Source organism: Acomys russatus, chromosome 29 (genome assembly GCF_903995435.1).
Source record: "Acomys russatus chromosome 29, mAcoRus1.1, whole genome shotgun sequence".
NCBI classification, from domain to species: Eukaryota; Metazoa; Chordata; class Mammalia; order Rodentia; family Muridae; genus Acomys; species Acomys russatus.
The window spans coordinates 27,995,321-28,138,091 of NC_067165.1; the positions used below are offsets into that span (position 1 = coordinate 27,995,321).

Genomic DNA, 142,771 nt, shown 5'->3' on the forward strand with positions numbered 1-142,771 from the left:
CAGCACCCACATGGCAGCTCACAATTATCTGTAACTCCAGTTCTAGGGGATCCAACACCCTCTCACAGACATACATGCAGTCAAAACAGGATGGCACATAAAATTAAATTAAATTAAAAATCCACTTGTTAATAGAAATGAATTTAATCCAGGAGAGTGAGACCAGATGACTTTGAGGCCAGCTTGGACTGTGTAATGGAGATAATTGTCTAAAAATATTAATTAAAAAAGATATAGAGAAGCCGAGCGTGGTGGCACACGCCTTTAATCCCACCACTCGGGAGGCAGAGGCAGGCGGATCGCTGTGAGTTCGAGGCCAGCCTGGTCTACAAAGTGAGTCCAGGATAGCCAAGGCTACACAGAGAAACCCTGTCTCAGAAAACAAAACAAACAAACAAAAAAGATAGAGGCTGGGCAGTGGTGGCACACGCCTTTAATCCCAGTACTTGGGAGGCAGAGGCAAGTGGATCACTGTGAGTTCAAGGCCAGTCTGGTCTAGAAAGTGAGTCTAGGACAGTCACAGCTACACAGAGAAACCCTGTCTTGAAAAACCAATAAATAAATAAATATGTGTGTGTGTGTGTATATACACACACACACACAAGCTGTTTGCCCAAAAGCATTTGTAATCTCACAGCTGAGGCGAATGAGATGGGATCTCACTGTGAGCTCCAGGCTTAAAGAGAGACTCACACAATAAATAAATAAGAAGATAAAGGCACGGGTTGTCAACCTGTGGCTTACATATACATGAGCACATAAAGGCACACACATCCACATGCTCAGGTAGCCACATATACATAGCGCAGACATATACAAGTACATATGCACATAGGCACACAAAGAAGTAGACACTGATTTCTTCCATATCTACAGCCCCCCTATCCCAACATCCCATGTGTCCCTGAGTGGATCACTGCTGACTTGAACTGCATTTTGAATGGAAAGGACTTTAGAATCCAGAAGGCATGGATTGGAGTCCCAGACCTGCTCCTTTTTTAAAAGATTGATTTATTTATTATTACGTACACAGGTCTCTGTCTGCATGGACACCTGCACACCAGAAGAGGGCATCAGATCTCATTGTAGATGGTTGTGAGCCACTATGTGGTTGCTGGGAATTGAACTCAGAACCTCTGGAAGAGCAGTCAGGGCTCTTCACCTCTGAACAGCCATCTCTCCAGCCCCCCTGACCCCTCTTTTAGCACTAAACACTCCTGTCTTTAAGCCCAGTTTCTTCATCTGAGAAATGGGAGTCATTACTCCCATCTTTTAGGTTGGTTGTTAGGACTAAACTCATTAGAACCCTGTCTGTTGTTTCGAGTTACAGATTACACAGCACACCCTCTCCACAAGCCTATAATGCCAGCATTCAGGAGGCTAAGGCGCGAGGGTCTTGTGTCTGAAGCCGATCGGCCTGGATTATATAGTGACACTGTATCTCAAAATAAAACAAGATAAATCACACAGCCAGGCGTGACGATGTATTCCTGTAATCCCAGCTCTTGGGAGGTGGAAGGCAGGAGGATCTAGTGTTCAAGATCACCCTCAGCTTCATAGTGAGTTCTAGGCTGGCCAGCGCCGCAGAAGACTGTGCCTCAGAACACTTGGCAAGATTACTCACTCCTGTGGTAAAGGAGCCGCCACCAAGCCTCAAGTCCTGAGTTTGCTCTCTCCAGGGTCTACAAGTGAAGCGGGAGAACTGACTCCCAAAATTGTCCTCTGACCTCTACATGTGCCCTGCGCCCTCGGAAGCACACACACACACACACATATGGGGGGGGGGGGAGGAAGAGAGAGAGAGAGAAATTACAATGTTTTTTAAAAAAAAAGTACAAAGAAAAAGAACCCAGCATGGTATTTCTGACCCCCCCACCCCCACCCCCACCCCTTTAATCTCAACATGCTGAAGACAGTAAGCAGACAGATTCTGGTGAGTTCATAGGCTAACCTGATCTACATGGTAAGTTCCAGGGCTACACAGTAAGACCTTGTCTCAGTGAGTGAGTGAACAAATGAATGAATGAATGAGGCGGGAGAGATGCCTCAGTTAGTTAAGCATCAGTGCCAGGATGAGGATGAGAGTTAAGAGCTCCAGACCCTGGCAGTCCTGGCAACCTCCAGCAATTCCAGCCCTGGAGAGGCAGAGATGACGAGGATCTCCAGGGCAAGCTGGCTAGCCACACTAGCTGTCCTCGGTGAGTTCCAGCTTCAGTGAAAGACCCTACCTGCACACACGCAGAAACAGAGATTTGTGCGAGCACACACATGTACACTATACTCACACACACTGAATAAATACATGTAGCTAGCACTAGCAGAGGACTAACATGCTCTGCTCTACGCATTTTTTCCCTGTACCCTGTACACTGGGGTATTCACGTCGGCCTGATGAGACTGGGGCTAGTCTTCCCAATGCACCGAGCCAGGACACTGGGGACAGCTTGATGCCAGCTGGCAGCAATTATGAACATCAGTGTGAACACGGTCCAAGTTGACTACTTGTGAGCAGTTTGCGATGCTCCCGCTCTGAGTGCTCAGGGCTAGAATTTGAATACTAGGGCACACTTGATTAAATTATGACCTGTCATTTATCTCACACCCCAAGTGAGCTGGGGATCGAGGATTTTTTTATTTTTTATTTTTTTGTACTTGCTCAACCTTGTAATCCTCCTCAGGGCTCTGAAGAAATTGCACACTGGTGACAAAGGTCAAGCAGATTTAAGTGACACAGGGAGAAAGGTGCACTGAGAGCCACAGCATGATACTGGAGAGTGGGGCAAAGTGGTGAGTGCCTGGGAAGCAGGAGAGGGGAGTTTGCAGTGGTTTTGCCTCCAGGTTTCTTCCCTCTTGCTGCCCTGTCTCAGGACTGTTCTCCTCCAGAACATCAGCCCATACTTTGAACATATAAAGATTTAATTCTTGAGGGCTGGAGAGATGGCTCAGAGGTTAAGAGCACTGCCCGTTCTTCCAAAGGTCCTGGGTCCAGTTCCCAGCAACCGCATGGTGGCTCACAACCATCTATAATGAGATCTGGTGCCTTATTCTGGCCTGCTAGCTCACATGCAGGCAGAGTACTATATAAATAAATAAACAAATAATAAACAAACAAACAAATCTTTTTTTTTTAAAGATTTATTTCTTTTGTGTTTTATGTGCAAGAGTGTTGCCTGGTGTGTAAGTTTCCTCCAAGATCAAAACAGGACCCTGCAGGGGAGGTCCTTAAGCAGAATCTCTGAGTTCGAGTCCAGCCTGGTCTACAAAGTCTACAAAGTTCCAGGACAGCCAGGGTAGTTATGCAAAGAAACCCTGTCTTGAAAACAAAAAACAAAACAAGGGGCTGTAGAGATGGCTCAGAGGTTAAGAGCACTGTCTGCTCTTCCAGAGGTCCTGAGTTCAATTCCCAGCAACCACATGGTGATTCACAACCATCTATAATGAAATCTGGTGCCCTCTTCTGGCCTGCGGTGTATATGCAGGCAGAGCACTGTATACATAATAAAAAATAAATAACAAATTTTAAGCAAGCAAACAAACAAAGCCAGGTGTGGTGGCACACGCCTTTATCCCCGCACTCAGGAGGCAGAAGCAGGCAGATTGCTGTGAGTTCGAGGCCATCCTGATCTACAAAGTAAGTCCAAGGCAGCCAGGGCTACAAGAGAAACCCTGTCTCAAAACAAAACAAAAACCAAAAAGACAAGACAAACAAAGAATGAGTGAGAGACCCCATCCCCATCACAGCCTGGCCTGTGAGGCTGTGGCTGGGATCAGTCTGACCACTGAGTAATACACCTCATCCTCCTCAAGGCCAAGGTTGTGTCACCTGAAACGGTGTGAGGGAGTCAGACCGGGGTGGACTGGCTTATCAAAGCCATAGGAGCACTTGCCTATCTGTCTGAGGTTCCCACAAGTATCAGGAACTGGAGGGCCACAGAGGAAAGGCAGGCGCTATCAAGGGAAATAGGAATCAGAGGAGCTGTGTTTGAACCCCAGTCTACAGGGCCAGATAGAACCGGATCCACAGAGGAGATAAAAGGTTGATTGCACGGGGACCTCAGGCTGGTAAGGACCTTCAGTGTCAATGCTGAGCTCTCTGGCGAGGCAAGATCTTTAGAAGGTAGGAAAGGCTTTGGCAGATCTCAGTGACTTAGACCAGCACGGAAAAGGAAGCCTATATAGCTCAAGAAAGCAACCTAACGGAGATCCTCCTGCCTCTGTGTGCCACCATTACCAGACTGCTTTGAACTTCTGATGACTACTCTTAGCCTCCCATGTCTTATTTCCTTGGAGGAGTTGGAGAACCATGTGTCACTGTGGCAAGAGGGTGGCAGCCCAGAGGACAGACGGGCTCCATGTGGGGTGCTTGGGCATGTCAGTTTGCCATCTGTTCCTGGAGGAGGGACGGCAATCATTCAGTCGTTCAGGATAGTTAAGTAAACAACGGTCCCCAAAGCCAGCACCCATGATGCAGCTGTAGCCCCCACTCAGTTTAAACTTGCTTCCACTTCTTTCTCAGATTCCTTCAATCTTAGCCCTTGGAGGGCTGAGGCAAATCTGTGAGGTCAAGGCTAGCCTACCTACCATATTATGTTTCTGTTGCTGTGAATAAACACCATAACCAGGGCAACTTAGAGAAGCATTGTTAAAGTATTTTTATTCTCCTGGCTCAATTGTTGTCTGGGAGGCTAACTGCCTCCTTCTGCTAGCCTAGGCCTAGTCCTGGAAACTTCTAGCCTCTGTATAATCTACCTAGGCCTAGAATGTTTTCAGTCTCTGAGACTTTACTGCTTAATCAGCTCACCTTTACTTGCTCTTGCTCTGGGCTGGCTGGTTCAACTCAGCTGTTCTGGCTCAAACTCTTTTCCCAGCTGATCTATTTGATCTGGCTTCTCTCTCTCCCGGAATTGTCTGCTTGGCCTCAAACTAACTCAGCAATCTGCTCTGGTCTTCTGGCTTCTTCTCGTTTTCTGGCTCATTCCGTCTTCACCCGAGTTCTCTCTCAGCAATCCATCTCTCTACTACTGTCCTGGTAAAACTGCCTGCTCTCTCTGTAAAACTGCCTCTTAAGTAGCTTCCCTTTCTCCTCTCTTCTCATGACTTGGATGTATCCTATTCTGTCAAATCTTCTCTGATTTGTTACCTTTTCTGCCATCACTTTCTTTTTCTTGTTTTTGTTTTTTCTTTTTTCTTTTTTTTTTCTTTCTTTTTTTTTTTTGGTTTTTCGAGACAGGGTTTCTCTGTGTAGCCTTGGCCATCCTGGACTCACTTTGTAGACCAGGCTGGCCTCGAACTCACAGCGATCCGCCTGCCTCTGCCTCCCGAGTGCTGGGACTAAAGGCGTGTGCCACCACGCCCGGCTCTGTTTTTGTTTTTTCAAGACAGGGTTTCTCTGTGTAGCCTTGGCTGTCCTGGACTCACTTTGTAGACCAGGCTGGCCTCGAACTCACAGCGATCCGCCTGTCTCTGCCTCCCGAGTGCTGGGATTAAAGGCGTGCGCCACCACGCCTGCACCTAAATTTTTCTTTACCTGATACTTGCTATATACCAGGCTGGCCTCGAACTCAGGTCTGTTTGCCTGTCTCCTAGACTAAAGGCGTGTTTGTATTCCAGCCAGATCACACAGACCTAGAAGACCTTTGGATTCGATCTCTTGTCAGAACAGCCATGTTCTGAATTAACATTCCTCTACAAAGAATGTGTTTATTTTGGGCTCACGGTCCCAGAGGGGTAAGAGTTGTTACCTTGAGCCTGTTTGGAGTTCTTGCAGGGGAGCGCAGCTACTCACACACCCTTGACAGAAGACCTGCCCTCCTCTATTCTAGGAAGGTCGTGCACTTGGAGTGGTGAGGGAGGAATGGGACACCTGCCCGATCAGCTGAATCAACCCTGGTGACCAATGGGGTGACAGATTGTTGCAGCCAGATTGCCCTCACATCCAAGAGTTCACTATCACCATGAGAAGGAATCAGGCAGCTGTCGAGCATAGGCGACTGGAGTTGCCAAGCGCGCTTAAGTCTCATAAGCATGAAAGGAAGAAAGCATCCTTAAATGACTGGCGGAAGTCTTTAAGATCTCAAAAACCACACCCAGCGACATACTTCCTCCAGCTAGGCCACACCCCCTAAGCCTTCCTTCAGCCAGGCCACACCCCCTAAGCCTTCCGGCACAGCGCCATCAACTGGGAGCCAAGCGTTAAAATGCCAAAGAATTTGGAGGGAACATGTCTCATGCAAACCATCCCATCTATCTCTGTGAGTTCGAGGCCAGCCAGGGAGACCTTCTCAAAAGAAGAAACAGAGGCGAGCCAGGCGTGGTGGCATACGCCTTTAATCCCAGCACTCGGGAGGCAGAGGCAGGCTGATCGCTGTGAGTTCAAGGCCAGCCTGGTCTACAAAGTGAGTCCAGGACAGCCAAAGCTACACAGAGAAACCCTGTCTCGAGAAAAAAGAGAAGAAGAAGAAGAAGAAGAAGAAGAAGAAGAAGAAGAAGAAGAAGAAGAAGAAGAAGAAGAAGAAGAAGAAGAAAGAAGAAAAGAAGAGAAGAAGAAGAAGAAGAAGAAGAAGAAGAAGAAGAAGAAGAAGAAGAAACAGAGGCAAAGATGTAATGGCCAACATGGCCCAGCTATGAAATGACAGTGGTACTCTTGTTATCCAAACCCCATATCTATTCCCAGGTTATGAGATGCTCCGTGGCCAGGGCTGTATATTAATAATAGTAAATAATATGGGGTTGAAGCAGGCTGCTCTGGGAGGTTACTTGAGGTGTTTGCTACATGAATGACTCATGAGTGTGAGAGGCCACACTGGGCGCAGTGAGGTCATCGTTCCGTCAGTACCTTGTCAAAGGGCTAATTCTAGCAGGGAGTGGGGGCTGAGGCCTAGGTATGGGTCTCCCAGCTCCAGTCTGGGCTGTGTGGGTTGTGACATTGAAGAGCTCCTTGTCTGGATGGGGCCTGCCCCCAGGGAGCTGCTCTGTTGTTTTGTGTTTTGTTTTTTCCCTTGGCTTCTCAGTAGAGGAGAGTCTTGGCTCAGCGGTCTGCTGGCAGCAGGTGGAATGGCATGAGGCAGTAACTGGTGACAGCACCTTTACCAAGCGATCACAGTGTGTCAGAACTAGGCCGAGCTGTCTAAATCATAATTGCAAACAAGCAGGAGGGCTTGCGGCCTGCCTCCCTCCCTCCTTTCCTTTCTTTCCTACCCTCACTCATCCTTCCTCCCTACGGTGAACACAGAACTCAGCCCCACCCCACTCCCAAGAAATTTGAGGCTCGGAGAAGGACATGGTTGTCCACTGCCAGACAGTGGAAACTCATGTCTGAGACCCGAAAACCAACATCCGTAATCCCATTATCAGCCCAGCGTTGGGGAGGGAAGCCGGGAGTAGCTGGGGTCTCCTGTAGGTGTGACACACAGGATGGTGTCACTCTCCAGGTGGAAACCTCTTTGCACCTCCTCCTTGACACTTCAAACAAAGCCCAAGCTTTTGCCCTGCCTGCCAAGCCCCAGTCGATGGGCACCTGCTCCCTCTGCCCCTCCCAGATGCCATTTGTCCTGGCTTTCAGCCTTCAGCTTGCCATCTTCCTTGCTGCTCACTGCGAATGGCCCGATAAGCTCTCTCCTTGGCTTGCCCCTACCCAGCTCTGGGAGTTCATGCCTTCGCTTAACCCATGTCTCCTCTCTTAATGGCACTACCTCAGAGAGGACTTTGTTGAGATGAACACAGCACCCTAGAGCTGTAACCCAAATGCTGTGCCTGCCTGCTGGCAGTCACACCGCAAGCTAACAGGTCTGCCTTCCCCCAAGAGATGTGAGCTCCAGGAGAGGTCGGTGACTCCTGTTTTCTCACTTCCCCCTTTAGGCTGAGGTAGTGTGAGTCCCAGCCCATGTCAAGATTCCTAACTCATAAAATAAATAAAACAGCCAGCCTGGTCTACAGAGCGAGTTCCAGGGCAGCCTGGGCTGCCGCACAGAGAAACCCTGTCTGGGAAAAAACCAACCAACTAAACAAATAAATAAATAATACGTAAAGCCAACAAAGCCAAGCTGCTTACTGCTGTGTGCAGGAACGTAGACGATAGCATCACAGGCCACAGATAATGCTGGTGATACAACTCTGCACACCTGAGCTCTCAACCTCTGGCTGCCTGCCTCTGAGACCGTCCCGGAACTCACTGGCTATGTAGACTAGGCTGACCTCATCACAGAGATCCACCTGCCTCTACATGGTGAAGGCTGGGAGTGCAGGTGTGTGCCACCAAGTCTGATGCTGTCTCTACTTTTTAAAGCCATTTTAAGCAGGGGGGAAAAGTGCCATGATGCGTGACAGTTGTATGAAATTCAAATTTGGGCAGCCGTAAATAAAGTTTTATTGGAACACGGCCATGCTCCCTTTTGTGGGTCCTCTAAGCTTCTCACTACGTTAAGTAGCTGCAACAGAGCCCATATGGCCTGCAAAGGCTGAAATATTTACTAGCAAGCGCTTGGGAAACAGTGTGTGGGGCGCTCTGGGAACGTATGTTCTCAGCGGAGGAGGCGGAGAGTCAGACAAGCAGGGAAATGGCCGCTGCCCAACAGCGCAGCCTCCCAGGTCATTGTGACCAGCCCCCTTTCTCTAGGCCAATAGGATCTGCCTAGACACCCTTCACCCATCCCAGAATCTGGATTCAAGAGCAACTTTGAGTTGTCCGTGGTGGCGCACGCCTGTAATCCCAGCACTCAGGAGGCAGAGGCAGATGAATCTCTGAGTTCCAGGCCAGCCTGGTCTACAGAGTGAGTCCACGACAGGCAAGGCTACACAGAGAAACCCTGTCTCAAAAAACTAAACCAAACCAAAACATAAAAAAAATAAATAAAACAAACAGAAAGAGGAAGGTTGGCATTTTCTCTCCCAGTACTGGGGGACCTGAACTCGGGGCCTCAGGCGCTCTAGATGGATTCCTTACTGTCTCCTTCCCGAGGTCAAATACCTGACTAAAGGTGACAAGGGAGAGTGTCTGTTGCCTCAGGGGTTGAGGGACACAGACTCAGGGTGTTGCTCTAAGAACTCTAGGCACCTGGTCACATGGTGTCTGCAGTCCTGGGGCAGGAGGATGGGGACGGGTAGGGAGGGAGGGAGGGAGGGAGGGGAGGGAGGGAGGATGCTGGTACCACCTTACCTTTGTGTCACTGCATCATCAGAGAGGGTCTCTCATAGCTGAGTCTCCTGGGAGAGTCTAAACCCAGTCCCATTGACAGTGACGACTACTGTGACAGTGGCCAAGCACACCACCACTGAACTAGATCCCCAGCCTCTTTCTTCTTCGTTTCAGACAAGGTTTTATGAAGGTGTTACTCTTTGAATCTATTTTTATTTTGGTTCCCTCTATCTCTTTCTTCCCTCTAGACCCTAGTCCCCTCCAACACCCCAACACCAGGTAGGAGAGGAAGGTTAGTGGGGAGAAGGGATGTAGTTTTCTTTGGCTACTTTCCCGCTGTTTAGGGTCATTGGGTTCCTTAGAGGGGGTGGGGGGGCAAGTCCAAGTCTCACTTCAGGATATTTTCAACTTCCAGTCAAACTGTATCAACAGCAACCAGGAGCCGCAGGCAGGGAGTCTTCTTCTTCGTAGCCTCCAGTTAGTTTCTCTGGGTCTGGCATTTATTCCCACTGGCAAAGACCAGGCAGTTCCCAAGTGACAAAGTATCACTCGCTCTCTCCTCAGGCAGTTATCAGCTGTGGACAACCTGGAGCAACCCCCCCATATCCCACACCTGGGCTTAAAACAGAAACATGTTTACATATCATAAACCCAAACCTCCACAAGTTTCACTGAGTTGCTGAAACTGATCTTTGACTCACTATGTAGCCCAGGCTGGCCTTGAATTTGCAACCCTCCTTGTCTGGCCGGTGGCCAGGGTTCTGGTTCCCAAGGGTTTGGTTTAGGTGCTGCTTGCTCCCAGACAAGAACGGACAGAACTTAAGGTCAAAGGTCCTGTTTCTCTCTCTCAGAGCCAACTAGCGTGCTTTCGGCCAGGCTCCCTGCCTCACCTGGGGAGGTGAAAATGATTTTTTTCCAGCAGTGTTACATTTAGCTCTTTTAGAATGAGATTGCTGGTATCAGAAGGCAGTGGAAACTGGAAGCTCCACCAGCCTGTGATGATACCAATGTGTTACAGCCCTTTGTGCCGTGCTAAACACAGCAGAGGAGACAGGCAGAAGTCCCGGAAGGCAGGTCTGCTGAGACACAGGCCCAGTAGGAAGGTGCTTCACTCACTGGCAGTCAGCACCGACCTTGCCGTGATGGAGCAGGCATCTCCATCGGCTGCCAAGGCAGCTCTGCCATCCCTACCTTGACTGCCTTGGATGGCAGTCACGCTCCAGGTGTCCAGTGGTGGCTTTCCCTCAGAATACATGGAGGCTCAGACAATCATGGTGGAGGAACGGGGTGAGTACAAGAGCACAAACCAGGCCGGGCTTGGTGGCGCATGCCTTTAAACCCAGCACTGGGGAGGCAGAGGCAGGTAGATTGCTATGAGCTCGAGGTGCCAGCCTGGTCTACAATGTGAGTCCACGATAGCGAAGGTTAACACAGAGAGACCCTATCTGAAGAAAAAAAAAAAAAGAAAGAAAAAGAAAAAAAGAAAGAGTGCAAACCAGCCAACCTTTATTTATAAACCTTGGACAGTGGGGAGGTGTTTGTGGGTAAATGTGTCTGATTCACTGGGGCTAGGGGTGCCAAGATACTTGATACTTAATTTACGTGCAAGGTACGGTACCCAAATTACATGCTGTAGCACAGGATCCTATCACAAGAAGGAAAACACAGCAATTAATTATCCTATAGGTAGGGGAAGAACTTTTAGGTCCAATTAAAGGTCATTTGCTTAAGGCTAGGATCTCTTTAGCATGGGGTGGGGGTAATTCCTGGGTGCTTGCTGAACAGGTTCTATCAGGAAAGGGTCAGGCCTGTAACCTTCCCTGAGGGCTATGTGACCCTCCTCACAAGATCCAGGGTTCCCCAGATCAGAAGAAAAAAGAAACCCCGCTGAGAAACGGAGTCCACCATTATAGACCGAGCTCAAAGGCTATCAAAGCGACTCCATGACAGCCAAGGCTACACTGAAAAACTCTGTCTCAAAAAACCAAAATAAAAATAAAGACATTGGAAGCCTGGAAGTGGTGGCCCACATCCAGGAGGCAGAGGCAGGTGGAACTTTGTGAGTTCAAGGGCAGCCTGATCCATAGAGCAAGTTCCAGGACAACCAGGGCTGCACAAAGAAACCCTGTGTCAAAAAACAAACAAACAAACAAACGAAGGAAATTGGAACAAAGAAGATACAAATGAAGAGTGAGAAAAGCTCTGCATTTCTGCAGTCTGAAGCAAAAAGGGCAGGAAAAGTCACCCTGACCACAAGGCTGAGAAACCAGCAAGGCAGCACAGTTTCTCTGTGGTTGTCTCTCTCTCTCTCTCTCTCTCTCTCTCTCTCTCTCTCTCATGTGTGTGTGTGTGTGTGTGTGTGTGTGTGTTTGGTGGGTGGGGGCAGGAATGCCAACTGAGGCTCACTGCTGTGCTGCCAAGGATGGCTTTGAACTCCCGACCCCTCTGTTACTATCCCCCAAATACTAGGATTACAGGCTCCAGCACATTCCTTTTTTTCCTAAAAATAATTAAAGTTATTTTTTTATGATGTGTATAGGTGTATATGTAGATGAGTGTGTGTGAGTGTGTGTGTGTGTATGTGTGTGTGTGTGTGTGTGTGTGTGTAGGCATGTGTATGTGGTGGCTTACAACTGTCTGTAATTCCAACTTCAGAGCATTTTGATGCCCTCTTCTGACCTCCACAGGCACCTGGCATGGACATAATACACAGACATGCATACAGGAAAACACTCATACACATTAAAAAATAAAAAATAAGCAAGGCAGTGGTGGCGCACACCTTTAATCCCAGCACTTGGCAGACAGAGGCAGGTGGAGTTCCAGGCTAGCATGGTCTACAGAGTGAGTTTCAAGATAGCCAGGGCTACACCAAAAAACCCTGTCTCGAAGAAAAACCAAAAATAAATAAATAAATCTTTAGAGACAAAGAGTACAAAGTTTATATACCTAGATACACCAGTCTTTTTTTTTTCTTGTTTGTTTTTCTTTTTATATATATATTTTATTAAGTTATTCATATTATATCTCAATTGTTATCCCATCCCTTGTATCCTCCCATTTCTCCCTCCCTCCCATTTCCCCCTTACTCCCCTCCCCTATGACTGTTACTGAGGGGGACCTCCTCCCCCTGTATATGCTCATAGGGTATCAAGTCTCTTCTTGGTAGCTTGCTATCCTTCCTCTGAGTGCCACCAGGCCTCCCCATCCAGGGGACATGGTCAAATATGGGGCACCAGAGTTCGTGTGAAAGTCAAACCCCACTCTCCACTCAACTGTAGAGAATGTCCTGTCCATTGGCTAGATCTGAGTAGGGGTTCGAAGTTCACTGCACATATTGTCCTTTGTTTTTGTTTTTCGAGACAGGGTTTCCCTACTCGCATTGTGGACCAGGCTGGCCTCAAATTCACAGGGATCCACCTGCCTCTGCCTCCCAAGTTTTGGGATTAAAGGCATACACCACCACCGCCCAGAGAAACACCAATCTTTTCTGTGTGTGTGTGTGTGTGTGTGTGTGTGTGTTTTTCTCTCTCTCTCCTTGTAGCCCATCTACAAGAGCACAGACAAGAGACGAAAGGCTGAATTAAGGGCAGCAGGGTTTGCAGGGCTTGCAGGACACAGGGCAGCTTGCGGCAGACAGCTGCTCAAAATCCTCCTAAGATTTCTTCAAAGTCCCAAGCTCTTTCAGACTCTTTCTCTCCTCTAAATCGCTGACCATCCTGGCTCCGCCAACCCACTTCTCTGCCTCCTCTGCCAGTAGCTTTTCCCGAGTGGGCCTCAGAGGAAATTCCCCCAGATCACAACAGGCTTTTGCTTGGGTCTACCCACTCCCTTGGCAATCTTCACAATATGCTTCAAACCAACACCGGAGGAGGAAAAAAAACATGAATACTTTACATGTAAATATTTTAGCCCTGTTGTACAGAAATAAAGATCAGAAAGAAGTCACCAGCATGCTAACAGGAAGAGATCAACAGAGACACGGGATCAGATAGAGTTGGGCCCAGTTCAGGGCTGTGCACTCTGTCCTGGCTGTGTGACCTCAGTAAGGAAGCTCCATGGAGAAGCTCCAGATCCCAGGATTCCCACTGTGCAGTGCGCAGCACTAAGCACTCCAAGGGGTATAGTGTAGAGAGTAAAGCAGTCCAGGCAGAGTGCCTCACACCTGTATTCTCAGCACATGGGAGGCTGAGGCAGGAGGATTGCTAGAAGTTCAAGGCCAGCTTGGGTTATATTGCCAGTTCTAGGCTTATTTGGGACACAGAGACTCTGCTCAACAAAATAAGTCAAAACTAACTGGTCCAGTGTGGTGGCACATGCCTTTAGCTCCAGCACCAGGGAGGCAGACGCAGGAGCATCTCTGTGAATTTGAGGTCAGCCAGGGCGACATAGTGAGACCCCGTCAGCCAAGCCAGAATCAACTAAATAAACAAGTAAATACAAGGAGGAGAGTGTGTAGTAACTTAAAAATTTTTATCAGTTTCTTGGCTCCCATCAATATTATTTTTCTTTTTTGTTTGTTTTGTTTTTCGAGACAGGGTTTCTCTGTGTAGCCTTGGCTGTCCTGGACTCACTTTGTAGACCAGGCTGGCTTCAAACTCACAGTGAACTCAATATTATCTCTAAAAATGTTTACAATGAACATATATGAATAATGTTATAAAAGCCAAACGGTGGTGGCACACGCCTTTAATCCCAGCACTAGGGAGGCAGAGGCAGGCGCATCACTGTGAGTTCGAGGCCAGCCTGGTCTACAAAGCAAGTCCAGGACAGCCAAAGCTACACAGAGAGACCCTGTCTCAAAAAGCAAAAAATAAAACAAAACAAAAAAGATTATAAAGGTTGTTGTTCATAACAGAAGAAAACTACAAGCTCACTAGTAGAGGACTGAATTATAGGTATCAATTTTCTGGAAATATTGACTTTTGAAAAGTTTTTACTATTATTATTATTTATTTTATGTATACAGTGCTCTATCTGCAGGGCATCAGATGCCAGTGTTGATGGTTGTGAGCCACCATGTGGTTTCTGGGAATTGAACTCATGACCTTTGGAAGAAGAAGCAGTAGTCTTAACTGCTGAGCCATCTCTGCAGCCATGAAATATTGGCTCTTGTTTTGTTTTGTTTGTTTTTTGGGGACAGGATTTCTCTGTCCTTGGCTGTCCTGGACTCGCTTTGTAGACCAAGCTGGCCTCGAACTCACAATAATCTGCCTGCCTCTGCCTCCTGAGTGCTGGGATCAAAGACGTGCTCACCACTCCGGCTGACTTTGTTTGTTTTTGTTTTGTTTTTTGAGGCAAGGTTTCTCTGTCCTTGGCTGTCCTAGACTTTGTAGACTAGGCTGGCCTTGAACTCACAGAGATCTACCTGCCTCTGTGTCTCTCCCCCAACCCCCAGTGCTGGGATTACAGGCATGTGTCACCATGCCCGCCTTGAAACATTGACGCTTTAAATAACAAAGCAGATCTATTGCACTGACACTAATGCAGGACAGTACATACTGAGCAAACCATAGGCATGTGAAGTTTTAATACTTGTATGTGCAGGATCTCTTACGTAAAGCTACCATGCCCGGCTTCTAAGATTAATCTTCTCTTTTTGGTTTTCCAAGACAGGGTTTTTCTGTGTAGCCTTGGCTGTCCGCTGGGACTCGGAACTCAAAGCAATCTACCTACCTCTGCCTCCCAAGTGCTGGGATTAAAGGCGTGTACAAAGTGAGCTTCAGGACAGCCAGGTCCACAAGAGAAGCCCTGTCTCGAAAAACCAAAAAAAAAAAAAAAAAAAAAAGGAAAAGAAAAAAAGAGGAAAACCAGGCAGTTTATTGGTATGCCTCTGCCTAACCACAGGGAACAGAAAGAGGTCACTGCACATCCCGCCTGGCCCTGCGCAGTTCATTTAACGAAAGCATCTGGCATTAAGTAGCCGAGGTTGCCCCCAGCGCTCCCTGCAGGGAAACTGCTGGAGCCGGAGGCACAAACAGAGCCATGCGGTCCTCTTATCTCTCTATCTTGCTTGTTTTCAGCTTTTGATGTTTTTGTGTTTGTTCGTTTTTAATTCTTTGATACAGGGTCTCACTTGCTAGTCAACCAGCCTGGGGCTCACCATGTAGCCAGGGCTAGGCTCCCACCCCAGGTGACCATCGGCTCTTGGAACGGCAAGCATGAACCCACCATGCCTGGCTTCCTGATCTTGTTTCAACTGAAAAGGAAGCGCTCTTGAACCCTCTCTGCTCGGCTGGGTTCTGTGTAGGGCATACCCTGCAGTGCGTGGAGGGAGTGTGCCGCCAGTGACAAGCCTGGGCAGTTGCTGGAATGTGAAGGAGCGAATGACACATCAAGGCCCCATACTAACGCCATTAACCAAGGGCCTAAATCTAGTTCCAAGCCTGGGTGCTAGGGTTATCCTCTCTTGTCCTCCCCCATCACGAGTTCCGGCCATTGCACAACTGGACCTTAAATCTGAGACACCCTAGAGCTAACATCAAGAACCCAAACCCACCAAGCCACGTGGTCCCCTTGCCCGGGTGCCCAGCCTGCTTCCGCATTGCTCCTGCTCGCATCACCCCCACCTCCCAGAGCACTACCCCCACCCAGGCCCCGCCCCTAGAGGGCCGGCCAGTTAGAAGCCCCCGCCCACGCAGTGCGTGCGCATGCGCTGTCCGCCGCCCCCCCCCCCCCAGGTTTGGCTGGCCGGCCGGCCACACTTAAAAGGCCCAGCCCTGGAAGCTCAGGGCTAGTGTGCACCCGACTGAGGAGCGGTGAGGGCCGGGCAGAGCTGAACGTGAGCTGGGCGGCCCTGGGAGAGGGTGGACGCCACATCAGACACTTGAAAGGGGTGACTGTGGGAGAGTCCAGTTTCGGGCCCAGAGGCCCCAAGCACGGCCGCTGGCTCCCACGCACGCGCTGAGCTGAGCTCTGCGTCGCCCCCGTGTGGCCAGAGGAAGCAGCGCCTGCTTGGCGCCTGGAGCACTCCTCCGGGCTGCACGCGACCCAGGCACGCGCGGCCACCTAGGCGGTCCGCTGTCCAGACACCGCCCCTTTCCGTAGATGGTCGGCAGGACCGGCAGGGGTTGCCATGGCGACGGCTGAACAGATGCAGTGCTTTCCCTCTGGCTGCTGTGAATCTTACTCTGGAAAGAGAGAGGACTGGACTGTGGTTTGCCCAGCCTCTTTACAGCGTCCTCACCGTGTAACCCACATGGACGAGGATTGATGCCTTCCCAAAGCAACAAGACCTTGAACGACAAATGAGACTTTCCTAAAAGCCTACTTACTGTGTGAAGGAACAATAATAGAAGTCCTCTCATTCCCAGCTCATGAAAATGGGTACTGTTTGGGCCAGCGAGATGGACCAGTAAGTAAGGCGTTTGCCATACAAACCTTATTTATGACCTGCGTTCCATCCCTAGAGTCCATGTACAGGTGGAAGGAGAACAGCACCACTCCACGGAACTGTCCTCCAGACCTCCAGATGCACTAAACTGCGCGCCCCATCCCGATAAAAATAAATAGAACAAAAATTAAGTTGGTAAAATTCAAGGAAGGTTGATGGTGCTAGGTCCTTACTGAGTGCCTTCGTGTACGAGATAACTGCAGTCCTTACCCTGGTCATGGATAGACACTTGAAATTCTTGCCTAAGAGATAAGGACCTTTGGCAGGTGGCGCCTGCCTTTAATCCCAGCACTTGGGAGGCAGAAGCAGGTGGATTGATGTGAGTTCGAGGCCAGCCTGGTCTACAAAGGAAGTCCAGGAAAGCTAGAACTGTTACACAGAGAAACTCTGTCTCGAAAAGCCTTAAAAAAAAAAAAAAAAAAAAAGCGGTGGTGGCACACGCCTTTAATGCCAGCACTCAGGAGGCAGAGGCAGGTGGATCGCTGTGAGTTCGAAGCCAGCCTGGTCTACAAAGTGAGTCTAGGACAGCCAAGGCTATACAGAAAAACCTTGTCACCAAAACCAAAACCAAAAAAAGAAAAAAGGAAGAAAGAACTTGTCCAAAGGCACACTGGGGATGTAGCTCAGTGGTAGAACGCTAACCCAATATGTGTGAAACACTGCTTTCAGTTTTTCATACAGCAGAGTCGAATGCAGTCGTAGAATTAGCTTCTTGTTTTTTGAGACAGGGTCCTGTGTCTCCCCGGTTGGCCTTCCAGGCACAGCTGACCCTCAAAGCCCGATTCTTCTGTTTCTATCCCTCCACCCAAGGGTTTCTTACAGTGTGTGCCACCATGCCCACTTTAATTCAGATCCCAGGGCTTCATGCGTGCTAGGTAGCGCTCTAACAACTGAGCTGCGCTCCCAGTCTGCATACAGTTATTTCTAGGCCATGGCTTTTAATCCCTTTGCCAGTGTCCTGAGGGGGTGATTACTGAAGGAAGTGTACATGGTTCACAAAGAACATTCTAGGCAAGAGAGTAGCCCATATAAAGATGCAGGAGCCAAGCCTGATGGTGTGTGCTTGTACTCCCAGCTCTTGAGTGGCAGAGGCACGAAGCTCTTGGGTTTGAGGCTAGCCTAGGCTACAGAGAGTTAAAAGGCAGCTTTAACTACATGAGTCGTGTCTCAAAATAATTCAAACTTAAAGCTAGGCATGGTGGTGCATGGCATTAATTCACAGCGCTTGGGGAGGCAAAGGCAAGTGGATCTCTGTTTCGAGGCCAGCCTGGTTACCAAGGCTACACAGACAGACACCCATAAGAGCTGGGCGTGGTGGCGCATGCCTTCAATCCCAGGCAGAGGCAGGCGGCTCTCTGTGGGTTCCAGGCCAGCCTGGTCTACAAAGAGTTCTAGGAAGGCCAGGATTACACAGAGAAACCCTGTCTCGGAAAACCAAAATAAAGAAATAAATATTAAAATAAATAGACAAGAAGGGGGCTAGGATCAGGCTATAAAGTGATTAAATAAAGGGGGACTTTTCAAATTTTATGCCTTTAATTCCAGCACTTGGGAGGCAGAGGCAGGTGTATGTTTGTGAGCTTGAGGCCAGCCTGGTCTACAGGAGTAAGTTCAAGGACAGCCAAAGCTACACAGAGAAACCCTGTCTTGGGGGGTAAAAAAAATCAAACCTAAAAGCCAAATGAAAACGCAGAACTGGGGGCTGGAGAGATGGCCCAGTGGTTAAGAGCACTGTCTGCTCTTCCAAAGGACCCGGGTTCAATTCCCAGCCACCACATGGCAGCTTACAACAACTGTCTGTAATTCCAGTTCCAATGGCTCTGACACCCTTATGCTAAAGTAAAATTAAATAAATTATTAAAAAAGAAATAAATCGCAGAACTGAGAAACTAGGAGTATAGTCTGTTGGCATATTTTTAAAACCTATTTTTATTTCAGTTTCTTTTTTTTTCTTTTTTATGTTTTATCTATCACTCATTGCCCAAACTGGTTGGGAATGCATGACCAACCCAGATTTTATTTATTTATTTTATTTATTTATTTATTTATTTTCGAGACAGGGTTTCTATGTGTAGCCTTGGCCATCCTGGACTCACTTTGTAGACAAGGCTGGCCTCAAACTCACAGCAATCCGCCTGCCTCTGCCTCCCGAGTACTGGGATTAAAGGCGTGCGCCACCACGCCCGGCTCTTATTTTTTGTTTTTTTAAGATTTATTTCTTTATTATTATGTATACAGTGTTCTGCCTGCGTTTACACCTGTAGGTCAGAAGAGGGCATCAGGTCACATTATAAATAGGTGTGAGCCATCATGTGGTTGCTGGGAATTGAACTCAGGACCTCTGGAGGTCCAGTCAGTGCTCTTAACCTCTGAGCCATCTCTCCAACCCCTTATTTTGGTCTCTTAATATCTCTTTCTCCCCTGTCCACCCCAATCCCTTTCAACACCCAACACAGGTGGGAGGAAAGAGTTAGTGGGGAGAGATGGGGTAGTTTTCCTCAGCTACTTGCTGCTGTTGAGGTTAGTTGGGTTCCTTGGGGCAAATCCAATCTTCATTTCAGGCTGTCGCCAACTTCTCATCAAACTGCATCAACAGCCACCAGGAGCAGCAGGGGGGGGACACCGGCAGCCTTCTTTTTCTCTGAGGTCCCAGTCTCTCTCAGGGTCTGGCGTTTATTCCAGCCTGTCAAGACCATTTCCCTATATAAGGTAGTCCCCAGCTGACAGACACCACGTGCTCTCTCAGGAGGCAGTTATCAGCTGTGGGCAACCTGGAGCAGCCCCCATATCCCACACCTGGGATTGAAACAAAAACATGTTTACATATAAACCAAAACTTCCACAACAGTACTCGGTGGTAGAGAATTTTACCACATTAATAAGCACATAAAGAAGGGAATTTAGAGCTGGGCGTGGTGGCGCACACCTTTAAACCCAGAACTCCGGAGGCAGAGGCAGGCGGATCGCTGTGAGTTCGAGGCCAGCCTGGTCTACAAAGTGAGTCCAGGATGGCCAAGGCTACACAGAGAAACCCTGTCTCGAAACACCCCCCCCCCAAAAAAAAAGGGAATTTAGGAGGGAGGAAGGAAAAAGGAAAACACATTTTGGAATTCAAGTATACTTGATGAGTTTGCTTTGAGCAGGAGATCCTACATTTTGGTCAATTGAGTATCAGTGTAATAAAGTTTGCTAGGAAGCAACAAAGTCATGGGTTTATTGCATAAGCTTTTACTTTTGAATACTGTCTTAGTTAGGGTTTCCATTGCTGTGTAGAGACACCATAACATGGCAACTTTTTTTTTTTAAGATGTATTTATTTATTATGTATACAGTATTCTGCCTGTATGTGCATGTGCAGGCCAGAAGAGGGCACCAGATCTCATTAAAGATGATTGTGAGCCACCACATGGTGGTGTATGCCTGTACTCCCAGCACTCAGGAGGCAAAGGCAGGCAGATCTATGTGAGTTCAAGGCCAGCCTGGTCTACAAATCGAATCCAGGACAGCCAAGGCTACACAAAATAACCCTGTCTCAAAAAAAACCAAAACCAATAATAATAAGACAGAAATGGTTTTTTTTTGTTTGTTTGTTTTTTGGTTTTTCGAGACAGGGTTTCTTTGTGTAGCCTTGACTGTCCTGGACTCACTTTGTAGACCAGGCTGGCCTCGAACTCACAGCGATCCGCCTGCCTCCTGAGTGCTGGGATTAAAGGCGTGCACCACCACGCCCGGCTCCAGGAATGTTATAAGAATATGTTTTCATATTAATCCCAGGTGTGGGATATGGGGCTGTTTCAGATTGTCCACAGCAGCTGACTATGATTTGCCTCATGCTCTGGCAGGAGCATGATTTTGCCAACTGCAAATAGTTTCTACTCTTGTGTGACATTTAGAATTCTGGAGACTTTCAGAGGGTATAATAATGCCAGGGCCCTGAGAGGCCGGGTGGGTTGGTGGTCGTCGTTGGTCGTGGTCGGTTAAGTGGTCGTGCACAAAGAAGAAACAACAAGAAGAAATAGATATTCTGACACTCACGGTCAAACTCACCCCAAGGAACTCAATGCCCCTAATCAGCAGGAAGCAGGCTAAGCGTAATGCCAAAGTCCTTTCTGGCCTGTCTGTATTCATGGATCTCTTTCTTTTCTTTTCTATCCACTTCTGTCTCTCTCTCTCTTTCTCTCTCTCTCCCTCTCCCCCCTCTCTCTTTTGTTTGTTTTTTGAGACAGGGTTTCTCAGTGTAGCCTTGACTGTCCTCGACTCGCTTTGTAGACCAGGCTGGCCTCAAACTCAGAGATCTCCCTACCTTACCTCCCCGAGTGCTAGGATTATAGGCATGCCCCACCTCACCCAGCCTATTTTATCTTTTATCTAGTGTTAGGGGGTTAAAAGGGTGGAAGAGGGCTGGAGTGATGGCTCAGAAGTTAAGAGCAGTGGCTGTTCTTGCAAAGGTCCTGAGTTCAATTCCCAGCAACCTCATGGTGGCTCACAACCATCTACAATGAGACCTAGTGCCCTCTTCTGGCCTGTAGGCATACATACAGGCAGAATACTGTATAAATATTAAATAAATAAATCTTACAAAAAAAAAAAAAAAGGGTGGAAGAAAAAGGGTAGAGAAGAGTGGAAGAAAGAACACACAAAGTAGGAAAAGTTGGCTACAGAGACTGGCTTACTTCAGAGGTTTAGTCCGTTATTATCGTGGCTGCAGGCAAGCCGACACTGTGCTGGAAAAGCAGCTGAGGGTTTTACATCTTGATCTGAAGGCAGCAGGGAGAGAGAGTGACACTGGTCCTGGCTTGAGTATCTGAAACGTCAAAGCCAGCCCCCAGTGACACACTTCCTCCAACAAGGCCACACCCCCCCCCATGAGCCTATGGAGGCCATTTTCATTTAAACTACCACCAGTAGGGACAGAAAGAGGCATGTATCTGCTAAGAACAATCTGAGCATGCAAGTGGCAGTCCTGGGTCATTCTGGAAAACTCCACCAGCTAGAGTTCATGGAAGCTCCCTGAGCAGGGGGAAGTAGTTTGTTTATTTCCCAGGTAAGGAGTTTGTTGCTGTTCACAATTCTTTTTCTTTTTTCTTTTCTTTCTTTCTTTTTTTTTTTTTTTTTTTTTTTTTTTTGGTTTTTCGAGACAGGGTTTCTCTGTGTAGCCATGGCTATCCTGGACTCACTTTGTAGACCAGGCTGGCCCTGTACTCACAGCCATCCATATGCTTCTGCCCCCCAAGTGCTGGGATTAAAGGTGTGTGCCACCACACCTGGCTCTTAGCTTTTTTTTTTTTTTTTTTTTTTAATTCTTTTTGTTTTTGGTTTTTTGAGACAATTTCTCTGTTACACAGAGCCCTGGCTGTCTTGGATTCTCTTTTTAGACCAAGATGGCCTCTAGCTCACAGAGATCCACCTGCCTCTGTCTGCCTCCCTGAGTGCTAGGATTACAGGCAAGCACCACTGCGCCCAGCTGGAAAGGGCCTGGGCAAGGGTCTCAGAGAAAGGAGTTGTCAGAGGCAGGCCAGCACCTCCAGTGACTGTCCCAGGAGCATCCAGAGCCCCTGAGAGCTCACTGTTCAGCACTGGGGGAAGCTTCTAGCAGGAGGATGACAACTGCTCTCACATAATCTCCACGTGCGTCTGCTATGTATAGAGCGTGGGCAGCTTTTAGAGTAATAAGGCTTTAGGCCCGTAAGTCAGGAAGTCAGTCTTCTTTGTATGTGTGCAGGTACATGTGCCCCTCCCTGCGTGCAGAAGCCAGGGGCTGATGCCAGTGTCGTCCTCATTGCCCTACTGTTTTGTGGGGGCTTGTTGTTGTCATCGTTTGGTGCTGTTTTGGTGACTGAGTCTCTGTCATCTCAGCTGATCTATGTTAGAAGTCGGCTTCAGTCCGCCTACCTGTGATGTCATTACCTGCCACGGGGGCGTGGCCCTGCCCAGGACCTTATAAAAGGACAGACCGTCCAAGTGGCCCCCTCTCTCCTCCTCTTACTATACTCTCTCTCTTCTTACTCTTTGTGTCTCTGTCTCTCTCTGGGGTACCCCTCCCCCCTTTCCTTCTCTCCCCACGCTCCTTTAATAAACTCCTCTACAACATAGCATCTCCTGCCTGGTACATTATCCTTTATCTTATTATCTTACTGCCTTATAATTATTCCTCATAAAAACCTAGACCTCACTGTGTACACCAGTCTGGCCTCAGTCTCAGAGAGATCCACCCGCCTTGCCTCCTAAGTACTGGGATTAAAGACACGCTCCTCCACTCACATCCCACACCTTTACCCTCACCCGGTTCCACCTTGATTGTGAGACAGGGTCTCTCTGTGAACCTGGAGTTTAGCTAGTCAGCTAGAATGGTTGGTTGGTCATAGAAACCCAGGACTCCCCCTATCTACACCTTCCCCCCCATGGTGAGATCATAAGGACATGCTACCACACCTGGCTTTTTAAGTTTGTTTGTTTGTTTGTTTTTGTCTTTTGGGACAGGCTTTCTCTGTGTTATCTTGGCTGTCCTGAAGTTGCTTTGCAGACCAGGCTGGGCTCGAACTCACAGCAATCCACCTGCCTCTACCTTCCGAGTGGTGTGCGCCACCACACCTGGCACCTGGCTTTTAAAAAAAGATTTATTTTACTTTAAATTCTGAGTATGTGTACGGGTAGTGCAGGCACCCAAGGAGGCCCGAGATCCTCACCGGAACTGAAGCTCCAGGGGCTTCTGGCTTCCCATGTGCTTGCCGGGAACGGAGCTGTAGTCCTCTGCAAGAACAGTATTTGCTCTTAGCCACTGATCCATCCCTCCAGCTTGACATCTGGTTTCAGTGTGGATCCTGGACATTGAACTCAGGTTCCCTTGCTGGCAGAACAAGTGCTTTACAGAGGTGGCCCTCTCCCTGGCCAGCCACAGCACACGTTTGAAAGAGATCACAAGTAGTGAGGTTTGCTATGGAGGCAGGAGGCAGTTCGCCACACTCTCCCAGAGGCAGTCATTTCAGCTCTAGTAGCTGTGTTTTATACTTGTCTCCATGTCTCTAAATAAATATGCTTGGTTTGCCACTTCTTGGTGATTTGGTTTTAGACATCATTCTGCTATAAAAGACGGACAGTTTTAACTCTTTTCATCAGCCCCGCCCACTGCACACACAGCCCCATTTCCCCAGACTGCCAAAATATTTTTGATGAGTTCAATGTTTGTTCACTTACAAGTGTTAGGATTATTTTTCTTTTCCTGTACAAGTTTCTCTTTTTCACAGTGTTCACGGTTGTCACTCATTCCTTTCTCTCTCCTTCTTCTTCTTTTTCTTTCTTTCTTTTTTTTTTTTTTTTTTTTTTTTTTTTGAGACAAAGTTTCTCTATGTAGCCTTGGCTATCCTAGACTCACTTTGTAGACCAGGCTAACCTCAAACTCACAGCAATCTGCCTGGCTCTGCCCCCCAAGTGCTGGGATTAAAGGTGTGTACCACCACTGCCCAGGCAAGTGTGTCTCTCTTGAAGCTGGGATGAAGGAAGGTGGGGAAAGTAGCATTAGACAGAACTCAAAAGGGCAGCCCACCCACATGGCAGCTCACAACTATCTATAACTCTTGTTTTAGGGGATCTGACACCCTCACCTAGACATACATGCAGTCAAAACACTAACGTACATAAAATAAAAATAAATTATTTTTAAAAGGGGGTGGGGGCGGCACAGGCCTGGCACAGCCCACAGCCGTCTGACGCTCCTGCCATCAGCTTTGCAAGCTGACCTGAAGAGCCCCGCTTCACGCCTCTGCTGGATCGCTCACCCACCTCGCCTTCAAGGATGACATCAAGGAAAAGAAAGGCCAACTGGAAAGGAGCGTTCCAAACCTCCCACAGCTGGGCAGGAAGCGCTCTCAAGGGCCTGGGAGGTGCATCTCCATGACTACCACATCCCATATTATGCCAGTTTCATCTTGGAAACACTTTTCTTGGTGTGCTCTGTTCCTGTGCAGTCTGGAAGACCTGTCGTTTTTGTGTATTGACCAAACACTTACCATTCTAGGTGAGGTCCAGATCATATAGGATACAGAGTCTATAGCTTAGATAATATTGCCTATATTATAGACAATCTGAGGTACATTAAATTAAAAAAAAATACGGCTAGACAGTGGTGGCAAGTAGGCAGGAGGATCTATGAGTTCCGGGCTAGCCTGTTCTAGAAAGTGAGTACCAGGACAGCCAGGGCTATACAGAGAAACCCTGTCTGGGAAAACAAAACAAAAAAGACAGAAGCAGTCGGAGATGTGCATGGATCAGAAATTAAAGAGTACTCATTGTTCTTGCAGAGCTGGGTTCCCAGCACCTGAATCCAGACTCGGTTGGGGGCGGGGATCTGACATCCTTTTCTGGTCTCTTCAGGCCCTTGTGCTCACTGCTCATACTCTTCCCCAACCCTACACTCACATAATTAAAAACAAGACAAAGCCTTCTTTTAACAATTTTTATTCATTTTAATTATGCACATGCATGTGTATGCTGCTTTGTGTGTCCATTTTGTGGGCCTGTGCGCCTGCGCGGGTCCCAGCGGAGGCCAGAGGAGTTGAATCTGAAAGGGGCTCTAGCCAGCCAGAGCGTGGTGAACATGGCCGGCCTTGCCCTTCCCTGGTTCCATCTGCCTTGCATAAAAACCCTAAGATCATATTCCCAAAGCTGGCCACCAAGGTCTGTTCCCTTAGTTGGCCACTCCCTCTCCTGAGGCTGACCACCAAGGTTCAGCTGTCAAAGTGTTGATGACCAGCAATCAAAAGCCCCCTTTGGGCCGGGCGTGGTGGTGCACGGCTTTTATCCCAGAGGCAGAGGCAGGCGGACTGCTGAGAGATCCAGGCCAGCCTGGTCTACACAGTGAGTAAAGAGCAGCCAAAGCCACACAGAGAGAAACCCCGTCTCGAAAAACCAAACCAAACCAAAAAAAACCCAACCAAACAAAAAACAACCCCATAAAAAACTAAAGCCCCCTTTGGCTCAGCTAATTAACATTCACAATTAAAATTAACCACAGGTTAGCCTGGTCAACAAAATGAGTCCAGGACAGCCAAGAATACACAGAAGAACCCTGTCTGGGAAAAGAAAAAAAATTAAATTTAGGGCTGGTGAGATGGCTCAGCAGTTAAGAGCACTGACTTCTCTTCCAGAGGTCCTGAGTTCAATTCCCAGCAACCGCATGGTGACTCATTATCATCTATAATGAGATCCGGTGCCCTCTTCTGGCAAGAAGGTGTACATGCAGATAGAACACTCATAAATAAATAAATATTTATAAAATAAATATTTATGTATTTATTATTATGTATACAGTGCTCTGCCTGCATGTACACCTGCAGAACAGAAGAGGGTGTCAAATTCCATTACAGGTGGTTGTGAGCCACCTTGTGGTTGCTGGGAATTGAACTCAGGTCCTCTGGAACAGCAGGCAGTGCTCTTAACCTCTGAGCCATCTCTCCAGCCCCAATAAATATTGTGGGTTTTTTTTTGTTTTTTTTCGAGACAGGGTTTCTCTGTGTAGCCTTGGCAGTCCTGGACTCACTCTGTAGACCAGGCTAGACTGGAACTCACAGTGATCCGCCTACCTTCTGCCTCCCAAGTGCTGGGATTAAAGGCATGAGCCACCACCGCCCGGCTCAGCCTCAATAAATCTTACAAAATAAAAAAGAAAATTAAAAATTTACATTTAGCTGGGTGTGGTGGCTCACCTTCTGATGAGCATGCAAACAAGCAGTTAAAACAATCATAAAAAAGCCAGGCGTAACTGGGCATGGTGCCACACGCACCTTTAATCCCATCACCTGGGAGGCAGAGACAGGAGGATCTCTGTGAGCTCGAAGCCAGCCTGGTCTACAGAGTGAGTTCTAGGACAGCCAGAGCTACACAGAAGAACCCAGTCTCGAAAACAAAAAAAGTAAGAAGAGACAATATAACAGCTAATGCCTAGAATTCTGGCACTTGGGAAACCGAGGCTGTAGGGCTGCTTGCTGCTTAGCATGTCCAACCTGGGCTACATAACGGAGTTCTAGGCCATCCTAGGCTGGAGAGTGAGACCCTACCTCAAAACAATCAACAACAGAAACAGGTGAAAAACATTTTTTGTTTGTTTGTTTTGAGGCACAGTCGTACTCTGTAGCCCAAGCTGATCTAGAACTCACTTAGTAGAGCAGGCTGGCCTTTAGCAGCAGTTTTCCTGCCTCTGCCTCTCAAGTGCTAGAATTACAGGTGTGCACCACCATGCCTAGTTATAAAATTTTAAGGATAAGCAGGGCATAGTGGAATGTGCCTTTAAATCTGACACTGGTTAGGCAGAGGTGGGAGGATCTCTGTGAGTCTGAGGCCAGATTGGTACAGAGCGAGTTCCAGGACAGCCAGGGTTACACAGAGAAACCCTGTCTCAAAAAACAAAAACAAACAAACTAGAGCCCCCCAACAGACCTGGCGCCTTCCTTCACTTGGATCTGACCTGTGTGTGAACCTGACCCTTCATAACGCCTGAACTTTATTGAGGAATTACTTTGTGTGTATGCATCAGCAGCCACAGTTAGCTTGCTGAGTCCTTGAAGTGGAATTAGTTCCGTTAAGGAACTCATTGCTATTATTAGTATTACTACTACTATTATTACCATTTAATTTTTTTCTTTTATTTGCATTGTGTTTTGCCTACATGTATTTTTGTTTTGTTTTGTTTTTTCGAGACAGGGTTTCTCTGTGTAGCCTTGGCCATCCTGGACTCACTATGTAGACCAGGCTGGCCTCGAACTCACAGCGATCCACCTGCCTCTGCCTCCTGAGTGCTGGGATTAAAGGCGCGCACCACCATGCCCGGCTTTACATGTATGTTTTTTAGAGGATGTCAGATCCTCTGGAACTGGAGTTACAGACAATTGTGAGCTGCCATGTGGGTACTGGAAATTGAACTTAGGACCTCTTGAAGAGTAGCCAATGCTCTTAACCACTGAGCCATCTCTCCAGCCCCCCATTTTTTTCTTTTCTTGTTTTTTTTTTTTTTTTTTTTTTGTTTTCGAGACAGGGTCTCTATGTGTAGCCTTGGCTGTCCTGGACTCACTTTGTAGACCAGGCTGGCCTCGAACTCACAGCGATCCACCAGCCTCTGCCTCCCGAGTGCTGGGATTAAAGGCGTGCGCCACCACGCCTGGCTTATTAAAGATATTTTTAGGAATATTTTTGAAGCTGGGCATGGTGGCGCACGCATGTAATCCCAGCACTCGGGAGGCACGACAGGCGGATCTCTGTGAATTCGAGGCCAGCCTGGTCTACAAAGGGAGTCCAGGACAGCCAAGGCTACACAGAGAAATCCTGTCTTGAAAACAACAACAGCAACTTTTTTTAAGGGGCTGGAGAGATGGCTCAGAGGTTAAGAGCACTGGCTGCTCTTCGCAGAGGTCCTGAGTTCAATTCCCAGAAACCATATGGTGGTTCACAACCATCTGTAATGTGATCTGGTGCCCTCTGCTGGCATGCAGATGTAATGCAGTCAGAGTACTGCAAACTTAATAATTTATTAAGTAAATCTTTTTTTAAAAAATATTTATTTATTTATTATTATATATACAGTGCTCTGCCTGCATGTACACCTGCAGGCCAGAAGAGGGCACCAGATCACATTATAGATGGTTGTGAGCCACCATGTGGTTGCTGGGAATTGAACTTGGCTGACTTGGGACTCACAATGGGATTACAGGCATGAGCCAGCACAACCAGCCGACTGTTCGTTCGTTCGTTCTTTCTTTTCTTCTTCTTCTTCTTCTTCTTCTTCTTCTTCTTCTTCTTCTTCTTCTTCTTCTTCTTCTTCTTCTTCTTCTTCTTCTTCTTCTTCTTCTTCTTCTTCTTCTTTTTGATACAGGGTTTCTCTGGGTTTCCCTGGCTCTCCTGGACTCACTTTGTAGACCAGGCTGGCCTCGAACTCACAGAGATCCACCTGCCTCTGCCTCCCGAGTGCTGGGATTAAAGGCGTGTGCCACCGTGCCCAGCCTAAACTTATTAAATTTTTAAAATTCTAAAATTTCCAATATTTTTTTACAGATGACTTGCTATAAGGTTGACTTTTGAAACTGTTCTAAGTCACTCACTCTTGAGCTTTGCTTATATTTAAATTCCACACACCAATGGAAAGCCTATCGTTAACTCATCTCTTCCCCACTTTTCTACTTGATGTTATCAATGTAGGTACTTTTTGATCCTATGGAGTATAATGGGAACAAAACACAAGACAAAGAAATGAAGATTGACAGTTTGGGCTGGCGAGAAGGCTTAGTGGCCAAGAGCACTTTCACCACAACTCCAGCTCCTCCGATGTCTTCTGGCCTCAAAAGCACCACCCTCACATACAAACATACATACATTTGAATTTAAAAATATATATGCAATAAAAATCAGCGAACTTTTTAAAAGAATTAAATGCTTTAGAAAAATTAAAGGGGGGAGCCGGGCGTGGTGGCGCACGCCTTTAATCCCAGCACTCGGGAGGCAGAAGCAGGCAGGTCGCTGTGAGTTCGAGGCCAGCCTGGTCTACAAAGTGAGTCCAGGATGGCCAAGGCTACACAGAAAAACCCTGTCTCGAAAAAACAAAACAAACAAACAAACAAACAAAAATTAAAGGGGGGGGGGAAGAACTGGCCATGGTGGCACTCGCCTTTAATCCTAGCATGCAGGAGGCAGAGGCAGGTGGATCACTGTGAGTTCGAGGCCAGCCTGGTCTACAATGTGAGTCTAGGACAGCCAAGGCTACGCAGAGAAACCCTGTCTTGAAAAACCAACCAACCAAACAAAAACAAGAATTGATCCTTAAGTGCTTTCCCATTGAGTGTGGTATGCTAGCTGGGTATCTTTTGGCACAATTGTTACTTACTTGGCATGAGAAACAGATCGGTTGTTATCTCCAAAAAGCTAGCCAAACATGCATTAATTGCCTCCTGCAAAACATTCTGGATGCACAGATGTTTTCGTGTCCTGAACAATTGCTTTTCTCATATATTGTTCATTGGTGTTTTGCGTGCAGGCATGTCTGTGGGAGGGTGTCAGAAACCCTGGAACTGGAGTGACAGATAGGCATTAGCTTCTTTGTGGGTGCTGGGGATTGAACCCTGGTCCTCTGGAAGAGCAGTCAGTGCTGTTGGCAGCTAAGGCATCTCTCAAGCCCCCTGAACAATTTAATTTCAGAGTTCCATAGTAGCAGGCTGGTAAAGATTACGTTTTCCCCCCTCCAGTAGAGGGCGCCGTCTTGTGACTGCATTTGTAGTCACTAGGTCCCTGGGTAGTTCACGTTATAAACCTGGTGGTGGTGCAAGCCTCTAATCCCAGCACTCTGGATCTGGCGGTCGGATTGCTGTAGTTCGAGGCCAGCCTGGCCTACACAGGGAGTTCAGGACAGCTAAGGGTACACGGAGAAATCTTGTCTCAAAAAACAATAAGATAAAAAGTCATGGTGATAGAGACCTCCCCAGTAGTTACTCCCTGACTTCTCCCTCGGCTGCCCTCAAGTGTGTTTAACTCACTACAGTTCCCTTGTTTAGGCAGTAGAGTCCAGAGAGGGGCTGTTTCTCATGTATCTCGGAGAAGAGAGAATGAGGGTAGAGCCCAGGCTCTGTAGCTCAGGAAGTTGTCAAATCCCTCCTCAGACTTTTTTTTTTTCTTTTTTCTTTTTGATTTTCAAGACAGGGTTTCTCCGTGTAGCCTTGGCTTGCTACAGACTCAACTTCTGCAGGCGAGCTGAAACCAGACCTCATGCTTGATTCTGTTTGACCTCCCGTGACCCTTGTCTTCCATGCAAACAATAGTCGGTCTCTTCCTTCCTCTGTGGTTGGTGTGAGTTTGCAGATCTCAGCCAGCACCTGAGACCTCGCGGCAGCTGCCTCCTACAGACTGTAAGCATTAAGAGCAGCCTGTGGGAAAACTAACCGGTAACCAGGATGGCTCCAGGCAGCCAAGATCTTTGTCCCTGAGATCTGGAGGACCTCAAGGCATCTGGTGACTAGGCCACAGGGATCTGAGGCATCACCTGGCCCACCCGCTGACAGAAGGCACCCACCAGTCTGGAAACTGCCACAAACCGGCTAATCTCTCAGAAAGTCAGTGTCCTAGCAAGGGAGCTTTTGACGAGAGTCCTCCATCTTCCTGCTTCTCCTAAGAAAGCCTCCATTCTCTGTCTAGCACCTGGTTCCCTCACTCAGCTGGCCTGGGAGGATTCAACTGAAGGATCTGAGGAAATTCAGTAACACTTCCTCGGGACCCAGATTTAGAAGCGTGTGGTGGGAGAAGGTTTGAGCCAGTGTCAACCTCTGTATCACATCTCTGGAGGAAAAGCAGGCTCCAGTGCTGTCTGAAGGGGCCCTGCAGTTGTAAGTGAGCAGGAAGAGAGCTCCAGGCGGCCCCACCAGAATGCTGCTGGTGCCTCAGGGAGGAGTACGAGTTAGGAAGGCAAAGGACTAAAAATTCTATGGGTAAAGTATCTGCCTTACAAGCAGGAATTACCCAAGTCCAATTCCAGAAAAAGTGTTAAGAAAATAATATCTCGGGGGCTGGAGAGGTGGCTCAGAGGTTAAGAGCACTGGCTGCTCTTCCCAAGGTCCTGAGTTCAATTCCCAGCAACCACATGGTCGCTCACGACCATCTATAATGAGATCTGGTGCCCTCTTCTGGTGTGCAGGTGTTACATGTGAACACAACATTGTTATACATAATAAATAAATAAATCTTAAAAAAAAAGAAAAAGAAAATAATATCTCACCGGGCATGGTGGTACAGGCCTTTTTTGTTGTTGTTGTTTGAGACAGGGTTTCTCTGTGTAGCCCTGGCTGTCCTGGAACTCACTTTGTAGACCAGGCTGGCCTCGAACTCACAGCAATCTGCCTGCCTCTGCCTCCCAAATGCTGGGATTAAAGGCATGCACCACCACGCCTGGCTTCTCATGTACATTTATAATCCCAGTACTGGAGAAGTGGAGACAGGTGGGTTCCTGGGCCTTGATGTGAGCCAGCCTAGCGTATTCAGCAAGATATCCTCTGGCCTATACACACACACACACACACACACACACACACACACGAGGTACATTCACAATCTCCAGTGGCAACTCCGTTGTCTATCCTGTCTTGGTGATTCCAAAGTTCTATCCTATATCATTTTCTATCATTATTTAAGCGTTTATATCCTCTAACTTTCATATCTTGCAGGTGTCAACCTAAAATTATCTCTTTAGTCCCTTCAAGCTTTTTTTCCCCCCAGCTTTGACTGTCCTGGACTTGCTTTCTAGACCAGGATGGCCTTGAACTCACAGTGATCCACCTGCCTCTGCCTCCGGAGTGCTGGGATTAAAAGCGTGCACCACCACCGCCCAGCTCCTTTCAATCTTTTATGTGAGACTATAACTATCTAGTCTTCTACCCCATCAGAGACCTGAGAAGGATAAATAGTATTTGAGTAAGCAGGAAGTGCAGAGAAAGCCGCTTCTAAAATTATAAATATGACAGAGACTACTAGCTGCCTCAAAAGTCACCCAAGATTCCTCTTCAACGTTGGAGCATCCATCTCCCAGAATATCTAACATATTTTTCTGTGAAGTGGGAGTTATGAAGGACTGGCCTACTTTGTCCTGTCAATGTTTGGCAGTCAACTTCCTTTGTTTCCTGCTTTTCCACAGCTTGGACATTAACTGCTGGCAGTTGAGGCGAGGCAGTTTTGTTTTGTTTGTTTGTTTGTTTTTTCTTTGCGGTTTGCCACATTTGAAGCAAACTCTATATGGAGGTTCTTCAATGCTCATCACCTTCTTTTGTTGTTGTTGTGTTTGTTTGTTTGTTTCGACACAAGGTTTCTGTGTGTAGCCCTGGCTGTCCTGGAAATCACTTTGTAGACTAGGCTGGCCTCAGACTTAGAGAGATCTGCCTCCATCTGCCTCCCAAGTGCTGAGATAAAAGTGTGCACCACTCCCAGCACTCAGGAGTCCAAGGCCAGCCTGGTCTACAAAGTGAGTCCAGGACAGCCAAGGAAGGCTACACAGAGAAACCCTGTCTCGAAAAACCAAAAAGAAAAGTGTGCACCACCATACCCAGCTTCATCATTTTCTTAGAAGTACTATGGTGGTGTTGCCAGGTACAGACATGTCTCACTGTCAAAAAAGGCCTTTATTATTAAAACAACTTTAAATGCAATAGTCTGTAGATATCTAAAGCTTTTGAAGACCATCTATATATCTACAGTGTATCTGAATAATCAAATGTTGCTTGTTTCTAGCTATTTGCTATCTGATTAAGTTGGAAACATCTACAGGAGGCTAAACAAAGCTTATTTGTGTACTTAACTGACTTAGTACCTAACAAGACCACAAGTTTGATTGACTAATAACTTGCATTTCTTTTTTTTTTCCCTTATTTTGGTTTTTCAAGACAGAGTTTCTCTGTATAGCCTTGAGTATCCTGGACTCACTTTGTAGACTAGACTGGCTTCAAACTCACAGAGATCTGCCTACTTCTGCCTCCTGAGTGCTGGGATTAAAGGTGTGTGCCACCACTGCCCAGCTCTAACCTGCATTAATTATCCTAAACAGTTTGTAATAGTAGATTTCAAAAGGAATAGAATTTTATTTTTGTTTTTTGAGACAGGGTTTCTCTGCATAGTCCTGGACTCGCTTTGTAGACCAGGCTGGCCTTGAACTCACAGAGATCCACCTGCCTCTGCCTTCTGAGTGCTGGGATTAAAGGTGTGAGCCACTAGGCCTGGCTTTTTACATTGCATTCTAAAATGAGTTGTATAGGTGCAATACCTTAGACACAAGTTGAAACATATAAAAGTATGTGGTAGCAAAAATAACCTTTAATCTGTATCAGTATTACAAAAATCTACACCAATGTAAAATATTTGGCTTGTTAATACTCTTTAGTTTAAAAATAAATTCAATTATTTACCCTTTTATCCTATCACTCCTATGTCCTCCTTTTTCTTCTTCTCCTCTCCTCTCCCTTCCTTCCCCCTAACACTAAATAGGAGAGAAAGAAATCCTCGAATCTAACTTCCTTCCCTTTGTTTCCTCCCTGACCAAGACCATTAACAGCTCCCAACATCCCCTTAAATGATGACAAACATCCATCATCCATAAAACGACCAATGGAGTTGGTTTTATTCTTTTCAAATTTCTTCTACTGTTTGGGCAATGGCATCTTTTTGAGGACTTAAGAAAATTGGGATATTGGCCAAGTCCTGAGAGAGCTACCTGTATCACTCTTGTCTCTGTGATGGGAAAGTACCGGGCTTAACTGAAGTCCTGGAGGAACAGTCTGTGGACCATCTTAGCTAGCTCTTTTGAAGTTGTCCTGGATGCAGATTTTTGAGGAAACAGCTATTGAGGCAGTCTGTGAGGCTGGGTCACCTGGGATGCTTGTCTTGTCTTCTTTGGAGTCTGGTCCCTCTGCTCTGTGACATATAAATGTTTAAATGTTTAATACATATCTGTATTAATATATGTATGAAATGTGTGGTGTGGATAAATCAGCTAAAGATGAGTCTCTGCTCTGTGTTTGAGCAGGTAAAAGGCATCAAATTTTATAAGTCCATTTGGACTGTGTAAACAAACTGTAACACACATCTCCATCCATACCGTACGAAAGGATGACATGCAAAAAATAAGTCATGAGAGCTCTGTAGACAGCAAGACCACGCAGACACATTTGCACTGTCTCAGCCAGTCTCAGAGCTTTCGCTCTGTAGAAGGATCAGCATATGAGTTACTTGTCTTGTTCTTTGTTTCTTCCTTCACATCTGCAGCTAAGATTTTCAGGATGTTTCCCCTGGTCAAATCTGATCGCTATTAATTTTGAAGGAAGCCATAGCTTTTCTTCTCCTGTGGAAACAAAGGCAAAACCTCTTCCCCAGTGCAACACAGTTTCCTAACATTCTGAAATCAAGATATCCTTGTTATACACAGGCTTTTTTTTTTTTTTTTTTTTTAAATACAGGCTGTTTAATTCAGCCGGTTTTTTTGTTTGTTTGTTTGTTTGTTTTTGTTGTTGTTGTTGTTGTTGTTTTTTACCCCAAGCCAATAGTCTGTTGTCTTTGCTCATTAGCATTTAAAAAAATTTAAGGCTAATAAAGCACTATGTAATCTATCTCTGGGAGGTCTTTGTTACACCTTTCTGTTTGCTAAGCATCTCTTTTAAAGTAGAATCAGGTCTTTCAATAACTGCTTGTCCTGTAGGAGAGTGGGGTGTGCCTGGAGCATGCTTTGTATCATACTATCCAAAGAACTATTTCGTTATGCCAGAGCAGTGCTGGAGCATTGTCAGTCTTTGTTTGTTTGTTTGTTTTTCGAGACAGGGTTTCTCTGTGTAGCCTTGGCCATCCTGGACTCACTTTGTAGACCAGGCTGGCCTCGAACTCACAGCGATCCGCCTGTCTCTGCCTCCCGAGTGCTGGGATTAAAGGCGTGCGCCACCACGCCCGGCAGCATTGTCAGTCTTAATTTGCACAGGTATCTCCATGATAGCCATAACTTCTAATAAATGTATGCTTACAGAACCAGCCTTTTCAGAACTTAAAGCAGTTGCACATTGAAATCCTGACTATGTGTCTATAGTGCATGTACTTTAATTTTCCAAATTCTATAAGTTGAAGCATATCCGTTTGTCAAACTTTACTTCTTTAGGTACCTTTTGGGTTACTTCCTGCAAGTGATGGAGTTGGCTATACAAAGGCTTAGTAGAACATTTCCTTATAATTTCCTTGGCTTGTTGCCAAGTGATAGAAAATTCTTTCCTTAAACCTTTGTTGTTAACATGGTGTTTCTTATGAAATTCTGAGGTTTCTAGCATGTTTAGTAATAGCTGGTCAATTTTATCATCACCATGGCCTGGTAGACCATATGGGATCTGATACGTGTTATATACAATGGACGGTTTCTTTTTGTTTGTTTGTTTTTTGAGACAAGGTTCCTCTGTGTAGCCCTGGCTATCCTGGACTCGCTTTGGCGACCAGGCTGCCCTTGAACTCACAGCGATCCGCCTGTCTCTGCCTCCCGAGTGCTGGGATTAAAGGCGTGTGCCACCACGCCCGCCCCACAATGGACAATTTCTATTTCTAATTGTTTCTGGTAGCTGAATAAATAGTGAAGTTAATTCTGAATCATCCAGAATAAGTTCAGTTTCTTTTTTTTTGTTTTTTGTTTTTCGAGACAGGGTTTCTCTGTGTAGCCTTGGCCATCATGGACTCGCTTTGTAGACCAGGCTGGCCTTGAACTCACAGTGATCCGCCTGCCTCTGCCTCCCGAGTGCTGGGATTAAAGGCGTGCGCCACCACGCCCGGCTTATAAATTCAGTTTCTATAAGCAAAACAACTCTTTCTGGAGCTGTGCGTGGTGGTGCCTGCTGTAATCCTGGCACTCAATGTCTGTCTGGCAACTCTTCTGCCCCCCCTGATTCTTTCCCAGAGTTCCTGTCTCTGCCGGAAGCCCTGCCTATCCTCTCCTGCCTTTGCTATTGGCTGTTCAACTCTTTATCCGACCAATCAGAAGGTGTTGGAGGGAGTGTTGACAGGATGTGGTGCAGGCAAAGAGCCTGAGCTCTGCTCTCTGCTGCTACCGAAACCAGCATTTGAACAACGCAGAAACAATGTTTACATGCCTGTGCACAACCAGATCACCCCAACAGGCCGTCACTTTTCACCACCTCAAATCTCTTCCTGGGCAACTTTAGATGAGTCTCTAGCCACAGTTCTCGCTAGCCCTGAGCAATGACAGCTTTGGCGTTTGTTACCAATGTGAACAGCTGGGGATGAGCGGTCCTGCAGCCAGAGCTGTGGTCCTTTCGTCTTTCCCTGCCTGCCTGCCTGACATTTGGCCTCACAGTCATAAGTGGGATTAATCAAATAACAGGAACAGAAGCCTCAACAGGCCTCTCTCTTCTAGAAAGTTTTTCCCTCCAGAAAATATTTCCTTAGTGGACTCAAGAATTGCATGCACACACACCATGCCCCCCACCCCCACCAGCAGAACTTTGGGCCTAATCTCCAAAGATTCCAACTTGTTTTATCTGGGGCAGGGCCCAGACTGCATTGCTGACGTGTTTACAGGAAAACATACTGATTCCCACCAGCATTAAGGAGGCTACCCAGTCCCCCAATAAGCTGCTGCCCTCTGTGACAGCTACCTCTGTCAACTTGACACAGGTAATCACTTAGGAAGAGAGAAACTTCTCTGAGAAAATGTCCTCACTACATGAACTGTGGTGCATGCCTGTAATCCCAGCCCTTGGGAGGCAGAGGCAGGTGGATCGCTGTGAGTTCGAGGCCAGCCTGGTCTACAAAGCAAGTCCAGCACAGCCAAGGGCTACACAGAGAAACCCTGTCTTGAAAAACCAAAAAAAAGCTGGAGAGATGGCTCAGAGGTTAAGAGCACTGTCTGGTCTTCCAAAGGTCCTGAGTTCTATTCCCAGCAACCACATGATACCTCACAACCATCTATAATGTGAATCGATGTCCTCTTCTGGCCTGAAGGTGTACATGTAAGCAGAGCACTGTATACATAATAATAATAAATAAATACATCTAAAAAATATTAAAAAGAAAAACCAAGAAAAAAAAAGGAAGCCCTAACTAGGGCACCGTTGTCCCTCAGTAGCTGAGGAACGGACGAGAATGCTGCTACTTTATTTGAGACAAGCAAACCCCAAATGATGAAGATGAGGAGGACATGGCAGTTCAGAGCAGCAAGCTGTGACACGTGATGCACTGACTGCAGTCAGTGCACATATGAGTCATGGTCCTCGTCCAGCTAATCCAACAATGGCTGCCTATGTGTCGTATGGAAGTTCTGTATTGTTTTGGTTTTTTTTGTTTTGTTTTTTGTTTCTCAGTGTTTCTCTGTGTAGCCTTGGCTGTCCTGGACTCGCTTTGTAGACTAGGCTGGCTTCGAACTCACAGACATCCGCCTGCCTCTGACCTCCTGAGTGCTGGGATTATAGGTGTGAGCCACCCTGCCCAGCTACTTTACACTTTAAATAGAGGACTAAATCTTTAAGAAAAGTTTCATAGGCTGGGTGCGGTGGCACACGTCTTTAATCCCAGCAGTTGGGAGGCAGAGGTAGGTGGATCTCTGTGAGTTCAAGGCTAGCCTGGTCTACAGAGGGAGTTCCAGGACAGCCAGAGCTGCTATTTTACAGAGAAACTCTGTCTTGAAAAGCCAAAAAAAAGAAAAAGAAAAAGAAAGAAAGAAAAATCAGCTGAAGCCACCTCCTGGCTTAGGGCTGTTTGCCTTTCTGATTTTTTGTTGTTGTTGTTGTTGTTTTGGTTTGGTTTTTCAAGACAGGGTTTCTCTGTGTGTATCCCTGGCTGTCCTGGACTCACTTTGTAGACCAGGCTGGCCTAGAACTTACAGAGATCCACCTGCTTCTGCCTCCCGAGTGCTGGGATTAAAGGCGTGCGCCACTACACCCAGTTAGCTTTTCTGATTCTTTTGATGCCAACTTGACAGTCGCCAGAAGGAACCATCATCCCTAAATGGGTCTTCTGTTAAATATGACTTAGAAGGACCAGCAGAGGTTTGTCAGTATGCCTAGCAAGCTTCTCTGCTACCTCCTGGGTACTTCCTCTTTGTTGTACACACACACACACACACACACACACACACACACACACACACACACACACGCACGTGCACACACACACACACACACACACACCCCGAGGCAGGGTAGAAGACTTTTGCTGCCAGCCATCACCAGAATGTTATATGAAATGATTTTCACCACCTGAAGAGCCAACCAGTCTCTTAAAGGGTCCACATAGAATCAGGCCTCAAAACTAAAGGTCTGGATGAAAATGACTAAAAAGGCTCCAAAGCAAAAATTGATGCATAAAGGACAAGGAGAAAGAGAAAATGAGAGGGGAATAAAGATTGCAAAAATGATGGTCCCTCAGGGAGCTCTAGAGCAAAGATGATGACCCTTCAGGGAGCTCTAGAGCAAAGATGATGGTCCCACAGGGAGCTCTGGAGGAAAGATGATGGTCCCACAGGGAGTTCTTAAAGCAAAGATGATGGTCCCACAGGGAGCTCTAGAGTAAAAATGATCGTTCACAGGGAGCTCTAGAGGAAAGATGATGGTCCCGCAGGGAGCTCTAGAGCAAAGATCATGGTCCTTCAGGGAGTTCTAAAGCAAAGATGATGGTCCCACAGGGGCCCTAGAGGAAAGATGATGGTCCTTCAGGGAGCTCTAGAGGAAAGATGATGGTCCCACAGGGAGCTCTAGAGGAAAGATGATGGTCCCACAGGGAGCTCTAGAGCAAAGATCATGGTCCTTCAGGGAGTTCTAAAGCAAAGATGATGGTCCCACAGGGGCCCTAGAGGAAAGATGATGGTCCCACAGGGAGCTCTAGAGGAAAGATGATGGTCCTTCAGGGAGCTCTAGAGGAAAGATGATGGTCCCACAGGGAGCTCTAGAGGAAAGATGATGGTCCCACAGGGAGCTTGAGAGCAAAGATGGCATCTTAAAGCCTGACTTTGCTGATGTTGCACAAGTCTGTTGCCGGTTTTCTAGGAGTACATCACAGGATGAAAACCCAGATAGTACACACACACACACACACACACACACACACACACACACACACACAGAGAAAGAGAGAGAGAGAGAGAGAGAGAGAGAGAATGCATTGAGATGACTTAGGAGCTGCAGGCTAACTAATCCAGCAATGGCTGGCTGTGAACGGAAAGTAGTTCCCCAGTCCCACAAGGCTGAGTATCTCAGTGGGTCTTCTGTAGATGCTGAAATCCCAAAGAAGCAGGCTCCAATGCCAGGGACGGAACGGATGGGCTAGCAAGCACAGAGCAAACCCTTCCTCCTCCTACGTCCTTACTTAGGCTTCCAGCCAAAGGTGTGACTCAGATCACAGGTGTGTCTTCCCACCTCAATGGTCCAGACTAGAGAGGATTTACCTACTTCAGACCGAGCAGAAAACCTCTCACAGGTGCACCCTCCATTTCTGGATTGTAGCTCATTCGGAAGGTGGTCAAGCCGAGAACCAACAACAGCCGTCACAAGGTCCTCAGAACACGCCTTGCAGAAAATACTTCCCATAGGCAAACTGTGAGCAAATCCTGCAACAGGGTCTCACGCCAACACACTGTGTGATGTACAGTAACAGTGAAGGTCAAAGCCATGGTGTGGTTGAAAAATGGTATTTAATTTTCAGAAAAACCGTATACAGAGAATTAAAGCTAAGAACTCTAAAGTTGAGCCAAGCATGGCGCACACCTTTAATCCTTTAATCCCACCACTCGGGAGGCAGAGGCAGGCAGATGACTGTGAGTTCGAGGCCAGCCTGGTCTACAAAGTGAGCCTAGGACGGCCAAGGCTACACAGAGAAACCCTGTCTTGAAAAACCAAACCAGGGGCTAGAGAGATGGCCCAGCAGTTAAGAGCACTGACTGCTCTTCCAAAGGTCCTGAGTTCAATCCCCAGCAACCACATGGTGGCTCACAACCATCTATAATGAGATCTGGTGCCCTCTTCTGGCCTGCAGGTGAACATGCAGGCAGAACACTGTATACATAATAAATAAATAAATCTTGGGAAAAAAAAAAAAAGAGCTAAAACAATGGACGTTTTGTAATATACAGGTGTAAATCTTCATGACCCTAAATGAGGCCATTGTGTCTTAGGTATACTAAGGGAATTAGCAACGAAAGGCAAATAAATTGTATCTTCGCTAGAAAGGTCTAAACTCTACAGCTCCCACTGGCCGGGAACTCAGAGGAGTTCATGTTCCTCTGCTTCCCCGAGTGCTGGGCTTAAAGGTGTCCCCCACTACACCCAGCTGAAACAAACATTTTTATGTGTGGCGCTGAGACTGAACCCAGAATCTTAAATGTAGTAGCCAAGTGTCTACCACTGTGTGAACCAACATTGCCAGCAATAAAACTTGCTCTTCCAAGGACATTATCAGCTGTAATCCAGTACCAGGGAGCCGGAAGTCTGAGAGCAGCCTGGCTACCCAGGGAGACCTCGTTTCATGACAAGCCAGCTGAGCACCGCGCACACACTTGTGCTTGAAGCACTTTGCAAGTAGAGGCAGGACGACTCAGTGTTGGAGACCATATTGGGCCACATGGTGTCATCTTGTTTCAAAACATCAACCATCAACCCAAACAAACACACCCCACAGGTGGGGTGGCTCCAGCTGTCATCCCGCATTTGGCGGGCTAAGGCAGAATTGCTGCAAGTTGAGGCCGGACTGGGCTACACAGTGAGTTCTAGAGTAGAGAGTGAGACATTCTATTTAAAAAAAAAAAAGAAAGAAAAAGAAAAAGAAAAAAGCAACAACCCATAGATGAGATAGTTATAAATTATATAAGGATTTAAAAGTCTAGAATATAGGGCTGGAGAGATGGCTCAGAGGTTAAGAGCACTCTCTGCTCTTCCAAAGGTCTTGAGTTCAATTCCCAGCAACCACATGGTGGCTCATGGCCACCTGTAATGAGATCTGGTACCCTCTTCTGGCATGCAGGCAGACATGTGGGCAGAATGCTGTATAATAAATAAATAAATAAATAAATCTTTTAAAAATAAAGTCTAGAATACAAAGCTCTTACACCTCCAGTGGAAAAATAAACAACTTTGGGCAAAGGATTTGAACAGAGGTCATTAAAAAGATAGACAGTGTGGCTTGGGAGATGGCTTGGTTGGTAATGTTCTTGCCATGCACGCGTCAGGACCGAGTTTGGTTCTCTAGCACCCCAAAATGGATAAGGCCAGTGGTTCCTTAAAGCCTTAATGGGAGGTAGAGATAGGGGCTTCTTTTTTTATTTTTATTTTTTTGTCTTAAAGGCATGTTCTAACGCTGACCTTCGTCTAGCAGCTGATCCTTGACATTAGTGGGTCCAGTCTCTTTCGTAGCACCATAACTGAAGCTTCGTCTTTCCACCCTGTCAGCCTGTGTACTCGAGGGCCAGGATTTAATCTGGGTGTTGTCAAATCTCTCCAAGCTTTTGGAATTACTCAATTTTGCATGACCAGTTATTAAGTATCTGTTTTACATGCCTTGAGTACACGCCTTAAGACATTGTTGCTTCTTTAAACCTCTAAGCGTAGCACCTCCATGAACTGCCATCAGTATTTCTCAAGCCTTGTTGGATTTCTCTCACCTGGAGCTACTTTTTCTGCTGTGGCTGTAGATTCCAGATTGGATCCTTTGGGAGATTTTTAAAATTCTGATTTAAAGAATCCTCTAAACTCTGTCCTATGGCCTTTAATTTAGTAATCCATTTCTCAAGCCTTTCCTTATGTAAGTCTGCTTTATTCTGGCTTTTCTTAAAGAGGATATGTAAAACTATAATCATTACCAAACATATATATTTTATGATGATAATCAAAACAAGATTATACGTGACTCAAGAGCTGTCTAGCCTGCTGTGGTGGTGCACGCCTTTAGTCCCAGCACTCGGGAGGCAGAGGCAGGCGGATCGCTGTGAGTTCAAGGCCAGCCTGGTCTACAAGGCGAGTCCAGGACAGCCAAGGCTATACAGAGAGACCCTGTCTCAAAAAAAAAAGAAAAGCCCCTCTGCATTATATTCTTTATTTTTGTTGTTGTTGTTTTGACAGCCTTGACGCTCAGCAGAGGCTCTGAGAGGACCTAAGCCTCTGAACTTGGCCTCTGTTTAGGGGAATGTAGACTTTGATTTTCTTTTTAAACGTATTTTATTTGGGGTTTCTAAATGCCTCTACCTCCCTTCCAACCCACCAACCCTAGGTAGGAGAGAAACAAGGTTAGTAGGGCCAGGGGACGTAAACCTTTTTTAGTCTCCGTTCCTTGAGGCAATTCCACTCTTTGTCATCAGGATTTTAGCAGTCCAGCAGAGCAACAGCAAACACAGCAGCAAATGGCAAACAGTAAAGAGCAACAGTGGAACAAATCAGCAGCAGCCTCCTTGAAACCTTCTCTGGAGCATCTCAAGGGAAGCAACGCCAAGTCAAGTGAAGGACCGTGAAGCCAAGCGACATGAAGTGGTGCAAAATGATCTCTCTCTCTCTCTCTCCTCTCTCTCTCTCTCTCTCTCTTCATCTCTCTCTCTCTCTCTCTCTCTCTCTCTCTCTCTCTCTCTCTCTCTCTCTCTCTCTCTCTCTCTCTCTCTCTCTCTCTCTCTCTCTCTGTCTCTCTGTTTTGGGGATTCTTATTTATACCCTCTTAGACTCTGTCCACAACAGGATATTTTCCAGCAGGCAAAACCCACACCCCACAGGAGGCAGTCCCCAGCTGACAAAGATCACATGCCCTTTCAAGAGTCTGTTTCCAGCCAGGCGAGGTGGCACATGCCTTTGGGAGGCAGAGGCAGGCAGATTGCTGTGAGTTCAAGGCCAGCCTGGTCTACAAAGTGAGTCCAGGACAGCCAAGGCTGCACAGAGAAACCCTGTCTCGGGGAAAAAAAAAAAAAAAAAGAGTCTGTTTCCAGTTGGCAAACACCATACACCCTCTCATGAGTCAGTTTCTTTCTTTCTTTTTTTTTTTCTTTTTTCTTTTTGTTTTTTTCGAGACAGGGTTTCTCTGTGTAGCCTTGGACATCCTGGACTCACTTTGTAGACCAGGCTGGCCTCGAACTCACAGCGATCCGCCTGCCTCTGCCTCCCGAGTGCTGGGACTAAAGGCATGCGCTACCATGCCCGGCTTCATGAGTCAGTTTCACATCCCACACTCAGAAAAAAAACAAAACAAAATCCAAAACCCCACCACCAAAAAACAAAACAAAACAAAAAAGAAAGAAACCAGGGGCTCAGGAGATGGCTCAAAGGTTAAGAGCACTGGCTGTTCTTCCAAAGGTCCTGAGTTCAATTCCCAGCAACCATATGGTGGCTCACAGCCATCTACAGTGAGATCTGGTGCCCTCTTCTGACAGGCAGGTACACATGCGAGCAGAATATGCATAAATAATAAATAAATAAATATTAAAAAAGGAAAGAAAGAAACTACATGCCGTTCTAGCACATGACATGGGTGGAAATGTATTTTACAGTTTGGTTGTACAGTCCAAAGGGACTTATAAAGTTTGATGCCCATCACCTGCTCAAACAGAGAGCAGAGAATCATCTTTAGCTGATTTGTGCACACTGTTTATTACCTTTAAAAGTTCCTGGGCTGCTAGGCACGATGGCACATGCCGAGGCAGGTGGATCTCTATGAGTTTGAGGCTAGCCTGGTCTACAAAGTGAGTCCAGGGCAGCCAGGTCTATTACACATAGAAACCCTGTCTCGAAAAACTGAAAATGAAAAAAGAAAAGTTCCCGTGTTTTCAGAACAAAAGAATCAGACATCAATGAAGACGGGTCAAGCATCCCAGATGGTCCAGCCTCACAGACTGCCTTAGTTACAATTTCCTCAAAAATTTGCATTCAGGACAACTTTAAACTAGCTGGCTAAGATGGTTCAGCCTTACAGACGGTTCCAGCCAGGACTTGAGTTGGGCCCTCAACTTTCCTATGCCACGGAGAGTGGACAACAATCAATACAGCTAGCTCTCCCAAGACTTGGCCATTATTCCAATTTTCTTAACGTCCCCAACAGAGATGTCACCCCCAGACAACAGGAAGCAATTTTAAGAACACAATGGCTCCAATCTCAAGAAGAGGAGTGGGTGGGTGTTGGTCACTCGATGCGTGATGGATGTTTGTCATCATTTAGGGGCGTTGATCACAAGTTGTTAACGGTCTTGGTCAGGGAAACAAACTAGAGGAGGTTAGATTCAGGGATCTCGTTCTCTCTTTTTCTTTCCTCTATTCTTTTTTTCTCCTACCTAGTGTTAGGGGGGAATTTAGGGAAAGGAGGTTAAAAGAAAAAAAGAGAGAGCTAGAAATGATAGGATAAACTGGGCATGGTGGTGCACGCCTTTAATCCCAGCACTCAGGAGGCAGAGGCAGGCGGATCGTTGTGAGTTCGAGGTCTACAAAGTGAGTCCTGGACAGCCAAGGCTACACAGAGAAACCCTGTCTCAAAAAACAAACAAACAAAAGCTTTATTTAGCCTCCTGTTAATGTTTTCAAAGTTAAGCAGACAGTAAACAGGTGGAAACAAATTATGTTTGCTCAATGACTTATACTGAGGCAGATAGATGGTCTTCAAAAACTTCACCAATTGACAGAATATTGTATTAAGATGTTTTAATAACAAAAGGCTTTTTGTGACAGTGAGACGTCTGCTCCTGGCAGCACTCCTATTCTACTTCAAAGAAGATGATGATGAGCATTGAAGAACTTCCACATGGAGTTTGCCTCAAATGTGGCAAAGCTTGCCACTGTGCAAAAAAACTGCCTCAACTTGACTGCTGGTAGCATGCTGTCCAAATTGTGGACAAGCAGGACACTGGAAAGTCGACTACCATGCCAAGACAAGGTAGGCCAGTCCTTCAAAATTCCTTCTTCACAAACAAATCTATCAGATATTCTGGGTCTGTAGGCTGAAGATGGATGCCCCAGTGTTGCCGAGGAACCTTGGTTGACTGTCCAGGCAACCAGAAGTCTCTGTCATTTCTATAGTTTTGGAAGCCGATTGTTCTGCACTTCCTGTTACTCAAGTAATATTTATCCTTCTCAGGTCTCTGATGGGGTTGAAGACTACATAGTTACAGTCTCACATATAAGCTTAAGTTGTTTAGGATTTAAGAAAAATGTTTTAAGGTCTGAAATGATTTTTTTTTTTTTAGGTTGATAAATACAAATCATGAAAGAAAGTGATTTAGGAATGGAAAAGATATGGTAGGCAGTAGAGTACTGTCTCCAAGATTGGCAAATACAAATGGTCTAGACCTTGTGAATTTAATTCTTACCTGATAGTTTTCATCAATTATTCTTATTGTATAGATTATTGATGCTAGAAAAAAAAAAAAAAAGCCTTTTATTGAACTAAAAGGGGGAAATGTTGGGTGATCTTTTGTGCACTGTGTAAAGGTTGTGTTTGTATTATTCAAATGCTGAGTTCTGTTCCAGCAGAGACTTGAGAACTTTGGTATTCTCATTTTTATGAAGTACCACCTGTCTCAGTGTTTTGTAAATACACTTCCTTCACCTTCTGACTGAATTAATAAAGAGCCGATGGCCTACAGCTAGGACTGAGAGGAAAGGCAGGACACGTGGGCAGAGAGAGGAACTTGGAACGTACTCAGGCATGGGGAATTTGCCAGCAAGACAAAGAGGAAGTTGGACTTACAGGGACATAGTGAGAGGTAACAGACCACTTGGCCAATGTGGATTAGAATAAATGGGGTTAATTAATTTATACAAGCCAGTTGGGAGTTAGCCAGCCAAGGCCTAGGCTATAATAAATTATAGTAAGTCTCTGTGTCATTATTGGCCGCTGGCAGGACAAGACTATCTGGCAGTAGGAAACAGTGCTACATTTCAAAAGACCACAGAATCTTTGATTACACTTAAAGAAATATTCAGAATAGGTAAATCTTTAGATAGGTGACTAGTGGTTACCTAAGGTTTGGGGAAGAGGAAAAGGGGCGTTAGCCGCCAGTGAGTGCACTGTGGCTTTTTGGGGGTGGAAATGGAATGACGGAACCATTCTGGTGCTAGACAGTGTTCTCACCACAAACTGTACATACCGCCCCTTCCTGATGCTCCAACCCTTTAATGAAGTTATGTTGTGTGACCCCCCCAAGCATGAAATCATTTTGATGCTACTTCATAGTTGTAGTCTTGCTACTGTTGTCAATCACAGGTATCTGTGCTTACTGGTAGTCTTAGGCAGCCCGTGGCCCACAGGCTGAGAGCCGCCGCCGCAGTTCTAACGAAACACAGGCTGCTGAAGAGCTTTCTAGAAATGAGTTTTTTTGAGGGGAAAAAAAAAACTCTTGAAATCCTGCCTCTGGGTATTGGTATGGTATATTTCCAGACAATTATGGCCAGTTGGACGAAATGAGGTCTATGCACAACTTGGTATATATAGACTTCCTCTCTGAAGAGCTGAGCCTGGGTTGGATGGTGGTGTGGCATGCCAGTAATCTCAGCAAGGGAAACAAGAGGCAGAGATGGTTAAGGTTTATCTGGTGGAGGGCCAGTTCCAGACAGCCAAAGCTCATGTCTCCAGAAAAAAGAAAAAGCTGGGACTTGTTACAGGCCCACTTTTTTTTTTTTTTTTTTTTTTTGGTTTTTCGAGAAAGGGTTTCTCTGTGTAGCCTTGGACATCCTGGACTCACTTTGTAGACCAGGCTGGCCTCGAACTCACAGCGATCCGCCTGCCTCTGCCTCCCGAGTGCTGGGATTAAAGGCATGCGCCACCACGCCCGGCTCAACAGGCCCACTTTTAAAGTTAAATTCACCTTTATTTTATATGTATTGGTATTTTGCTTGCCCATTAATCTGTGAGAGGATGTTGGGTGTTGGTCTGGTACTCTCTGTATTCAGCTGCTAAGTTCTGGCCCCCAAGAGTATGGTACTCTGAAGTGATGTTGTGTAAACTTTGATCCTCAATGGTTTGATTGGCTAAAATAAGGTTGGAGCCTGTAGTTGGACAGAATAGAGGTAGATGGGGCTTCTGTACCTGGGCTGGGGAAGTTGTCTCAGAAGGTACCTCAAGGCTGTGAGAAGAGGGAGAGGGATAAAGATGGAGAAAGAGGACAAGAGGATGTGGCCTGATGGAGCGGATGCAGCCTAGACAGTAAGACTTATTGGGAGGTAACGGGTTATTGAGACTAACTTAGAAAATTTGCTTAAACAAATCTAACTTGTCCAGTTATTGTACCAAAGTTGTTTACATAAACTGGTAAGTCCTGGTTCAATTATTGGGGGAGGGGCTTGCCCAGTTAGAATAGCCCTCAAGAGTCTAATACATACCCTACAACACAAAGGTGTTGGATCCCCTGGACCTGTAGTTGGTTTTGAGCTGGGATATGGGTGCTGGGAACTGAACCTGGGTCCTCTGGAACTGTTAAGCCATCTCTCTATCCTGAGAAAGGTCCACTTTATTACAAAATTTTTTTTGTCTACATGTTTGTGTACCACGTGTGTACCTGGTGCCCATGGAAGGGGCTAGGAGAGGGTATTAGTTAAAGTGGAGTTAAGTGCCAGAGGTTAGCAGGTCATGTGTCTGCTGGCAACCAAACCTGTGTCCTTTGTAAGAGTCAAAGTTATACCACCAAGTTATACCTCCAAGCCCAGAAGGGTCCATTTTTTGGTGCAGAAATGTTTTTCATGTGGCCAAGTCTGTTTTCCAACTCCTGAACTGCAGATCTTGACTAAGCCTCCCAAGTGCTGTGGGGCCACAGTGTAAAAGTATAGCCAGGCGGTACATGGCTGTGTCCAGGCTTTAGTTCAGTACAGGGCTGACACAGCACAGGGGCTGAACGGGCCAAGCTACAGAAATGGTCAGAGGTTCAAACTCAAAGCACGTATCCCATATTTGGCAAAAGGTGACCAGCGGCTAGAAAGATACAGCCAGCTATGACACAGGGCACAACTGGCTCCTAAGACCAGCACAGTCCATGGCAGAATTGCATGCAGTGCATACACAATATTCAGTCTGAATATTGGTTAGAAACCCAACTATGTTCAAATTTTGCTCAAACACCAATTCACTATTAATATTCAGAAAGGCAGCCCACAGTTCCAGTCTTCAACTGTTTCACCAGTCAAAATGAACACAGTGCCCTTTGAGTGCAAGTCTAAGAATCCTGACAAACATACCTGCACCCATTGCCTCAGACAAAAACCCTTCCCAAAGATTTAGGTGCATGGTCTGTGACACAAGTTAAAATTGCAGTCACAAGTCTGTCAGAAGAGCTGCTTTCTTATACCCGCCCATCAGCCAAAATTTCCTAACACTGTTGAGGCCAGTAGCCTGGTGGACTATCTCACATGGTCACACCCAGCAGCACTGCCCCGAGAGAAGCAACAGCAGGCTCTAGTCTGTCAATCTGAGGGATGCCCAGCTGTCAACAATCCAACAGGACCTGCTGAGCTTTGCCTACACTTTAAGGATTGCTACACCAGTGAAGAACCACTTCCCTGCACCCACCAGGCATTAGTCTACTTCTGGGAAGCATACCCATCTCCACTCACCACCGAGATGTGATTAGACAGACCCAAGGCCAATTGATCAAACCAAGAAACCTAGAAGCCATGTTCCCCAATGCAGGGAAAAGACCAGAGGCAACACTCAAGTCTAACTGTATCCAGCTTTATTAAAGATACTTTTCATAAACAATCATGGTATTTCAGGCAGGACGTGGGCAGACAATCAGTAACAGTATACAAGAACTTCCAAACTCCCTTCTTGTATAGACTACCAAAATCAGAAAGCCACTATAAAACCCAATGAAATCTCCATTCAATGCTTTGAAAAGGGGGAAGTAGCTTAGAGTGAGGGTTGACATTTCACATTCAGGATGTTGTTTAACAACTTTTCACAGGCCGACCCTGACTTTCAGGAAAGGAAATGGAAATGGCAGAATTATCAATCTGAAGATCCACAGTCTTTTATAAAAGGAACCACTGCCCTTCTGAGGACACTCAATGACATCACTGCAAAGTCCAGATTGCTCAATAGACTGGAAAAACAATTTTGGGGGTCAGGTTCCAACAGGTCTCTGGTTTTAAGGGAGTTAGGTCGATGTTGATGGTATGGGGAAGGAGGATACAAAAGTGAATTTAGTTTTCCCACATCATGAGGCATTTTGTGCCATGGTGGCCACATATGTCAACACCAGGATGCCTCTTGGGAGCCAACAGGAGCCTTTGAGAATTATCAGGGGAAGAAGTTTTCCATCATCAATCAAGCTTGGGAGACATTATGTTAGTGACACATGTTCCTTCCCCCCCCCAAACAATGAAGTGTTCTGTGTGCTAACATCATAACTTAAAAAAAAAAAAAAAAAAAAAAAAAAAAAAAAAGTAAAACAAAATTCTGCTTTTATAAAACTTGATAAAAAATAGTATTTCAAACTGTACAGTCACCAGAAGTACACAGTTATCAAAAATGCACACACGTCACTTGGCATCTCCAGCACCTTCGGCTTTCTGGGCCTAAATGAAAAATAGATAAAGTCAGCATGCAAACTACATTTATCTGCTTATAGTCCAGACACGGCATCACTTTGTTTCCAGGGTAAAATTAGGTTTGGGGCACTTAACAGACATCAAGACCACACTTCAGGAATGGCCCACTTCACGAAATCAACCCCAAACTAGCTCTGACTAGGTAAGACCCAAGGTCACTTCCAACTTCTAAACTTTATGGTACCAACATGAGTGACACTTGAGGACAAGCCAACATAAGCCAGTGCCTTTAGAGAATACATTTTTAAACATGAGGATTTTAGATCGGAGGAAAATTGCATCAAACCCATGTGATACAGATATAAAGGGTAATAAACAGTTTACAGATCAGTACCAGCCAGAAAAAAAGCGAACAGCAACTGTACCTGGTCTGTTTTGGCGTCTCCATTTTCCGCGGGATTATTTGCATCCTTACCGGTATCAGCTTTCCCTTTCTTCCCCTTGGGCACCTTCTCTCCCTTCTAAAACCAAGGCATGACAGACAGAACAGTTTCACAGCTTGTATTACCAGGATGCAATCTGCCAGGTCCTACAAAGTAGGCTTACCTACTGAATACACACCCCGCTCCGGTAAACGAAACAGAATTTTAACTTGCCAAGGACACAGATACCTCTGACAAATATCAGGAACGAGGCTATGAAAATAACTCCCAAAACCCAGGGATGGCGGCGCCACCATGTTGAATTAGGTTAATTAAGGCAGTGAAGGACGGTTCTGTCCGCTTACCTTTGCAGGGGTCTTCTTAGCCTTGGGCTCTGGCTTTGGAGGAGCAGGTTTCTTATTGGTAGGCAGAGGGGAAGAGGAAACCATTAGCAGATAGACCAAAGTAACAACCCACCAGACCACAGCTCCGAAACCCTGCCGGGATTGCTTTTCCCAACCCCAAAGTATGAGGAATCAAACAAAGCGCGCACACACTTACAGCAGACAACCGTGCAGATCTTCTCTGTGGCTATAAAAAGAAACAAAGTTAAAAAAAAAAAAATAAGCACAAGTTTCACGCACAGTTCGTTTCACACTAAAGAAAGTGAATGAAGCAATTCTTGGCTAACTTCCAGACCAGGGGTGTGGTCAGTTACTAGGAATGGAACACCGTGACGGGCCTTAAGACTCACCTCATCCTTCACCTTGGCTTTATCCCCTTTAGCGTCCCCTTCGGCCTATAAAAAGATAAGACCTCCGTGGTAAAATTCAGTCGGCAGAAACATTTTTTATTGAAATTGCTTTATTTCCAATTCTGTATATGTGTATGTAGATTTCCTTAGAGACCAGAGGCGGTGGGTCCCTTGGATCTGGAGTTACAGGCAGTTGTGAACTGCCCGATGTGGGTTCTGAAAACTGAACCCAGGTCCTCTGAAAGAGCAAAAGCACTCTTAACCACTGAGCCATCTCTCCAGTCCCAAATTATTTTATTTTTAATTTATTAACTTTACATCCCGATTGTAGCCCCGTCACCAGAAACTTGTAACGGAAAGCGTCAGACACCACGTTTCTAAGACATATCCATTTAGTTTCTTTAAAAGTAGTTTTAGTGGCGATGGAGCACAACTGACGGCCGAGGCGCGCACGAAGGACCCCGTAGATGGGCTGCAAAGCGCGGGAGAAGCTGGAGCCGGTCCGGGACGGCGCCCGCCACCACCACCAGCCAGGCAGGAGCAACAGCTGCAGATTGTGCAAACAAACCCCTCCGGAGGCGGAGCCCAGCGCGTTGCTATGGCAGCCGTCGAGGGCGGGAGCTCGGGGAACTCGTGGGCGGCGGGTCGCGTCCCGTGCGCCGGGAACGTGGGCAGCCGGGGGAGGAGCCACGCCGCGGCCCCGCCCCTCGCGGCGGCAGTTTTGGCGGCAGAACGCTCCCCCGCCCGCCCAGCCGAGCGCCGCCTTCCCGCCCTTTCGGGTTTGAATCGCCCGCTCGCTCGCCCGCGGGGAGGAGGGGAGGGGGCTGCCGGTGGGGGAGGGGGCGCGGGCGGCCGAAGGGAGCGGGATAAACAGCGGCCAACATGGCTCCTCCCGCCGCCGATCCTCCAATATGGCTTCTGGCGCCCGCGGGCAGCGCGCCGCGCATGGTTCGCCCGCAGCCCGACTTAGGCTGGAACCCCGCGCAGCGCTCGATCCACCACGGAGTCCCGCGCTCGAGGCGAGCAGCGGCGGCGGCGGCTACGGGGCACCCGCGCGCTCGCGCCACGTACCTTTCTTTTGGGCATGGCGGCGGTGGGGGAACGTCGGCGCTGAACGCGGGGGATACAGCTGCGCGTGGGTTTGGTCCGTCCGGGGGTCGCTCTCGATGCTTCTTCACACTGCTCGGGCTCCGGGGGGTTTATAAAGTTTTTATAGCGCTGGGAGCCCCGGACCGGTTAGAACCGGATTTCACCTCCCGCCGCCGCTCATTGGCCCAGTTGGGGTCACGTGGGCGGGGTTTAAACTCACCTCCTCTGGAGTGAGGAGGGGGTGTAGGGGGAGGGCGCGCGAGACGGCGGCGCGCCTTGGGGGAGGGGGTGCTGTGGGGGAGGCGCGCGTTGGAGTAGGAGGCAATAAATGAGGGGCGCGGGAGGTGGCGGGCTCGCGGTTCTGCTCCCGCCCAGAGCTGGCTTTTGCAAACTACCAAGTTCCTTCCACCTTATGCAACCCGCTACCCACTTCTCCAAGCCCTGCGACACTGGGCACATCTCGGCCGCCTTGCTTCCTGCTCCAGCTGGGGGCCCGAGAAGAGGGGTTTGCGAGGCCTGGCCGCGCCGCCCAGTTTCATAGGCGGCGGGTGGCGCGCCGCTCGAGGCGCGGGAGGCAGCTCTGGGGGCCACGGGCTCTAGTGGGCTGAGAGCCGGGAGGCAGCCTGGCGCAGTCGGACGTGCATCCTTTCGAGCTGCGCTGCCACCTTGGGGAATCCCTCCGTGTGCCTCACCTGGAAAGCAGTCCACTGGATGTGGGGGTGTGGGCTCGAAGTGGAGACTTAACACACAGGGGTGCCTTTCGGGTATGGCGGGGCAGGTAGGAGCTGTCCTTTCAGCACCTACTGCTGAACCTCCTCCCCAAACGCTAAACAGCCCCCCAACATCTGTCGGGTGGCTTAAGTCCCTGCATGTCCAGCCCTCTGGACCCCGTCACAGAATGGTGGAGAAAAGCCGCCAACAGTCTGCGAAATGCTCCCCTCCCCCTAAGCCCTCTGGGTCTGGGATACAGCTAGCCCAGCTGCCCCGATTCAATAGAGGCCACCAAACCTGGGCTTTGCAGATGTCACAGCTGGCGAAATCCCTCCTAAGACACCAAGCTGGCTTGCTCTCGGTTGCGTGAAGAAAGGCGGTTGAAAGAAAGCGCCGGAAGGTTAGGAAACAAGTAGACGAACAGGTGTGATGGCCAAGGGGCCCTTCCAGAGCACCCCAGTCAAAGCCCAGCGCTAGCCAAGCACAAGCGAGGGAGGGTGCCAATCACAGAAGCGAAGCAAAGCGTTCTTTCGTTGCGGTTACCAAACAAATCTTATTATCTAAAAATTAAAAAAAAAAAAAATCCGATAGCCATAACACAACCGGCTAACATCTGCAACAGGGCGTTTGGTGTTCAGGTGGAAGACACATAAATAGGTCCCACCTTATTATTTGAGGCAAGGGCTGAAGCGAGTTTGCACTAACCATACCAGCAGAAAGCAAACGTCCACGAGTTCAAATAAAGCATTTTGCAGCCTTTGCTTCTGGGCAGCAATGGATCTGCCTCTTTCCACTCTCACAGTGCTTCTTGAGGCAGCCACCCCCCCCCCCCCAACCTCCTGTGCACCTTTCCCAGAATACAGGTCCCCAGGCAGGAAGATACCAGCCCCATTAATCACCTGTACTGGTACTCCAATCGTAAGAGAAAGTCAGCCAGGACTCAACAGCCATGCTTGCTGGGTAGACTCCCTTTGCTGCCTCCAGCCTCTCATTCATGCCTTAATTGTAGGGCTCTGCATTGTAGCCACATAATTCATGCCTCCCTAATTAAAGCTGTCAACAGCCTCATTGTAAGGCTGGGAAATGTACAGCACCTGCTTTTGGGGATCTCTGTGCCAGGGTTGGTTTTGGGGAGTGCCAGGTGTATAGGGGGCCGTGCCAAAGGGTGCATCGATTGGCTTTTGGTTGGTGTCAGGCCTTTATCCATGATTCTGAGGGGAAGAATATGGCCAAAAGGTCACCAGTGCCAGTATGTAGGCACAAGATGGGGGTGGGAACCATGGTATAGAAAGTTAAGAATTTGAAGAACACACTTAACATGGCTTATAATATAGCCCACCTCCCTCTGGGAGGAGGTGCTGGGCTTACAGACAGCATAGGAAAGCCAGAGTGGCACTTGGTTGACGTTTCTGGCTAGTATTTATGCTCAGCAGACCTTTCTTCAAAGGTACTGCCATCTCTCACAGCCCTGTGGGGAGGCAGGGAAGGGTACAACCTTGCCTCTTTCCAGCTGGGTGCAATGGCCTTCACAGGCCAAGAAGCCTGGAGCACGTTCTGCCATGCTGAGAATAAATTGTCTCGGGGCTACTTAAGGAGCCAGGTCAAAGAGCTGTGAAGACTGGGAGGGGGATCAGTGTGAGGTGGTGAGGGACGGTGGCAGTCAATGGGGAAATGCTTGGGTCTGTTTAGTCCTGATGTATGACACAAGTTGGCCTGTGTTGGGTTAGACTAGGACCTCCACAGGCCCTTTTGCTGCCCTGTCTATACACATGGAGGGGGTTGGGTCTCACTGGGGAGTGGAGCCTGGCCCCATGCCCTGCAAAGGGGAGTAAAGCTTGCGTGGGCTGAGTCAACAATAGGTAATTGGATTGTAATCACCCGCCTGGCTTCCATGAGCCATTGGGGGCGCTGAGCCTTTCAGTGAGCAGTCAGTGCTGGTGGTGGGAGGGGGTGGAGATTCAATAGCAAATCCCAGGTGGAGAGCCAAGGGGAGGGGCAGCAGATGGGCAAATTTTCTTCCTGTCCTCCCCACCCCTCTTCCCTGCCCAATAACACTGGCTGCCTATCAGTTAAAATTTACCAGTGGATCCAAGTCTTTTGTGAAAGTCCCATGGGCAGGCTTAGGCATGACGGTAAAGGCCTAGGCTTCTTCTGCATGTTGACGAATATGCTGGAGGAAAAAAGACCATGCATCCAAAACCATGGACAGGACATATAACTGATGAGCTAGGGTCCTGCTCTCCAGATGTATTGGTGACTGGACTGGTCTCAGTGTGCACATGGGAGACTCTCCCTCAAACTCCAGGGGTCATTGTCTTAGGTAGCCCAAACTTGCCTTTGGGGTTCCCTGCAAAGCAGAGAAAAAAGGGGAGGTGCCTTTCATCAAGAAAAGGGAGTTGATGGGCAGAGGGTAGGGCAAAGTGGCTGGTAGCCAGCCTCACTTAGGCAGATGCAGTGCCCAAAAGTGCCAGCCAGTCAGCCCGTTTAAGTTCCAAGGCCTGCAGGAAGCCTTGGACTCGCTCTTCTCGTCTGGCACGGAGTTTGTGCAAGCGTGTCCGTCGGAGCTGGGCATCCCCACTGGCCTGGAGCCCCTCTCGAAGCAGCTGCTCTGTCACTGCGGCCTGGTCCCTCTCCAGCTGGTGCCTCTTCCGCTCCTCAGCATACATGTCTCGGGCCTTCTGCTAGAGAGAAGTAGGGTTTGGGGTAGGGAGATAATTTTAGGTATAGGTGGAGCTGGGAATGGAGAAGGTGGGGGTAGTGTACAGAGTGGCCAACTATACAAACTCTGCAGAGAGTTTCTGCCAGTGTGAAAAGGCTTGGGAGGGCTAAGCAGCGGATGGCACCCGTGTGGCACAGGAAGCCAGGAGCAGTTCATCTTGGCTTGTTTTGTGTGAAGTTCTACGTTTCTTATGATTCTTTTCAACTTATACTTTGAAACAGGTAAACAGTCTGATTTCTGAGTCTCCCACCAACTAGCCTTGTGGCTTTAGGAAGATCCTTTCCTCTCCATGTTTTTATTCATTTGTAAAGTGGGGGTTGTGCCTACCTTGAAGAGAGGTTTAAAGGATTATGGGTGATAAATACAAAATCCACTGTCGCAGCAGCAGGCAGGCTGCGATTCCATGTGCTGTCACTGTCTACTGTCTGGGGCAGAACCCTCACTGGGTCTTCTTATGGTCTCCAGCTTCGTAAGCTGTTTTCAGGGTCTAGAACTAGACTTGCCTTCACCAATGAAGACAGGCTCGACTGTGAGCAAACGGCCCTCCTAGGAAGGCTCAGAAGCAACTCTTCTCAAGTCTCTTAAGCCACGGACGGCTGTGGAGCAGGCATTGGTCTCTAGGCTGCTCTTTCTGTTAGTAAAGAAGCCTTGGAGGCTCCGGGTGCCTGGAGCCAACTCTGACATCTGGAGGCAGGCAGTCTCCAGGAGCAGCTCGACTTGTCTTCAGACAACAGCAAGCCCTTTAAAGAGGAAGGGACTCCCGTTGTCCCTCTCTGGCACTCGGAGCACTCTGCACATGAAGCATTTCATCATTTGACCACGTGATCACACGAGTTCGGGAAGGATGCTTGTGGCCAGAGGGGTAACTCCCTCGGATCTGAAGGGGCCGCTGCGTCTCATGGATTCTCTACCTTGCCAATCTGTCTGGCTTACAGAGCCTCAGCAGCACAGCTCCTCCTTCCTGCCCAACACAGCCCACGAGCGAGCAACCTGGTGCAGTGTTTTTGTTTCTGAGACAGAGTTCCACTATGTTGTCCAGACTTCTGTTTTCCAAGTAGCAAGCCGGGCGTGGTGGCGCACGCCTTTAATCCCAGCACTCGGGAGGCAGAGGCAGGCGGATTGCTGTGAGTTCGAGGCCAGCCTGGTCTACAAAGTGAGTCCGGGACAGTCAAGGCTACACAGAGAAACCCTGTCTCAAAAAACCATAAACAAAACAAAACCAAGTAGCTGACACTATAAGCATGCACTACACTGACCAGTGAGCAGTGGGATTTCCCATAGAATAACTTATAGGCAACTCATATCCCGGTGTCTTTTACCGTAACCAACACCGTGTCATGGCACTTTGTGTTTAAGTATTGTCCCAATCAGCCTATATGCTCTGAGTGCCTTGTCTTCAGTCTTTTTTGCTGATGTTGAGGGTTTCCCTATGCAGCCCTGGCCGTCCTGGAACTCAGAGATCCACTGGCCACTGCCTCGAGAGTGTTGAGATTTAAGGTGTGTGCAGCAGCACCCCAGATCTTGTCTTCACTCTTTAGGAGCACCCTGCATGTTCATAGACATTTCATCAGTTGTCTCCCCGACTCTCAAAATGGAGCTGGAGCAAGCCAGGCATGGTGGTGCACACCTTTAATACCAGCACAGACAGGAGGATCTCTTGAGTTCCACGCCAGCCTGGTCTACATAAGAAGCTCTAGGACAGCCGAGCTACATAATAGAGACCCTGTCTCAAAAACAAAACAAACCAACAAACAAACCAACCAACCAAAAACCCACAGAAAAACATTACCTGTGTGTGTTGGGCAGGGGTTCAAGCTGGGTCCCCACAGGGTGTGTATGTGTGTTGGGCAGGGGCTCAACTGGATCCCCACAAACCAAAGGTGGCAGTAAATGCTTGTAATCCTAGCAGTGGGAGGGCGATATTGCCATCCTTGAGACTAAACAGACTTCCCAGCCTAGCAGAGTAGATAACTTCACCTTTAGTGAGAGATCCTGCCTCAAAACATAAAGGTGGAGCGAAGGCTGGCAAAATGTTATCAGTGGGGGTGGGGGCTGGAGGGATGGCTCAGAGGTTAAGAGCACTGGCTGCTCTTCCAGAGGTCCTGAGTTCAATTCCCAGCAACCACAAGATGGCTCACAACCATCTATAATGAGATCTGGTGCCCTCTTCTGACCTGCAGGCAGAATATTGTATATGTAATAAATAAATCTTTTTTAAAAAGTGTGTCAGCGGGGAAAGCCTGACAACATGAACTCAGCCCCTGGAATCCAAGAAAAGCCGGGCAGGAGAGCTGGTTATGGTAGTCAAACTGTTTGTTTGTTTCTGAGTTTTTTTCAAGACACGGTTTCTCTGTATAGACTTGGCTGTCCTAGACTCTCAGGATACCCTTTTTTAAAAATTAGATTTATTATGTACAAAGTATTCTGCCTGCATGTATACCAGAAGAGGGCACAGATCTCATTACAGATGGTTGTGAGCCTCCATGTGGTTGCTGGGAATTGAACTCAGGACTGTTGGAAGAACAACCAACGCTCTTAACCTCTGAGCCATCTCTCCAGCCCCTCTTAACAGCTGAGTTCATTTCTCCTTTTCTCCTTCCTTTTTCAAAGAAACTTTTCCTTTTTTTATGGTTTTTTGAGACAGGGACTCTCTGTGTAGCCTTGGCTGTCCTAGACTTGCTATGTAGACCAGGCTGGCCCCAAACTCACAGTGATTCACCTGCCTTTGCCTCCTGGGTGATGGGATTAAAGGTGTGTGTCACCATGCCCGGCCCAGGAATATTCTTAAAGTAAATAAAATGTGATATGGATGATTTATGGTTTTTCCTAGAAATAAAAAGTTTCTTTGAGGCTGGGTGTGTGGGGTGTGGGGAGATGTGAAGAGAGCACTGAACTCCTGGAAGTATTCAGGGGTGCTTGGTTGTGAGGCACCGTGTAGATGCCCGAAGCTGAACCCGAGTCCTCTGCAGGAGCAAGGAGTGTTCACAACCCCCGAGCCACTGTCCAGCTGCCAAGCCTTTTCTTAATCTGTGAAGTGGGAATAACAACACCCACCCCTGGGGTGACTTAGAAAAGCTAGATAAAGAACGCCCCACTCAGAACTGTTCGCTGTTCTGTCACCAGTGTTGGTGGCCACCTCACTGTAAATGCTCTCAGAAGCTCACCAGACAACGGTACTGAGCCTCCGCACTTCCACATGCAGAAGAAACAAAGAACAAGATGTCAGAGCCAGGCCTTCTTGAGTTCTCGGCCACTTTGCTGGTGCTCAGGCTCCAAACCTTTCATGAAAGGCTGGATGGGGGGCGGTTCAGTAATAAGAATGGTGGCGCACGCCTGTAATCCCAGCACTGGGGAGGCAGAGGCAGGCGGATCACTGTGAGTTCGAGGCCAGCCTGGTCTACAAAGTTGAGTCCAGAATAGCCAAGGCTACACAGAGAAACCCTGTCTCGAAAAAACCAAAAAAAAAAAAAAAAAAAAAAAAAACCAAAAAAAAAAAAAAAACCAAAAAAAAAAAAAAAAAAAAAAAAAAAAACAAATAAATAAATAAATAAAAATAAATAAATAAAATAAAAAATAAAGCACTTGCCTTGCATGCATGTATAGGGCATTAGGTTCAATCCTACATCTCTTAAAAAAAAAAAAAATCACATGGTGTATCCACATACATGCAGGCAAAACACTCATACACTAAAATCTCCCCTCCACCCCCACCCCGAGACAGGGTTTCCCTGTGTAGACCTGGCTATCCTGGAACTCACTCTATAGACCAGGCTAGCCTTGAACTCAGAGATCCTCTGACTCCCTGCGCAGAGATTAAAGGTGTGCACCAGCATACTACATAAAGCTTTAATCTTTTTTTTAAAGAAGCAAGTACAGATAAGGAAAAAAGTTTTTGGAAGACTTACTTATTTTGCGTGTCTGAATGTTTGCTTACATGTATGCGTGTACGTATGTGCACCTGTGCATGCCTGGAGCCCTTAGAGGTTAAAAGAGGGCACTGGACTCCTGGAACTGGGGTTGTGAGCCACCATGTGGGTGCTCTGCAACGTCAGCAAGTGCCCTAAGCTACCAAACCATTTCTCTAGATAAAATCTAAAAAACTAAAACAAAACAAAAAAAGGAAAGGAGGAATGGCTGAGTGGTTAAGAGCACAAACGATTCTTCGATTCCCGCACTCCCACCGCAGCTCACCTCCACGTGTAACTCCAGCTGCAGAGGGCGACACCTCTGGCCCCCCACAGTTAACTGCACACACCCCTCCACAGTATTAAAAATAATAAAAATAAATTAAACCAACAGAAAGCAGCCGTAGGGCTGGAGAAGCAGCTCAGCCAGCCCAGTGGTCACCTAGTACACATAAAGAGCTGTCCAGTGCTGCAGGTGTCCAGTCTTCCAGATCTGCCTCTGGCCCCTTAAAGTCTCAAGTGAATTTTTAAAAACCAAATACCTTATCAGATTCTGCCTGTCCCCTAAGTCCTCTGGTTGTGTTGCTTCCACTGCCAAGCTCTGTGTGCTTCAGAGGCCTAACTCCCCACGGCCTGCCTCCACCTTCCCTCCCAAGACCTCAACTGTGCCGCCTGCGGACCCTTGAGGCTCTCTCCCCAGGCTGCACATTATTTATTTATTTTTAAAAAAGATTTAGTTATTTGCATCCTGCATGCCAGAAGAGGGCACCAGATCTCATAATAGATGGTTGTGAGCCACCATGTGGTTGCTGGGAATTGAACTCAGGACCTTTGGAAGAACAGACAGTGCTCTTAACCTCTGAGCCATCTCTCCAGCCCCAGGCTGCACAGTCTTTACAGCCTTATTCTAGCTCAGAATTCCCTTACATTTGTTTGCTTGCTTACTGTCTGCTACTCAACTAAAAATACAAGCTCCATGAGGGTAGACGTTTGTCTGGCAGGGTAGCTGCTGACCCTCCTGTGCCTGACGACAGGCCTGATTCTTACTAGGGAACTCAATAAACATTTATGGAGAAGATAGGGCCTGAGGCAACTCCTCAACAAGGCACTAAGAAACCTGGGGTAATAAAAGGCTTCTGGGCACTGAAATGATAGGTGTACACACAAGAATACCCATACACGAATCCCACACAGCGGCTCTCCAGGCTCCATGGAGACGCATGTACTCTGACTTTATACACACAACTCCGTGCTTAATTACCCGCTTTCTTTGCCTACAGTTGATTAAAAACAGTAAATGTGAAGAAAGGGGAAGCAGGGTGTGTGTGTGTATACTGTCAAAATTAGCCACTGACACAGCAGGAGACAAAAGAGGAAGGCCTTAGAAAATAATGAGAAGTGTCAAAGTCAGGTATTTTAGGACCACGTAGCGTAACGTGAGCACTTCTACTGTACAGCACGGCGCCTGGAGCCGGAAGTTACCATTGCTACCATCCTCATCGTTAGAAAATGATCATTCTGGCCTGGGGAGATGGCTCAGAGGTTAAGAGCACTGGCTATTCATCCAAAGGTCCTGAGTTCAATTCCCAGCAACCACATGGTGGCTCACAACCATCTACAATGAGATCTGGTGTTCTGTTCTGGTGTGCAGGTGCACATTTGAGCAGAATACTGTATAAATTATAAATAAATAAATCTTTAAAAAAAAAAAAAAAGAAAGAAAATGATCATTCTAACCATCAGTCACCACAATCAGCGACTGCTGGGTAGGTGTCAATGAATTACAAGATGTACTTCATCAAAAAAAAAAAAAAAAACCACAAAATGTTTTAGTTTTGGAGGCAGCTCCAGGCACATTCCTCCCTAGCAGCAGGTAACTGACGCTTTGCTATTTCACTTTTCATTTGTTCTAAGCCACTGTGTTCAAATTACTCATATTTTGAGACTCATTGGTAAAACTCTTGTCATTCAAGTGACTAATGCCGGGAGTTGAGGACGGGAGTTGGCGGACCCTGACAGTGCGCCATGTAGCTGTGCGTGCGTACAGTCCCATGAACACGGGCCTGTTTCTCAGTGGACATGTTCTACGGCTCTCATTAGCTTCGCAAAAGGGACCTTGAGGCCAGTGAGACCCTGACGCACATCATTCCTTCTTCCTGGCCACTCTCTCTCCAGGCTTAAGAAAGAACTATGATTTCAAAATACAGGTTCCTAGCTCAGTGGCCTTGGCACAATTAGTTCCTGTCCCTGTTTTCATAGCTGGAAAAATAAGGACACCAAATCTGTTACATTTAGGGAGGCTACGTAGATAAATGTATGCAGAACCACACCACAGCTCAGGGTCAGCCTCTGCCCATGTGGCCAGCGGTTAGCAGGAGGAGACAGCGTGTGGGAGACTGCAGACAGCCGAAAGGCTACACTGCTGCTCATGTGTGACTCTGCAGACTTCCACTGTCACTCAATTATTTATTGGAGACATGGTCTCAAATTCACTGGCCTTCAATCTGAAATCCTCCTGCCTCAGCCTCCCACTGGCTAGTTTTACAGGTGGGCGTCGCCAGCTGTGACTCTGATTGGATTAAGATCTTTAGGGATTATCAGACAATCTCTCTGAGCTTTCTCCTGTGTCTGCAGAACACCTTTCCTTATATCACATTGGCCCTTAAACATGTCTGTCTGTCTGTCTGTCTACCCCCGACCCCTCTTTTCAAGACCAGGCCGTCGTTGGTCTGGAATTCAATATGTAGTCCAAGATGGCCCTGAACGCAGAGATTGCTTCCTGAGTGCTAGGATTAAAAGTGCACAGCACAGCCAGGTGTGGAGGTGGATGCCTGTAATCCCAGCACTCGGGAGGCAGAAGCAGGTGGATTGCTGTGAGTTCCAGGACAGCCTGGTCTACAAAGCGAGTCTAGGACAGCCAAGGCTACACAGAGAAACCTTGTCTTGAAAAACAAAAAACAAACAAACAAACAAATAAAAAAAGCGCACAGCACCATGTCCCCAGCCATTTTTCCTGTTTACTCATTTATATAAGAAGCTAAGAAGACCGACCTTCCTGAGTGCTTGGCAGCAGTAGTGACTTCTGTGTGTAAAACACTCACTGTCTGACACACAGTAAATCATCCGTGGATCATAGCGTTAGTGTAATAACCATCACTGTTTGTCAAGATATGTCTGGTGGGCTGGAGAGATGGCTCAGTGGGCAAAGGCACTTGTCACCAAGCCTGAGTTCAATTCCTGAGACCCAAAGGGAGGAGAGAACACACTTCCAGAGGCTTCCTTCACACGTGCACTATGGCGCACACACACGCATCGATTATGGCACATCTATGCACAGAAACAAGTAAAGCTTTTAAAAAAGAGGCACCAAGCCATCAGCACAAGGTGGGCCTGCCAACGTCCGTCCTGCCCGACTCATACCTGAAGTGCACTGTGGTTCTTCTGAAACTGCAGGATTGCCTCACAGAGGTTCCAAAACGTGTACTCTGGCCACAGAACAGGCTGGAACACTAGGCAGGAGTGGGAGGTCTGGTAAAAACAAGCAACAGATCATGAGTGAGGTGCACCCCTGGGGCTGCACTGCTGGCCAGTGCTCCAGTGGGGACCCACACTGCGTGGGGAAAAGCCGAGTAACAAGATGGCACAGGTTCCCAGGTGTTTCTGCAGCCAGCCCAGGTTCCCTCACTGTTGGAAGAAGGGTCACAAGGCGATTAAATCCCCTGCCTGTGGCAAAGCTGAAATAAACTAATAAAGGTTTCTACCAGATCTTTCCTTTTTCCTCCTTTCCTTTTTTGTTTGAGAGAAAAATCTCAGGGGTAGCCAATGGTCAACATGGAATTAACAATGTAGACCAGGCTGGCCTGAAATCCACATGATCTGCCTGGATCGTGGCATTGTGGATCAAGGGCATGCGCCACCACACCCAGCTCTGCCATGCTTCTAAAAGCCACTTTTAGGACTATGAAATAACATCTGGATTATGTTATTGGCTCCTGGCCCTTAGAGGTCATCTGAGACACACACAGTCTGATAAAGCCAGCCAGAACAAACGGTAGCCGTGCTTGTTATTTTAAGTAGCAACAGTGTGACACCGTGTCCTCAGCCCATGGGTTCTGGAGGCAAACTGCCGGGATGTACCGTTACCATTGACCTGGCCGAGTTCTCGAACCTCTCTGGGCCTCGACTTCTTCAAGTACGCAGCTAGATAACACCGCAAGTCTCTGCAGAGCTGTGAAGATTAAATGTGCATGAAGGAAAGCCCAGCACAGACGAACACGGACGACAACTGAGCTGTCCCAGCCCCAGCACTCCACACTAATTTGCTACTATAGACTCATGTCATCTTCCCCAAAGCTTCTACCAAGATACCAAGTATTTCCTCCGGAACAAATCAAAGTGGCTTTTATTCTGAGGCAGAGTCTCATTATGTAGCCCTGGCTGGCCTGGCACTTGCTGTATAGAACAGGCAGGTTCAAGTTCATACCATCCAAATGCTGGAATTAAGGCAGGGGAGCCATGCCTGACTGAAAGTGCCATTGACAAGAAGCTGTCCCTCTCTTTCCTATGGCTGCAATGACTTTTTTTTTTTTTTTTTTTAAAGATTTTTATTATGTATACAGTGTTATGCCTGCATGTACACATGCAGGCCAGAAGAGGGCACCAGATCACATTATGGATAGTTGTGAGCCACCATGTGGTTGCTGGGAACTGAACTCAGGACCTTTGGAAGAGCAGCAGTCAGTGCTCTTAACCTCTGAGCCATCTCTCCAGCCCCTGCAATGACTTTCTTAGAGCCTGGACTTTCAAGAGCTTTACACTTGCAGTCAGTAGGAGTTTCTCAGTCAGTCAGCATCACATTCCCAGCATGAAGGAGGAACTCAGCATTTTTTCTGAGGTGCAGTCACCTTCCCTAGATCATGGCCTCTGCTGAGTCTCTTCTTAAGGGCATCGGACTCCTGCATCTGTAGGGCGACTCTTTGGGCAAGTCCTCTACTTTGTCGGCGTGCTTCCTCCTTATCTAACCCGCTCCCTCTCCTCCACCTTCTTTTTTCCTCCTTTTCGTCATCCTTGCAAAGTGCCAGGGATCAAATCAGGGCCTTGTCATGCACAGTAAACGCGTAACACACGGGGCCCACACCACTGTGGTTCCTTAAATCTCAGCTCGATGCAAACTTTAAAATGTGCTCTGAGCAACACAACCACTAGGTATAAAGCACATTTCCTTCAGATACCCGAAGACTAAGTAAAAGCAGTCTCAGTATACTGCTAGTGTCAGTTCACTTGTGTGTACCTGTGAGTGCTTGCAGAGGTCAGAGGTCACCCACGGGCATTGTTCCTCAGGAGACAGGCTCTTTCTCTGGGCCTGGGCTTACAGGTCAGGCACAGCTAACTGGCCAGAGCTCTAGGGATCCTGTCTTCAGTTTCCTAGCACTGAGTTCTAAGTGTGCACGGTCACGGCAGGCTCTGTGTATGATGCCAGGGAGCTGACTTAGGCTGCAGTGCTTATGGACCAATCCTCACCAACGGCACTATCTTCCTACAGTTTTAAGATGGATCCAGATACTTGAGATGTCTCCAAGCTGAGGCTCCCTCAATGAATCTTCTTCTTTTTCTTTTTTTTTTCTTTTTGAGATAGAGTTTCTCTGTATAGCCCTGGCTCTCCTGAAACATAAACTAGGCTGACCTCCAATTCAGAGATCTGTCTGCCTCTTCCTCCCAAGTGCTGGGATTAGAGGTGTGTGCCACCACTGCCTGGTTAAGAGCAGAGATTTTTAAACAATAAACAGTACTGATTGGATGTGAGCTTTTAGGGGATACACATGCTGGGAAAACTAAGCAAAAAGGAACACTAAGCCTGAGAGTCTGAATGCAGCCAGAATGTCTCCTGAGATATGCCCGCTTAGACGTAGCCTCCTCTTCTGAGGAGGAGGTGACTAACTGAAAAGTAAGGTTCCTGTGGCAGTAGTGCAAGCGACTCCAGGTTAGCCAGGGTCTTAAAGGGCCCGTTCCTGGAGAAGGGCTATGTAAGGTTTCATTAGGGTAGGGTGGCTTTGGTTTCTCCTTCGGGTGAAAGCACTGCACTGTGGGTAGCAAGAGCCACATTACGCATGCAGGGTCTGGTGAAGAAAGAAAAGCAAGCGTTTTCCAGGTACAGCCTGCAGGCACTGCTCGCCTTGCTGTGCAGCGCTGGTGGGTGGGAACCCACTGCTGGCATTCAGCTCCTGCTGTGCAGCGCTGGTGAGCGGGAACCCACCGCTGGCATTCAGCTCCAAGCTTCAGCCTGACGGTAAAACAACATGCTCCAAACGACCTACCTGCCAGAGCAAGAAGTCACTCAGCCGCACTTCTCCAGAGGTCCGAATCAGGATGTCGGGATGAGGAGAGTGGTTGCTATAGAGGCACTTATCGAGCAGAGACTCAGACACGTCACTAGGCGAGCAGGAGACAGAAGCACAAGACTCTGTGTGGTAGCCTGGGTGGGCTTCCATGCACAGCCTCCCGGTTATCCCACCATCAAATACATTTGCCAGCACGTCCCCACCCAAGAGCGGCTTTAAATCTGTAAACCACACACAATGCTCTTTGCCCCAGGGCCTTGCACATGCCACTACAGACATCATCCTCAGCCCTGTGGAGGGTCTTCACAGCCAGGGTCACAGATGTAGAGAACTGAGGCTCAGGAAAACAGATAAGTAATTTGCCTGTAGGCCTAAAACCACGCGTCCATGAGGCTGTTTCTCTTCATTTGATTTGTTTTGCTTTTGAAAGACACCCTATGACCCAGTGCTGTGATCAAACACCATGTAACTGCGTTTCCTTCTTTTATTTTTTTCTACTTTTCTTTTTTAAGAGAAAATTTAAAGATGGGGATGTGGCTTACTGGTAGTATACATGCCTAAGGCGCATAAGGCCCTGAGTTTAATCCCCAGTACTGCAAAAACAAATAATTCTGAAAATAACAAAAAGATACATCTAACGATTGATTTGGAAAGACTTCCAAGACCCACTGTTACATGAAAAAAGCAAATTTCAGAAAACATATTGTGAAAACCATACACAAATCCATAGTCACACATTATATATATGAAAGGAGTATGATATCACTATATTATGAAAACTTATTATGTATGCATATATATGTATGTACAAAAAGGATGAAATAAATGATGAATGTCACACAACATTTTATCAACAGTGGCTAAGAAGGAAGGAAGGACCTTTCTCTATTTGTGGCTTATGCTGGTGATTGAACTTGAAGCCTTATATGCATAGACCATGCCACTGAGTTTACCTCTAATTCCAGGGTCTAATAAAAAGAACAGGGACTGGCCAGCAAGACGGTTCAGTGGGAAAAGGCGTTTGCCATACAGATGAGGCGACCTGAGCGTTAGTCCTCAAAGCCATGCAAAGGAAGGAGAGAACCAACTAACTCCACTGGGCTGTCAGATGGCAGCCTTGTACACCGTGGCATACCCACTCCCCACCAAAGCAAAACGGAAAATGGTAACTTTTCATATGCTGGGTATGAAATACACGCCTAGCTGGGTGTGGTGGCAGCCGCCTGTAATCCTAGCACTCGGGGAGGCAGAGGCAGGCAGATCTCTGTGAGTTCGAGACCAGCCTGGTCTACAAACTGAGTCCAGGGCAAATAAAGGCTATAGAGAGAAACTCTATTTCAAAATAAATAAATAAATAAATAAATAAAAATAAAGAAAGAAATATACTCCCAAGGAGACAGACACCCGGAAACAACCGAGGGAGACTGGTGGTGGCTGCGTTTTCTGAAACAAAGCTTTCCCATGGACACGAAGAGGCATCGTCCGGGGTGGTGTGTGCTGGCCCCAGGGAGCGCCTGCCTACCCTGACAAGCAGACAGAAACAGGACTAGAAATCACCAAGTTCCAGTTTTATCTTGAAAAGGATCAAAAAGACAAACTTTCTTGGGAGAACATGATTCTGGTCACAGAATCAAGAAAGCAGAAAGAGGGGCTGGAAACGGCTCCATGGGTAAGAGCCCTGGCTGCATGTCCAGAGGTCCTGGGTTCAGTTCCCAGCACCCACATGGCAGCTCATTGTAACTCCAGTCCCAAGGGAGTCCTCTTCTGGCCTCCGAAGACACTGCACACATATGGTGCACAGGCGTACTTGTAGGCAAAACATCCATATACATGAGATAAAAACATAAAGGAAAAAATATTTAAAAAGAAAGAATGAGGCCACAAATATCTGGAATAAGTGTTTTCCAGAACCAGATTCTAGGCTGCACAACGTGACAGTGGCTATGTTCCCAGAGTTTGGAGGCTGAGACTAGAGGATCAGGAGTTCAAGACTGTTCAGAAATAATTTAGGCTGAGTAACAGTAAAAATGCCAGTATTCAACAAAATAAAATAGAAAACATTTAAAAAACCGTGGGTCTAGATTTGATCCCAGCACTAGGAAGAAGAAAACTCAAGAGGGAAAGCAAAGGTGGCAGCCGTGGTAAGAAGGGAGAGAGTGGGCCTCCTGGACGCAGCTCCAGAGGAAGGGACGCACACTGCAGACGAGGGAAGCACAAGGAGTCCGCCATTTGTAATAATGAGAACTAGAATCAGCCTAGACACAGAATAAACACAGAGATACCTGGGTAAACTAAGACAAGACACGTTTGTGTGGCTTAGCGTTAGCTAGTGAAAATGCTAAAAGACACTTACTAAAATTACGGGGCATAGAGAAGTGTTCGTTACTACATTAACTGGAGGGAAAAGCAGCACCCAGGGTCTAACCTAACTTAACCTAATCTCAGTGTGATTTATTTCCAGTTACACATACTTACATTGCCATGTTTATTGATTATTTTAAAAGGTTTACTTAATTTACAAAATCTATCAACCTATTTATCTACGTCTCTATCTATCCATCTAGTCATTTGTGTTTTTCGAGACAGAGTTTCTCTATGTAGCCCTGGCTATCCAGTAACTTGATATGTAAACCAGGCTGGCCTTGAACTCAGAGATCCACCTGCCTCTGCCTCCTGCATGCTGGGACTAAATGCATGTGCTGCCACCACCCAGCATGATTTACTTCTGTGTGTATTTGACGGCATGTATGTGCACCACATGCTTGGCCTGTGCCTCTGGATGCCGGAAGAGGGTACCGGATCTCCTCCTAGAACTGGAGATTTCGCTGCCATGTGAGCACCGGTAACTAGACCCTTTGTTTTCTTTGCTTTGTGTCCTTGGACATGCATGTGCCGTAGCATGCATATGGAGGCAGAGGACATGCATGTGCCATGGTATGCATATGGAGGTAGAGGACATGCATGTGCCGTGGCATGCATATGGAGGCAGAGGACACGCATGTGCCGTGGCATGCATATGGAGGTAGAGGACATGCATGTGCCGTGGCATGCATATGGAGGCAGAGGACATGCATGTGCCGTGGCATGCATATAGAGGCAGAGGACATGCATGTGCTGTGGCATGCATATAGAGGCAGAGGACATGCATGTGCCGTGGCATGCATATAGAGGCAGAGGACATGCATGTGCTGTGGCATGCATATAGAGGCAGAGGACAACTCTCAGGAGTCAGTTTTCTCCCTCCACCATATGGGTTGAGGAGATTAAACTCAGGTCACCAGACTTGGCAACAAGCACCTGCTGGGCCATCTTGCTGGCTCTAATAGTTACTTTTCTTTTCTTTTTTGGTTTTTGGAGACAGGGTTTCTCTGTGTAATGTTGGCTGTCCTGGACTTCCTTGTAGACCAGGCTGGCCTCGAACTCACATTGATCCGCCTGCTTCTGCCTCTTGAGTGCTGGGTAATGTTTAATTTTCAATGTAGCACTGAGGATGTATCCTAAGGTCTTTTGTGTGCTGATCTACAACTCATCTACAATTTCAGCACCCCCAATCCCTGTAAACAATAAAAAATACAAACAACAACAACAATTTCCTAAAGATGTATTTTATGAGTGTTTTCCCGCATGGTGTATGTGTGCCACATGCCTGGCCTGTGCTCCAAGGCCGATGCACTAGAATTACCATTACAGATGGCTGCGAGCCATCACACCCGTGCTGGGAACCAGACCCATGTCCTCTGCAAGAGCAGCCAGTGCTCTTAACCCCTGAGCCATCTATCTCTCCAGCTGCCAAGCCCTATTTTTGGACAGGGCCTTGTTCATACTGGCATCAGACCCATAGCAGTCCTTCTGAAGGCAGAGATCACAGGCATGCAACACCACATCTGGTTTAGTTGCTAACTTTTTTTAAAGTTATATTTATTTTGTTTTGTGTGTGTGAGTGTTTTGTCTACATGTATGTATGTACACCATGTACCTGGGGGGGGTCCCAAGAAGGGATTGGATCCCTGGAACTAGAGTTGCAGGTTGTGAGCCACTATGGGGGTGCTCAGGATTGAATCCCCATCCTCAGTACTCTTTACTGCTGAGCCATCTCTCCAGCCCTGTCGTTGCTTTTACTGTTAGACTCCATTGTCCATTTCCGCCTTCCTACGAGGCAGTCAATGAAGCAGATTGAAGGAACACAAGGGAGGTTGGCCGACTGTGTAAAGTCAGATACATTACTTTTTCTTGCTTCTGCATTCTCATCTTTAAAGTGAAGAGAAGGGCTAGGAAGGTGCCTCGGGATGGGAAAGTGCCTGTGATGACTCGGGGCTGGATCTCCAGAACCCAGTAAAAACCATATGCAGTAAGTCAAATGTTTGTAACCCCAAAATGCCTGTGTGGGGAGAGGCAGATGCAGGAGATCCTCTGAGGAGGAGGAGAAGTCTGAGGGCCAGCTCTCTTGGCTTACACAGCAGTAAAGAGACCCTGTCTCCAGTAAGGTAGAAAGGTGAGGCTCCACACCCAAAGGCTATCCTCTGGCTTTCACTTGTACGCTGTGGTGCACACACGCCTGCAGCCGCACACATAAATTAAACAAAGTAAAGAGAGCTGGGCATGGTGGCAAAGCCTGTAACTGCAGCATCCAGGAGGCTGAAGGGGGAGGATCAAGAGTCTGAGATTAGCGCTCATCTCAAGAGCACATATATTAAAGGTGGAACAACACAGAACATCCACATGGCCCCTGTGTTCACTTACTAAATGGTCACAGGGCTGGAGAGATGGCTCAGCAGCTAAGAGAACCACATGCTCTTCCAGAAGACCTTGGTTCAACTCCCAGCATCCACATGGCATCTCACAACTGTCTGTCACTCTAGATCCAATGGCTCTGACACCCTCAGGACAATGTGCATAAAATTAAATTAATCTGCTGGGGGCAGAGGCAGGCAGCTCTCTTGTAAGTTCGAGGCCAGCCTGATCTACAAAGAGAGTCCAGTACAGCCAAGACTACACAGAAAAATCCTGTCTTGAAAAAACAAAAAGCACGTGGTCACAATTATTATTTATCACACAGAGGACAGAAAACTACAGGAGAACAAGCAGCCTACTCAAAGTAACCCACTGACAGTTTTTTTTAACCAGCCTTGAGGGTCAACTTTATTTCTTCTCTAATTCCAGGCTTGCTAACAAGCTGTTCATTTTATTTCTAAAAAGGAAGAAAGAAAGAAAGAAAGAAAGAAAGAAAGAAAGAAAGCAAACAAAAAGGCCTCTCCTAAAGAAAGAGAAAAGAAGTCAGATGGTAGGACCAAGAGATCAGGAAACCCCGTTGCTTGGTTGAGCTGAATCCTGATAACCCACAGACATGTAGAGTCGTCTCCACTTGGAGTACAGAGGGCAGCCTAGGCCCTAGTGAGCTCAGCATGTGCCGAGAACCAAGCTGAGGAGGTGCTGGGTTAAGATATCAGCCTCGTGACCCTGGTGATTCTGCGCCGACTACGGACATGAAAACCCCACAAAGGCGAATACAAAAGGATAGCCAGGAACACAGATAGGAAACACTTCCTGGGAGCAAGACGTAAGGTCAGGAGATGCTGAAGCACAGGGCGAGGCTAACGCACGCTATGTTGCAGGTCAGATCAGGACTCCCAGGAGCAAATACATATTAAATCTGCTTGCTAAATTAGAGCGCTCTTTCCAGCATAAATATTTTCCATCATTAGTTCGATTATTCTTTTATTCACACAAGACTACTCAAAACACTAAGTATACAGCATGATATAATGAACAACTATGAAATGACTCCCAGCTAATTATCAGAAGCTCTGTTGCATCTCCTGTGTAAACTCTGTATCTCTGTCTGTCTTTCTCTCCCCACGGTTGGAAACTGAACCCAGGGCCTTGTACATGCTCAGCTCAAACACATCCCCTCCTCCATTCCCCTTCTGCCTTAACCACTCGACGGCCTCCTGTCCCTAACCACTTACCTGGGACCTCAATTTCTCCCTAACAGCCAGTTCACAATCTACAACTTAATTTACCACTGAGTTCCATTCCCAGGACCCACATGATGGGCAGAGAGAACCAACTCCTAAATTGTCCCCGGACTTCCTCAAGCACTCTGTGCCACATGTATACCCATCTTCCCCACTCGATAAAGACATAAATCAAATAAATTTAAATGAGAAGGGAGGTCCAAGTATTTAAAATAGCATTTTCCTTCTGTCTGTGGTAGGGTACACATCTTTAATCCCAGCACTTGGAAGGCAGAGTCAAGCAGCCCTAGTGGGTGCACAGTCTAAACAGTCTAAGTTCTAACCAATCAGGGCTCCAGAGTGAGACCCTGTATCAACATACGAGGAAAGAAAACAGTGCTTCCTGAGGCTGGACAGCCGGCTCAGTGGGTAAGAGGGCGGAGTTCATATTTCCAGCACCTACAGGCAGCTGGAGCTCCAGGGGCTCTGATGCCCTCTTCTGGCCTCTGAGGGCACCTGCATGCCTGTGTACATATTCTTACACAGATACACACGTGCATACATATACTTTCTAGCTTTCCGGATGTTAATTATTAAAACAAAAGGACAAACTTTCTTCTTGTTCATTCGTTTGCTCTTCGTGGAAATCAAGGTCTTACACGTGTCAGTGTAAGCAAGTGCTCCACAGCTGAGCGACCTTCACTGTAATGTCTGTATATTGTTGCTGTTGTTTTGAGATGGGGGTCTCACTGTGTTGCTTAGGCTGTTTCAAAATTGTCGAGTGTAAGTACGTGGGATTATAGGTTTGTATCACCATGCCCAGCTCTATTTCTTGATTTTCAGTTTTCAGCCAATCATACTATACTAGAAATGAGAAATTTTTCTACATCCCAAGATCTCATATAGTAAGAAGAAAAGTCAAGGACTCCGGAACTGGCCTTAGAGAAGAGTCCGACTGACATCTTCCTGGCGGACTGACCTTGCATAGGTGACATTTCTAATGAAGACTTGACTCTTGCACGTGAGGTTACTAACAGTAAAACAGGAACATACCACATACTCTCAATTATTTCTGCTGCTTTATTTTACTATTATTAATTTACTAATATTACCAAAGATTATATTAGTTTTTTTCAAAGATTATATTAGTAACAACATTAAAAGGGCCAAATAGACAGATGGCTTCAAAAATTCCCCCATTCCTCCATGCCCTAATAATCAGGATTACCCTGAGTTGGTAACAATTAAAAATGTGCCCATTCTTCCCTCCACCCATCCTTACAATTCCTTAATCCTGTGTTATGACACTGGAATATGAGAAACTTAAAAGATTCTCCTCCACAAGAAACATAAGAAATAATTACTGGAAAAAATCGCTGTTCAGAGGGACAAGGAGGGTGTCAGTTCTCCCTGGACAGGAGGGCCCTGGAGGCTGTTGTGCTGTTTCTCCAGGGTCTGTTGGTTTGTGGTGTACTCAGATGAGCCCCACCTCTGTTTGAGGGAAGTCCCCTCAGCCTTCCATGCACACCCAATTTGAGTTCTGGCCAAGTGCACGAGCTGTGGCTCAGGAGAACTCTGAGCGCTAGCGCACCCCGTCTTCCCTACCAGGTAGCAGGAGAGAGCCCCCTGCTCCCTGCCCCATCCCCCCCCCCAGATACCTGGGTTCCAGCAGACCTTGCTCCACTCCCCAGGCCATCTCTCTCACAGCATTGGTGATCTCATGACGGGATGTGTATGCGAAGCAGACATTGAGGAAACACCTGCAGGTGGCAGAGCAGAGTAATTCACCAAAGAGAGACAGGGTCTCTTGAGTCAGGAGCAGCCATTCCTCAGAAGGACACAAGCACTTCACTCTTTGTTTGTTTTTTGAGACAGGGTTTCTCTGTGTAGCCAGGGTTTCTCCTGGACTCGCTTTGTAGACCAGGCTGGCCTCGAACTCACAGCAATCTGCCTGCCTCTGCCTCCCGAGTGCTGGGATTAAAGGTCTGCGCCACCACGCCTGGCTGGCACTTCACTCTTGAAGGGTGAGGTTGTGGATTGTCTTAGGTTCCTAAGAGCTCTTGGAAGGAGCGTGTTCTTCACTTAATTAGATCAAAAGTAAATGGCCTTTACTGTTTCCCCGTCTCCTGCTCACAGCGGACAGAAATGCGCTGTGATGTTAGCGTAAGCACAGGCTGGACAGAAGGAGAGCGGCTGTGACATAAAGCCACTCCCAACAGTACAATTCCAAAGCTACACACAGTGCAGTGTTGGGATACTGAACTCTGTCCTCTAAGTGTATCCATGGGTCAAAGAGTAGGCTAGAAAAGATTCTTGAAAGGCGTGCAGACAAGCATTACAATTGTGGGATTTTTTTAAAAAAATATTTATTTATTTTATTTATTGCATACAAGTGCTTTATCTGCAGGAGGGTATCAGATTACATTAGATGGTTGTGAGCCACCATGTGGGCCACCATGTGGTTGCTGGGAATTGAACTCAGGACCTCTGGGAGAGCAGGTGGCGCTCTTAACCACTGAGCCATCTCTCCAGCCCGTGGGATTTTTTTTTTTTTTTGAGACACGGTCTCTAACGTAGCTTAGACTGGCCTCAAACTCACCTGCCTATCCCAGTGGTAGGGGTAACCACACCTGGCCTAAGACTATCGGATATCTATCCCAACCTTGTCAAGTCAGTATGTGTGGCGTGTGTGCGCATGTGCACATTTATAACACACTGTGGTGGGGAGGGCAAGTGAGGGGAGTAAATGGAAAGGCTCCTGGTCTCCTTTCCAGTGACAGTCTCTAAGCGTCACAAACTACTCCCTCACATGCCGGGCACAGGGGACAGACCACGGAAGCCCTGGGAGCCTGAGAACTTACTTGCTGTAGCTCTTAGTAGCCTGGACAGCTTGCGCAATCTTCTTCTGGAGGTCCAAGGGCAACAGATGCAAATCACCCAAGACACGGATGCACACCCCATGCTTCTGCAGCTTCTCCCTGATCAGGAGAAAGGAGGTGGCGCTGTGATAGGGCGCCTGACAGGGCAGAAGGCGGGCCCTGTGCTGTTTGTGCAATGTCGGAACTGTGTCAACACTCTCAAAGGCAGCAGTGCAACACTGATACTCAGGTAGATAGCCCAGGGTTACTTCATGAGGCACATCTGGCTTGAACCAGATCTGTCTGCCTTAAGAACACAAACTCCAAGCCTGGCGTGGTGGCGCACGCCTTTAATCCCAGCACTCGGGAGGCAGAGGCAGGCGGATCGCTGTGAGTTCGAGGCCAGCCTGGTCTACAAAGTGAGTCCAGGATGACCAAGGCTACATAGAGAGACCCTGTCTCGAAAAAAAAAAGAAGAACACAAACTCCTGGCCCTGAGATACTACCTCAGATGTCCTTGTGTGGAGCACTGCATTTTACAGTCTGTGATATTTGTCCCATTCTAGCAAGCCAGCAAATTGTTCTAGAGCAGGAACTGTGGTATTGGTGACTTTTTTATATTCTAGCAAAATAAAATAACAATGACAGCTGAGCATATACTTTGCAGGGCCAGATAATGGTCAAAATACTTTATTCCAACCAATAAATTCCCTCACTGCTCCATCCTCTGAGGTACATATGTACACTCCTCTTTATAGGCCAGGAGGCTGAGACACAAGAAGATTAAAATGTTTAGAAACCTGGATGAATGAATGGCTAGGTCTGAACTGGGGGTCTAGTTACAGAGCCTGTCCAGGTCATCCTCACAGCGCCCCCATACATTAACTCCCAAGTGTACGCGGTGTCCCGTCCCCTCAGTCTCTCTCACTGGGAAGGGCACAGGAAACTGGGCTTACACTGCGTGGTAGGAGTCTCTGGCAAGCCCCAAAGGACAGGGCCCAGGACTAAAGGCCACATTCACTGCTCATCTGCCTACATAACTTTCAGCCACATTTTGTCAAAGTCTGAGAAACAATTGGGCAAGAGATGGCTCAGGGGTTAAGGGCACTGGCTGCTCTTCCAGAGGTCCTGAGTTCAATTCCCAGTGACCACATGGTGGCTCACAACCATCTATAATGGGATCTGATGCCCTCTTCTGGCCTGCTGGTGTACATGCAGGCAGAGTACTGTATACATAATAAATACATAAATCTTTCAAAAAGAAAAAAAGTCTGAGACACAAGACCCATTTGCCTAGTTTTGAAGATCTACTAGATTTTAAAAGATCACTGCATAGTCTAATCACATACAATTTGAGTAAGACCTAAACTTCAATTCAAGTAGCCCCACTTTTGCTGATCCTGCACACACTCCTGGCTTCTTTGAGCTCAGCCTCTACTTGTCTCTCAATCTCCCCCTAGAGCAAGCCTGCTCTAACACCATGACAGGCTGGTGAGGTGGCGAGGTGTGTGGTTCACAGAGGAACTACAAAGGTCCTGGGGGAGCCAGGATTGAGTTCGCAAGCTGGCTCTGTCACGAACTTACTGTGGATACCTACAAGGCCTTTTCCTCTCTACACAGGATCTACTGCCCTGACCAATGAAATGCAAGTAGATAACAGTTTTGTGTTTTTGCAGTGTGTGATTGGAGGCCAGTGGGTACCCGGGGATGTTCCACATAAAGGAGCTAGGACTGTGGTCAGGGAGGGTTAGGGGAGCTGGGGTGCTGGGGTGCTGGAGAGCTGGGGTGCTGGGGTGCTGGGACAGGACGTTCTAGCTCTGGACCGCATCTTACTGTTCCTCCATCAAGCAGCTGAACTTCTGTCGGGCTAGGTCCAGTAGACCATCCACCTCGCTCTTGGAACGCTTGAAGTTCTCGATGCTGAATGCATAGACGGTCACTTCTAGGACGCCCAGGTTCAAACACCAGCGAAGAGTCTGAGGGGAGAAGGTACAGAGCAGGGATGCAGAAGAATTGGGAGAGAGAAGCAACACCTCTGCTCTAGGTTACGGCTGGAGGAAGGGTTTCTTCCTCCTCAGAGTTGAGTAAAGCTAAGGCAACATCAGCACTTAGGTTAGAACACCGAACCAACTAGGAAGAAAGTCAACATTTGAGAAACTGAAAAACCAGGCGGGCATGGTGGCACACACCTGTAATCCCAGCACTCGGGAAGACAGAGGCAGGTGGATCTCTGTGAGTTCGAGGCCAGCCTGGTCTACAAAATGAGTCCAGGACAGCCAGGGCTACACATAGAAACCCTGTCTTGAAAAAAAAGAAGAAACTGGAAAACCTGAGGCTGAGTGTAGCGGGTCAGGTCCATATTTTGAGAAGCTGAGGCAAAGGATCAAGGTGAGCCTGGACGACACACCCTCTCTCACCCTCTCTCACAAACCATAAAAATAATAAAAAAAACTGACCCAGGCATGTTAGTGACCACTTATAATCTGAGCTTCTGGGAGGCAGAGGGCAGGAAGATCATGATTTTAATGTCAGCCTGGGCTACATATTGAACTTGAGGCCAGCCTGGGCTACAGGAAACAGTATCTCAAACATGAAAAACAAAAGCTAAAAACTCCAATCTGTATTTTATCTTCAGGGAAAATATAAGGTTCTAGCTTTCTCCCCAGTGACTCCATTGTGGCCTTGTAATGAGCTGTAGGCAATTAGTAACCTCTCTGGGATGAGCTCCTTTAACTGCAGGAACGAATTATAAACCCATCCTCAGAGGATGGCTGAGGCAGGATCCCTAAGTGAGCTGTTACTGCTCAGAGCACAATGTCTTTGTGATGATGGACCAAGAGGCTGGAGGCCAGAACAGAAGCAACAACTGGACTGCTGGGCAGCACTTCAGAGTTTGCACAAGGTTTACCTATGTTTTGTTTCCCAGGCAACTATTTAGAAGTGGACTGTTGCTTCCATGCTATACATGACATACTAGTCAACTCCGGAACACGTCAATAGGAACTCCTGGGAATTCCCACACACAAACACACACACAGACACATAGCCATATAAACAGAGACACACACATACACACACAAACACTGAGACACAGACACGGACATACACAGATACACACACACACAAAAACACACACACAGATACACAGCCATATACACACGGACACACACACACACACACACACACACACACACAGCCATACACAGACACAGACATACACACACACAGAGACATAATCACACACACAGAAACACACACAGATACACAGATATCAACACACACCCCTAGCACTCGAGAAGCTGAGGCAAGAGAACCCTGAGTTAAGTTAAGCTTGGATACAGAGGGAGATGCTGCCTTGTTGTTGTTTTATGTTTAATTTGGGGGTTTTGTTTTTGTTTTGCTGTTGTTGTTTGTTTGTTTGTTTCGAGACGGGTTTTTCCGTGTAGCCTGGCTGTCCTGGACTTGCTTTGTAGATCAGGCTGGCCTCCAACTCAGAGTGATCCACCTGCCTCTGCCTTGCAAGTGCTGGGATTAAAGGTGTGTGCCACCACCATGCCTGGCCTTTTTGGTTTTTCAAGACACGGTTTCTCTGTGTAGCCTTGGCTGTCCTGGACTCCCTTTGTAGACCAGGCTGGCCTCGAACTCACAGAGATATGCCTGCCTCTGCCTCCCAAGTGCTTGAATTAAAGGCGTGCGCCACTACGCCCGGCTAGTTTGGGTTTTCAAGACAGGGTTTCCACGTGTAGCCTTGGCTGTCCTGGAACTCCTGTAGACCAGGTTGGCCTTGAACTCACAAAGATCCACCAGCTTCTGCCTCCCAAGGTTTGGGAATATAGGTGTGCACCACCACCACCTGGCCCAGGTCAGTTTCTTAAAACTAAAAATAAACATATAAACCACAGTTGGGAAGGTAGTTCAGTTGGTAAAGTATTTGCCTAGCATCCATACTAAAACCATGTACAGTGGCATCATGACTGTAATCCTAGCACTCCTAAGTAGAGGCAAGAAGATTAGAAGGCCAAGGCTATTTTTGGTTACACACAGTTTGAGGCCAGCCTGGCTATATAAGATGTCTCGAAAATAAATATAGCCACTTGTGGCATCTCACGCCTTCAATGCCAGTATCAGGAGGGACAGGAAGGCAGATCTCTGTAAGTTTGGACCAGCCTGATCTACAAAGTGAGTTTCTGGCCAGCCAGGATTACACAGTGAAACTGTCTCTCAAAAACAAACAAGACAGGTGGTGGTGGCAGCACACCCCTTTATCCCAGGACTCAGGAGACAAAGGCAGGCAGGACTTGTGAGTTTGAGGCCAGCCTGGTCTACAGAGTGAGTTCCAGGACAGCCAGAGCTACACAGAGAAACCATGTCCCGAAAAACTCTAAATTTAGAAAAAGAAAGAAAGAAAAAAGAAGCTTGACACATATAAAATCATTAGAACAATAGCTGCAATCACAAAGTTGATCTGACATCTGTGCAGGTGTATGCGTGCATTCATACACAGCACAAAATGTGTATGAAGGGCCGGGCGTGGTGGCGCACGCCTTTAATCCCAGCACTTGGGAGGCAGACGCTGTGAGTTCGAGGCCACCCTGGTCTACACAGTGAGTCCAGAACAGCCAAGGCTACACACAGAAACTCTGTCTCAAAATAAAAACAAAGAAAGAAAAAAAGAGGCGTATGAAGACTAGATGAGCAGCTGGTGGGGTTGGCTCTTTCCTTTTACCCCACGTTCCAGCTACTGGACTCAGGTCATCAGACTCGGGGGCTAGCATCCTTACCTGTCGACCTAGCAATTTTTAAAATATTAAAAGACATTTAGTAGTAGCCTGATGACATACACAATTAAAAAACAAAACAACTAGTGGAAGCAAAAGACAAAAGCCTGCTTATCTTATTCTCTGTGATGACCATATTTGTAAATGCTTGGTTGAGTGAGACTCTTGGCAGCAAGCGGAAAAGTAAAACAAGAATAAAAAGCTCCCAAGCCACAGGAAAGTCAGAGCCTCAGGTTTTAGCTACCATCTATCTTCAAATCATTCAGTTCGGGTTCTGTCCCCACACCCACCTCAGCAAGCTTGTTGAAGCCCTGTGAGTGGCCCTCCTGCCGCTCCACCTGGCACTTCTTGGCATAGCGACGGTTTCCATCCATTATGAATGCAATATGTTTGGGCACTGGGCCAGCCTGTAAAATAAGACAAATGATGAACTAGTTCCACTCTCTTTGGGATTAAAAAAAGGAACATTACACCTTTTCCTTAAGGTTTCCCCAGGTTTGAAGAATCAGATAAGATCCCCGGGCTGGCAAGATGACTCAGGGGTAAGGTCCTTGCCGAGTCCAACAGCCCACATTTGATCCCCAGGACCTGTGCCCATGCTGCAGAAGGCAAATCGTTCTTGTACGCTGTTCTCTGACCTCTACTATTAACCTTTCCTTCCCTTTCTTTTCCCTTCCACCTCCCAGTTTAACTTCATGACCCTACCATTGCCACATACGGGAGAAACACATGAAATTAGTTTTTATGAGATGGGTTTATTTTACCTAACATGATGAGCTCCAATTCCATCCGCATAATTTCATTATTTTTTTTTTTCCATTCTTCTTTTCAGTTAAATAAAACAACACTGTGTATATATGCCACACTTTCAAAAATCCATTTATTTGGGGCTGGAGAGATGGCTCAGAGGTTAAGAGCACTGCCTGTTCTTCCAAAGGTTCTGAGTTCAATTCCCAGCAACCACATGGTGGCTCACAACCATCTATAATGTGATCTGATGCCCTCTTCTGGCCTGCAGGTGTACATGCAGGCAGAACACTGTATACATAGTAAATAAATAAATAAATCTAAAAAATATATCCATTTTTTCCACCTAGACCGATTTGGCAGCCTGGCTACTGTGAAGGGGGAGCAGTAAGCCGAGCTGGCATGCATCTGGAGAGGGGCTGATTTTGGTGTCTTAGGGTATACTGGAGTGACCTAGTTGAATCATATGAATTCTACTTTTCACTTTCCAAGGCACTTCATAGAGATTTCTACAGTGACTAGACTAATTCCCATGGGCAGTGCAGAATGATCCTTTTGTCTATATGTCCTTGCCAAAGCCTGCTGGGCTTTTTGGTTTGGGTTTTTTTTTTGTTTGTTTTTTTTTTTGGCTTGTTTTGTTTTCTTGAGGACTGTCATTCGGACAAGGATGAGATGACCCCCTCTCTTTTTTTCAAATTTTATAACTCTATGTGTATGGATCTTTTGCCTGCACGCATGTCTGTGTACCATATGTGAGCCAGTGTTCCCCCAGAAGAGGGTGTCAATTCCCTAAAACCGGAATTACAGTGAAGCTGCCCCGGGGGATTGGACCTGAGTCCTCTGCAAGAGCAGCAAGTGTTCTTAGCCACCGAGCCATCTCTCCAGCCCTTTCTAAACTGATCTTAATGGGTTTTGACTTTTGAAAAAAATATTTATTTATTACGTATACAGTGTTCTGCCTCCATAAACACCTGCACATCAGAAGAGATCACATTATACATGGTTGTGAGCCATTATGTGGTTGCTGGGAATTGAACTCAGGACCTCTAGAAGAGCAGCCAGTGCTCTTAACCTCTGAGCCATCTCTCCAGCCCAAGTTTTGGCTTTTATTTAGCTTGTAGCTACAGATACTAAGCATTTTTTTCCCAGGTACTTATTGACCATTTGCATTTCTTTTTTCTTTTTTGTTTTTTGAGACAGGGTTTCTCTGTGTAGCCTTGACTGTCCTGGACTCACTTTGTAGACCAGGCTGGCCTCGAACTCACAGCGATCCACCTGCCTCCTGAGTGCTGGGATTAAAGGCGTGCACCACCACTTCCCGGCTTGCATTTCTTTATTTTAAATCTGTTCATTTGATTTAACTCTTTTATCAACTCATTATTTGTTCTTTTGGCCTTTAGCTTTTTTGAAATTACATTTATTTAGTGTGTGTGTGTGTGTGTGTGTGTGCGCGCGCGCGCGCGCGCGCACATGTGAGCTGAGTTCGCCCCTTCTGGGGTGTAGGTTACGGGGGTGGGGTGGTGGGGTGGTGGATTCAGGTTCTCACACTTGGTGGCAAGAACCTTCATCCACTGAGCCATCATCCACTGCCTATCATCCCTCCTCCTCCACCTCCTGCTTGTGTCTCCTACACAGAGCCTTTTTGAAAACTGAGCCTGGTCCAGCAGCCTGTTTGGCCACCACCAGGCTGTCATGCAGACTCTTCTGAGGACCGAGTTTCCATTTTCTGCCCTATATGTGAACAGGTGGCATCTGTACGTGAGTATGTGGAGATTCAAGGCTTATTGACTCAAATTCATTGTTACGTACTGCCTGACAGTCTGTGTCTACAAAAAATAAAGGCACGCTGACTGGCTTTCAGCAAAAACCTTCTCAGGCACAGAACGTGGCACTGCTGTGATTCCTGATGGGACCAATGACATGTCTCAGCTGGTACAAGCAGCTGCCCCAAAGCCACTCTGGAAGTTGTCCTGAGCTCCATATGTATGGTGCACAGCCCATACCGGGACAAGGAGCTGAGTATCACTACACAGTGTGCTCAATTTTTCTGTGCGTGTATTTCTTTTCATCTTGTGTTTGTTAAGCCAGATAGATGAATAACACATTTCCCTCACAGTGTCTGCCATTAGAGCCTAGTGGTTCTTTTTTTTTTTTGTCTTTGTTTTTTTCCAAGACAGGGTTTCTCTGTGTAGCCTTAACTGTCCTGGACTCACTTTGTAGACCACACCAGCCTTGAACTCCCAACGATCCACCTGCCTCTGCCTCCCAAGTGCTGGGATTAAAGGCCTGCGCCACCACACACGGCTCTAAAGCCCAGTCTTTTTCTTTTTTTCTTTTTTTTCTTTTTTTTTAAGATTTATTTATTATGTATACAGAATAATCAGACCACATTATAGATGGTTGTGAGCCACAATGTGGTTGCTGGGAATTGAACTCAGGACCTCTGGAAGAGCAGTCAGTGCTCTTAACCACTGAGCCATCTCTCCAGGCCCTATAGCCCAGTCTTAACCATCAAAAAACAATTACCTGAGAAGACAGTGTTAGGGAAAGTGGATGGAAGCACTAGGGCAGTGGTTCTTTTTCTTTTTCTTTTTTTTACTTATTTATTTATTTTTATTTTTATGTGTATTGGTGTTCTGGCTGCATGTTTGTCTGAAGGTGTCGAATCTCTTGAGAAAGGAGTTACAGACAGGTATGAACTGCCATGTGGGTGCTAGGAATTGAACCCGGGTCCACTGGAAGAGTGGCCAGTGCTCTTAACTGCTGAGCCATCTCTCTGGCCCCCTTTTCCGCCCGCACAGTGGGTCTTCATCTTCCTAATCCTGCAACCCTTTAATACGGTTCCTCGTCTTATGGTGACCTTCAACCACAAAATTATTTTTGCGACTTCATAACTATAATTTTGCTACTGTTATGAACTACAATGTAAGTTTCTGATAATGTGACCCTGTAGAAGGGTTGTTCAATGCTCAAAGGGGTCAAGACCCATAGGCTAAGAACCACCACTCAGCCAGGCGTGGTGGTGCATACTTTTAATCCCAGCACTTGGGATGCAGAGGCAGGAGGACTGCTGTTGAGTTACAGGCCAGCCTGGTCTACAAAGTGATTCCAGGACAAACAAGGCTACACAGAGAAACCCTGTCTAAGAAAACAACAACAAACACTACTGCTCTGGGAGCTGAAGTGACGGCTCAGGTGGTTGATCTTCCAGAGTCCTGAGTTCAATTTCTAGCTCCTCTATGGCAGCTCATAACTGTCTATAATGGGATATGATACCCTCTTCTGGTGTGCAGGTATGCATGCAAAGCACCCATATTCATAAAATGCATAAATAAATATTTTTTAAAAAATATTTTTGCCACCGGGCTTGGTGGCACACGCCTTTAATCCCAGTACTCGGGAGGCAGAGGCAGGTGGATCGCTGTGAGTTCTAGCCCAGCCTGGTCTACAAAGCGGATCCAGGACAGCCAAGACTACACTGAGAAACACTGTCTCAAAAAAACCAGAAAAAAAAAAAAAGATTATTTATTATGATTTATACCTTTTTTATTTTAATTTATTATCAATACAGTGATAATTGTAGAAGGCATTAGATCACATTATAAATGGTTGTGAGCCATGATGTGGTTGCTGGGAATTGAACTCAGGACCTCTGGGAGAGCAGTCAGTGCTCTTAATGTCTGGTCTGAGCCATTGCTCCTGTCCCGCATAAACAAATCTTAAAAAAAAAAAAAAAAAAAAAAACCATAAGAACCACTGCTCCAGGGAGACAAATTTAAGTTCACTGTCTTTCATATTCACATTCCTTCCCTCCCTGCCCCCCCTCTCTGTTTGAGACAGGGTTTCTCTGTGTAGCCTTGGCTGTCCCGGACTTACTTTGTAGACCAGGCTGGCCTGGAACTCACAGTGATCCACCTGCCTCTGCCTCTGCCTCCCGAGTGCTGGGATTAAAGGCGTGTGCCACCACTGCCCGGCTCTCTTCCTTTTTCAAACTCAGGGTTTTGTGAATACAAATAAGCATCCTACCAGTGAGCTCTTTGGACATTCCTAACACCAAAATGTCAGTGCTCCACAAGGAAAATCTAATTGCCTGTCCAATGATATTAAGAGACTCATTTGCCTTAAAAAATAAGTCACTCATCAGCAGGGCGCAGTGGCACCCTGGGAGTGGCATTCAGAGAGGCAGAGGCAGGCCGATCTCTGTGAAATTGAGGCCAACCTGGTCTACCAAGCTAGTTCAGGACAGCAAGACTACACAAGTAGAAACCCTGTTTTTTTTTGGGGGGGGAGTCATTCATGCTGGGTGGTGGTGGTGGTGGTGCATGCCTTTGATCCTAACACCGGGGAAACAGAAAAAGGCCTTGAACTATAGAGCAAGTTCAAAGAAAGCTAGGGCTGTTACACAGAGAAGCCCTCTCTCAAAAAAAAAAAAGGCACCCAGTACCCAGCCCAGCAAAGCTACATTACAATTTTAATATTCTCTCATTTCTTTCCTTAATTCCATTTAACAATAGGGATTGTTGAAATTTAATAATTAACTGCTCACCTTTATGATATTGGCACAGAACCGTTCCCAAAGTGACAGCTCTCCTTCTTTGATCCATGACATAATTATTGCTATGTCACAATCACCCCAAAACAAAATATCAGCGAGATAACCTTGAATAAATGAAAAGAGAAAGAGAGAGAGAGAGAAGTGATCCGGGCTTGCAAAGAAAACTGACTGAAGAGACTCAGCTGGAGTGGGGCAAGCGGTGAGCGTCTAAGCCCAGAAACTCTGTTCTATTTTCACCACTCGGGCCTGTACAAGCCAACGGGAGACCCTTGGGACAAGGTGGCTCCCATTTTCCTTTCCTTATGTGCACTGATTTCTTTTCAAATATGCTGCCACATCATGGTTCCTACATCTTGGTCACTCCAACAACTTCCTTCTATTTCCTTGCAATCCATTTCTCACTCGGGACTAACCAATCACTACCCCCATCGGCTGTCGCACCGGTTACCTCGGTGGTCTTAGAACCACTCTCCCGACTGGACCTTAATGTCTCCCGCGGCTAACTCCTCACCCAGTTTCCCCCGCCTCTGGGTCCCTCGGTTCACTCACTCCGCACCTAAGACGCCTTAGCAAGCGTATCTCTACCACTCCGGGTTGACTCACGACGTGGCGCTGGAAGAATACGTCACCTCTGCGCGCTACGGCACGCCTCCTCCGTCCTGGTGGGCGTGGCCACGCCTTGTGCCTGTGGACCCGGGGGCGGAGCAGTCTTGAGTTGTTCGGAGTTGGCTATTGGTGCCCGCTCCCGCGGGACGTGGAAACAGCAGCCTCGGAGGCCCAGGTCATGTGATCTGGTAATAGAAAAGTGGACTTGGGCTCCGTGGCAACTCACTACTGGGCGAAGCTGGAGAAGCTTCACTTCAGAATTGGTTGCAGTGCTTATATTCTTATAGGGAGACAAGGTAACAGTACTGTCAGCATTCCTCCTACCTCAGTCTCCATATGGACATAAGCCGTGCAAGACCGAACTGGGCTTCTTTAAAAGCTCTGCTATAATTTTGTCTTAAAATTGTTCTTTTAGCTGAAAATGGACGCTCGCTGTCACCGAATTCAGCTATCAGAAGGCTGAGGCCAGGAGGATTAGTTCAGTGTCTTCCCTGCTAAATAGTAAATTTGAGGTCAGCCTGGTCTACGGAATACTGTTTTGGTTTTGTTTTTTTTTAATCTTTATTTAATTTTAATTTATGTGTGTTGGTGTGAAGGTGTCAGATCTTGGAGTTACAGATAGTTGTGAGCTGCCATGTGGGTGCTAGGAATTGAACCTGGATCCTTTCAAAGAGCAGGTAGTGCTCTTAACCACTGAGCCGTCTCTCCAGCCCCCAGGATACTGTTTATAATTTGCAGATTCCAAGGTCTACGCAATAGGGAAAAGCCACAAAGCACGTTACTCTTATGACTTGCAAAATAACAGGACACAGCACTGGGGAATATAGCACTTGCTATAGAGTGCTTGCCCAGCATGCAAGAAATCCTGGGTTCAGTTTTCAGCCCTGCATAAAAAGAGCATGGTGGGGGGGTTGGAAAGATGGCTCAGAGGTTAAGAGCACTGTCTGTTCTTCCAAAGGTCCTGAGTTCAATTCCCAGAGGCATACAGGCTCCCATGCGGGCAGAATACTGCACAAATAGTAAGTAAAATAAATCTTAAAAAAAAAAAAAAAAAAAAAAAAAAAAGAGCTTGGTGGAGAGGCAGGCATGGTGGCGCACACCTTTAATCCCAGCACTTGGGAGGCAGAGGCAGGAGGATATCTGTGAGTTCAAGGCCAACCTGGTCTACGAAGTGAGTCCAAGAAACAGCAAGGCTGTACAGAGAAATCCTGTCTTGAAAAGCCAAAACAAAAAAACAAAAAAACAACAACAACAACAACAAAAACCCACGGTGAGAGAATCAGCAGTTTAGGTCACCTAGAAAGTTTGTTAGAAAGTTTGATGCTGGGCTGGAGAGATGGCTCAGAGGTTAAGAGCACTGACTGCTCCTCCAGAGGTCCTGAGTTCAATTCCCAGCAACCACATGGTGGCTCACAACCATCTATAATGTGATCTGATGCCCTCTTCTAGCATGCAGATATACATGCAGCCAGAGCACTGTATACATAATAAATAAATCAATCTTTACAAAAAAAAAAAAAAAAGAAAGAAAGAAAGTTTGATGCTAGCCTGGGCTACACAGGGATACCCATGCTCAAAACTAAAGAAAAGTATTAACAATTGCCCCCCACCCCCAGACAGGGTTTCTCTGTGTAGTTTTATGACTGACCAGGAATTCAGCCAGGCTGGCCTCAAACTCAGAGATCCGCCTGCCTCTGCATGGGATCAAGGCGTGTACCACCACCTCAAGGCTACTATTCACAATTCTTTTTTTTTTTTTTTTTTTAAGATTTATTTATTATTACATATACAGTGCTCTGTCTGCTTATACACCGGCAGGCCAGAGGAAGGCATCAGATCACATTATAGATGGTTGTGAGTCAGCACAGGTTGCTGGGAATTGAACTCAGGACCTCTGGATGAACAGTCAGTGCTCTTAACCTCTGAGCCATCACTCCAGCCCTATTCACAATTCTTAAAACAACATAAAGATCATTGTCCACTCAAGCTGGAAATCAAAAGCATTAGTTGTATACCAGGTCCCTCAGGACTTTCAGAGACTGAACATAGCAAAACTGGGAAAAAGCCTGAGCTTCAGGAGACTCACCTCAAAAGTTTATCCTTTACCTTTTTTGTTTAATGACACTGACTGGGAAAAGGTTTAGTTCTGCTTTCTTGAAACTTAAAAAAAAAAAAAAAAGCCAAAAAAACTGAACTTTGAGTATCTGATGCAACTAATGTTTCTTTGAAATCATATTTCCATCCGTAACAATTTCACAACTACAACGAGCCTTTGACCCTTTCTACCTCGTTGGCCCTGCTATCTCAATGACACAGGAAGAGATGTCACCTGTCCTCCAGCTTTACCTGATGAAAGCACAGAAACAAAAAAGTGGAGAGGAATAACCCAGTCATCAGGTCTCACCCTTCCATTCTTTCTCCTTTGTGAGCTGTGAACTTTCTGCCAATAACATTTCTAAGGGCTGCTGTTGGTTCACTGAAGCCTAGTAGTTAGCTGCGCTGGGTTTAACTTTTGGTGCAATTAGTTTAAGGGTCACAAACCCCCTGGCTCTGGTTAAGTTTGAGGATTTATTTAATCCACTTTCTGTTAAAACTTCGGTTTCCCTCTGGTCAAGCTTCCTGCAACCTGCACCCCACCCCCAACCACGCAGGATCTTCCTGACCTTTGGAGAATGTTCAAACTTCATTAGAAAGCTAGCAAACTGTATCTCAAAATAGTGGTTTATAGTCAGTGAATCTTCTTTGCCCTCCAGTTGCCCGGTTCTGTATGGTTATTTTCCCTTTTTTGTGTGTGTGTGGGGGTGTGTGTCGCAAGGGGTTAATTAGGATTTGTTAAGGGCTTTGGCAGAGTAAAGGACAGAGTATTATTAGGGTCTCATGCCCTAAGCCCTGGCCCCAGCCTTTCATCCCAGCCAGTGGCAGAGCCACCCCCTTCTTCAGCATGCCAGGCCTCTAATCCCCTCTTGAATGTGGCAGCTTCCAAGGAAAGGGACAAGAGGCCTTAACTAGAAACAAAATTCCAGTATAATGAGGTGCTATGAGGGCTGAACCCTCAAGATCCATCCTTAACAAAGTGGAAAGGGAAGACTTAATGGTTCTGTGACTTCCCAGTCCATGGGGGCGAATGTGAGGAGAAAAGCATCCTAAACATCTGATGAGAGAACAGCTTCAGGACCAAACTTTTTGAGTACCAATAAGTCTTTATTTTCCCAGGGAAGAGAAAGGGAAGGGGAAGTCAGCACGTGTTACAAAAAATGGTTATACGATAGGAATATTAGTACCCGGATACAATAAAAAAAAACCACGAAATAAACACCCCAGCAGTGAGGGGGTCACCCCAGTGGTAGATGGGGCGGGGAGAGCACCAGAGCCCAAAGGGGCTTAGACTCCTGCAGTTCAGGAAAAGAGATCAGGGAAAGAACAGACAAGAACACTTTCCCACCCTCCCTCCCTCCCTCCCACCTTCCCCATAAATTCAAGATTTCTCACAAAGCTTTGGTTTCTAGCAGTAAACATGGAGTTACATTCGTCCGTCTCCTAGTAACAATCTTGCGGCCACTTTGACGTTAAGTTTCTTGCACCGGCATTAAGTTCCTGAGTGACCTGACATTCATATTCCCTTCCCTGACCTCCTGATCCCACTTTCCACAGGGAAGGCCCCACAGCTGCTTCTCTCTACCCACCTAAGGATGGCAGATTAAGTGGGCTTGATGCATCCAAAAGCGAATCACACCAAGAAATGGTCTTGCCAGGGAGAAATGGCTCCTCCTCCCTGCCCCCCCTCCCAATCCCTGCACTGAGGAGGCTAAGGCAGGAGGAGAGCCAAGACTCTGAGGCAGGCTACGCCCCAGTTACAGCTGGAGACCCTGTCTCAACGGGACAAGGGGGTGAATTCTTCGGAATTTTTACGTGGTTATTCAGGAATTGTGGAGATGCTTCCAAGTAAACCAGTGTTAAGTTTTCTTAGGAGGGAGAAGAGGAGCTGCTCTAAGGTCAGAGAATGTGGTCCAAAATAGGAAACAGGGAAAGAGGAACGCAGAAGGGGGAACCATGGTTCCAGAGGCTCACTTTGAGAAGAGGATCCCCCATATTTAGGGGGTGTTGTCTGGTGCAGAACTTTCTGTCAAAGATGCTTTGGCTCTTTTTCTCGCAATACAAAAAGAAGTTTTGTAAACAATAAAACCCAAAAGGAAAGAAAAAAAAAAAAAAACATGAAGACCAACGCATTATATTTACACAACTAGGGCCACCTAGCAATCACCAACCAGAGACAGTAAAGTCCTACAAAGGCCAGACGAATACAGAAACTAGGGGTGGGGGCAGCACTGGGAGTGGGGGCGGAAACGAGAAACTAGGATCTGACACACGCCCCACCCCAATGTGCTATATTGCATTTGCCCCGTTTCAACACAGTGAGGTAGGTTTGCGGTGGTCTCACAGCATATAAACGCAACCTCCCTTTTTTAGCTATCAACCAATACTCTGCAGCAGGACAAGCTACTGGCCACAGAGGCCCACACTTGTGAGTCTCCCTGGAAGCCAAGCATGTGTATGGCTAAGGATCTGAGTCCTTGTTTCATGGACCCATCCCTCGACAGCCCAGTGTGGGAATACACTATTTATTGGTCTTCGATGACACCCTTACCAGGATAACTCAGTGGCAGAAAATTTCCTAGCACAGATGAGGCCCGAGGTTCAATTCCCAGAATCTATAAGCAATCAAACAAACAAACAAAAACCTCATCCTCATAAATTTGCATTAAAAAATAAAAACAGCACACACGAACAAACACTCACACCCTGCTGTGCATGGCAGGCTGAGACTAGCCTGGCAAAGGATGGATTTGGTATGGAAAGTTAATCTTGCACCCTCCACCTGGTCCAGCCTTTCATGTCTCTGTACCACCTTTTCCTGTTTGGACTGATTTCCTATCTTTTGCCAAAAAACCAGATGGAGTCATAGGGCAGCTCAATTCAAATGTGAGACATTTTCCAAGGCAAACGGAGGTTTGTTTTTTTGTTTGTTTGTTTGTTTTTGTTTTTTTAAGGACTCCATGGCAGAAAAGCCGGCTGTCATCGGCAAAAAATGAGGTAGTTTGATAGGTTGTGCACTCCAAATGGTTGGTCTCCATGGTGATCAAAACAAAAAAGTATTCCTGCTGTGCACACCTGGAGCTGCTACGGACTTATCCCTGAGATCGCTCAGGTAACTTAGAACACAGTGCAGGAATGAGGGCCTTAAGAGTAAAATACACAAAAATACAAACCGAATATTTATATTAAGGTTAAAAAAAAAATTCAAAAACAAAAAAACAAAAACGCACAAGATACGTCATTCGCACACAGATAGTGCAGTTGGCATCCTGGAGAAAGTGGGACCCAAGGTGCAGTTACCCAAGGGAGCAAATAAATTAAAATCACATTGTCCCAGAAAGGGCTGGGAGTGAGGTAGGAACAGCAGGTCTGCAGTTGTCCCCTCAACCACCCACTTTGCCTGTCATCACAACCCATTGGTAGAGACCATTCCCAGCACAGCATCCCAGGACTGGGTCATCATGAGTAAGCAAGATGTGAAAAACAAAACAAAACAAAAGCAAAAAAAAAAAAAAAAAAAAAACAAACAAACCTTGCCTTGCTCCTGAGAGTTTCTCCTGCAGGACATAGTCGCTGCAGGGTTTAGGCTCATTACGCTTGGTTTTACACTTGGTTTCACACCCTGAAATATCATACAGCCTTGTACAAAAGGACTTCCCTCCCCCAGCCACTTCTAAAGGCACGCTAAAGTTCCCGAAAAAGCGTGCGGGTTCCAGGGTGGTCCCCCACAAGAGCCTTCACTTGCGTTTGGATAAAGCATGGCAGGAGTTCCTTGGCCTAACCCTTTCCCACCCCAACCAAGTAAAGACAGGGTGACCCTGGGAACCCCGGCCTGAGATTTATGGCAGTGCAAGCTACCCGCAACCCACCCTTATGCCCACTTTCTCCACTCTGCCGATTGATGCCTCTCCTCCCTGAAACTCCCCATTAGCGAAAGAATGGCCACCACTCCTCTGCCTCAATTCTGGGCTTCTGGGAGCAGGGCAGGGCTGTGGATCTCTTCGTCTTCCTCTCGGAAGTAGGCGGGCTTTCCCTGAGAACTGGGGACCTGCTGGGCCTTCAGTGGACATGAAGCCACCATGTGGTTGATGCTTTGGCAGAAGTGGCACTTCTTGGGCTGAGGTGGCAGCTTGCACTCCTTGGCGTGATGGTCGAGACCACCGCAGTTGTAGCACCTGGCACAAGACAGAATGGTTAACGGTGACAGGAAGACCTGGGAAGACGTTTGAAGCATCCCTGCTCATCTCTGCAGCCATCTCCCTTCCTAGTGACCCATCTCCTGGTTTAAACATAAGTCTTTTGCCCTTTCCAGATCTACGTAGCTGATCTACAGACACGCATCAACTTGAAAAGATGAAGAAGTGGAAAACAGGGCTGGAAAGATGGCTCAGAGGTTAAGGTCACTGACTGCTCCTCCAGAGGTCCTCAGTTCAATTCCCACCAACCACATGGTGGCTCACAACCATCTAGAATGTGATCTGATGCCCTCTCCAGGCTCCGTATTCATTCATTTTTAAGCCAACGTCTCAGCCGGGCATGGTGGCGCACGCCTTTAATCATAGCACTCAGGAGGCAGAGGCAGATGGATCGCTGAGAGTTTGAGGTCAGCCTGGTCTACAAAGCAAGTCGAAGACAACCAAGGCTACACAGAGACCTTGTCTCGAAAAACCAAAAAGAAAGAAAGAAAGAAAAAAATTTTTTTGCTTTGTTTTCTGAGACAGGGTTTCTCTGTGTAGTCTTGGCTGTCCTGGACTCACTTTGTAGACCAGGCCGGCTTCAAATTCAGAGATCCACCTGCCTCTGCCTCCCTGAGCGTGACACTACCACCTAGCAAGAATTTTTAAAGCCAAATTATAAACTCTTCAGAGACTAAGAGGTCTTAACCCCCATAGCAAAACGGCAGACACTAACCAATTAACTGACATACCATCTTACCCCATCACTCACACATTCACAGTACCCTTTGCGGAATTCTAAAGTCATCACAGACAACATCACTCTTCACAATAGAGTCTCAGTGAGTTAGTTGCAAGCCAACCATGACTGCATTGCCAGAGACCACAGGCTTAAATTAAATTATCTGCAGCAACGTGATTCAAGTGGCAGCCCGAGTGAGCCCACCCAGTCTCGACAACTTACACAAGCCACGAGCTGCCTTCTGGGCCATACCTGTCTCCTTTGGATCTTCGTTTCTGTGTGTTCTTCCCCTTTGGCCGCCGCTCACTTCCAATACAGAACACCCCACCAGGGCCAGTGACACGGATGGATTCCAGACCCTTGGCCGATTTCTTAAAGGTGAACTCCACGGCCTCACCCTCCTTGAGGCTCCGGAACCCTTCCATGTGCAGCTTACTCTATTGAACGGAGACAGGATTTTATGATTTGCTTCCATTAATTACACCATAAATAAGGTGGCGCACGCTTGTAATCCCAGCACTCGGGAGGCAGAGGCAGGTGGATCTCTGTGAGTTCGAGGCCAGCCTGGTTCACAAAGTGAGCCCAGGGCAGCCAAGGCTGCACAGAGAAACCCTGTCTCAGGGAGGGAAAAAAAAAAAAAACCAAAAACCAAAAACCAAAACTACAAGCCTGTAACTTGTTCCTGTAAGACAGAAAGAAAAGAGACAGCACGCCCATTCCACAAACGACAAATCTGTACTCAGAGCTGAGCGTGGCAGCACATGCCTGCCACCCCAGTCTGAGACCAGTGTGGACTATATGAGACTTGTCTCAAAAGACAAACAGTGACATCCCCCCAAACTAGTGAATTCTACGGTCCCCATAAAAACAAGAAGAAAGCACCTCCATTCTTAGGACATACACATACTGAATGCTGTGTTTATAGTGACTAAGATATTATAATTGGTGGTACAAGCCTTTAATCTCAGAATTTGGGAGACAAAAGCAGACAGATCTCTGAGGTCTAGGCTAGCCTGACCTATATATTGGGATATGTTTCGGGCCAGCCAGGACTACATAATGAGATCCCAATCTCTCTCCACCCCCACCCCAAAAAAGAACAAAAACTGTAGAGAGATAAAAATACAGCAAAGAGGACAAAATGTTAATGGATGGATGGGCAATCATGAGAACACTTGTCTAGTTCTGTAATCTTTGTTTTGTTGGTTTGGTTTGGTTTTTCCAGACAGGTTGTAGCCTTGGCTGTCCTGGACTCCCTTTGTAGACAAGGCTGGCCTTGAACTCACAATGATCCACATGCCTCTGCTTCCCAAGTGCTGGGATTAAAGGCATGCGCCACCACTGCCCGGCCTTAGTTCTGTAATCTTTTAGATTGAGACCATGAAGATAATGTTACTAAAAACTGAAGTCAGTTTCAGGGCAAGGATTAAAATGGAATGTCATGAAGAGAGTCCAGGAATGTGTGGAGAAACTAATAGGTGACTATCCCTGGCTAGCTTGGAACTCTCTCTGTAGACCAGGCTGTCCCCAAACTCAAGTGATCTGTCTGTCTCTGCCTCCTACATAGTGGAATTACTGTCTGCCTCCAAATATATCAAATGTTGGCAGGAGAGATGGCTCAGAGGTTAAGAACACTGGTTGTTCTTCCAAAGGTCCTGAGTTCAATTCCCAGCAACCACACGGTGGCTCACAATCATCTATCTATAATGAGATCCAGTGCTCTCTTCTGGCCTGCAAGCAGAATACTGTGTAAGTAATAAATAAATAAAATCTTTAAAAATAAAAAATATATCAAATGCAAGTAAATACCTACTTGCTAAGAAAAAAAGAACTGCTACAGCACTAATCTGAGCGTTCAGGCAGGAGGCTGAGACAGGAGGAAGGCAAGTTCAAGGCCAGGACGATATCAAAACTGAACAACAAAAACCGGTAAAAGTGAGAAACAATCAAACAAATCTGCAATACTTAGGGGGAAAGCACATACATCTAAGTGGGCCAGACATAGTGCTCCATCTCTACCCATCCCCCAATTCCAGCACCCCCCAGCAGAAAGTACCAGCTGCGACCGGAGGCCAGCCTGGGTCACATAGTTTCTTCAAGACTAGAACACTTAAGTGACATACCTATTTCAAAAGACATTAAGAGGCTGACAGGATGGCACAGTGGGTAGAGTCAGTGCTCCTGAGCCTGAAAACTTGAGTTCAGTCTTTTGAACCCACAGGATAGAAGGACAGATTGCTACTACTGGTTTTTTTTTTACCTCCACATGCAAACTGTGGCATGTGTGCTATACAGACACACACGCGCGCGAGCACGCGTGCGCCCGCGCACTTAAAAAGCATGAAGAAGACATATGGTTTTGTTGTTCATGCCACATTTGGTACCTAATTTTGGCGCATTTTTAGATGAATGACTAAAGTGTGGGTTTCTGGTTTGAGACAGGGTCTCACACTGCATTGACCAACCTCAAATCCGTGATTCTCCTGCCTCGGCCTCCAAAGTATTGCAATTAGACATGTATTCCAGGGCAATGAAGTAGGTTTGCTTATTCTCTGAAGTTTTGTTCGTTCCTTTGTTTTGGACAGCTGTGTTGCCCAAGCTTCTCTCAAATTTGTCAGCCACAGAGAGAGAGTCTCTTGCCACTACCCTCTTGGGCAGCTGGGACCACACGGACATGCCCAACCAGGGTCATAAATTAGTTGATTTGGAATGGTAATAGGAAAGGAAACACATAAGGATTTAGGACAATTTCTTTGGAATAGTTTTCTGCAAACACTGCAGACTGCACCAAAACTTGAAAAACACAGGTATAAGCAGTTTGCAAAGAGCCCAGCCCCTTTAAAAAGCAGGGAAGCCTAGTCATCAGAGGGACTAAGAATCCCTATGCTCGCAGCTGTCACCTTACTGCCTACCACATGCCTTGCTCATTAGTGCAGCGGACAACACCTCCTAGCCGTTAGGGTATTTGAGATTCTGGGTGTCTAACTAAGTCACTACAGGGCATGGGACGGAATGGTAGGGTGCTTGCCTACCATACAGTGGGACAGAAGTCCACCTGCCTCTGCCTCCCTAGGGCTGGGTTTGAAGGTGTAAGCCACCCGAGGCCATCCTGGTCTACATAAGAGTTCCAGGCCAGAGCTGGGCATGGTGGCGCTTGCCTTTAATCCCAGCACTCAGGAGGCAGAGGCAGGCGGATCGCTGTGAGTTCGAGCCCAGCCTGGTCTACAAAGTGAGTCCAGGACAGCCAAGGCTACACAGAGAAATCCTGTCTCGAAAAACCAAAAAAAAAAAAAAAAAAAAAAAAAAAAAAAAAAAAAAAAAAAAGAGTTCCAGGACAGACATGGTTACGAAGAGACCCTAGTCCCACCCACCTGCAGAGAAAAATGAATTCAGAGAAACAAAGGGGACACTGTGCACCCAGTCAGGGCTGTCTGAGAGCATTAACACGTGCCACTGGGATTCTAGCTGGCAGAACACGTCTCAGGTGGAACACAAATCCTCCACCATTCTAACTGTGGTTATAATTTAGTTGACACAACACAAAGCAAAATTTCCATCAAGGGTGTGGGTGAAGAGTGCAGGCTTGGGCGCCACAGCCATCCTCAAGGTTCATAGAAAACGTGAGCTCTCTAACTAGGCCTTAAGACTCCTCAGAAAATCAGCTAAGCAATGATTTTCTCCTTCTTCCTCCTCCTCCTCGCCCTCCCCCCTTTAATTTTGAGACAGGCTCTCACGTAGCCTTGACTGGCCTAGAATTCCCTATGCAGACCAGGCTGCCTGAACTCAAAGGACCTGCTCTTTTTTTTTTTTTTTTTTTTTGAGAAAAGGTCTCTCTGTGTAGCCTTGGCTGTCCTAGAGTCACTTTGTAGACCAGGCTGGCCTCGAACTCACAGCAATCCGCCAGCCTCTGCCTCCCGAGTGCTGGGATTACAGGCGTAGGCCACCACATCCGGCTGGACCTTCTCATTTTTAAACCAGCGTTTATCTTGCTATGTAGCCCAGGTTGGCACTTAACTGGAGAATAACAGATGTGGGCCTGTAATAAGCACCTTACAGTCTGCAGTATCTTTCAATCTAAAAAGACTGTTAGGTCCAGATTCTGATGGGCACAGATTTACTAAGCTCGAATTAAATACTTCACTATTATTTCTAATTATCCCATCATAGAAAGATTGCAAAGTATGTTCTTTCACTTTTTGGGGGGGGAGGGGGGTTGGTCCCAGACAAGGTTTCTCTGTGTAGCCTTGGCTGCCCTGAACTCGCTTTGTAGACCAGGCTGGCCTCAAACTCACAGCAATTCACCTGCCTCTGCCTCCCCAAGTGCTGGGAGTTCTTTCACTTTTTATGAAGCGTGCTTGGGATGGACCTCAGGGCCACACACTGCTCAGCATACTCTACCCTAGATCCCGCTCCCTGACTCCCCTCCCCCCTCCGTGTTTTACACCTCCTAGGAATATCCAGGGTGTGATGACCTCCAGCCTCAATTTGACGTACAATGTTCAAAAGGACCAACCTTCACCCCAGTGCACAGAAACCACCCTGAAACCGCTTCTAAAAAAAAGCCAAGGGGAGAGGTCCTGGAGGAGGCCCTCGCCAGGTAATGCCTGCCTAGGTCCAGCTGTGACCCAGCAGGCAAGTGGTGGTTAAGAAGATCTGGGTCTACGAGCCTGCCCCCTCCTCACTCATTTGTAAAATGGAGTATATATACTGATTTTATGGTTGTGTGGTTGAGGTTTAATGCATGAAGCGCAGTTAACACTTCACCAGCTGGGTATAAACCCTCAGGGAGTAGCAATTACCTAGCTTTCGGGCTGGATGGAGACAGGTTAACAGTAAGAGGCAACACTTAGAGGAACTCTGCTCGGATTACTAACCATTCACAGGAACGCAATAAAATAAATAAATAAATAAATAGCCCCTCACTGAGAACATCATCTTTTCCTCCACACACTCCTACAACTAATGAGTCCAAGGGACAAATGCAAGTGGGTAAGGCGAGGAGATTGAATACCCCCACCCACCCACCCACCCACACCCCCACCCCAACCCCTGGTTCTCCTTCACTGGAGATCTGCTTAAGAACCTCAACATAAAGGCTAGGCAGGATTTAGACTGGTGGTCTCCAGGGGTGGCTGCCCCTCCCCTCCCCCACTCCTTTCTAAAACATAGTTCGAATTCCTCTCTTATCAGATAGGCAATCAGTGTGCAGCCCCACCAAGCCAGACTCCCAGGGCCAGCAGCTAAAAGGAGCCTGAAATTCTTCTACCACCCCCCACCCCCAAGTCCACCCCCAACCACACACAAAGCAGGGCCCCGCCCCGCTCTCCCCATCCCCTCCAAAAAGAAAAGGCTCTTGGGGGGGGAGGGGCATGGCCTGAGCTCCCCCAATAGAGCCCAGCCCAGGGGAACAAAGAGTTGACACTGGTTGGTTCTGGTGGTCAGATTCCTGGAGTTCCAAGGCACAGATACCGCCCCCCCCCTCTTAGAAAGGCTCACCCCTGCCCTCCCCCACATTCAAAGCCGACCAGTTCCTTCCTTCCTTCCCACTATGGTCAGGGTGAGAGGAATGGATTCAGAACCTCTTCTCCAGTCAGACCTGGGAGAAGGGGAAGTTTGCTGGTCAACTAGCAGCCATCTTTCCCACTACCCTCTCGTCCCGCCAGGATGGACTGACTAGGGAGGAGGCCAAGTCCTTACCGCGGCAGATAAAATATCTCAACGGCAAGAGGGGAAGGGTTCCATTTTCCTTTTCCAACCTGTTGAAGTTAAGTCTAGTCAGGTGGGCAGCCCGCTTGGCCCACTGCAGGGGGGAAGATGACACTCTGAAGAGTTTTCAGCATTTCCTCTCTGGGGCCTCGCCGCCCTCACCCTCTTCTGTTACAGCACTTCCTGGCTTCTGCTTATTTTTGACGAATCGCCACCCGCCCCAACACCAAATAGCCGCCCCCCCCCAGCCCAGCGTCAACATTTGCCCAAACCCATATATACTAGGTCATCTGAGAGACCCAAAAACTAAGCGAAGGCTCAGATTCTTGGACTCATTTGTCAAAGCTACAGTTCCGACTGCCCCGTCTCGTCCAGTTCTCACGCACCATTCAGCTCACACTGGTTCTTTCTTTATGGGAGAGTTTCACTGTACCCCACCTAGCTTACAAGGCCCCAAACCAGGGCCATTCCATTCCACAGTCATTCCCACGCACGGCTCAGCCCAATTCTGGGTTTAGGAACCAAAATGTGCGTCAATGTTTTCTTTTGACGGAGCAGGGAGCCTAAACGCTCAATCCCACGGGCCATCACAACCAGAAGGTCCATAAAATGCTGCAGAAGCGGTTAGTATAGCGTTGCTCAAGAGGGGAGACCTGATCACAGACCCTAATGAAGCGAGACCAGCCAAGTACGTATTTGGGAGAGCCTGGGAGAGCCGGGCAGAGGGAGTGTCCTGTCCCGGAGGAGCTGGAGATAAAAATAAACACCTGGAACATCACACTTACAAGAAAGAACAAGTATCTGGCAGACTGCCATGAATCCGGTTTCGCTAGCCAGCAAGATCCAATAAGACAAGTCGGACACCAGGTTTTTTGTTGTTGTTGCTCCTCCTAGATGTACTTTTAAACTCCTAAATAATACCTTTTAATTTTAAAGACTCAACACTAATGTTCACAGTGCTGGGTGGTTGCCAGAGGCTTCACTTTTGGTACCCTAAATGTCCCCAACCTAAGGTGAACTGCCATTCACCTCGGCTCAAGTGGCCAGGGCCAAGTGCTCCTCCACTACTCTCCACCAGGTGGTGCATCGGCCTATTGGAGCCAAGAAGACTTGTTCGCACTGGCACTTCAGCTCCTCATGGTGGCTTTCTTGGTCCTTCCCATTCTCAAGAAACTGGTGTGACAAGGACAGGGTGTTTTCTTTCTTCCCATCTCACCCTGACCGTAAGCCATGAACAAGGGGTACAGGGGTCGGGGTGGGGGTGGGGGTGTGGGAGTGAAAAGCTTCTAGAATTTATGCCAGAACCATAGGGGGAAAAAGCCGGATTCTAACAGCAACATGAAATCATGCTTAAAAGGTGTATACAATTATGAAATGTTTCCTGCTCCAAACGCCCAGGCGTGGGCTACATATCCCTGAACTTCACACAGGTGACATCTTCTCAAATAAATAAATAATAAAATCATCTTTGATGTGTAACTTCTGACTAGGAATGTTTGAGCAATGGCTGCACCCTATACCTGGGACCAAGTCACTGAAAAAAACCACTGATAGCTCATGGCAGGCAGCAATGTCACAAGGCCAAAACTGACCATATTGCAAACTTCGCTTGGGATGGTGGCAAAGTCCTTACCCGGGACGTTTTCCGAAAGCATATCTGCTCAGAAAGAGGATGCCAAATATTTCATAATGCCAAAATAAACACATTTTAAGCCACCTTTCCCCACTGACACAGGAATGACAGGCAGTGTCCTAGGTTTCATTCCAAGATGAAGCCAAAGTTCTGGGGTTTGGAATATCCTACAAATACTCAGGACACACTCCATGGTGCCGGGCCACATCCTAACCAGTCCAGAAGAAGTGGCTTCACTCACAACCCGTTCCCATGTCCCTTCCTGGTGAAGACACACAGAGTCTACTCCTGATCCTCCAAAACCCTCAAAACACTGGTAACTTCATCTCAATTTTTTCCCCCTTTCCACGTTTCTCCATTTAGATCAAGTGTGTACTATAAAACCACCTAGACAGCCAAGTTCTTCTCTTCAAAGGACGTCCACAATGGTCGAGACAGGGTACGGCATCAGTAACTAGGCACAGTGTTTATAAAGCAAGAAAGCTAGATGCCACAAGCGCCCTTCAATCCAGCCCGTCAGAGGATGCTCTGAGGATGCCACTCAGGCATTTTCTGAAGGTAGAAGCCACTGGGGCTCAAGCAAGCAGTTGGTTTAGGTTAAATTTGTGTCAATATTGAATTTTTTGTTTCCAAACCAAACTTAGTACCTTTGCCAACTACTTTTTTTTTCTTTTTCTGTCTTTACCTATAAGCTGAAAGGCCAGTAAAAACTTTTTGGTTCTAGCACTGGAGGGATGTGAAGGTGTGAGGATCAAGGACAACCTGTGTCATTTAAAAACAAAACAAAAATTAAATAAAAACCAAATCTATGTTCTGGTTTACGTCTGGAACCACAGGAAACTCGAGTTAACTCAAAACTTAAAAGTGGTCAGAGACAGACTCTTAACAGTCCCGACAAATACCTTGCTAAATATTTCTCCATCAGACGTGATTCTTGCCTCCCAAGGGACATTTTGGCAAGAATCAGAGACATTTTTCACAACTAATTAATCCCAGACACAGATTTCAACATCTAAAAGACCTTACAGCTGAATAAAATGAGTGTTAGAGAAACCTGTTTTATAGCCCCCCACCCTCAGCCTACTCTAACATACAAGTCAGGCACCAAAGACACCAAAGCAAAGAAGTGTCACCTAACTACAGGTCAACTGAGCTATATATACAAATACTAGCAGGGTTGCCTGCACTACAGTGTGAGGCACTGTCTCAAAATATAAATAAAGTATGTGCATTGGCACAAGGACAGTGGTCAACAGAATGCTGGTAAGTTTATTACCTCAGTCTCGGAAAGGTCTTCCCTAATCCCCTCTCTCTCCATGGCTCGGCAAAATGTCACCTTGCAACAATTCCACCCCACCCCCACCCAATCCTACCCCATCACCAGAGTCCAGCAACTGAAGAGCGGAAAGGTTTCACTATTAAAGGATTTCTTACCCTCTCTAGCCTCCCCGTGGAAAGCAAACAAGTTTTAAGGATTATCCTGTATCTACACAGTTCCTCCCCCACAGAGATACCTCAGGTCACACAGCCAACTTACAGCTAGATCTCAGGCCAGCTCAAGCGCCAGCAGCAAGCTGTGGTAAAACACCGGTTACAGTGTGTGGAGAGTGGAGGTTAGAAGGGGACTTCTTCAAATATGGGTGCCTTTGGCCTGGGCCTTTAATTCCAACATCCAGGAGGCAGAGGCAGGCAAATGCTCTTGAGTTAGAGAGCAGCATGGTTTGACAGTAAATTTCAGGGCAGTCACAGTTACACAGTGAGACCCTGTCTCAGGAAGCGGAGCAGGAGGAAGAGGAGAAAGAAAGCCAAACACACAAACCCCGCACATGTGGGCTGGTGGACAGCCCTCCAAGCTGGTCTATACTGAAGACTCCAGTACCGCCTATAGCTGTCCAGTTGCTATGGAGCCTAAGTGAGGCACAGCTCCTACATTTATCCCAACACCAGTAAACCCGTCCTCTCAGAGGGAACACTCTCCTCAGTGCCTCCCTACTTCAGCCTCTGGAAAAGAGTGTTGGACCTCCTTCATAACCCGGCTCCCCAAAACTGGGGAAGTTGTCCAGCCCAGGAAATATTGTAATCTCCGTGATTGGATAAATGGAAGAGTGGGGGAGGCTCGCCACCCGTCCTCCGCTGAGGAGGAGCCATTCCAAACTGGTTCCTGTAATAAAGTGATTTAATAGCTCTAAGGGGCCAATTCCCTACTCTCTCACAATTGCTTCCTGTGGGTTATCATTCACGTATGTAAATGAGATGGGGGCACAAAGCCACCATCCGAAAACCAGCAGTGTGGTGGTAGAGATGGGGGGGTGGGGGGTGTTTGCAAGAAAGTTAAAGAGTTCTGCCGCAGGTCCCTTAAGCAAACACATGGTTCCGAAGCCCAGTGACCCTAAAACACCAACAGCAAAGAGCTGGTCCCCAAGTGCCTTCAACCCAAAGCTACCTAGCTTTCCCCTCTTTAACCTCCTGCCTGGAGGGGCAGTGCTCAGACTTTTCCAGCAGCCTCCAACCAGTCCATCTTGCATCTCCTTCCCCACCCCTCCCCCTCAAGAACGCCATCCCTCAGGCTCCAACTCTTAATCCCCACATCCTCCTTTCCCCTCCCCCCACAGCTCCTAAAGCTAACCTCCCTGAAGTAACCCCTCCCTGCCCGGCCCGGGTGTCAAGCTCCGGGGCCAGGGATTAGCAACTTCTTTCCTGGTCCAGCCTTAAACACAAAATGTGGAAAAAGGAGAGCGGCAGGCACTTCCTCTCCACCGTGGAACCGGCCCGCTGGAGCCGCCCGGAGGATGTTAAGGAAGGGAAACTTGAAGGCTCTACTCCGTGCCTTGTTTAGGGTTAGGAATGTTAGGGACAGCAATCAATGGCCGTCTGGGGCCATAAATGCCAAGCTAAGGAGAATAGGGCCAGAGGCCACCCTCCCTCCGCTCCACCGCCTGCCCCCCCCCCCCCCGACACTGAATTTCACTCCCTACTGCGTTGCCCTTCTTTAACTGAGAACTTGGGATTGCACCGACCCCCAAGACCCCCCTGGATTGGCCCAATCAGGAACAGAAAACCTGGGCTCTTAAAGTCTCCTTCGTTCCAGGCAGGACCGGGTGGACGGCAGAGGTTCCTGCCAGTCCTCAACTGTAACCGCACTCACTAGGGAAGCTTTTCAGCCCATACATTGATCCTTCCGGGATCTGCCAAACCTGCACTGGCCATAGGACCCGGCTTTGGGTGGCCACTTGACTAGGACAGGGGAAGAGCCTGACGTCGCAGGTTTATGCTGGTAGGTAGGGTGGCAAATTAGCCATACTCTCCTCCCTACAAACTACATTCAGACCTTCCGAACTCAGGGCGCTAACGCCTGACTCAGAAACTGCATGTGCTTTCCTGGTCAGCCTGCTCGCCCTCCCCCACCGGCAAGCACAATACAACCTTAGTTTCTGCCACATGGGGTCACCTCCCTGGCCCCTGCTCCCTTCCCAGGGGAAAGAGGTAATAGACACGTGGTAAGCCGGAGGGGTTCCCGGAAGGGGGCGGGGAGGGGGTGCTGGTAGTCAGCGGTGCCTCCTTCTTGCTCCTCCGTAGTTACTCGAAACTCAAAATTGGGGTGTCCCGGCAAGGATAGGGACGCACAATGAGGGTCCTTTATCTCTACCAATCCAACTGGAGAGGCCATCAGGAGAGGCCATCAGGCAAACCCATCCATATGAACTCCTATTCTTTTTTTTTCTTCTTCTTTTTTTCCACCTAACAAAGTTATCAGAATCAGTCTCACCTGGTGCACAAAGACGTCCACCGGGGGGTCAAGCGCGACCCCGGCGCGGGCGGTCATAGACAGGAAACCGAACCCCATGCGCACGTTGAACCACTTACAGATGCCGGCCCCGTGCAGCAGCTGCGGCTCGTCTGCCGCCCGGGCCGCGTCAGCCGGCGCCTCTTCAGGCGTCTTCTCCGCTGCCTTGGAGCAGCCACCTGGAGACAGGGAGGGCCAGGTGATCAGCTGGGGGAACCAGGAATCGTTGGGCCCTCTCAGGGACCCGGCTAGGAGATCTCGCTGTTGAGCCCACGAATAGACACCCAGGAGGAGGCAGCTACCAAGCAGCTGGTAAGAAGAAACCTGTCCCGGCTGCTTTCCCAAGCTTACACCAAGGATGCTGATGCCCCGAAAGTTTGGCTTGTCTTCCCACAACAAGTTGCCCGTGCACACGCGGCGGGACAGGCCCCTCCTCTTCTCTCCCTCCGCCCCCACAGGCTAGGCTTACAAGCCACTGGAACACCAGGGTTCCCTGGTCCAGAGATGGCCCCAAAAAGGAGGAGGCCGCGGGGACTTGGGGTCCCGCGGGCAAGTCCGTGGGACACTTTCCCACCTCCCTTCTGTTTAGCTCTTGGGCGCCCTGCACTCTAAGGTGTGCCCACCAAATCGCAAGCTCGAACCTGCAAACTGCTGGTTGGACACCGAGCCCATGGTTGTCGGCTGAGCCCGTGGCCCCGGGCCCCAGGTCGGGCAGCTGCTAGCCCTACAGAAGTCCGGAGGCAAAGGGGTGGTTCGGAGAAGAGGCTGCTACATCTTCCCCCGCACAATAGCGGTGGGAGGGCCCACGGCTTTTCAAAGGCTCCCAAATTCTAAAAGACAATGACCCAACCCCCCGCGGGCAGCCCCCTCCCCTCCCCTCTCTCCTTTACCCCTCCCTTTCCCTCCGGCTCTGGCTCCGGCCCTCCCCCCACCGCTCTGGTCTCTGACACCTCTGGGGTGTCCCTTCCCAGAACCTTGAGATTTGACACCCCCTCCACAGACACACATCTGGAGATGGGGGGGGTCTTTTGCCCTAGAAGTCTTGAGTACCCCAGAATTTGGGATACTGCACTTTGAGTTCTCAGTGCGGGTACCCAAAGCAGACACAGGTGGGGGATCCAGTGGGGGGGTAGTTTTATAGCCACGTGACCACACACACACACACACACACACACACACACACACACACACAAACACACACCACCCCCACCCCCCGGGCAGATAATTATACATTCCAGAGAGTTGGGGGAGGGAGGTGTGAGCCTGGTAGCGCTGTCCAATCAGAAACACAAACCACCTGTCAAGGGAGAAATGGATGAGCCCTCCCCCAGCCCCTCAGCGCCCCTCCCCCTCTTTCCCCTCAGGCCTCCGAGCTGACCCGGCTGCTTGGCGCTGACCTGCTCTCACCCCCCACCCCCGTGTGCTTAGATAGACCTGGAGTTCTGGACACTAGGAAGCTGGGGATAGGGGTGAAGGGAAGAGGCTGGAGCCTCCACAGAGCTCATCCGTCTTGACCTAGGCGCTGCCTCTGTACCTCGGCCTGTCTCTGACTGCAACTGGACGTCTCCATCTCCAAGTCTCGACAGTTTCTCTGGGTTTGTCCCAATTAGAAACAATCTCCTAATTGATTCTGTGGTGCAAAGAATCATTTGGGTCCTTCTAAGCCTGCACCTAAAGGTCCCAGGTAGAGCTTCCTGGGAGTGCATGGCCCGGGGGTGGGGTGGGAGGGGGGAGGGCCGGGAGGGAAGAGGACCCTGGAAGGGTGCCCTCTGTGCTAGCTGCGTTCTCATCCTGTCCCCACCGCAGCCTGTCCTGTCCCCATCCCTTGCTGGCAGAGAATAGATTGGTGGGTGGAGGCACTTCCTCCAGTACCCGGGACACTCTGATTCCTAGACCCTCCTGTGCTCAGTCACCGTCCTTAATTGCGTTACCCTCCGGGTTGTGTGACTGGTGGAAATACTGGATAGGGAGGCTTCTCACTTGAAGAGGTAAACTCCCTACTAGAAGATAAAGAAGGGTGGACCAGGGGGTGGCCACTGCCCTGGTAAGAGATGGACAATGGCCCGGGGCTCAGTGCACGGCCCTGGCCCTGCCCCTTCACTTCCGGTGCTCAGTTCAAACTGGACAATGCCAGCTCCGGTCAGTACCCCTCCCCCATGGCTACAACCCATTTAAAGGGACAGAGCCTGCTTTCAGGGGCATCCGCTTATCCTGAATTCGGTCTTCTCCACAAGTGTGTAGACTCTCTTGTGGTTCACACACTGCATTTGTGCGTGTGTAGGTGCGTGCTCATGGGCAAGTAAGTATGTATCTGAAAAAGAAGAAAAAAAAGATGATGGGGTAGGGAAAACGGACGATGGCTATGAAGAATATTTTCTTCTTTCCTCCCATGAGACTAACGATTGAGCGGGGGCTGGGGGGGGGGGTGGAGTATGAGATAGGACTTTGGAGGATTAAAAAAGATATGGTGAGTCTTGCACTACTTAGCTGTGTCATTTGCAGCGCCCTACTCCCAGAGCTAGGGACTGTTAGATCTTTCCAGAGCGCTCCCTCTGTATTAACCAAAGATGCTTTATTTACACAAGCCGCTCCGATTATGTAGCACTTTTACTATATCTGCTTCCTGTTCGTCTTCTCCTAAAGTTAAGAAGTAAGTGCTTGGGGTCTTCAAAAGGGAACGCTCAGGCTTTGCTTGGCCAGACTCCAATGTGGTTGGGTTTCCCCCGCAGGCATGATCATCTGCTCTGTCCAGGGTCCTGAGGGCGCCTGTAGCTCTGTCCCTGGTGCTGAAAGAGCCACGCTCTGCTGCTTTCCAGTCATCTGCCTTAAGACCTTCCTCCGTTCTTGCCTCCAAGTCCCTTCCCCCCCCCCCCAAAAAAAAGCCTGATTCTCGCCCCATTGTCCCCTGGCACACAATACACAAATAGATGCTTTATTTTTGCTTTTTATTAAGACGGGGCGTTGCTATGTAGCACATACTGGACTCAATCACACTTCAATCCTGCCTTTCCCTCCTTAGGACTGGAACTACAGGTGTGTGTCACTTTGCTTACCTAAACTTTTCTTTCTTTTTTCATTTTATTTTATTATATTTTTACATACGTGTATGTGTGTACCATATCTGTACAGCTGCCCTCCCTCTGAAGCCAGAAGAGGGTGTTAGATTCCCTGGAGCTGAGTGAAGTTTGTGGGTCATCAAATGTGGGTTCTAGGAATTGAACTTAGGTCTCCTGGAAGAATAATCCTCGCTCTTAACCACTGAACCACCTGTCCAGCCCTGACTATTTCTTCTTTCTTTTCTTTCTGTCTTTCTTTTTTCTTTTTTGGTTTTTTTCGAGACAGGGTTTCTCTGTGTAGCTTGACTGTTCAGGACTCCCTTTGTAGACCAGGCTGGCCTCGAACTCATAACGATCAGCCTGCCTCTGCCTCCCGAGTGCTGAGATCAAAGGTGTGCACCACCACTGCCCGGCCTGAATATTTTTTGAATACCGTAGAAGACATTTCTGGGAGTAAATGATTCAGTCAGAACATTGCAGGCATTGCAAGCTCACCTTCAGAGAAACACACACACACACACACACACACACACACACACACACACACACTGTTCAGGCCTACTCATGTGTTCTTGAAGAAAAATAAATATCTTTGAATATAATAAGACTAGAGGGCTGGGAGAGGTGGAGCATGCCTTTAATCCCAGCACTCAGGAGGCACAGGCAGGCAGAAGCAAGTCCAGGACAGCCAGAGCTCTGTCACACAGAGAAATCCTGTCTCGAAAAACAACAACAACAAAACAAAAAGAGTTGAGTAGAAGAGAAAGTAGTTGATTTACTAACAGTTTTAAATTAGTTCCGTTATTTTTTTTTAATATTTTTATTTTTAATTTATATGTGCTGGTGTCAGATCTTGGAGTTACAGACAGTTGTGAGCGGCCATGTGGGTGCTGGGAATTGAACCTGGGTCCTTTGGAAGAGCAGGCAGTGCTCTTAACCACTGAGCCATCTCTCCAGCCCTAGTTCCGTTATTTAAGAGCAGTTCTTTGTTGTTGTTTTGAAGCAGGGTCCAATGTAGCCCAGGCTGGCTTTAAATTGACTATGTAGCCAAAGATAACCTCAAAGCCCTAATTCTCTGCCTCCATCCCCCAAGTGCCAGGATGAAGGAATGTGCACCACCAAGTCTGGCACTTTGCTCTTCCCTAAGAGAACAGAGGCAGTCACATGCCTGTGTTTGTTCCAGCTCCGTGATCTGGGGAAAACTTTCTTAAGCTTTGTGTGCCTCGGTTTCCTCTTCTGTCCATGGAGATGATGGGAGTACTTGGTGCCCAGGGACATTGTGAGAATGAAGGATCGGGACTAGGTAGTCCAGGCAAGTCTTTTCAGAGTGTTGGCGGGGATGTGCAGTCACTGCTTTTGGAGTGGGATGGGGACACAGCTCAGGTGGTAGGACACGCCTCTGATGAACACGCTCAAGGCCCTGAGTTTGATCCCTAGAACCAAGGTCTGGGCTTACCATATTTTTTAGATCATAAGATGCACTCCCCCCCCCCCAAAAAAGGGAGGGGGGTTAAGGTGCACTTTATGGTCCGATTGCTGCTTTTACTGTTTTCCTTGTTACACTGCTCTAAAAACTGGGTGCATCTTATGGCCGGGTACATCTTATAGTCTGAAAAAATACAGTAATACACTGGATCTCATAAAACTGGGTATTGGTGCTAGAGAGAGGGCTCAGCAGGTAAGAACACTGAAGGCTCTTCCAAATAACTGGAGTTTTTTGTTTCTTTGTTTTTTGTTTCTGTTTTTTTTTGGGGGGGGTGTTTTGGTTTTTTGAGACAGAGTCTCTCTGTGTTAGCCTTGGCTGTCCTGTAGTCACTTTGTAGACCAGGCTAGTCTCGAACTTATAGCAATCCGCCTGCCTCTGCCTTTCAAGTGCTGGGAGGACTGGAGTTTAATTCCCAGGACCCACATGGGGTTTCACAACCATCTGTAACTCCAGTCCCAGGGGTCCCAACACCCTCTTCTGGCATTTTCTGGCACCAGGAACACATGTGATACAACAGAGATGTACATGCAGGCAAAATACCCAGACACATAAAATAAAGGTATCAGATTTTAAATCCTAATTCTGATAAAGCATGCTCACCACTATTTAGTATAAAGCAGTTGCAATATTATTTTATATTCATAGGGATGCTATACAGCACTGCCCTACATCTATGATGCTAGAAAATACAATTTAAAAATTTATGTGAAGCTGGGCGGTGGTGGCACACACCTTTAATCCCAGCACTTAGGGAAGCAGAGGCAGGCAGGTCTACAAAGTGAGTCTAGGACAGCTAAGACTACACAGAGTCTCAAAAAAATAAAAAGAAAAAAAAATCATGTGTTTAATTCCCCCTCCCCCCCAAACTTTCCACCTCCTAAGGCAGTGGCTGGGCTGTAAAAACCAAATAAGAAGAGTTTCCTAAGTGGGTTATTATTATTATTTTGTTGTTGTTGTTGTTAATAGTAGTAGTTTGGCCTTTTGAGATGAAGTCACTCTCTTTAAACCATGCTGAAGTGAAACCCATTCAGTAACCCAGGCTGGCCTCAAACTCTTGTCCATCCTCCTGCCTTAGCATCACGAGTGCTGAGATTACAGGTATGAGCCACCACACCCAGCCCTGAATAGGTTTTATATAGCAAGACCTTCTTTAGACCCTCCAGAGGATGAATAAGACACGGAAACTATTTATAGAAAGCTGTAGCTGGCCAGATTCTCGGGTATTCTAGCCCCACAGCGCCCCCCCCCCCCCCACCCCCAGCCCACCCCCACCCCCCCACCCCCCGCCCATGTTCCACCACATGGCCAGTGACCTCTCTTTATTCTCTCACTTCTGGCACCTGTTCCTTCCCATGTCTTGCTGGCAAATTCTCCCACATCTGATTTTTCTCTGTGAGACCCTCTCTCAGCCCAAATGTTCTGCCTTCTCCCTCCTGCCTAGCCATTGTCTGTATCAAGCCACTCAAAAGGTGAGGAAAGAAGACTGCTCACAAATACAAGGCCGTTAAGATGGGCGTGGTGGCGCACACCTTTAATCCCGGCACTCTGGAGGCAGAGGCAGGTGGGTTGTCGTAAGTTCGAGGCCAGCCTGGTCTACAAAGAGAGTCTAGGACAGCCAAAGCTAGACAGAGAAACTCTGTCTTGAAAAAACAACAACAGTGAAAGAATACCAAAGTCCGGACAATACTCAGCTCTTTCGGTTTGCACTCAACAATGGAATATACAAAGACAACCTTCACACAGTTCACAAAAAGATTACCTCAACAGTTTTGTTTGTTTGTTTGTTTGTTTTTGTTTTCGAGACAGGGTCTCTCTGTGTTAGCTTTGGCTGTCCTGGACTTGCTTTGTAGACCAGGCTGGCCTTGAACTCACATCGATCCACCTGCCTCTGCCTCCGGAGTGCTGGGATTAAAGGCATGCACCACCACCGCCTAGCACCTACCCCAACAGTTTTAAGTGAAATAACGTGCCTTATCAAAACAACTTCTAATTCTCATTTTCCTCAGCTATCTCTTTAAATTCTATTCCCAGAAAAGCTCTGAGTGTAAAGAAAGCCCTAGCCATCTGTGACCAGGAATGGTGTCTCAAACAAACAAACAAACAAAAACTACGCCCGCAATGTGTTTCTCCAGATACCTGTCCCGCCAGCTGGGATGGGGTGTGGAATGCATCTCTGCCATCCCAGCACCTGAGACAGGGAGACAGAAGGATTTAGAGTTCAAGGACAGCCTGGGCAACATGAGAACTATGTCTCAAAAGAACAAGACAGAAGAGGAAAAGATGCCAGCTCCCTTAGGACCTGTGGTACATCATCGCACCATGCTTTAAAACAAAGCTCTATAGTGAAGCCTGCAGATGTAAGGTCAGTGCCTGCCTAGCTTGGGCAGAGCCCAGGGGGAAGCTTGGTCCCTAGCACCACAGAAGCCAGGCATCCTGTGGTCCATGGGTTGTGTAACAGTTTCCTCCAAGATCAAAACATTCCATCCTGCAGGGGAGCTTAAGTCAGGAGGTAAACAACCAAGAGAAACGCTTCAAGAGCTCCCTGAAACTGACCAGATTCGCTAGGCACCTCCCTGCCCCAGTAAACAGTTTTGCTAAGCTACACCAAAGACCAGCCAGGGCTGCCTGGAAGAAACAGAAATCAGCCAAGCCGCCTGGAAGAGGGTTAGACCAACTGAGGCACCTGGAAAAGACACTCTCCAGCCTGTCCAGCTGCCTGTAGGCTGTGCGGAGTGCTCCGGGTTCCCAGCTTGGGTAAGCTGTCCCCGGTGCTGTGGTGGGCCTTGATAACGCAGCTGGTTGCCTTGGAGCCATTTCTGCTCCTGTAAGTAACCCCTCAACCAACTCCAGTGCGTAACCCCAGGAAAACGCATGGGCTCATGAAGTTGGACTTTGGTTGGTTTGACCTGTCATGGGTTCCCTATCTGGGGTGCATTATGTCTCCCCAGCAAAGTCTTGTCACATAAGAATATGCTACGGGGCCTGAAGAGATGGCTCAGAGGTGAAGAGCACTGCTCTTCCAGACGGGTTCAGTTCCCAGCACCAACATGGCAGCTCCTAATCGAAGGAGAGCACTAAGTTCCAAAAGTTATCTCCAACATCCTCATGTATACCATGGCACCTAGCACCCGTGCACGTACTAATATATGTGTGTACACTGTAAAGAAAAAAATGTAGACATTATTTTAAAATGGAGACGTCAGGTGTGGTGGCGGACACCTTTAATCCCAGCACCTGGAAGGTAGAGGCGGGTCCTTATGAGGATGAGGCCAGCCTGGGTGAGTTTCAGGTCAGACAGGACTATAGACAGAAACTTTGTCTCAAAAAACAAAAACAGGCCAGGCCTGGTAGCACACTCCTTTTGTGTGTGTGTGTGTGTGTGTGTGTGTGTTTTGGTTTGGTTTTTTTGTTTGTTTTATTTTATTTTGGTTTTTCGAGACAGGGTTTCTCTGTGTAGCCTTGGCTGTCCTGGACTCTGGACTAGTTTTGTAGACCAGGCTGCCCTTGAACTCACAGATTCGCCTGCCTCTGCCTCCCTGAGTGCTGGGATTAAAGTTCTGTGCCACTGTGCCAACTCAGTTTAATTCTTTAAGGCTAAAATGAAAGTTGGGACTGGGTGTAGTGGCACACGCCTTTAATCCCAGCACTTGGGAGGCAGAGGTAGGTGGATTGCTGTGAGTTTGAGGCTTGCCCGGTCTACAAAGTGAGTCCAGGACAGCCAGGGCTACACAGAGAAACCCTGTTTCCCGAAAACAACAACAAAAAACAAAAAAAAAAAAAAAAAAAAAAGAGAGAGAGAGAAAGAAAGAAAGTTGGATTTATTGGTGACAAATGTGTCTTCCAGAGCAGAACTCTGAAGTAGGGTGTGTGTGTGTGTGAGAGAGAGAGAGACAGACAGACAGACAGACAGAGAGAAACACACATACACAGGGAGGGAGAGAGAGACAGAGAGAAACACACACACACACACACAGGGAGAGAGAGAAAGACACAGAGAGAGAGAGGGAGAGGGAGAGAGACCCCCTTCCAAACTACAAAGAGAAACAATCTGTTTTCGCCCCATGCTGTCATCCTCATCCCACTGCAGGGACCAGTGCTTCCTACATCCATCAGGACCTGGCACCTCTTTCCTCAGAGGCCTGTTGAACTGGCAGGAGGACTAGGCAAGGGAGCCCCCTTCCTTCTTTCATCCGCTCCCCACGCTGGCCCTGCTTCACAGAGCAAGACGCCAGGCACTTGCTTTCACCAATAATGGCTTCATTAGATTGAAAGGAGACGAAAGTGACCTCAATGAAATAGACTTCCTGACCCCAGCTGACCTCTGACCCTCACCCTGACAGCCTCTAAATCTTTTCTCTCTGACACATCTCCCACAAGAGAAAACAATGAGTACGTGATAGCCCTCTGCCCAGGGTCAGTCCCTCCGCAGGTATCCTCTGCAGTAGAACTTCTGATACCCAGCAGGGATTCACCTGCAAGCTGCGCATCCCTCCCACATCCGTATCCTCACCATGGCTAGTCCAGACTGTCGGTAGCAACCCATCCGGCTGTCATTCACGTGGTGCCCACTTGTCCGTATCCAGGAGTTTTCATGTTCCGCAGAGGCAGGAGGTGGGGAGATTACCCAAAGGCTGTCATTTCCTAAATGCTATTTTAGTCTTAGACTTCTGACCCGCTTCTCCTCGGATGCGGGCGGCAGTTAACTGTTTACACGCAGGACCATGTCATACGCTCCCTGTCCACTGTCTGTTCCAGCCCTCAGCCATTCAGACGTGGTCCCCACCGTACTGGACGAGACACCGGACTTGTTAGTTACACATATCTTGCCTCCATCTACAGAGCACAACAGAGGAGGTTCTTCTCTATCCGAAAAGATAAGATAATTCATGCCCAGCATTAAATGATCAATTGGCATAGGAAGAATTAAAGTGAACGAGAGCACCCTGGCTGGCCCAGCCACTCCCTGTTCCCTTAGGCTGCCTCTCTTTGAGCCATCTCTTTGGAGGGTACTTCTGTATCTCTAAATAATATACATGGATGTCTAGCCCTTGATTTATTGGTTTTAGCTCTTTTCTATTGATTTCCCGTTATGATGGATGAGAAGGTACCCCGGACAGGGCCTTTTCCCTTCCTCCTGAGTACAGATAAATTACCATTTTCAGCTAAATTGGTAACCGATGTTTTCTTTGTCATGACTATGGAAACGTCCTACAGCGCTTTGCCAAGACAGTGCCTCCTTATGCAGCGGCTTCTTTTCCTTCAACTTTCTGGTTGCCTTTTCCACGGATGTACACCCACTTTCTTTTTGTTGTTGTTGTTTTTTTTTTTTTTTTTTCTGAGACAGGGTTTCTCTGTGTAGCCCTGGCTGTCCTGGACTCACTTTGTAGACCAGCTGGCCTCGAACTCACAGCAATCCGCCTGCCTCTGCCTCCCGAGTGCTGGGATTAAAGGTGTGCACCACCACTGCCCAGCTATGCCAGTTTACCGTCAAAGAATCTATCTTTCTTTTTGTCAAGTCCTCGACTCTCTTGGGGCTTGTGTCTCCTTTTCCTCATCCTGCCTGCTTTCTAGGTTTGCTTCCCAGTGGGTTCCTCCTGCTTTTCAAGTTAGAACTAGTGTTTTAGCCAGGCACGGTGGCCCCCACATGTAATCAGCACGCAGGGAGGCAGAGACAGGTGGATTGCTGTGAGTTCGAGGCCAGCCTGGTCTACAAAGTGACTCCAGGACAGCCAGAGCTACACAGAGAAACCCTGCCTCAGAAAACCAAAAGGATAGGAAGATATGAATATGGGGTTTTGGTTGTTTTTGTTTTTCAAGACGGGATTTATGGTTTCATGTACCCTTGGTTGTCCTGAAACTCTCTCTGTAGACTAGGCTACCCTGGAACTCACAGAGATCCACCTTCTGAGTCTGGGATTAAAGCCATATGTCACCACACTTGGCTTTCTGGCTCATACATGAACCAACAGTTTGGGGTTCAGCATCAAGGAGAATATCCTGGAGAAAGCTGGAGAGATGGCCCAGTGCGGAAAGGGCAAGAAGAAGGGCCTGAGTTTGGCTCCCCAACACCCACATAGGAAGTCAGATATCAGCCGGATGGTGGTGGCGCACCCCTTTAATCCCAGCACTCGGGAGGCAGAGGCAGGCGGATCGCTGTGAGTTCAAGCCCAGCCTGGTCTACAAAGTGAGTCCAGGACAGCCAAGGCTACACAGAGAAACCCTGTCTCAAAAACCAAAATAAACAAACAAACAACCCCAAAACAAAGCCAGATATCACAGCATCCATGTGTAAACCCACTGCTGAGGGTGGCGGAGACAGGAAATCTCCAGTGTTCTCTGGCCAGCCAGTAAGCTTCAGGTTTCCTAAAAGATGTCTGGAAGGCAGATATGGTGGTGCACCGAGGACGCAGAGGCAAATGGATCTCTGTGAGTTCAAGGCCAGCCTGATCTATATAAAAGGTTTCAGAGTAGGTGGAATACACCTACAGTCCCAGCACTCCAGGAGGCAGAGACAGGCAGATCTTTATGAGTTCAAAGCCAGCCTGGTCCAGGACAACCAAAAAAATAAAATAAAAAGTAGAAAAGCTATTGAGGAAGACACCTCAGTACTGTCTTCTCCCATCTGTACACACAGACACAGACAGACAGACACACACACACACACACACAAAGAAAAGGAGGAAGAGAAAGTTCAGGGTGCCTGGCAGTGACCTTGCATGTCCAAGCTTACTACTTTACCCCTTGTTCATAACTGAGCTTTGTTTTCCCAGTGGGGAGGGCTGGGGATCAACCCCAGGGCCTTGACTGTCCCTTAATTAAGAAGACAAGGGGTCTCTTACTGAGCACCAACCCAACCTTCTACCTTCCTTCATGGTTTCAGGGTGTGTCCTTTAATGCTCTGCTCTGCATGCCACACCGTAGCCGAACGTAAAAGGACACTCTGTGGCTTGCTTTGAGGCCGATGAAGTTGGAGGGGTCTTTTCCAGACTCTGAGTTATCGGTGGAATAAAACGCGTGGCTGCTAACCTTGTTTGAAGGCTCGCTGCGCGCCAGGCGGTGTACTAAGTTACTCAACCCGGGCACAGTGGTACAGCCCTCTAATCCCAGCACTCAGGAGGCAGAGCTCTGTGAGTTCCAGGAGAGCCAGGGCTACACAGTGAGACCGTCTCGTAAAAAACAAAAGCAAAACCCCAACCAACCAACCAAACAACAACAAAGACCAACCTTATCAATAAATTAATGAGATAGGCATAGCTCATTTTACCGTGTTACTGATGAGGTGGGGAGACAGCAAGGCTGAGGACCTTACTCAGAGTCATAGAGGAGGCTAATTAGTTGATTTTGGAACTGTGGTTTGGAATCCCTGCTCTATGCTTCTTCCTTTAGAAGAGGGCTAATCTGCCTGGAGAGAAATCTCAGCGCTTAAGAGTACCTGCTCTTACAAAGGACCCCAGCTAGGTTCTTCTCATGTCAGGTGGCTCACAACTGCCTGTAACCCCAGCTTCAAGGGGGCCTGACAACGTATTCTGGCCCCTATGGTACACATATATGTGCCATGGACGCACATGGACACATATAGACATAAACACAAATAAAAGTAAATGTTGTTGTTGTTTTGTTTTTGAGACAGGGTTTCTCTGTGGGTAGCCCTGGCACTTGCTGTGTAGACCAGGCTGGCCTCGAACTCACCGAGATCCACCTGCCTCTGCCTCCCGAGTGCTGGGATTAAAGGTGTGTGCCATAAACCGGGCGGTGGTGGCGCATGCCTTTAATCCCAGCACTCGGGAGACAGAGGCAGGCGGATCGCTGTGAGTTCGAGGCTAGCCTGGTCTATAAAGCGAGTCCAGGACATCTTTTAAACTATTTTATTTGGCACCTTATGTCTCTTCCTCCCTTCTCCACCCCAATCCTTTCCAACACCCCAACACCAGGCAAGAAAGAAAGATTAATGGGGGAAGGGGAAGCGTTCTTTTTGGTTACTTCCTGCTGCTTAGAGTTGCTGTTGGGTTCCCTGGGGCAATACCAATCTTCATTTCAGGGTAGCTCATCACACTGCATCAACAGCAACATGGAGCCGCAGCAGGGAGCAGCAGCATTCTTCTTCTGTGAGCCCCCGCCCCAGTCCCCGTCCCAGTCTGGGCTCTGGGATTTATCACCTCTCCAGAGCCCTCAGAATTAAACTAACTGCAGCTGGTTAAAGACCACGGCCTTCTCGGAGCCACACAAGGCAAGTAGTCTGCTGCTGTGGACAATCTCATATCCCACACCTGGGATTAAAATAAAAACATGTTTACATAACAACTGAGAACCCAAAACTTCCACAACAGGTTTTTGTTTGTTTATTTGTTTGTTTGTTTTGGTTTTTCGAGACAGGGTTTCTCTGTGTAGCCTTGGCTGTCCTGGACTCACTTTGTAGACCAGGCTGGCCTCGAACTTACAGCGATCTGCCTGCCTCTGCCTCCCGAGTGCTGGGATTAAAGGCGTGCGCCACCACCGCCCGGCTCCACAACAGGTTTTATATGCAAAAAATTAAGGCAGTAAGATATGAGGTAAGATAAGATATAAGGTACCAGGCAGCAGATATTATGTTGTAGAGTTTATTAAGTGAGCATGTCGGGGGAGAAGGAAATGAGGAAGGGGTACCCCAAAGAGGGGGGGAGATAGTAAGGAGAGAGAAGAGAGAGAGAGAAGGGGATAGAGAGAGGATGAGTAGAGAGAGAAAGAGAGAGGTCCATATGGAGGGGCTTGTCCTTTTATATGGCCCTGGGCAGGGCCACACCCCTGTGACAGGTAAGCAATGACATCACAAGTAGGCAGACTGAGGAAGAATTGCTAACAACAGGTTCTCCTTTTTGTTTGTGTGTGTGTGTGTGTGTGTGTGTGTGTGTGTGTGTGTGTTTAATGGCTTTTAGCCGAACGTGGTGGCACACCCCTTTAATCCAAGCACTCAGGAGGCAAAGGCAGGCAGATCTCTGAGTTCGAGGCCAGCCTGGTCTACAAAGTGAGTCCAGGACAGCCAAGGCTACACAGAGAAACCCTGTCTCGGAAAAACCAAAAAAAAAAAAAAAAAAAAAAAAAAAAGAAACCCTATCTGGAAAAACCAAAACCAAAGCAAACAAACAAACAAAAAAATCAATGAGCTGAACACTTGTTGGGTTGAAAGTTTCTTTTATAACCTGATAACTCTCGGCTGCTCTTACCTGGAACAGCTCGTACTTTTTGCCGCTAAGCTTTGATCTAGGACTCCAAAGCTGCTTTTTAACGGCAGGAAGTTACCTTGTATGTCTCTCTTGGACATGCATTCGGACTAGTCAAATGACCCCTTTTATCACACCGTCTACAAACTCCAGGAAACTGAAACATTCTTGTGGAGGACCCAGTGCTGCCAGAAATGGTGCTGCCACTTCTCTGGTGGAACTTACCATATTCCTTAAAGTTAAAGCAATGGTCATTTTGAGCTCTGAGGCTTTTAGCAGTTTTGGTCACAATTTCTTTTCTTTTCTTTTTTTAGATTTATTTATTACAAATACAATGTTCCACTTGCATGTACATGTGCATACCAGAACAGGGCCCCAGATCTCATTATAGATGGTTGTGAGCCACCATGTGGTTGCTGGGAATTGAACTCAGGACCTCTGGAAGAGCAGACAGTGCTCTTAACCTCTGAGCCATCTCTCCAGCCCCACAATTTCTTTTTCTTTTTTTTTTTTAATTTTAATTTAATTAATTTATTTATTTGGTTTTTCGAGACAGGGTTTCTCTGGGTAGCCTTGGCTGTCCTGGACTCACTTTGTAGACCAGGCTGGCCTCAAATTCATAGCGATCCACCACAATTTCTTTTCAAAGGACCAAATTAAGCACAAATTGAAGCATCAAGCATTTTGGTGGCTACTAGGAAGGCTAAGGGTAGTAATCTCTCTCTCTCTCTCTCTCTCTCTCTCTCTCTTTTTTTTTTTTTTGTTGTTGTTGTTGTTGTTTTTTTCCTGTACAGGGTTTCTCTGTGTAACCTTGGTTGTCCTAGACTCCCTTTGTAGACCAGGTTGGCCTCGAACTCACAGAGATCCGCCTGCCTCTGCCTCCCAAGTGCTGGGATTACAGGCTTGTGCCACCATCACCTGGCCAGGTTGTTGCTTTTTAAGCCTTTCGCCCTGAACAGCTGGCTCCTCCTGGGTCCTCAGCCAGCCCAGGGGCTGTGGGAACTTGACACCGAAATGGGAGGAGCAGGGCAAGGCGGCAGCTGGTGAGAATCGGCTCTGAGTCACCAGGCGTCCTTCCTTTACCAGATGTGCTTTTTGCTTTCCACATACTTTAACCTCTGTCCACAAACTCTCCAGTTGCACAGCCAACTCTGCAATCCTTTCCAAAAGGAGAGAATTGAGTGAACCCCCCAATTTTTCTGTTTCATCCATTTTTTTAAACCCCTGTATATCCACTTGCAACTTTTCCAATTGTTCAACCATTCCCTCAACCTTTTTTTAAAAAAAGATTTTTTAAAAAATTATTATTATGTAGACAGTGCTCTGCCTGCATATACACTCGCAGGCCAGAAGAGGGCACCATATCTCATTATAGATGGTTGTGAGCCACCAAGTGGTTTCTGGGAATTGAACTCAGGAACTCTGCAAGAGCAGACAGTGCTCTTAACCTCTGACCCATCTCTCTCAACCTTTAAAAAAAAAAAAACAAAATACAGGAAGATGATGAAGCAAAACCAGAGAGAATCTGTGAGTAAAGCAGGATAGAACCGGGAAGTAGCAGCTGCAGTAAACCTTTTGCTCATGTCCTGAAAGAGTATATTCATTTTTCCATACCCTGCGGCCTCTTCTATGGCATTAGAACCCATATTTTCCATTACTCCAAGCCTATATCTGGTGCTACTTGTTGGCTTATTTTTTAAAATCTATTTTTATTTTATCGCAGTTTCTTTCTTTCTTTCTTTCTTTCTTTTTTTTTTTTTTTTTTTTTTTTTTTTTTGGTTTTTCGAGACAGGGTTTCTCTGTGTGGCCTTAGCCATCCTGGACTCACTTTGTAGACCAGACTGGCCTCGAACTCACAGTGATCCGCCTGCCTCTGCCTCTGGAGTGCTGGGGTTAAAGGCGTGCAATGCCCGTTCCCTCCCCTTCAACCCCCAACCTTAGGAAGGAGAAAAAAAGGGTTAGAAGGAGGAAAACGAGACGCAGACCTCTTTACTTCTCCTGGCTGGGTGGGGTCATCGGGTTCCTTTGGGGCCATGCCAGTCTCAGACGGTCGTCCTTCAGTCTCCCCCAAACCGACACCCCCCTCCCTAAGGCGCTCTCTCTCTCTCTCTCTCTCTCTCTCTCTCTTTCTCTTTCTTTCTTTTTTTTTTTTTTTTTTAACATTTATTTATTTGTTATTATGTATACAGTGCTCTGTTTGCATGTACACCTGCAGGCCAGAAGAGGGCACCAGATCTCATTACAGATGGTTGTGAGCCACCATGTGGTTGCTGGGACCTGAACTCTGGACCTCTGGAAGAGCAGTCAGTGCTCTTAACCACTGAGCCATCTCTCCAGCACCAAGGCTTTCTTTTTTATACACCTCAGAGTCCTCAGAATTAAACTAACTGCCGCTGGGAGAGACCACACCCATCTCAGAGCTGCACAATAGCCTGCTGCTGTAGGCAATTCCATATCCACACCAGGAATTAAAACAAAAACACGTTCACATAACACCACTGAGAAACCAAAGCTTTTGTAACTCGCCATTGGTGGAGGTCTGAAAGCTGGGGGAGGGCAGAACATTCCAGGAGCAATGAGAGCAAAGGGGCTCAGAACAGAGCAACTTGTTTAAGGAGCAGCCAGAACATTTGGCCTCACCTGGTGGCGTGTGACAAGACTTTTTTTCCTGGGGAGACACAGCACATAAAAGTCATCCTAGAGTCGAGGCCATTAAATGTCAGGTGTGTCAGGTCTTCTAACTAAGGCTGTGATCACAAGTCGTGACCAGACAGCTACTCGGGGAGGGAGGGTTCGTTTCGACTTAAGTCTCAGATCTCCATCAGGTTCCATCAGAGCTCCCTTGCTGAGGGCAGTCAGAGCAGAAGCTCGAGGCAGGACCTGAAGCAGAGGCCGCGGAGGAACGCTGCTGCTGCTGCTGCTGCTGCTGCTGCTGCTGCTGCTGCTGCTGACCGGCTTGCTCCTCAAGACTTTCTTGTACAAAGCAAAACAACCTGGCCCGGGTAGCATTGACTCTAGTGGGCTGGGCCCTCCCAAACCAATGCTTAATCAAGAGGGGGCCCAACAGGCTGGCCTACGGGCCAATCTACTGCAGGCATTTCTCAGCTGAGGTTTCTCTTCCCAGATGACTCTAGCTTGTGACATGTTGACAAAATAAATAAATAAAAATTATTTAATTAATTAATTAAAAAAAAAAACTAGCCAGGACATGAAGACTTTCCTTTTTTATTCTTTCCTTTTTATTTATTTTTGCTATGTATTTATTTATTTATTTTTGGTTTTTCAAAACAGGGTCTCTCTGTGTAGCCTTGGCTGGCTGTCCTAGATTCACTTTTGTAGACCAGGCTGGCCTCGAACTCACAGCAATCCACGGGCCTCCGCCTCTCGAGTCAAGTGCTGGGCTTCTTTCCTTTTAACCTCAGGGTGTCTGTAGTTTGAGAAAAATCACAGAGAAAACAGAGGCATCAGTCTGCCCACTCTCCCACCCGCCTCTACCAGGTGTTGGTGGCACCGTGAGGTGTGCTCTCTCTCTCTCTGTTCTGTCATGGGGACTGGGGGGGGGGGGTGTAGATGGAGATGTCACCATCCCACTCCAAGGACCTTGGGTACAAGACTTTTCGGATCTCTTGCAGGCCATCTGCCCTTCCCTGTTAGGCTCAATTTAAGGCCCACTCTTGTCTGACAGACTTCTAGCAACAGGGAGCTAGCTCGCTGCTTCTGAGACCCAGTCCATCCAGGGAGAGTGACAGAATAAGTTGCTTCTTCCATGGAATTGAGTCAGATCTCTGGAAACTTTACACACTGGCATCCTTAGGATGAGTCCTCTGCAAAGACTTGGGGTTGCGTTCAGACCCTGGTCCGCTTTTCCCCAGTTGTGTGGCCTCAGATAGGCTTGCATTTATTTATTTACTTTATTTATTTATTTTAATAGTCTCAAAGCCCGCGGTGGCAGCTCTAGGCTCAGTGACCTCAGCCCCTTGCTATTGGCTACATACAGTCTTTTTTTTTTTTTTTTTAGATGTATTTATTATTTATACAGTATTCTGCCCGCATGTGTGCCTGCCCACCACAAGAAGGCACCAAATCTCATTACAGGTGGTTGTGAGCCACCATGTAGTTGCTGGGAATCGAACTTGGGACCTTCGGAAGAACAGATGGTGCTCTTAACCTCTGAGCCGTCTCTCCAGCCCTACATACAGTCTTGTGTAATGCTTTTCCAATCACAAGGTGATTTCCCGTTTGCTGTGTCCCTGGATTCTAGACACTCTGCTGCTAGAACCGGAGGGGCATGTGTAGTTAGGTCAGGCGAGGCATGTCTCGGCCCTAGTCTCATGCCTTCCTTCCAGCCTTCTACTTCTTGACCCACCCCCTCCCTTCCACCAGAGATAATTTTCTCAGACTCTGAGACCTTTGGCTCTCTTCCTGGCATTTCCCTGTGATTCTGTCTCTACACAGAGAATAATCTCCTAGACTTTAAGCTGGCTGATCACCGTTCTTATAGTTGCTGCTCTATTTCTTTTATTTATTTATTTTAGATTTATTTATTTATTATGTACGGCTCACATATATTTACTATAGATGGCTCACAACCATCTATAATGTGATCTGATGCCCTCTTCTGGCACTCGTGCAGAACAATGTATACATAATAATAAATAAATAAATCTTTAAAAAAATCATTTTATTAATTATCATCACTATAGGTGTGTGTGTGTGTGTGTGTGTGTGTGTGTGTGTGTGTGTGTGATGTAGGGATCTGCACGTAGACATCAGAGGACAGAGCTTGTGAAGACGGCTCTGGAGCGTGAGGTCGGGTGACGAGGCTTTGTGCAGTAAGTGCCCTTGCCAGTTGAGCCTTCTTCTGGCTCTGCTTCATCCTTTGAGGGCTAGGACCACAGGCATGAGCCACCACGCCCGCCCACTGCTACTTTTTTTTTTTTTTTTTTGGTTTTTTGAGACAGGGTTTCTCTGTGTAGTCTTGGCTGTCCTGGACTCGCTTTGTAGACCAGGCTGGCCTCGAACTCACAGCGATCCGCCTGCCTCTGCCTCCCGAGTGCTAGGATTAAAGGCGTGCGCCACCACGCCCGGCTCCCACTGCTACTTTTTAGGTACCCATAATGCTATTACTTCATCCATTAGGCGTCACTTTGCCTCACCCCTCCCCTGTCCAACACCCTTCCTTGGTGTTCTTTCTAGGACTTGCTGCACTCTGTTGTTTTTTTGTTGTTGTTGTTGTTTTTGTTTTGATTTGTTTTTGTTTGCTTAAATAATTTATTTTATCTTATGCTTTGGTGTGGGGGTGTCAGATCCCCTGGTACTGGAATTACAGACAGTTGTGAGCTGCCATGTGGGTGCTGGGAATTGAACCAGGGTCCTTTGAAAGAGCAAACGGTACTCTTAACCACTGAGCCATCTCTCCAGCCCCTTGGTTTTTGGAGTTTTTTTCTTTTTGTTTTTGGAGACAGGGTTTCTCTGTGTAACAGCCCTGACTGTCCTGGACTTGCTTTGTAGACCAGGCTGGCCTCAAACCCACAGAGCTCTGACTGCCTCTGCCTCCCAAGTGCTGGGATTAAAGGCGTGCGCCACCACGGCCCAGCCCCACTCTGTTGTATTTGCCTACTTTTCTTTCCCATCAACTGTTAGGATACTCAAGAAGGTAGGGTCTATAGTTGTATTGAACATGAAGACCCGGCCAAAGACTTGTCATAAATCCTTATTAAATATTTGCCGGGTAGAAAAACTTATGATTTGTCTAAGATCTCGTAGTTAATAACGGGCAAAATAAAGATCTACATCTTTATTTCCAAGAATTCTTTTTTTACCATCTCCTAACCTAACATGCTTTATTACCTCAGCCTCTGTCAGCCTTCCTTAGAATCCGACACATGTGGAGGTCAGAGGACAACATGAAGGAGTCATCCCCTCATGACCTGAGTTCGATCCCTTGGTCCCAAATGGTGAAGAGAACTGACTTCTTCATGTTGTCCTCTGACCTCCACATGTGTTCTAGGAAGTGGGTGACCACACACACATGCATATACACAGTAAATAGATAAATAAACAAACAAAAACAAATAAGTGTACATTTTAACAAGAATCAGATCTTTTATTTGCAAGGGACCTTAGAGCTGTGGGATTTAATCCTTTCCTTGTATTGGACAAGAGTGTAGAGATCCCAAAGGTTCCATGCCTTGCCAAAAGCCTCAGAGTGCTATCACGCCTGAATGTGGGTTTGTCGCCTTCTCCATCGTCAGTGCTTTTACAACCACGCAGTCTGTGCGAGCCCATTATCTTTTTTTTTTTTAATTTATGTGCATTGGTGTGAGGGTGTCAGATCTTGGAGTTACAGACAGTTGTGAACTGCCATGTGGGTGCTGGGAATTGAACCTGGGACCTTTGGAAGAGCAGACAGTGCTCTTAAGCGCTGAGCCCCAGCCCCTCGAGCCCATTATCTTATTGGATTCTAGGAAACAGGGAAATCATGGATTTCCAAGGCTTTGTCTTTGTGGGTGAGGCAGCTATAAATTAATTCCCATAAAGTCCAGCTTTTTGTTCCCTAGACACCCCAAAGTCCAGATACCTGCAGTCTATTGGGAGACACTTCACCAGGACAGGATAGAGGAGGGTGTGTGTTAACATGAGAAGTCAAGGGTTCAGATGTGACAATCAGGCTGCTGCCCATCCCAGTGTCTTGGGGTCCCTTCGGTCTCCCACAGTGGCGGCAACACACCTCCTGTCCCTGCGGCTGACCTATGGGGCCAGAGGTCAGTAACCTGGACTTCGGCATCAGCCACCTTTATCTCAACCAGTGGCCACAGGCTGCTTAAAAGAACTGAGGGGACTCTGGGTCATTAAGTAACTGTCACTCTTCCCCAGTTCCACTTGGGGGAAGAACTGGAGGGGGGATGGGGAGGGTCTGGGGCAGGAAACCATATGGAGTGACACAAGTGTGGTCCCTTCTACTGTCCTTAGTGCGGGGGCGGGTGGTGGTGAAAGCGACCTTCATCCCCCCTTGACCCTGCCCTCCTCTGTCTTTTACTGTCCCCCTCCTCATGTCCCCCATACTCAGCATCAGCTCTTCCTTTGGACCCCTCCTCTCTAGTGTATAAACAGGGGGTGCTAGAATAAGCCGACACCTCAGGCTAAAGGCAGTGTCTGGCACACTAGTCAGTGACCTTTGTCTATATGGCTCATCCCAGGAGTCCCTTCATCCACTGCACCCCACATCCCCCCCACTTTCACTAGGCTCTTGTTTCGGGGGGGAGGAGGGAGAGAAACAACTCTCTGTGCCCTCAACTTCTACTTCACATCCTGCTGCCCTTGTGTCTCCCCCACCCCCACCCCTATGCCTCAGCCAATCACTCTGATTGATTGATTAGTAAGGAGGGAGAGAGAGGATCGATGGGAGGAATCTGGTCCTATTCTTATTCAATGCTAAAGGTCCAGGAGGCAACGATATTAATTGTGGGGAGGATTGGAAGATGGTCACTGCAGCTTGCCTGGGCCAATGTAGTCTGCGGTGTGGGGGAGGGTGGGGAGAAAAAGGCAAACTAGTGGGGGTCAGGACTAAACTGATACAGAGAAGGTAGGGAGGAGAGTGGTCGTGTGGAGCTGATCAAGAGGTGCAGGCCTAAGTCAGGAATCTGGGCGCGAGACGAGGGTTACCAAGACTACACCTCCCGGTTTAGTGATGCTGTTCTGGGCGCCTAGGAGTCCGTGTCCAGCAGGGGGCGCTCTTTCCCCACTCGGCTCTTTTGCTTATCCACAAGTTCCTTTGTTCATTCATTCATTTGAAAATGTTTGCGTGACGCTGTGTGCCAGGCACTGGGCACCAGATCCAATGCCCGGACTGGAAGAATACAAGCATGAGAAACACAGACACACATTTCCAGACCCTCATGGCACGTGTAGAGTAGGAATGACAGCAAATGGAAAAATACAGCGATTTCATGTTAGGGACAGGGAGCCACACAAAACTCCTGAGAAATGGGCTTTTAAACCGAGGCTTAACAGATGCCTAACTCTTGACCAGGTGGGAAGGGGCGAAGAAGAAGATGATGATGTCGTGCTTGTGTGGGGCCTGGGCCCCCTGTGTGGGGGTCGAAGGGTGGGCGAGTAAGCCTGGAAAGGCCAGTCCAGCTGTGATCAGAAAACTTAACCCGTTCTATTGCAGAATCCTTTTGTACGATGGCTGGGCTCCAGGACCGGCCGCTTCCACCATTCAATTTTCTTGGCTGCTCCCCAGTCAGCCCATCTTGAAGGCTTTTCTAGAGGAACCAAGTACCACAAAGCTCGTCCTCCAGAAGTGAGCGGGTCACTCAATGTCAGCTTTGGCCCTCCTTCCTGGGAGGAATTGGGGGTGGGGCACCCGGTTGACATTTTAATTACTACCGGAAATTTAACACGTAGATAGATAGTCAGGAGCTAGTGGGTTGGAAAACAGCATAGCGCTGTGCCAGTCAACAACATCATTGTAATATTCGATAGCGCTATATATTTATTCTAGTCTATTTGATTTTATTTTAAAATAGCCTTAGTTAACCCGGGACAGGGCAGGGCAGATAGTAATCCCCTAAACTACTTCCCAGAGTGGGGTCAGGGATGGAATCCCTGCTCCTATTTTATTTTTAATATTTGTGGTATTTTTCAGCTCTTAAGTTTGTAACTTAAGACTTCTACATAAGCATTCACCTGAGACACATATGTCTATGATCTGAGTTCTTTTTGTTTTGTTTTGTTTTTCGAGACAGGGTTTCCTCTGCGTAGCCTTGGCCATCCTGGACTCACTTTGTAGACCAGGCTGGCCTCGAACTCACAGCGATCCGCCTGCCTCTGCCTCCCGAGTGCTGGGATTAAAGGCGTGCGCCACCACGACCAGCTCTGAGTTCTTTTTCTTGTCTTTTCTCAAAGGAAAAAACAGTTTTATCAAGTGGAAAAATAGTTATGCAAGAGAAGAGTGGGTTGGGCAGGAACTAGAATGGCACCCCAGGGCATGTGATTGCTAGCGCACGTGCGCGTGCGTGCGTGCGTGCGTGTGTGTGTGTGTGTGTGTGTGTGTGTGTGTGTGTTGCCTGTGGGAGAGCAGAGCCTTCTCTATCACCTCTTCTCTGTCTGCCTGTCTCCTGTCTCCAAAAAAAAAAAAAAAAAAAGGAAAAAAAAAAAAAAAACCTGTTTACATAGCGGAGTCTTTAAAGAAACCAAAACTTCCACTACAGCTCACACCTCTGATCACAGAGTGTCACTAAGGGAAATTAAGGCACAAACCTGAAAGTAGAGGTAATGGGAAAGTGCTGCTTTCTGGCTTGCTCCCATGGCTTGCTCAGCTTGCTTTTTTTTTTTTCCATCTAACTCAGTACCACCTGCTCAGGAGTACTATCCTCTTTTTCCTACATCAATTATCAATCAAGAAAATGCCCTGAAGCTGGGTAGTGGTGGTGCACACCTGTAATCCGAGCACTTGGGAGGCAGAGGCAGGCAGATCTCTGTAAGTTCGAGGCCAGCCTGGTCTACAGAACAAGTTCCAGGACATCCAGGTCTACAGAGAAACCCTGTCTCAAGAAGAAGAAGGAGGAGGAGGAGGAAGAGGAAGAGGAGGAGGAGAGGAGGAAGAGGAGGAGGAGAGAAATGCCTCCATAGACTTGCCTACAGGCAATCTGATAGACGCATTTTCTCAACTGAAGTACTCTCTTTTTAGATGACCTTAGCTATGCCAATTTGACATAAACAAAACAAAACACCTAGCCCACCCCCTCCCCCTCAACTAGTACTTTTAACATCCACGAATTAATCATGGGCTAAATCTAGTATTATTAGTCACAGCACTGGGGTGGAACCCAGGGCCTTGTAAACACTGGGAATACATTTTGCCCCTGGCCTACACCGCTAGGCCTTCAATTACCTTAAATTTTTTATTTGTATTTTTTTGGGTTTTTTTTTTGAGACAGGGTTGCTCTGTGTAGCCTTTGCTGTCCTGGACTTGCTTTGTAGACCAGGCTGGACCTTGAACTCACAGCAATCCACCTGCCTCTGCCTCCCATGTGCTAGGATTACAGGCGTGCGCCACCACTGCCTGGCCCTTTAAATTTTTTTTTGTAAAGATTTATTTAATTTTATATGTACAGGTATTTTTACCTGCCTGTGTCTGTGCATCATATGTGTGCCTGGTGCCTATGGAGGTCTGAAGAGGATGTCAGATCCCCTGGAACTGGAGTTACAGATGGTTTGAGCGGCCATAGCTGTTGGGAATCAAACCGGGATCCCCTGGAAGCACAGCCAGCATTCTTAGCCACTGAACCAGCTCTCCCACCCAAATTACTAATTATTGTTATTTGTTTGGTTTGGTTTGGTTGGTTTTGGTTTGTAGGTTTTGTTTTGTTTTTTTGTTTGTCTGTTTGTTTGTTCGTTTTGTTTTTTGTTTTTTTTGAGACAGGGTTTCTCTGTGTAGTCTTGGCTTCCTGGACTCGCTTTGTAGACCAGGCTAGCCTCGAACTCACTGACATCTGCCTGCCTCTGCCTGGTGAGTGCTAAGACTAAAGGCGTGCGCCACCACACCTGGCCCCCAATTACTAATTTTTATGGTTACAGAATGGTGATTTCTTTTTCCTCCTCATCCTTCCCTCCACTCCCCCCACCCCCCGATTCTCCCACCTCTCTCTTTCTTTCTAGATGTGACTTCAGGGAGTTACCCATGTTGCCCACATATGCATGAACACAGCTAGCTGGTATTCTAGATACATTTCCCCTCTATGTATATCAAAGGAGGCCGTTTCCTGTCTTCCCCATCAAAGCAGAATGCACTCATGAATTCCTCCTTTCATAAGGTTTATCATGTCACCGGTATTCATACATTAATTCAGTCTTTCTTGATTCATTTATCTATTTTGCAGTATGAAGGATCAAAACCAGGGCCCCACAACACATGCTCAGCTCTACCACTGAGCATCACTCCTAAACCGCCATCATGAATCTGAAGTTGAGACTCTCAGATCTATTAACTGTGAACCACCTGCAGACTGGTCCCCGGGTCTTACAATATCTCCTCATCCTCTTTGATCATTTTCTTGCTTCCTGCCACTTCCAAGTGGTCCCAAGTCAGGAATTCTGTTTTTTGTTTGTTTGTTTTTTGTAGACAGGGTTTCTCTGTGCAGCCTTGGCTGCCCTGGACTCACTTAACTCACAGTGATCCGCCTGCCTCTGCCTCCCAAGTGCTGGTAGTAAAGGCCTGCGCCACAACACCCGGGGGCCCCCAAGTCAGGAATTCTGATGACGGAGAAGTGGGAACCCTAGTGCTGACCTCTCAGATTTGGGAGGCGGCGCAGATCTCGGCAGCATCCCTCACCTGAACCAGCCCTGTGGTCTCGGAAGCGGCTTTTGAGGGAATAAGGCGAACGCGAACGCAGCATGTGCCTGGCACACAGCCAGCCAGTCAGGCATGGACACTCTTACTCTTTGCTGATGTGACCTGTCCTGTGAACCGTTCATGTGTGGCCCGGAGCCGAGCTGATGATCAGAAATGTGCTGTTAATGACTTAGCCAGAAGCGTCCGCCCCTGGCTGTGAGGATGGAAACAAACAGAACTAACCCTGGCCTAGGTTGCGCTAGGAGGGCCAAAGCTGGAAATTAAGCAGTCTGAGAGCAGGAGGCTGGACCTCGGGTGGAAGACATGCAGGAAGTAGGAAGCACCAGGTAGGTGTGAAGGACCGGCTTCCTGGAGACTCAGACAGTGGAGGCCTGCTGAGGCTTTTTTTTTAAAGACAGAATTTCTCTATGTGGCCCCAGCTGTCCTGAAACTTGCTCAAATTCAGAGAATCGCCCGCCTCTGCTTCAGGAGTATTGGGGTTAAACGCACGTGTCTCCACTTCTGGTCCCTGATTTGCTTTGGTTTTGCTTTTTTAAGACTTGTTAACTCAAGGCAGGTGGTGGTGGTGCTCGCCTTTAATCGAAGCACTCTCGGGAGGCAGAGGCAGATGGATCTCTGTGTTCTAGGCCAGCCTGGTCTACAGAGTGAGCTGCAGGACAGCCAGGGCTACACAGAGAGACCCTGACTTGAGAAAAACCAGAGAAGAAAAGAAAAGAAACCTCCCATCTCAAAAACAAACAAAACAAAAGACTTGTAACTTGAGCTGATCTAGAATTTGTAATCCTCCTGCCTCACCTTTCCTAGTGTTTGGATTTCTGCTCCACCACGCCCAGAATAAAGTCAGCTACATTTTGAGTCTCATATAAAATTCCTAATCTGGCCAGGTGGTGGTGGGGCACGCCTTTAATCCCAGCACTGGGAAGGCAGAGGCAGAGGGATCGCTGTGAGTTAAAAGCCAGCCTGGTCTCCAAAGTGAGTCCAGGACAGCCAAGGCTACACAGAGAAACCCTGTCTCAAAAAACAGAAACAGAAAACCAAAAGTCCTAATCTGATAGAGGACAGAGCCTACCGTATCGGAATCCTCCTCTCAAGGGGCACAGGGGGGCAGGAAACTGCCTTTGGGGAACCTTCAGATAGGGACACCCAGTTCTTGCTTTTAACCCATGGGATCCCCTGACCTTCTAGCCATTACCCCGTCCCCTCCTGACTCTGCACCCAGATCCCCCTCCAAACCCGGTGGACCTCTTAGACTCTGGGCAGGTCCCCAGTCTATGCAGGAGGGGTTGTGATTTTGGACCAAGGGTATATTTCGTAGGAACTCCTGGGGGTTTCTTGGAAGTGGGGGCGGTGAGAGTCTGCCTCAGAGTGGTCACCACTCTTTCCTCGGGGCTATTTTAGGGGAGGTGACACCTTCCCTTGGCCTACCACAGCCCTCTCAAGGCTTCTTCACGTTGCTGCCCCCCCATAGCTACTCTAGGAGCTGCGGGAAACCACAGACCAGAAACTGAATTGCTCTGCTCAGGAGAGGCTAGTGGGGGAGGGAGCGGAGAAGAAGGTTCCTACTTTACAGCCCTAAGTGGGCACAGACTATGTGTGTGTGTCACAATCTGTGACAAATCTCCTGCCCAGTAGGTTGTCTCTAAGAGGGTCCTGAAGAGTAGGTTTCCTCTTCTTTGTACCCATTGTTATTATTTTGTTTTTTTGTTTGTTTTTGGAGACAGGGTTTCTCTATGTAGCCTTGGCTGTCCTGGAGCTCACTCTGTAGACCAGGCTGGCCTGGAACACAGAGATCCACCTGCTTCTGCCTCCCGAGTGCTAGGATTAAAGGTATGGGCCAGTGCCCATTATTTTTTTTTAAACAGTTATTTATTTATTGAATGTGTGAGCATGTGATGTATGCACTTGCATTCAAATGTGCCACAGCCCTACCAGGGAGGTCAGAGGGAAGTTTGAAAGAGCGAGTTCTCTCCTTCTGTCGTATGGGTTCTGGAGATCGAACTCAGATCTTCAAGCTTGACTGCTGTCGTCTTGTCTACCTCATTGGCACCCATTTAAGATGAGGACTAAACAAGTTCCTGTCCAGGCTGTGAACCCAAGCAAGTCATTTCAAGACACCCCTAAACCACATTATGGTCAGAAAGGGGCTAGATGTGCTTGCTCTATCCTGTGTCTTCATTCAATTCTCACTTACGCAGAATTTTCCATAATGTTTTCAGGGACGTAGTCATGATGTTGGGTGCACCCCTGTTTCTTTTCTTCTCAGTCTCTCTTTCCTTCCCTTTCCATACCACTCTCTTAATTTAATTTTTATTTTTTAAAGATTTATTTATTTATTTATACAGTGTTGTGCTTGCATATACACCTGCAGGCCAGAAGAGGGCACCAGATCACATTATAGATGGTTGTGAGCCACTATGTGGTTGCTGGGAATTGAACTCAGGACCTTGAACTCAGACAGTGCTCTTGACCTCTGAGCCATCTTTTCAGCCCCTTAGTTTTATTTTTTTTAGATTGACTTTCCTTTATGTGCATTTTGCTCACATGCATGTCCTTGCACCATGTGCACACGTGGTGCCCGTGGATGTCTGTAGGGGAAGATGCAGGCAGGACCTGGCGGCCAGCCTACCTGGCACAGCACACCATCCTCCTGAAGTCAGAACACTGGACTCTGAAGCAGCGTGAGTAGCCCGTAGCTGGCCTATGATGAGTCTACACTCTCCGCGTCTCCTTTAATGCACATCTTCCACACACAGGCCCTGGTGGTGTGAATGTTCACTGTCCAACCTGAGGTAAGGCGCTAACCAACCACAGCTAATAGGCTTCCACTGTGTAGTGGTTGCTCACGTCAATAGAGCAGACGCTGGTCCCTGAAACTGTCTCTAGAGTGGCTAATGTCCTCACTCTTTGCTGACCCACAGGCACTGCTGTCTTGTTGGGGTACACTCTGGTAAAGACAGCAATTGTCAGAAGAGGGCATCAGATCCCTTGAACAGAAATAATTGATGGTTACAAGGCACCATGTGGGTGCTGGGAAAAGCAACAAGGTCTAACCCCTCGGCTGACTCTCCAGGCTGCTGTGCTCCTGCCTCCCCTTCCTCCTCCTCCTCCTCCTCTTCCTCCTCTTCCCCCTCCTCCTCCTTTTCCTCCACCTCCTCTTCCTCCTCCCTCTCCTCTTCCTCCTCCTCCTTCTCCCCTTCCTCTTCCTCTTCCTCCTCCTTTTTCATCTTCTTTGTTTTTGTTTTTTCCAGGCAGGATTTCTCTGTGTAGCCCTGGCTGTCCTGGACTTGCCTTGTAGACCAGGCTGGCCTCGAACTCACAGCGAGCCGCCTGCCTCTGCCTTCCTGAGTGCTGGGATTACAGGCGTGCGCCACCACGCCCGGCCAGGCCTCCTCTTTTAAAATTGGAAAATGGAATGAATACCGAACACCATTATACACAGCTATCTTGCCGTTCCATGACGGTTGCCTTTGGAAAAGAGTTGTCTTCTCAAAGAGTCATTCCTACATGACCTGTCAGAGCAGAATCCATCACCACAAGCTCTTCAAGGCCATGTTACCCACCAGCTGTTCTCAGAGAGGCACACAAAGATAGCTTCGGCTGTTTGTTTGCTTTCATTTTCTTCGCTGGTTGGTTTCAGGAGAGGGTCTCATTATATTGTCCAGGTTGACTGGAGTTCACCGCCCACTTCCCTCAGCCTACTGAGTGCTGCGACAGAGAGCATGCGCGGCACGCATCTGCCACAGAGGCAAACTTAGATAGCGGGCACTCTGTTGGTTCTGCCTAAAGTTATATTTTTATGCTTATCACTTTGTCATTTGATTATTTTATGTGAGTGGGTGTTTTTGCCTGCTTGTGTGTCCGCGCACCACACGTGTGCCTCTGATGCTGAGGGTGGGGGTGGGGGGAGGTGTTGGTTCAGGGAATAAAGCCAGGCACAGTGGCATAGCCTTTCAGAGGTAGGACAATCTTTGTGAGTTCTAGACCAGCTAGGGCTACATAGTGAGCCCTTCTGTGCCTCACATACTAACAAAAAACTGCATGGGAGGTGTGCTTGAGAGACGGCTCAGTGGTTTAAGAGCACTGATTTCTCTTCCAGAGTAGGTAGGTTTGACCCCCAGCGTCTGCACGGTGGCTCACAGCCATCTCTGAGTCTACTTCCAGGGAATCTGAAGCTCTTCTGGTCTCCGTGGGTACCAGGCACACAAGTGATACACATGCAAAAAGAACACACACATGTACAAAATAAGATATTCTAAGAGATCGAGAGAGATGGAGAAAATATCTACTGCTAACGGTTCTTCCAGTTGGCTCGCACGCTTTCAGAATCCTTGTTTGTTTTTGAGGGTTTCTCTGTGTAGCCCTGGCAGCTCTGGACTCACTTTGTAGAGCAGGGGTGAACTACAGTGTCTTTGGGTTTTGACATCAGGATATCATAGACTTTATAGGCTATTTCGAGGCATTCCCATCTCTTTGGTTTTTTGAGACAGGGTTTCTCTGTGTAGCCTTGGCTGTCCTGGACTCACTTTGTAGACCAGGCTGGCCTCAAACTCACATCGATCCGCCTGCCTCTGCCTCCTGAGTGCTGGGATTATAGGCCTGCGCCACCACGCTTGGCTTTATTTTCTTTGTTGAGACACAGTTTCACTGCCTATGTAGCCCTGGCTGGCCTGAAATTCCTGTGTAGACCAAGCTGGCTTCAAACTAGTAGAGATCAGACTGCTTCTGTAGACTTGACATTAAAAAACTTTTATTTATTAATTAATTAATTTATTTATTTATTATGTATACACTACTCTGCCTGCATGTACACCTGCACTCCAGAAGAGGGCATCAGATCACATTATAGATGGTTGTGAGCCACCATGTGGTTGCTGGTAATTGAACTCAGGACCTCTGGAAGAGCAGTCAGTGCTCTTAACATCTGAGCCATCACTCCAGCCCTAGACTTGACATTTTAAAAATGTTTAGTAGAAGCCATTGAGCCATAGGTTTTGGAGACACTGGAGAGATGGGAAGGGTCAGGCGCAGGGACCCTGGACACAGGCTGCTGAAACCGCAACAGAGAGTGTGTCTAACTGGCAAGAGTGTTGCTTTAAGTAACTTGAACTGTTTTTTTGTTTTTTTAAACATCAAAAGATGCTGAACATGGTGGTACACAGCGTTAATCCCAGCCCTTGGGAGGCAGAGACAGATGGATCTCTTGAGAGTTTGAGGCTAGCCTGGTTTACACAGTGAGTTCTAGGACAACCAGAGCAATATAGTGACAGCATCTCAAAAAACAAAACAAAACTAGAGAGATTTTCTTTTCCTTAAAAATGGTGATTTTCCTATTTTCTAGAACAATTAAGACCTTTGACCCCAGTGAGGTGCCTCATACTTGTAATCCCAGCACTTGGAGAGGTAGAGGCGGGTGGATCTCTGTCTTTTTTTTTTTTTTTTTTTTTTTTTTTTTTTTTTTTTAAATATTTATTTACTATTTATTTATTTATGAGTGTTCTATTTGCATGTTTGACAGAGAGGGCATCAGATCACATTATAGATGGTCGTGAGCCACCATGTGGTTGCTGGGAATTGAACTCAGGACCTCTGGAAGAGCAGCCAGTGCTCTTAACTGCTGAGCCATCTCTCCAGCCCGGATCTCTGTCTTGAACAAACAAACAAACAAGGCCTTTGGCACCATTGGTCTTTAATTATGGCACAGCACGGCTGTTCCCAAAATCGTCCCTGCTGTGTCCTTTTTTTTTTTTTTTTTTTTTTTTTTTGTTTTTCGAGACACAGTCTCTCTGTGTAGCCTTGGCTGTCCTGGACTCACTTTGTAGACCAGGCTGGCCTCGAACTCACGGAGATCCGCCTGCCTCTGCCTCCCATGTACTGGGATTAAAGGCACCACCGCCCCGCTTCCTGCTTTGTCCCTAACATTAAGACTGAACGTCGGTACTGTTTCCATTTTGCTAGTTCTTGGCCTGCTCTAGCTCTCCCTGAGTTGAAGCTATCAGCTGGACTCCTACTCTTCGGTTGCTCAGCTGTAAAATGGGGGCCTTAATAGCCGTTACCATTAACCACGATGAAGCTGTTCGGTAGGGCGAGTGCAAAGAGGTGTGGCATACAGCAGGCACTGAACAAATGCACCCTCCGCTTCTTCCTCGCTGTGGCCTAATTTGCTACCAGGGTGTTCATTGTATACAGCATTTGTTTTCAGGTGGATAGAGAGGTGGACTCCAATTCCTCCCCCTCCCCGCCCCTCCGTGCCATGCTGGACTGGAAAGGACATCCATCCACGCACAAGATGGGCAGCGCCTCCTAGTGGCTAAGAGTATGTTAGCTCTTTTGGGGGGGGGGGCATGCAAGAAGATGATGGCTCGGTGGATAAAGCACTTGGCTGCAAGATTGAGGACCAGAGGTCAGCTCCCCCTATCCCCCCAGTTATGTAACCCCAGTTCTGGGGAGATAGGGCATTCGCTGGAGTGACTTGGCTAGTGACAGTAGCCATGTCTGAAAGCTCTGGGTATAATTGCAAAACCTGACTAAATGAATAGAACAGAGAACAACTGAGGAAAACTCCCTCAGGGTAATCGTCGGACGTCCACACATGAATGCGTACACTGACGCATGCGCACGACAGACATTCCTATGCGTGCAAAAGAACAAGAGGGGGGCCAGGCGTGGTGGTGCACGCCTTTAATCCCAGCACTCAGGAGGCAGAGGCAGGCAGATCGCTGTGAGTTTGAGGCCAGCCTGGTCTACACAGCGAGTCCAGGATAGCCAGGGGTACACAGAGAAAGCCTGTCTCAAAAAACCAAAACCAAAACCAAAACTGCGGGCCAGGCGTGGTGGCGCACGCCTCTGATCCCAGCACTTGGGAGGCAGAGGCAGGCAGATCACTGTGAGTTCGAGGCCAGCTTGGTCTACACAGAGAAACCCTGTCTCAACCCCCACCCCCCAAAAAAAAGAAAGAAAGAAAGAAAAAGAGCAGGAAGGGAAGGTTCTGAATCCCAGCAAAGTGGCTTCTTGCTTCCAACCCTTGAGGATGGCAGAACGAGAGGCCAAAAGACCTTGGATGTCACTTGAAGACACGGGTGGACTTTTGTACCCAGAAGGAAGGCATGGTCACATCTGGTGGAGGGGAAGGATGCAAGAGGCACCTCGCCTCTCTGCAAATGTGAGAGCTGGAGGGGCCTATCTCAAGATCTCTTCCTCACCCTGGGGTGTGAAGTCAGGGCCCACTCTGTGCATCCCACAGACTGATAGCTGGGCTGCCCTAGGAGATAAGCCAGAAGGTGTCAGGCAGAGGGAGGAAGGTGTCAACCACAGAACAAAGGTGGGGAGCCCCCCACCTGCACCCCCTATAGCCCAGTCCTCAGAATCAAGTCCTATATATCTGCTTTTTCCTCAGGGCCAGTCACAGTGCCAGGCCCTCTCCTGACCTGGAGTGGCAGCATGGCACTCTCAAATATATCCATATGGCAAAGCGCTTGGAGCCATGTGCAGAGCCAGCTGGCACTGGACTTCTTAGCCTCAGTCCTGGAGGTGGTGATGATTATGGGACAAGAAAGGCTTTGAGGAGGAAGTGGGGATTTGCCTGTGATGTCACTGCATTGGTTGTTTGTTTGTTTTTTATTGTGCATGCTGGCTCAACTCCTAACTCTGCTTTGCCCTGCTCCGCAAACCTGTGCACTAAGAGCTGTCATGTCCTGAAGTTTGTCCCACTGTTGATTTCACAACACCCAGCAAGCCCTCTGTTAGCCTGCCGGCACATTCCAAGGTCTGATGGTATGCTTGTGAGAGACAGTCCCAGGAAGTAGTCCAGTGCCTGACACCTCACTGGCAGTTGTTCAAAGCAGGAACGAGGGTGGGGTATAGCAGGGTAGGCGGTGGCGTGCTTCCCTTGTAGGAAGGAAGTCCTGGGTTGGATCCCCAGCGCCACAGAAAAGCAGACATAGCGACACATGGTTGCAATCTCAGCAGCTGGGACTTGGAGGCAGGAAGATCAGGGTCATCCTGGGCTAATGGAGAAGTTGAGGACAGCCTAGGCTACATGAGCTCCTTCTCAAAATATGTATATATATATATATTTAAGTATATATGTGTATATTTACTTAAATATATATGTGTGTGTATACATACATACATACATATATTTAAGGTTTACAGCCAGTTTTATGTGTATGTACACACACAAACTCATACAGTGAATTATCAGGACAGTGAAATAATAGTCATCAGTCCAACATTAACACAGTGGTCATCTCACGTAGTGACATTTGTGTGTGTGTTTGGTAAAAGTACCTAAAATAGCCAAGCGTGGTGACTCACACCCACAAGCCCAGCTCTCAGGAGCTAGAAGGAAGAGGATCAGAGTTCAAGGTCAGCCTGCCTTACATAGCCAGTTGAAGGACAGCCTAAGCTACTTGAAACTCTGTCTCAAAACAAACACACACATCAAAATGTACTGAGACCGAGACCTCAAGTTCAACCTCCAACACCACACCAAACACACAGTTTCTTTCTTTCTTACTTTCTTTCTTTCTTTTTTCTTTTCTTTCCTTTTTTTGTTTTTGTTTTTGTTTTTTTGTTTTTCGAGACAGGGTTTCTCTGTGTAGCCCTAGCTGTCCTGGACTCCCTTTGTAGACCAGGCTGGCCTCGAACTCACAGTGATCGGCCTGCCTCTGCCTTCTGAGTGTTGGGATTAAAGGTGCACACCACTATGCTCGGCTCACACACAGTTTCTAAAATCTGATGGTCATAGCTAATTCCCAGTAGATTCCAAAATTTGTTTTCTCTTTCTTTCTTTTAAAAATTTTTAAATTTTATTATTTTACATGTGTTGGTGTTTTGCTTGCATGTGTGTCTGTGTGAGGGTGTCAGATCCCTTGGAACTGTAGTTACAGACAGTGGTGAGCTGCTGTGTGAGTTCTGGTAATTGAATTCGGGTCCTCTGGAAGAGTGGCCAGTGTGCTTATCTGCTGAGCCATCTCTCCATATATATATATATATATATATATGTATATATATATATATATATATATATATACATATATATATATATATATATAAAATTTTTTTTTAAATGGGCATTGGTGTTTTGCATGTGGGTATGTCTGTGTGAGGGTGTCAGATCTTGGAGTTACCGATAGCTGTGAGCTGCCATATGGGAGATGGAGGAATTGGACCTGGGGCCTCTCAAAGAGCATCCAGTTCCCTTAATCACTCCAGCTCCCTTTTTTGCTTCCTTTTCTTTAAGATTTGGGGGGGGGCAGAGACAGGGTCTCACCATGCTGACCAGAACTCTCTATGTAGACCAGGGTGGCCCTGAGCCCACAGAGCTCCCCCTGTCTCTTTCTCCCCAGTGCTGAGATTAAAGGTGTGGGCCAGTGGGCCCAGCTAAGATTTTGTTAAACGTGTGCGTGCGCCGGTGCCCTCTGTGGCCAGCAGGGGGCGCTGTATCACTCGGAGGTGGAGTTACAGGGGGTTTCCAGTTGCTGGTTTTAGGCGCCAGAACTTGCAACTTAAGTCCTTTGCCAGAGCTGCTCAGCTGTCTCTCCAGCCTCCGCTCTCTCCTTTCCCTTCCTTTTTATTTTCCTTTCTTCTTTTTTCGTTTAGAATTCCCAGGCTGGCCTAGAACTTGGGGTCCTCCTGCCTCAGCGTCTGGATCACCCCACCTGCTCTCTCCGGGCCTCTCAGCCATCCTTCACACTTCATCTCTGCTTTGTACCGTACTTTGTCCCCCCCTACTTCAACCTCACCACCACCACCCCCCACCCCATCCCCCCACCCCCCGCGCCTCTGTGAAAACTCCTCTCTGGCTGGGCGCTGTAGCGCACTCCTTTAATCCCAGCAGAGGCCAGCCTGGTCTACAGAGAGCGAGTTCAGGACAGCCAAGGCTACACAGAGAAACCCTGTCTTGACAAACAACAACAACAACACAAAACACTCCTTTCCAGCCCCTGTTCTGCCTTCCAATGTGGAGTTCTGTGATGTTGAACGAATCCCTTTCTTTCGCTGAGTATCGGTTTTTCCCCCTGTAAGATGGGGAGAGTTAGCAAACCTCATGAAGGATCATGGTGCTGATGGGATGAGGCAAAGCTGGTAGAAATGTCTTACCCAGTTTCTGGCACACAATGAGGCCTGCCATGCCATGAGGTGCAGTGCCTGTGCTGTTTAGACAGCTTCTATGTGAGCCAGCCAGGAAGGGGTTAATGAACAAAGCTATAAAAGCAGTACTCAGTCCACCCCAGGGCAGCAGCCCTGCCCTTTTGAACCCTCTTAGGGTTGAAGCTGTCTTAGCACCCCCTCCCCCCCCCCCCCATCCCCCTACCCCACCCTCCCATCCTGACAAGGCGAAGAGTGGTGTAAAACACCCACAGTTACTTGCTCCAAGGGCCAAGCTCATTTTAAAGGGCTTTATACTAATTATTCGGAGGGATCCTGGGCAGACCTCCAGGAGACAGATTGACAGATGAAGAAACCAGAGAGATCAGAAGACTTAGAGGGCTGGAAGCAGGCCACAGTGAACTCTGTGGGGGGCCTCTTCCAGTTTTGTCATCCTCTCTGTCTCTACCAATGAGAGATGCTATACGGAAGCGTGTCCCTGCAGAGGAGCATCGCCTAGCAACAGGTGTGCAGTGTCACAGGTTTGAATCAAGAGGGGCACAGCAATGATGCTGGGGAGGGGAAGAGAGCAGCGACACGCACCCTGCAAAACTCGGGCTGGAGAGATGGCTCATCTGTGAAGAATGCTTCCTGTGAGCTGGGCGTGGTGGCGCATGCCTTTAATCCCAGCATTCAGGAGGCAGAGGCAGGTGGATTGCTGTGAGTTCAAGGCCAGCCTGGTCTACAAAGTGAGTCCAGGACAGCCAAGGCTACACAGAGAAACCCTGTCTTGAAAAGCAAAAATAAACAAGCAAACAAACAAAAGCTGGGCATGGTGGCAAACGTCTGTAATCCCAGCACTTGGGAGGCAGAGGCAGGTGGATCACTGTGAGTTCGAGGCCAGCCTGGTCTACAAAGCGAGTCCAGGACAGCCAAGATAACATAGAGAAACCTTCTCTCAGAAAACCAAAACCAAACAAACAAAACAAACAACAACAACAACAAAAAAAACAACAAACCAAAAAACAAACAAAAGAGTGCTCCCTGTTTCTAGCGTCCATGTGGGGTACCTCACAACTGCCTGTAGCTCCAGCTCAGGGGGAGTAGCTCTGGCCTTTTAAGGGACCTGTGTTCACCTGCATGTACCCACATGCCTGCACACATATACACAGAGTTAAAAATAATAAAAACAAATCTAACTCCCACCCACCCCCCAAAAAAACCCTCAACAAATTCGCTGGTCCATTTGCCTCAGTTTTTATTTAGAAATGGCAAGATTCAGCAATACTTAAACCTCCCTATGTTAAAAATATTAATAAAAGTTTTGTTGCACAATAAGCAAGAGAAAAGCTGGGTGGTGGTGGCAGCGGCGCACGCCTTTAATTCCAGCACTTGGGAGGCAGAGGCAGGTGGATCGCTGTGAGTTCGAGACCAGCCTGGTCTACAAAGCGAGTCCAGGACAGCCAGGGATACACAGAGATACCCTGTCTCAAAAAACAAAAAAATAAAGAAGGGATAGTGGTGATCTGGGCTGAAGAGACGATGACTCAAAGGTTAAGTGCACTGGCTGCTCTACCAGAGGACCTGAGTTCTTCCTCACACTCACACAGGATCCTCTGGCTTCCACAAACAATACACACCCATGGTGCACAGGCACACATGCGGGCAGAACACCCATACATATAAAACAACATAAAAATTTTAAAAATATTTATTTATTTATTTATTTATTTATTTATACAGCATTCTGCCTGCATGTGAGCCAGCAGGCCAGAAGAGGGCATTAGATTCCAGTATAAACTGGTTGTGAGCCACCATGTGGTTGCTGGGAATTAAACTCAGGACCTCTGGAAGAGCAGCCAGTGAGTGCTCTTAACCTCTGAGCCATCTCTCCAGCCCAATATAAAATTCTTTTGGAGGGTGTTTACTTGGATCCTTGGAAGACTCAGACTCCAACCCTGTTGCTTTGTTTTCTAGTCGGAGCGTGTGTGCCACATGGATGATTCCCAGTTGTAAAGTGGAGAGCTACCATGGGAGAGCCTCCACCTAACTTTGCACAGAGGTGAAATACAGCAGGCAGACAAACAGAAGGCCAGCTGTGGAGGTGCAGGACTACACTCTCAGAATTTAAGAGGTGGAGGCAGGAGGCTACCAGGGTCTGGAGCCAGCCTGGCCTATCGAGGGAGTTTGAAGCCAGCTGGCCTACAGAACCCTGTCTCAGCACAACAGCAGCATACTATACCAATAAGAGGCTGGGGACCCCTAGGACCACAGCCAAATCTCACAGCCCAGTCTGGGTGTGGTGGATGTGGTACATGTGCCCTTAATACAATGCTTGGGAAATGGGTAGGAGGATCGGGAGTTCAAAGCCACCCTCAGCTATGGGAGGCCCGGTTTCAAAAAGAGAAAATAATTTAAACAAGATCAGCCCTAGGACCAAAGGAGCCTTGGCAGCCTGCTCTGAACCCCTTTCTTTCTTTCCTGGAAGCCTATTTAAGGCAACTTCAAACGTGTTGCATCTTCCTGTCATTGCCCTTACCCCCGAGGCCTCAGATAACAAGCACCGCTGCCCGCCTGCCCAACCTCCTTCCTTCACTCACGGCCAGAGAGGACTGCTGCAGAAGCCAACGAAGAGTCCACATGGCCAGCTGGTGCCTTCCAGGCCACGGTATTTAAGACCTGAGGCAGGATTGGGAAAGAGTTGGGGGGGGGGGGAAGAGCAGAGGATTGGGCATCTGAGACAGTGAATTAGGGATTTTAGAGGGGCATTTGGGGCCACTCAGGATGGGAGGGATGGCATTTGCCTAGCTAAGTGACCCCACCCCTGTGTTGTGTGGCCTCAGATGAAGGTGGCAGAGCAGCAGAGGCCTGAAGGCAGCCATCGGAACCCTGGGGCATCTTCTTGTCAGGCTAGGCAGGTGGCACTTGAGGCTTCTCCCTCTCGAGGACTTCCTGGCTGTTGAGGGAGTCACAAGCCCCTGGTGTCTTCCAGCAAAGCCACCAGCCAGGTTGGGTGAGCCTGGACCAGAAGGAGCTCTGGTTGGTTTAATCCTGCTTTCCATGAAAAGAGCAGGCTCCAGGCTGGGCGTGGTAGCGCATACCTTTAATCCCAGCACTAGGGAGGTAGAGGCGGGCACATCACTGTGAGTTCCAAGCCAGCCTGGTCTACAAAGTGAGTCCAGGACAGCCAAGGCTACACAGAGAAACCCTGTCTTGAAAAAACAAAAACAAAACAGAACAAAACAAAAAAGGAGCAGGCTCCTCAATTCTCAGCAGCCTCAAGGATTCCTCAGAGGCCCCATGTCTTAAGACATGTCTTCATTGAATATCCTTCCCGGGAAGACTCCTTGGCTTCTACATGTCAGGACTAAAACATGGGTGGTGGTGGCAAACTTGGGAGGCAGAGGCAGGCGGATCTCTGAGTTCGAGACCAGCCTGGTCTACAAAGGAAGTTTCAGTACAGTCAGGGCTACATAGAGAAACCCTCTCCTGGAAAACCAAGACAGTTGCCACACATTGGCTAGGACCATTTCCATTTTTCTTTACTTTTCTGAGACAGGGTCTCTCAGCCTTGACCTCCCTATAGAGTCATGGGTCCTCCCTGCTCTTCCTCCCAAGTATTCGAATTCCAGTGTTCCCTGCTCTGCTTCCTGGAGCTCACACCCAGGGCCGTATGCACACTACACGCACACTCTGCCAACTAAGCTACGTTTCCGGTCCCTGCCCTCTGTTTCTCATATGGAAGAAAGTGACCTGCTTCCAGCCTCACCTCACAGTGAGTGAGCCAGAGCTGGATGGAGACCCCAGCCTTCTCGGCTCACCTCGACTCATCCATCTTCCCACTAGGTAGTGGGAACATGAAGGGGAAACCAGCTGCCCAGTTGGGTTGTTGCTACAAGACAAAAGACCTGGATGGTTCAGAAGACTCCTTGTCCCCCAGGCTGGACTTCCAGATCCATCAAGATGACCAGGTAGGGTGGGACCTACCCTCCTCTCCGGGAATGTCTGCCACGTCCTAGGAAGGGTAGAATGCCTGAATGGGTAAGGCCTCCATCTTTCTGCTCCAGGCAGAGAGGCCGGAGGCCCTGAGCACCTGCTCAGATTTATGGACAAGAAGAGGGACAGGCCACACAGAAGAGGGACAGGCCACACAGAAGCTTTGCTGGGTGACTACAGACTTAGACTTTACTGAGAGGGGGCTGAGAGCTTTCCTGTGGGCTTTGCAGTCCTGGATGCGGATTTCTCACTTCCCAAACCCCCAGTTTACGTTGCTTCCATTCAGGATAATACACAGATGAACACTAGGGTGATCAGGAGTGGGGGAGGGGGAGAGCAGGACAAGTCTTACAGGGAAGAGGGGGCCATCTAGGGTCAGTGAAGACAGTCCTTGGGAGGAGAAAAGGAGAGCCATTTGGGTGAACGGTGTAGTGGGTGGGTGTCCACAGATTACCTTCTTCCCTTTAGAAACCAAACTAGGGGGGCTGGAGAGATGGCTCAGTGCTTAAGAGCA

At 47.7% G+C, this 142,771-nt stretch overlaps 3 protein-coding genes and 1 long non-coding RNA gene across 5 annotated transcripts in view; 1 reads left to right on the top strand and 3 right to left on the bottom strand.

Moving 5' to 3' along the window:
* Positions 1–49,363: 49,363 nt before the first annotated feature.
* LOC127211375 (uncharacterized) lies at positions 49,364–50,537 on the bottom strand. The gene is made up of 4 exons (XR_007833422.1): positions 50,488–50,537; positions 50,292–50,342; positions 49,930–50,025; positions 49,364–49,531 (listed from the first exon to the last, which is right to left on the bottom strand). It is a non-coding gene; the product is annotated as an uncharacterized LOC127211375 (long non-coding RNA).
* Positions 50,538–54,313: 3,776 nt separating this feature from the next.
* Dhdds (dehydrodolichyl diphosphate synthase subunit) lies at positions 54,314–84,464 on the bottom strand. Of its 2 annotated transcripts, none has more exons than XM_051171241.1 (8): positions 84,326–84,464; positions 79,323–79,439; positions 76,088–76,230; positions 74,258–74,374; positions 73,055–73,156; positions 65,419–65,533; positions 62,525–62,632; positions 54,314–55,161 (listed from the first exon to the last, which is right to left on the bottom strand). In XM_051171241.1, exons 1-8 carry the CDS (start codon positions 84,386–84,388, stop codon positions 54,922–54,924), a joined length of 1,005 nt encoding a protein of 334 aa, XP_051027198.1. In that variant the 5' UTR covers positions 84,389–84,464; the 3' UTR covers positions 54,314–54,921. The 2 variants fall into 2 exon arrangements, with proteins under 2 accessions (XP_051027198.1, XP_051027199.1); XM_051171242.1 differs by having other exon boundaries at positions 54,314–55,158; positions 84,326–84,462.
* Positions 84,465–90,960: 6,496 nt separating this feature from the next.
* Positions 90,961–103,746, bottom strand: Lin28a (lin-28 homolog A). The gene is made up of 4 exons (XM_051171872.1): positions 103,716–103,746; positions 103,057–103,253; positions 92,204–92,388; positions 90,961–91,209 (listed from the first exon to the last, which is right to left on the bottom strand). The coding sequence occupies exons 1-4, from the start codon at positions 103,744–103,746 to the stop codon at positions 90,993–90,995; spliced, it is 630 nt and encodes a 209-aa protein (XP_051027829.1). The 3' UTR covers positions 90,961–90,992.
* Positions 103,747–142,224: 38,478 nt separating this feature from the next.
* Znf683 (zinc finger protein 683) overlaps positions 142,225–142,771 on the top strand; it is a 5,347-nt gene continuing 4,800 nt past the window's right edge. Inside the window, 1 exon segment of the mRNA XM_051171068.1 lies at positions 142,225–142,232. Coding sequence (XP_051027025.1) covers positions 142,225–142,232 — 8 coding nt within the window.

Bases quoted from the DNA above. Each gene is read 5' to 3' on its own strand.
- Dhdds (XM_051171241.1), bottom strand. From the start codon at position 84,388: ATGTCATGGATCAAAGAAGGAGAGCTGTCACTTTGGGAACGGTTCTGT. The intron at 76,231-79,322 runs GTGGGTGTGGGG...TTCTCCCCTCAG, and splicing joins GCTTCAACAAGCTTGCTGAG to ACTCTTCGCTGGTGTTTGAA. The intron at 74,375-76,087 runs GTAAGATGCGGT...TCTCCTGATCAG, and splicing joins AGCTGCTTGATGGAGGAACA to GGAGAAGCTGCAGAAGCATG.
- Lin28a (XM_051171872.1), bottom strand. From the start codon at position 103,746: ATGGGCTCGGTGTCCAACCAGCAGTTTGCAG. The intron at 92,389-103,056 runs GTGAGACTGATT...TCCGTTCAATAG, and splicing joins TGGACGTCTTTGTGCACCAG to AGTAAGCTGCACATGGAAGG. The intron at 91,210-92,203 runs GTATGGCCCAGA...GTCTTGTGCCAG, and splicing joins CGAAGATCCAAAGGAGACAG to GTGCTACAACTGCGGTGGTC.